Below are 144,179 nucleotides of genomic sequence, written 5' to 3' on the forward strand. Positions count from 1 at the left end.
TCCTTTCCTTACAGATGCCGCCAGACCTGCTGAGATTTTCCAGCATTTTCACTTTTGGTTTCAGATTCCAGCAGCCACAGTCATTTGCTTTTAATCCAACTGATAAGCTGGCTAAAGAAGCATATCGATTTCTTAGGTTTTTAAATGGGATGTATCACAGCTTGGTATGGCTCCTACTCTGACCAAGACAGCAAGAAACTACAAAGGGTTTTGAATGAAGCCCAGTCCATCGCGCAAACCATCCTCCTATCCATTGACTCTGCCTACACTTCCCGTTGCTTTGGAAAAATAACCAGCATAATCAAGGACCCCATGCACTCCAGATATACTCTCTTCCAACTTCTTTTGGGAAAAAGATACAGAAGTCTGAGGTCACGTACCAACCAACTCAAGAACAGCTTCTTCCCTGCTGCCATCAGACTTCTGAATGGTCCTACCTTATATTAAGTTGATCTTTGTTTACACCCTGGCTATGACTCTAGCACTACATTCTGCATCCTCTCCTTTCCTTCTCTCCTTTGTACTCTATGAATGGTATAATATTCTACTCTTGCCTGGATTAGAGTAGCCCCCATATCAAAATGCTTTATCTGTATAGCGCGCAAGAAACAATACTTTTCACTGTATACCAATGTATGTGACAATAATAAACCAAATGAAATCAAAGAGTTATAGGTTATAAAAGCAAAGAGATTGTGGCTAGACTTTTTAAAATCATTGGTTAGGCCTAAGCTGGGATATTGTGGACAATTCAGGACACCACACTTCAGGAAAAGCCTTAGAAAGGATACAGAGGAGGTTTACCAACATGTTATCAGGGCTGAGGGTTATCAGTTATAAGGACAATTTGGAAAAATTAGGACTGTTCTCCTTGGAACACAGAAGGTGAAAAAGTGACCTAAGGTTTTTGAAACAACGAGTTTTGATAGAACAGATAGAAGCAAACTGTTTTCACTGGTGAGTGGGTTAGTCAGGGGTCATAGATTTAAAATAATAGTTAAAAGATCTAGAGGAGAGATGAGGAGGGCGTTTCCCACTCAGAGTTGTCCAGATCTGAAATGTGCTCCTGAGAATGTGGTGGAAGCCGATTCCATTGATAATTTAAAAAATGGAATCAGTCAGGTACCTGAGGATGAGGAATGCACAGGCTGATAGACAAAAACAGGGATGAGGGATGAGCACCATTGCTCCTTCAAAGGATCAGCAGAGATACAGTGAGCCTAATGGACTCCTTCTGTGCTTTAAGTTTCTTTGTGCTATAAGATTCTATGACCTGAACTTGTGTATACGGAGCATAATTTCCTATTTTGGAGATGAGACAACAATTTGAAATGTAGTAAACAGACTTCAAACAGAATAGTGACATGAGTATACACATGGCAGATACAATTTAGCACAGGTCATGCTTTTTAATAAGTAGGCTGAGGTGGGACATTATAAATTAAATGGTACAATTTTAAATGGTGTGTAGGAACAGAGGGACATGGAGGTGTCTGTTTGAAGGTGGCTGTGAAGGATGTTTAAATAAATCATATTAGGTCCTTGGCTATATACACAACGACATAAAGCGAAAAAGGCAAGGAAGTTTTGCAAACCCATTGGTTGGATCCCAGCAGCAGTATTATGTCCAAGTCTGGGCACCAGTCTTTAGGAAGCATTAGAGAAGACATGAATATGGAGTGTTTCCCGCCATGGAGACTGGTGGGAAAACATGCCAGATCTTCCAGCCCCAACCTCATTAATGATGCAACTGGGTGCTTTGTGCCATATTCCTTGTGGGGCAAGCCTGATGACGAGTAGTCCGCCATCCTATCTGGAGCCATATTGAAATGGCCATTTATTTTCTGTACACTTCCTAGTAACTGATTAGAGAGCAGAATTGGCATTCGTGGAGGAAGTCATTTGTCTGCCACTTTGTTTGCCATAGTTGTGATGCTAAAGATTAATGAAAAACATCCATCACACCTTATTGGTCTTGAGAGGGAAAAATTCAGATGGTGAATGCCATTATCCACAAGCATTAATGAGAGGTCTTGTAGTTTGACCTAAAGCTGCTTTGTGATGGCAAATAAAGACAAAGATAGTGATACTTATCTTGATTCTGATCATGGTACATTGTATTTATATGTGGTTGAAAACTGGTATCTCTGTCAACATGAGCAGAACAGCAAACATCCTGTAGGATCAATTGGAAATACAACAAGACATATGGTAAAGCCTAAGCAGGCGAAATGTCACAAAGGAGAAGGTCGATTGTATTCATGGTAATTTTCAACTTCTGAGTCATTGCGTGGGCAAAATTTATGATTATATGTCAGCATTCATACATCAGACATGGATAATTAAGTGTCTGTGTAGGTGGATTTTCACAGTTTTTCATCAACTTGGCTCAGGCACCATGGGAGATTGAATGTCACACATTGCTCGAAGTACCTGAGCAAGGCACTCTGCTTTGTAAGGACTTTCCTTACGTACTCAGAGGTGCTTGTGTTTTGATTGCTCCCACAATTCAAACGAGAAAACTTTATAAATAGGCTAGCCAGCGTCAGGTCAGGTTTCCAATGCCTGTCATTGAAAAGACTTACTTTAAGCAAATTTCAAAAGGATCATCAAGGAAGAAAAATCATGGGTCAACATTTTCTGGATCATCCTAATGCAGAAAGTATGATAGTTTACATGTCAATCTGTTCAATGGGACTTAGACCAAAATTTCCTCCAGAAATCAGAATATAGAAGTTTGCATTATAAACCATGACCAATTGCAAGTTTAAGTTTATTTATTAGTGTCTCAAGTAGGATTACATTAACATTGCAATGAAGTTACTATGAAAATCCCCTCGTCGCCACACTGCTGTTTTTGCAATGGTGCCACACTTCTTTTGCTTCTCTTCAATCATTATGCAGAACAGTGATATGTCTATTCGCCACTTTAAAAAAATTAATTTACAGCTGCTTATTCCTTTTGAACATGTGGGAGGCAGAAAAATTGTGGGTATATTGAGTTTGACAGTACCTTGCTTACATATGGCACAAGTCTCAGTAAGACATTTTACTAACTTATAAGAACAGCACTATCAAACTCAGAAACATCAGTTACATAATTATCAGGTGACTTCGGTGCATGCTTCGCCTTATGTTTTGGTTATAAATCTACAGCAGCATATATACTGGTGTAGATATTGCATACTTGTCTGAGCTGTTGTTTTGCATGGATGGCCTGTGGAAGGGATGGGGTGGGGTGGGGACAGGGTGGAATGGGGACAAAATGGGATGGGGACAGGGTATGGTAGAGACAGGGTGGGGTAGTAGGGGGAGGAAGGGTATTGGCTTTGTAAATTAATTGCAGAAGGTTTTGGCAAAGAATCTCAAAAATAGTGCAAATTGAGGAAATTCACATGATATATGAATATGACTGGCACACGTCAGTTACACTTTGTCATAAAAAATGCAACATTGCCCTCCTGTCAATGTTAGGTCAATAAGTTCCAGAAAATTCCAGACCAATAAGTAACTTGGAAAATAGAAGCAACTCGTTTTCAATATGAAGTAAAATGAAAATCATTCAAAATATATTTGCCGTTGTGTGGTTTCTGTTGGAGACATAGACAAATGGATTAACACGATACAGGTATTTTACTGTTACCAGTGCACATAATGAGACATATGTTGGATTCTGCACCAGCTGTTCAACAAAAATGTTAGTGGGATAATAGAGGATGTTAACATTACCGTTGGGGGGGTATAATAAATAAGATTATACAAGGATTTCTGATAGTTAATAAATGCAAAAACTACTGATGTGCAGCTTTAAACAATGAAAACATCATCAAAGATAACTTCTCCCCTTAAATTTAACAAATCTCCCAAGAATACAAATAAGCAGATGCTTAAAATGTGACAGATGTTAAGAAACATGATGTTTAGCCTCAGCTATAGTTTGATGAAAGATCACTATACATGTATGTGAAGCCATATTAACCCTGCAATAATTGCAATTCAACAATACATCCTGTCTCATTTTACTTGATATTGTTTTTCCTTTTCCTTCCTCTTCTGAAACTGTTGTGTCATTGTTGGCATGTAGTTCTGAGAGTCCAGGATATACTTCATGCCCCTGGCTAGTTCATGTTTGCTAGTCATTTAATTCCAGGGTTTATCATAGCCAAGGCTAAATCTATCCTGACCTGATCTCTAGCCATACATACCCACATCAAACACCGATTACTGTATAGTATTCACTTGATCAATAATGGGAATCCAAACTATATTTCCCTGCTTTGACATAAGAGGACAATTGTAACATCCTAACTTCTGCTCCAGTTAAGATCAGATCATTTCAGTCCACGCATTAAACCTAGGATGTTCTTGATCCATATGGCTCAGCTGTTCAACAAGTAAACTCACTGAACCATAGGAGATGGGGTCCTGAATATGCAAACATACAAATTAGGAAATTAGGCTCGTAGTGCCTCTTTTATCATTTGATAAAGTCATGGTTGATCTGAATGTGGCCTCAAACCGCCATACCAAATACCAAAATAAAAAGTCATACTTACAAAATATTACTACCTGACCTGTCAAAACAACTGAATTATGCTTTCCAAATTACTGAGTGTATGTTGTGATGCACTTACTGATATGGTACAGCAGCAGGAATATGGTATCATAGAATCCCTACAGTGTAGAAGGCCATGTGGCCCATTGAGTCTGCACTGACAACAATCAGTGGCCCTATCCCTGTAACCCCATTTATTTACCCTGCTAATCCCCCTGACACTAAGGCATGGTCAATCCCCCTAGCCTGCGCTTCTTTAGATTGTGGGAGGAAATTGGAGCACCTGGAGGAAACCCTTGCAGACACAGGAAGAATGTGCAACCTCCACACAGACAGTGACCCGAGGCCATGTAGATGGAATCATCAGCTAAAGTTTTAGTTCATTGGACATTAGATATTTTTGTGAGCAAATTGATATGTTGGGGATGCAAATCTATACAAAATAAGACATTTCAATAAATGATATTTCAAGCTGTTATTTGCTTTTGGTGTTTGGGATAGAATGTATCCATCACAATAGACTCCTGGAAAATTATCAAACACCTTTATGATTATGTGTGAATCACAGCTACCTACACAAAAAGATAACTGAGCATAATCTAGAAACTCAACTTTAAATGTCATGTATTTAAAGGGTTTAAAACCTAATTAATTGCATTTTGATGTTCAGGGTAGGGGAGTCATTGCCAAGGGCAGGATGGTGGCTCCCTCCAATTCCAGGGTCCCACTGTTGGGCTCAGGACACCCGAGGAGAGGCCACCCCACCAGCCTGCAGGCATATTCTGCAGGATTTACATGGCATTTGCCCATATAGCTTGGCCACCTTCCATCCCTGGTTGAATACCAGTGGAGGTACGATGAGGCCTTTAAGAGACCACTTAAGGGCCTCAATTGGCCTTTGGGTGGGAAGATCCTGGCTATGCTGAATTCTATGGAGTAGGGCCTAAACAAACAATCTTCTCATTCATAGATCAGAGTGCCGTCACTGAATCAAGATTGATACCAAATAAATCACTTGAACTTGGAGTGAAAAAATCATTCAGATCCAATGGTTTACATCCCAGGACCTTGGATGAAACTGGTGAAGAACTCACTGAAGATTTGATTATCATCTTCCAAACTAAATTAATCTAAAGGAAAATGTGTCAAGAAAATAGGCAGTGATAAATATTTTGAAAAAAAAAGGAAGCGGACATTAATATTTTGATTATTGAATAATATCAGATGGAATTCCAATACCACCAGGAGTTAAATGCTAAGAAGAACAGCACAAATGAAGCCATTGACAGCATCCTTTCCGGATGTATCACAGCTTGGTATGGATCCTGCTCTGACCAAGACTACAAGAAACTACAAAGAGTTGTGAATGTAGCCCAGACCTTCACGCAAACCAGCCTTCCATCCATTGACTCTGTCTACACTTCCTGCTGCCTCGAAAAAGCAGCCAGCATAATCAAGGACCCCATGCACCCGGACATACTCTCTTCCATCTTCTTCCATCAGGAAAAAGATACAAAAGTCTGAAATCACGTACCAACTGGCTCAAGAACAGCTTCTTCCCTACTGCCATCAGACTTTTGAATGGACCTACCTGATATTAAGTTGATCTTTTTCTACACCCTAGCTCTGACTGTAACACTATATTCTGCACCCTCTCCTTTCCTTCTCAATATACGGTATGCTTTGTCTGTGTAGCACGCAAGAAACAATACTTTTCACTGCATACTAATACATGTGACAATAATATATCAAAGCAAATCAAACCTTGTCCCTTTCTTATCCCCTATATACTCTATGAATGGAATGCTTTGTCTGTATAGCACGCAAGAAGTAATATTTTTCACTGTATACCAATACATGTGACAATAATAAATCAAATCAAATCGAAAAGTTGTTCAGTTAAACAGTTGTGAGGTGGCACTGTCCCTTTAAATCACAGTCCTGGCCCTTGGGTGCCTGTGCCTTTAAGGCGCCCACGCCGCCGCCGCCGCCTCTGGGAATAATTGGCTTGACGTATGGGAGAGGGTGCGCATGCGCGCTAGCTCTGTGATCGCTTCTGCCCCACAACCCGGAGCCGGAGCTGAGGGAAGCGGCAGCCCAGAGCGGGAGACTCGGCCGCGGGCGACACCCTCACCATGTCCTGCAGCCTGCTGCATTTCTGCTCCTTCCAGGACCTCGGGGTCGTCCGCGATTTTCTCTTTCCTCAAGTGAAGGAGGAATCGAGGAGCGGCGGTAGGTGTTTGAGGTGATGCTGAAGGAGAGGGCGGGGGGACACCGACAGGGCCCGGCTGGGGGGACCTCACACTGTCGGCAGCGGCCGTGATCCCGGTGCTAATACCCCCCCCCCCCCCCCCACCCGAGTCTCTTCACTCCGGACATCAGGGGAGGCTTCCAGCCATTGCCCCAACCTGTGAGTGCAAACCCGGGGCTGGCAGCCCCGACAGCTGGGCCCAGTCATCATCTTTTCAGTCTTAAACTTTGCTTGGGCAGCATCATATTCAGTCCCAAGCTGTTGAGCAAGATGCAACCAGACACTACTCCGAGCACACTTAAAAGTGGCGTTGTTTTTCTCCACCGAGCCGTCTGGTCAATATTTGTCAAGGAAGTATTATTATAAGGTATATTGTATTGTAAACTTGTCTGATCAATATTTCTCAAGGAAGTATTATTATAAGGTATATTGTATTGTAAACTTGAGTATCCCACAAACAATTTATTTTCATGAACAGTTAGACAGATACTGCTGGATGTTGACGTTTTGATGGAAGATGTTGGTGCATTATATCTATTGAATAAAAATATATGCATCTGAAATGAATGCCCAAGGGGTACAGTATATGATTGACAATGGTCTGACCTGTCACTTTTACTGTTGTAAACAAGGAATTGCAAGTTACACAATGTTGACAAAAGCAAATGGAATTAGATTATGATGCTACTTTTTTTTTGGTACTTTAATTTTAATCAAAAAAGCCAATTCAAATTAAGTCCAATCATGGTCCCCGCATGAGGGACAAACCAGATCCAAACTGACAAGACATTTCATCCCACCTTGGGCTCCATCAAGCAAGATCCAAGCTGACAGGACGAGGCATTGCACTCCCTCCCGGGCTTGATCTGACGTTTCATCTTAACCAAAAGCCTGAGATGGCTTTGAAAAATTGTATCAGGTAAAGCCTTGCTTTAACCTCATTGGTTGCCCTGATCCTTTACTCTACCCTAGCTTAGGCAACTCATGGTAGCAGGCGTCAGCACACCCCTACCTGATCATGGTTTCTCACCTATTCCAGTTTGACTTATTTCAAATGATTTATGTAAATTCTTCAATATGAGGTAAGAGGTACAATAAAGATATGTTGGTGCAAGTTGGCAACAACTTGCATAGTACATTTAAAATATGTACAGTCACCAAAAAAGATATTAGGCCAGATGACCAAACGTTTGCTCAAAGAGGTGGGTTTTGTGTTTTGAAGGAGGAAAGTGATGTACAGAGGCAGAGAGATATTGTGGCCTAAGCAGCTAGTGGACCAGCAACTAGTGGTGAAGTAATTATAATTGGGAATGCACAAAGAACCAGAATTAGAGGAACACAGAAATCTTGGCGGGTTGTGCAATTGGAGAACATTACAGATAGTGTGGAAAGAAGCTATTGACCCCAAATTTAGGGTCTGCTCTAATTTTTCAGGTTGACGTGCCTGTGAATATATTGTTTATAGTAAGTTTAGAACTGAAGTCAATGTCACCAATTTGTAACTGGAAATTTCAGTCACAATTACAATATCTTGTATCAAATGGGAAGATGGTGCATTGGCGACTGGAGTCTTCAGGCCTGTAGCTAGGTTATTGCAATTTTGGGATCAACAGTAATGCACAAACAAAAGCTGACAAATGGTGGTCTTGCAGCATAAATTCCTTTTCTTAAACAGTTTACTTCTATGCCCAGTGGAGCGTAAAGAGCAGACTGGGGCACTGAAGCTGTCTAAAGCTGCTTTTGGCTATTATATTAAATTAATACTTCAAACATATAAATTATGAAATTTGATTAACCAGTTTGAGCTCTGTTTTTATTTTTTTAAAGTGATAAATTTCAGAAACCTATATTTGTCTGCAGTGATCAATTTGTGTTTATGCACATTTTGATTCTCTTTTACATAAAATTGCTAAGAATTTGCAACAGAAAACCAGCCAATTCCGCTACTGTTTATGTTCCACACAAACCACCACCTAATCTGTTTACTTTATCTCTGGCTATCCATATATCCTTCTATTTCTTGCTCGTATACTTATCTAGCTTGCCTATAATTTTAAAATTGTGCAGAACAAGAGGAAAAAGCTTCCATTGCCTGCGCTGGTTCTGTCCAGTCCCTTTGCTTTCAGATATTTAAATCTATTTTGATTCTGCTTCTACCATTCCTAATAGATTATTTCATCTCTTCTTTTGCTAAATTTCTTTCCTTTGCTCTTATTTATTCATTCTTGGGATGTGGGCATTATTGTCAAAAGTGGAATGCATTTCCCATCCTTAATTGCCCTTGAAAAGGCAGTGGTGAGGTGCCCCTTAAACTGCTGTAGTCCTTGTGATGTAGGTGCTATTAAATAGAGAGTTCCAGGAGCTCAATCCAGTGACCATGAAGGAACATTGATATGTTTTGAAAGGGGATTTGGAGATGATAGGGTTGCTATGTGGCTAATGTTTTTGTCCTACGTGGTAATGGTTGTGTATTTGGGAGATGATGTTGAAAAAGCCTTGCCAGATTGATGCAGTACATCTTGTACATGATACTCACAGTAGTCACATTGTTCTGATGGTAGAGGGAGTGAATGTTTTAAGGTGGTGAATGGAGTGCTGATTAAGTTGACTGTTTTGTCCTGGGTGGTGTGAATGCTTTGTGTGTTGTTGAAGTTGCACTCATCAAGGCAAGTGGGGAATATTGCATCATACTCCTGATTTGTGCCTTCCAGATTGTGGACAGGCTTTGAGGAGTCAGGAGGTGAGTTACTCATTGCAGAATTCCCAGCCTCTGACCTGCTCTTGTTGCCATTTTTTGTGGCTGGCAAATGATTTAAGTAATTATTTCATCCATTTGTGAATTAAGCCACTAACAGAAGGAAGAGGCTTCATGAACATCTCCATCCTTCCCTGGCATCTATACAATAATGTGGAAAATTGCATAGGTATCGAAAAAGCAGGACAAAACCAACTTGACAACTTGCTTATCTTATCAACCTACTTTAAATTGTGAGCAAAAATAGGGAAGAAGTCATCAACTGTGTTATCAAATGGCTCTTACACATCAAGAAATTGCTTGCTGATGCTCACTTTTTTGATTCCACGAGGACCAGTTGACTCCAGACTTTAACAGCTTTTTCTCTCACATCGATGAGATGAAATAAGAGTGACTGTGTCAAAAGCTGGTTTTTGAATTGGTGTCCATTTCTCTTCTGTATTTTCACACCCATACTGTTTTTTTTACCCTTTTGGGGAAGTGGTGGAAGGCTTTCCAAGCTGATTATCAGCCTGTTGAACTGTGTTGAATGCTCTTTCTGTGGTCAACAAGTCCTGACGTTGGACTCCAACCTGGAGCTTCTGGTCCAATGGTAGGGGAGCTACATCTGTGCCACAAGGCCTCTATGGTGTCCATAGAGCAACCTTCTGCTAATTATAGAAAAAAAATCCAACTTATTCAACAACATCTTTTATAAAAAGAAACGTGCCATACTCACCTGATGTGTGACTGTAGACCCACAGTAATGTTTCACTCTTCACTGGCCAAGCAAAGCACTACCATTGCAAAAGTCAGATTTGGACATGACAAAAGCACCTAGCTCAGCTGACCTTGCAATGTTCTTCTCATTACCAGACAAGTCAAGTAACAGCCTGGCATTGTAGTACTTGGAATAATTTTCAAGTGTCCCACACTCTTCGATCACTACCCCTGGTATGTTTCGTCCTGCTGGCAGAACAGTGGCACATAGTCTGGAGGGAGGGACCCTTTGAGTGCATTACATGGTTCTGAGAGATATGTTCAGTCCCTTTTGATTTCAGATATTAAAATCTATTTTGATTCTTCATGGCATCAGGTTAAACATTGGCAAGAAAACCTTCTGCTGATATCACCTACCAACTTGCTCTAGCTGAAATCCCATGTTGAACACCACTTGGAGGAAATGCTGAAGTAGAAAGGGGACAGAATGTATTCTTGGATAGTGAAGAGTGACTCTGCAGCACTATTACTGACCAAGCTGGCCGACTCCTGAAGAACGTAATTCCTAGACCTATCCGTCAGCAGGTATATGGGCAAAACCAACTTGACCTCATCCTCACCAACCTACCTGTCGCAGGCCTACATGAATTATTGTGGTGAGAGTGACCACCACTTGGTTTGTGTGGAGACGCAGTCTGAATTTGTACTGAAGGTACTGCATTGTGTTGTGTGGCACTGTTACCATGCTAAATGGGCTGGATTTAAATAGATCTAGCAGCTGAAAACTAGACATGCATGAGGAACCGTATGCCATCAGTTGCCACATATTTCCATTTCATCACAATCTATAATTTCATGGCCTGACATATTTCAATCTGCCATTACATTCAAGCCAGACGGTAAATCCTGGCTAAATAAAGAATGTAGAAGAGTATGCCAGCAACAGCACCAAGAGCACCTGAAAATAAGGTGCCAACGTGAATACATCACACGATTTGCATGCTAAACAGCGGAAGCAGCATGTTGTAGACAACTGAATGATCCCACAGCCATCAGATCAAGTTAATGGAGGGTGAAATTCCACAAATATTCCCAACTTCACTAAATGGAGAGCCCAGAATATCAGTGCAAAATACAAGGGTGATGTGTTTGCAATCGTCTTCAGTTGGAAGAACCATGTTGATCTTCTTGATTTGAGGTACAGTCTAAAGGGTTGATCATTTAGAATTAACATGAAAAAATTTCTTTACTCAGTTATGAATCATTGAAAGACTTTACTCAGTAGGTTGTAAATGTTCCATCATTGACTATATTTAAGGTGGGGGTGGACAGATTTTTGGTGCCTCAGGGAACCGAGGGATATAGGAAGCAAACGGGAAAGTGGAATTCAAGATCATGTTGACTAGTGGAGCAGGCTTGATGGGCGGTGGGCTGTGCTATATACTCCTATTTCTTGTGTTTTTGGATTCTTGGTCCCCAGCATCACAAACCTGTCTTCTGCCAATTTGGTTGACTCTGTGTAATATCAAGAGGTGAATGAATACAAACGAAGGCATTGGGCCCTGACAGCATATCAGCTATAGTATTGAAGGCCTGTGCTTCAGATCTATAGCACGTGTTTTTATGATATGTGGAAACCATGAGCATGTGCTAATTCCACTGCAGAGTATAGGAGAACTCTCAGGCCACTGTGTGTGTCTCATTATTTATGATATAAATAATACCAAAATAATTTAGGAACAATATTGACTTTGAGGTGGCACAGTGGTTAGCACTGCTGCATCACAGCTCCAGGGACCTGGGTTCAATTCCCGACTTGGGTCACTGTGTGTGTGTGTGGAGTTTGCACATTCTCCCCGTGTCTGCATAGGTTTCCTTCGGATGTTCGGGTTTCCTCCAGGTGCTCAGGCTTTCTCCTACAGTTCAGAGATGTGCAGGTTAGGTTGATTGGCCATGCTAAATTGCCCCTCAGTGTCTTGATGTGTAGGTTAGAGGGATTAGGAGGGTAAATGTGTGGGGTTGTGGGGATAGGGCTTGGGGTGGGATTTTTGTTGGTGCGGACTCGATGGACCAAATGGCCTCTTTCTGCACTGTAGGGATTCTGAGTCAGAAGATTGTGGTTTCAAACTTCACATCTAAGGTCTGGGTTTTCCAATGATTAAACCAACCAAGACTCACTGATTTTAGTGGGTTGCCATTCATCTTGTAATGCAAAAAAACCCCACAGTGACTACTTCAACCACTTAATAGTGCAGTCACGTTATATATGTTTGTGCCAAGTGTTTTTGGCTTTTTAACAACAGAAAATTTGTGGACAGTGAATCTGGTGCAGAGGCACTAACTCTTCAAGTTTCAGGCTGTATTTATACTGAGCAATGTCAGTACAACATGAAACTACGTTGTCCCATTGTTGCTACGGTTATAACAGTGCACATAACTCTTCCACCATTATAAAGCAACATGGTCATGCTGGTGAAATATGCAACATCAATCCTGTCAGTTGCTTGTTGAAATCGCTGTATCTCCACCACATGAATTAAGCAGTTCGAGAAAGCAACTCGCCATCACTCTCCTGAGTGCAATCGGGGATGGGTGATGAATGCTGGCCCAGTCAGCAAAGCCCACATCCCTTGAATGAATACATTTTTAACTCTGTAATTTATGCTTTGATTATTCTTTCTCTTACAGATAAAGAACACAACTGGGAAGATGAAGATTGGGGAGCATGGGAAGATGGTGAATTGAAAGAAACTGTACGAATAAATTGTCTATTCTTTTTGTTTCAAATTGTTAATTGACATCTGGTTGAGCCTTTGGGGATTGGTGAGCAGCAATTGATTTGATTAAGGAACTGGTTGGAAATTTGTAGTTGGAGGGTAGTTATTAATGGTCATGGAGGTTTTGAAAAACATTAAACTGTCCCCAGGGTCAGGTAGGGTCTCTCCCAGAATACTGAGAGGGGCAAGGGAAGAAATTGCTGAGGCCTTAGTCAAAATCTTTGCATCCTCTTTAGCCACGGGTGTGGTATCAGAGGATTGAAGAGTAACTAACATTGTTTCTCTCTTTTTAAGAAAGGCACAAGAAACAATCCGGGAAATTACAGACCTGTGAGCCTTGCATCAATGGTGGGGAAACTATTGGAGAAGATTCATAGGGACAGGATGTATTCACATCTGGAAGAGAATAGCCTTATTAACAATAGGCAGCATGGTTTTGTGAAGGGGAGGTTGTGTCTTTCAAACTTGGTTGAGTTCTTTGAGGGAATGACAAAAACAATTGGGCAGAGCAGCGGATGTTGTATATGTGGACTTTAGTGAAACTTTCAATAAGGTTTCTCATGGCAGGCTGAACAGAAGGTGAAGTCATATGGGATCCGAGATGAGCTGGTAAGATGGATACAAAACTAGCTTGGGCATAGAAAGCAGAGAGTAGCAGTGGAAGGGTACTTTTCTAACTCGAAGCCTGTGACAAACGGTGTTCCACAAGGATCAGTGCTGGGGCCTCTGTTTGTAATATATGTAAATGATTGGGAGGAAAATGTAGATGGTCTGATTAGTAAATTTGCAGATGATACAAAAATTAGAGGAGTAGCGGATAGTGAGGAGGATTGCCAGCGGATACAGCAGAATATAAATTGGCTGGAGACCTGGGCTGAAAGATGGCAGATGGAATTTAACCCAGACAAATGAGAGGTGATGCAATTTGGAAGGTTTACTGCAGAAGGAAAGTATAAAGGCAGAGCCCTTAGACATATTAGCATAGAGGGATCTAGGTGTGCAGATCCACAGTTCCCCTCAAGTGGCAACTCGGGAGGACAACATGGTCAAGAAGGTGTATGGCATGCTGGCCTTCATCGGTCGGGGCATTGTGTATAGGAGTTGGAAAATCATGTTGCAGCTGTGTAAGACTTTGATTAGGCTGCATTTGGAGTGTTGTGTACAATTTGGTCGCTACACTACCGAAAGGATGTTGATGCATTGGAAAGGGTGCAGAAGAGATTTACCAGGATGTCTGGTCTGGAGGATATGGATTATGAAGAAAGGTTGAACAAACTTGGATTGTTCTCATTGGAGCGTCAGAGGATGAGCGGGGACCTGATAGAGGTTTGCAAGATTATGGCAGGCTTGGATAGAGTGGATAGTCAGAATCTTTTTTCCAGGGTCGAAGGATTAATTATTTGGGGGCATAGGTTGAAAGTGAGAAGGGGAAAGTTTTTAAAAGGGTTGTGAAGGGCAAGTTTTTCACACAAAGGGTGGTGAATATCTGGAATGTGCTGACGGAGGTGGTGGTGGAAGCAGATTCTATAACAATGTCCAAGAGACATCTGAATAGATACATGAATAGGCAGGGAATAGAGGGATATGAACCATATAAATGCCCCTCTCATTTAATATAAAATATTAAATGAGAGAGGCAGCTGTATCGGCAAAGACTTGGGCCTGTTCCTGTGCTGTACTGTTCTTTATAGATCTGAGTGAGGTCCTGGAATCCCACTGATCTCTGTCTTAAAAACAATATTGCTCTTCACCATATTCTCGGTGATCTGGATTAGAGCATTGGAGGATCTATCAAGAATTTGCAGATGTAGAGAATTATCCAATTCTCTTTTGAAGGCCTCGATTTAATCTACCTCCGCTAAGCTCTTAGGCACAGTATTCTAGATCCCAACCACTGAAAATAAAAGTTTTTCCTTGTGTGCAGTTGCTTCTTTTGCCAATCGCCTTAAATCAGTGTGCTCTGGTTCTGGATCCTTCTGCCAGTGAGAACAGATTCTTTCAGAACTCTTCATAACTTTGAAAATCTCTATCAAATCTCTTGATCTTCTACATGGAGAATGGAATGGTTTAGGTGTGGATTAATGTTTGGCAAAGTTGTTAAGAAAAATGCAGCATTGTAAACATGAGATAGACCTAACATTGTGGGGTGACTATACCATTGCTAAAGTGATTTTATTGATCTGCAATAAACAAAACAAATGCAGAAGAATAAACAAAACAGCATCACCTCTGGGCAGCGATACAATACCTGTCTCTTAGTTCAGTTCTCCACAATGAGTACTCATAAGAACGTAAACAAGAGTAGGCCATTAAGCTTGCTCTGCCATTTAATAAGATCTTGGCTGATCTAATTGCGGCCCTAAGTCTACTTCCTGCCTAGTCCCCTTAACCCTCGACACTCTTGTCAACCAACAATTTCTGTAACTCAACCTGGAATATATTCAATGCCATTGCTTGTTGTGGAAGAAAACTCCAAACAATGACCAGTTAAGAAAATAAATTCCTCCCACTCCCATTTTTCCTCATTTATATTTCATATCACTTCCTGCAATGTCATTTGATCATCTTGTGGTCCAGGTTCTGTGCCTCCGCTCATATTGTTCACTTCACAATTGTTACCATCTAGAAGGACAAGGCCAGCAGATGCATGGGAACACCAGTATCTGTAAATTCTCCTCCAAGCCACACCCCATCCTGACTTTGAAATATATCCCCATTCCTTCACTGTCACTGGTCAAAATCCTAGAACTCCTTCATCAAACGCCTTGAGGACTCCACAGGATGGCAGAAGTTCAAGGGGGTGACTCGCCACTACCTTCTCAAGGGCAATTGGGGATGGGCAATAAATGCTGGCCCAGCTGGCAATGCACATCCCATGAGTGAATATAAAAAGCACATGAAAATACATTTGATTAATATGCAGACACATCTTTGGATTTTGTAATCTCATCTCTTACTTCCATTGATCAGTAACCCTCGATCTGTGACCAAATGGTAAACAGCCCATACAATATAATCAAACAGGAAAACAAATGTTGGAAATACAAGATCAAGCAGCATTGGTAAGGGGAGAACCAGAGTTAATGGGCGGGATTTTATGGCTGCACTAGTCCCAAAACTAAAATCCCGCCCAAGGTCAATGGACCTTTCCATGGTCCGCCCCTCACCTGCTCCGATTCCTGTGATGGGCAGGACGGTAAAATTCGCTCCAATGTTTCAAGTCAATGGTGACCTTGCATCTGAACTGGGAAAAGTTATGAGATTTAATCTGTTTTGAGCAATCAATGAGGAGGCGGACGGAGGCGGGTGGGGGGGGAGGAATGTGGGGGAGACAAGATAACAAAAGGGCATTGATGCAAGAGAAAAGGAGTTGGTAAAGGGGACAAGTAAAGAAACAAAGTATCAGCCTTGGAGAAATGGAATCATCAACAGCTGCTGTCCAAAAAAAAGGAAGCAGAGGTTATGTTCTGAAATTGTAGTACTCAGTATTGAGCTTGTAGGGCTGTAAAGTGCCATTATAAATCTGAGGTGCTTGTCCCTGATGGAATGGTGCAGGAAGCAGGGGACAGGGATCGGACTGTGAAAGGAATTAGTGATAAATAGCTGGAAGCTTGGGGTTCCCGTGGACTGAGTGAAAGTGTTCTGAAGTGGTCACCCAATCTGTGTTTGGTTTTCCCAACTCAGCGGAGACCGCTTCACGAACAGCGAAAGCAGTTCTCTAAACTGAAAGAAGCACCAGTAAATTGTTGTTTCACCTGGAAGGTAAAAGTGTCTGCATGGAAGGGGAGAGACTGTTGTAATTGAGGAATGATGTGGAAAGGCTGGCGTTGGACTAGGGTAAGCACAGTAAGAAGTCTCACAACAGGTTAAAGTCCAACAGGTTTATTTGGTAGCACAAGCTTTCGGAGCGCTGCTCCTTCATCAGGTGAGTGAAGAGTTGGGTTCATAAACAGGGGACATATAGGCACAGACTCAATTTACAAGATAATGGTTGGAATGCGAGTCTTTACAGGTAATCAGGTCTTTACAGGTATAGATAATGTGAGTGGAGAGAGGGTTAAACACAGGTTAAAGAGGTCTAAATTGTCTCAAGCCAGGACCGGAATGGAGCAGGGTGTCACACAGGGAACAGGTCCTTTGAAATGCTGAAATAGGAGGAGACGTGACGATGTGTTCATTTGGCACGGGTGTGCTGGAGATGACAGAACTGAAGGTGGAGGCAGGTGAATGGATACTGAGTATAAGGGGGATTTTATTATGGTTCTGAAAAACAGTGAAAACAGAAAAGAAATGGATGTAATTTTACCTGACCTGAATGTTTCCAGCTTTTCTGTTTTATTTATTTTCGATTGGTAATAGTTGCAGTATTTTGCTCCTGTATGATCAAACAGGTTTCAGTTTACTGTTGCATCCCACAAAACTTATTTTACCTTAAATATATCATTCTAAACTCCCTAACCTTCATAAGAAATCATTTTTGCCTTGTGTGGTGCTTAGCCTCAGGGCATCCCAAGGTGCTTTATAGCCAGTGAAGTACTTTTGAAGTGCAGTCATGGTTTTAATATGATGTTTGAATTCTACCATTACCACACTTCTTGCCAGAAACTAATGCTTGAAAGTGCACTTCTACCATTATCTTGTTTCCCCTCAATTCCAAATGTATATACAGGATTGCATTCTCGAGGCTGCTGAGTGGGTGAAAGAGCTCAGGGATTTTGGTGTATGATTTACTGAGTATCTGTGACCAGTGTGCAAGGTTATTGTGTTAGCAATTTGGTTATTAATATGTATTGTGGGGATAATTAAATATCAAATAAGAAATATGATCCTTATTACAAGACATTGTCCAGTTTTGGTTCCCTCGTGTTTTGAGGGATATTGAGGTCTGAAAAAAGTTCAATGGATGGTTCAGTATGCCACTTGATTGGTTCCTAGTATAAGGACCATTGGATGGGCTTAGAGAATTAGAAATATTATTGCGGTTTCACTGCTAATGAAGGAATTACATTCTATAGAAATACTTACAGTGAATCTGCTGCATGTACCACCAACTTATTAGAGATCTATGATTCTCTATGCAAAGAGTTACGCCTTATAATCTATGTGTATGCTTTTGTGACTTGTACTTCCATTCCCTAAGCTTTGCTAACTCAACTTCTGAAGACAAGCTTCAGGAAATGTTAGCCGCCCACAACTCATAATGCACCATTATTTTAAAAAGGTTGGGGGGGTAGGTCAGAAAATTATAGGCCAGTCGAGCCTGACTTTGGTGGTGGGCAAATGATTGGTATCAACTCTGAGAGACAGGTTAAACTCACTTAGAAAGGCACAGGATCAGTCAGCATAGTTTTGTTAAGGGAAGTAACAAGGAGGATTATCAGGGTATTGAAGTGGATGTTGTCTATGTGGATTTTTGTAAGCTATTTGACGAGGTCCCACATGATAGACTAGTCAGAAAAGTGAGATCCCTTGGGGTACAGGGGAAGGTGGTGAGTTGGATCCAAATTTGGCTCAGTGACGGGAAGCAAAGGGTAATTCTTGATGGATGTTTTTGCAAATGGAAAGGGGTTTCCAATGGCATTCACAGTGCTCCATGTTGGGGCCCTTGGTGTTTGTTGTATATATTAATGAATTGGGCTTAAATGTGGCAGGTATGATTGGGAAATTTGCAGATGATACAAACTAAACTCGCTCAAGAAAGTTAGACCTGATTCATTTCAGTCCATGCACCCTTTTAGCACCATACTGCTAGTGAGTGTCTCATGGTTAATTTTCTGTGCTAGAGAAGTGTGGAGTTTCATTCCTTCATATTTTAATTGTTGGTGTGAAGATTGTAAATGAAGGAAATGTAACACTTTTTTTCTTTCTGTCTCTCCTCTCTCAATCCAATCTGCTTCCTTTATTTCTCTTGCTATCGCAGATTTGATATGAAATTCTTCCATTCAGTTATCCAGTATTTTTTGCTTGGTTCTTACACTGTTAATTTCGCAATTCTTTTAATCCGACTTGTTAATGAAATACACAATTGCTTGCCCTGTTCACTCAGGGTTGTAGATACCGGTTTCCATTGCTATCAGTATCAGCCCCTGAGCTTTCAGTAACATGGCTCAAAACATCTTAAAAACCTAAATGTGCAAAAGCAAGTCTAATGGGAAAACCTAGTGATGCCCATCTACAGTAGTTTATGGTCCCATGTCTATAAAAAGATCAGCAGCAGACAGAACATGAAGGTTAGCAGATGATCTTTATACTTGCAGCCCAATATGTTGAGGGAGTAAGATTGCAGTTGAAGATCTTTGTTTGTAGTCACACTCATTGACACATAGCACAGTTATCTGAAGCCAAACATAATATATATTAACATACACGTTTTTAGCCTATGCCTCATAATGTTGGCCTATTAATTTTGGTGTTGTTAGATTTATCCTAAATCAATGAGGCAGTGGTGCGAGGAGCTTTATCCAAACCTCCAAGCCCACAAGCTTCAAACAATATAAACAGCTTCTGCCTCTTCCTGAATAATGTCTTTAGTGTTATCCAAAAAATGAGAACTGTTTGCTACTTATTTAGTGTCCGTTTACTATTCCATTCTGCCATTTTTGTTCCCCAATTTACGTGCACATCCTCCCAAAAAGATAGCCACCCCACTTTCTGCACCTGACTCTTGTCTTCAGTTATCTCAACTGAATCCATTTGAGTGAGTTCACACTGGTCTCTCCTCACAAACACATTAATCTTATGTTCAGTCATAATGGTGCTGTTTCAGCAAGTTGATTAGCGCCCAATCTGTTGATAACAAAATTTACCTGTGAAAGCTGTAATGACAATATCAACATGGCAGTACAATCAAATTATTGGTTTTGTTCCATCATCATTATGCAATTCAGATCCTTCTTAAATGTATTTATAATCTATTTCTCATTCTCCTATGTTCTTTCACAATGTAATTTGCCGCAACTTGCAGGATCCTTTTATCAACCACTGTACTTGCCTAAAACATTGCTGCTCACTTGACCTGAAGCTGAATTGCCTGATTTTTCTTCTTGGACACTAGAGTTATAATTTAAGATTATAAAGAGAAACCATTTTGAAACTGTTCAAAACTTGTTTTATACTGAGGTACAAGTAATGTATTTACTTTTTTAGTTCTGAAATTTGTTACAGAAAGAAGATAATTCCACAACTAAGGCACCCACATTGTCATGGCTTCAGGACTGTGTGATCTCACTGTCACCGACAAATGACCTTATGGTGATAACGAGGGATCAGAAAGCTGTCTTTCTAGTGCGTAAGTATTACTTTGTGAACATTTCTGTTTGTATTATCATGGAATCAGTTCAGTAAAGGAGGAGGCCATTCAGCCCATCAAGCCTGCACCGACAACAATCTCACCCAGCCCCTCTATATCCCTGCAACCCCTGCTAATTCCCTTGACATAAAGGGGTAATTTACCATGGCCAATCAACCTAACCCACACATCTTTAGAATGTGGGAGGAAACTGGAGCACCCAGAGGAAACCCATGCAGACATGGGGAGAACTTACAAGCTCAACACAGGCAGTCGCCCGAGGCTGGAATTGAACTTGGGTCCCTGGTGCTGTGAGGCAGCAATGCTAACTACAGTGCCACTGTGCCGCCGCAAATGTTTAAAACTTCTTTTAATTTGTAAAACAAAACTTCCTCTTATTTTCTGTGTTTTGAAAACTAGACTTACCTTGGTGTTGAGAGTAAATTTTGGGAACTCCATGTCTTGCCAAATCTTGGACTTTATGCACATGCACACACTGGGAGCAGACTACATGTGTGCACTTCAGTATTTCTGCATCTTTAAATTATTTGGGGCGACAACTGGCCTAGCACTTCTGTGCATAAAGAAAAAAAGTGCAAACACCCAGATCAGGTGACTGGAAGTGGCGTGCCAAGGAAGACTAGGGTCCTGGGCAGGAGGCAGGAAGAGGTTCTGAAGGAGAGAGGGAACAGGGAGAGGCCCCAAAAGTAGAGTCCCAGGAAGAGGATAGGAAGAGGAAAAGGTCTCAGTTCAGTTAAAATGAGAGGAGCACAGAAACAGGCTCCAAACAACAAAAGAGTTGCGGGGAACAGACTTTAGACAAAGAAACCAGCTGAAGATAAGTGACCTTGAGCTGTGCGCCATTGGGGCAAAGGTAATCCTTTGGAGCCGTAGCGTTCTGTTGGTGCAGCCGATGATCTGAAGTTGTGCTTGTGAATTGGTGCTTAACTGCATACTCAGGCAATCCAGGGGAATGGAATCTTGGGAGAGGAAATTGGAAACCTGTGAGGTGCGCAGTTGTTGATGCTGTCTGAGTTGGTGCAACTTTCGGAGAGAATCCCAGTTTAGATATTTGAAGGTGAAGATTGGAATCCCTCATGAGTGAGACAGAGTTTCAATGAGATTGGGTTGACTCACAGTGTTACTGATATCTGAGTGCGTTGCTGGGAAATCCATGGACTCTTCTCTTAGTTACATCTATCATTTAGTGTGCAGTGTGGTGTGTTTAGCCACAGTTGGTCTGATAATTCACATATACCTCATATTTACCCTGAATATTAGATTACAAGGTAGATATTGGGTGGAATTTTCCTGAAAATGATTGTCATTTGGCACAAAAATCCATGCACCACAATTCTGATTGCTATCTTCTGCCATTATTGCTCTCTCATGTGAAACACACCATGCCTGAGTAGTCTGATTTGCCTCACCTGGGGCTCAGCTGAGCATTGCAATCAAAGGGGGAGCTGCATTTAAACGTTTCCTCAGCACTCACTCCCAGGCAATCCAGGAGGAGACAGCTCCACAATTTTCCGGGGGGGGGGGGGGGGGGGGGGTCCTTACCAGGCTTTTGGACGAAGTGGAGGAGAGGCAGGCCATTGTCTACCTGTGTGTTGGTCGGAGACTCCCGAATAACATGACCAAACAAGCCTGGGAGGTGGTGGCAGCTATATTCAGTGCCAGCAAAATGCCCAGGAGAATGGGGGTGCAATGCTGCAAGGATGAGTGACCACTAGTACTGTCCTGCCTCTTCTCTCTGGGTGTCATGCAACCAGCCCCTTTATGCTGACAACTTTCAGTCTTAATACTCCTCAACCCCCCGGCCCCACATCTTGAGCTCTGCTGCACCAGACCCCAAAGCCATTGGCAAGCAATATTTGTGAACTTACTCTCAGCTCTTTGGCGCACAGCCTAAACATCTGACTCTGGCAATGAAAAGGTATTCAGACAAAAACCCTTTCACTCTAATCCCGGAAGGCCGACAGCTGTCAGATTGAAAAGAACCCCCTTTCAATTAAACCTCTGGGAGCTGTGATCAGTTGGGTTGAAAAAAATTCTATCTTTTAAAAAAAACCTCTGGGGGCTGAGATCAGTCTGGTTGAAAATAAACCTATTTTCAAAAAAGCCAGACAGCAGGTGTTTAACAGCACAGCCTATTCAAAGTTAATGGGGAATTAAATGTTCTATAAACAAACAACTTCAAGAGGATCTATGGAGCCAGACCTAACTGCAGAGCCTATTCAAAGTTAATGAGGCGTGAAATGCTCCATAAACAAACAACTTCAAGAGGATCTATGAAACCATACCATATCTGGATTACCACAGAGCCTATTCAAATTTAACGGGGCGTCATGATGTGGAGGTGCCGGCGTTGGACTGGGGTGGGCATAGTAAGAAGTCTCACAACACCAGGTTCAATTCCAACAGGTTTATTTGCAATCATGAGCTTTCAGAGCGCTGCCCCTTCAGGTGAGTGATGAAGCGCTCCGAAAGCTCGTGATTCTGAATAAACCTGTTGGACTTTAACCTGATGTTGTGAGACTTCTTAATGGGGTGTGAAATGCTTTTCCAAGAGACAAGCTGCAGAATAGCACTGTCCTATGAGAAGATTTTAGGACATACAGGCTGCAGATTTGCTGTGGACTGATAGGGGTTTTAAACCTGAAAGACAGTTCGAGGCCACACAGACCAACCGTGATTCCCAGCCTGGCCGCTTCAACCCCAGCACAACCCTTCCATACCCTACAACCCCTAGCTCACTTGAAGGAACCAACTCTCCCCCACCCTACAACTCCCAGCTCACTTGAAAGAACCAACCCACCCTACAACTCCCAGCTCACTTGAAGGAACCCCCCCCCCCACATGTGACCAGCGGTTACTTTGCCCTTGTGCACCCTGGCACTAAGTGGGGAACAATACTCACTTCCTTCCTCCCTTTCAGAGTCCATGATGCCTTGTCTGTGTTTTTAAAGAGCAGTGATCTTTGGTGCCCAAGTGATATCCTGTAGGTGGGCAGATTCGTTGAGGCCACTTCATCTAATTTTAACCTCACCAATGAGATTCAAAAGGATTCAAATTCATTCAGATCAGCTTTTTCCCCCTTTCTGGGCGTGAACCTCTTTGTGCCAACAGAGAGGGTCTGAGAAGATTGTTCAAAGTTTCAGCCGGCGCAAACCCGTTTTTCATCTCTCACCAGCTTTAGCAGCCATAGCAGGATTTGAACCAGTGGCAAAAGACCTGGAAGATCATGGCCATTGTAAATTGTTTTATCTTTCCAATCTTATAGGGGAAAGCTTAGTTTTGTTTGCTCAAAACCTGTGGTATCTTGTGGCTTTATTCAAAGAACAAAGAAAATTACAGCACAGGAACAGGCCCTTCGGTCCCCCCAAGCCTGCACAGACCATGCTGCCTGACTGAACTAAGACCCCTTACCCTTCCGGGGACCATATCCCTCTATTCCCATCCTATTCATGTATTTATCCAGGCGCCCCTTAAAACTCACTATCTTATCTGCTTCCACTACCTCCCCCGGCAGCGAGTTCCAGGCACCCACTACCCTCTGTGTAAAAAAAAAACTTCACTGTGAAAGTGTCTTGAATCTCAAACTTTTGTGTATTTTAACCAAAATGTTATTGGCCCTTCACTGGATCTTACCAACAACGTTAGGGTCTGGCGAAGGTTCATAAGATCTGGCTTATGCATTTACTTGTGTTGGAATACAAAACTAGTTCAATAACAAAGCACTGCAGATGCTGGAAATTTGACATAAAAACAGAAAATGCTGGAATACTCAGTGGGTCAGGAAGCACCTATGGAGAGAATAACATAGCCACTGTGTCACAGGCCTTCCCTTTTTTTGCTTTCCCTCGCCACCTCCTAGCCTTCCCTGAGACCCCGTTACATCTCTTAACTTCTCAGTTCTAATGAAAGATTATTGATTTTAAGCTTTGTTTTTCTGCTGCTTGATCTTTTATTTGCAACATTTTCTGTTTGTAATTATTATATAATTCAAAACCTTTTTTTGAAAATGCTGTAAATATTTGAAGAGTTGTGGAGCTCTGCTTATAAATTTAAGACAGACTATTTCTGGAAGATAGTTTTGTTTCTAATTTGTAATTTTTTTTGCAGCAAAATGGAAGCTGAATGAAAAGGGTAAAGATGAAATGCAGTATTGTGTTGCTTGGAGTGGGATCCTGAACATTGAAGAAGGGTATGTATATTTTGATAAGATTTCTGGAGTTGATTATTTTTGCTCATGGTATTAATTTAAAAGAACAGTCGCCTGCAAGTAAAGATCTGCGTGAATCTTTGAAAGTATGTTTGTGTGTTATACATCTTGTGCCGATGTGGTTTCTTGTTCACATGCCAATAAAATGCCCATATGTGAAAATGGGGATTTCCCTGTATGCAAACACTTGATCTTAGGATGGCATAGGAGAGGAGAAACATTTTTGGAGACTAAATCTGGAGGCAAGTCGCCCTATGCTGCTATCATGCACTTAAGATGTATTTCAACAGCAAGAGGCCTACGAGCGGCTCATCTGCTTTACCTGCTTGCATCCGTCAGGGAATGATATTTGTGAGCAAGGGAAAAAGGCAAATCAATGTTCATTGTTTTTAGAATTATTTACAGGTACCTTTGAGGATCTACATGATGTTGTGTGCTGTAGGATACATACAGTAATTAATTTGTTTATTTTATTTGTTTATTTTAAGAGCCAATTTACAGCCCACATTAATTGTGACTTGTGAAACTTCCAGATTGGAAAAGGAACTGTCAATTGTGATCACTGTTACACTTTGGCACTGATTTGATTTTTAATCCCTGGATGGTTATTAATGTTGAATCAGCTTTCTTCAAAATTTATTGTATCTTGAAATTATAATTTTAACATGCAAATAACTTTTATAGTTTGGTTCAATTTCAGTATGTCATATAATGAATAACCAATCAGACTGTTGTACATAATAATCAATGGATATTGATGGTCACCATCTCGTTATTGATCTAATAGGGGCACCAGCAAGGGCTGAATCTTAGAAACTTTGTTTCTGATGTAATGAAGGGACCATAAGTGTGTTTGCAACCTGACTCTGAGTAGTGTGTTTGCAGATTAATATTGCAGGGGTCAGCCAATTATGAGGGCTCCTCTAGGATTGGCATCCAATTTGGAACAGGGAAAAGGAGGAGCAATCAGATGCCTCCTTTAGGATGGAGTATTTAAAAGGATACCAACAGCACTCCGTGGCAGAACTGTATTCTGTGCAGCAAAGTTACGGAAGCAAAATAAGGAGGAAGATGGATGAAAGAAGGAGAAAGGCAGCCCCATGCTTTATGGATGTTCACTTGAGGTGACATTGGAAGCCTTGAGGCCACAAAGATGCTTCTGTTTTCAGAGAATGGTGGGAGGAGGCCAGTCAGCATCACAAAGCAGGCTTGGCAGGAAGTCTTGGAAGAGTGAGCAGCCAGAGTATGGTGAGGAGGATTTGGATCCAGTGAGTGACTTCTTGAGGTCTGGCAAAGTGAGTGATAGGCAAGTGTTGCAGAGTCATCACTCCTGTGCCACATTAGCTTTCTCCACCACACGCATACTTTAAATGTTACTCTTTGCAACCACACAAGAATGGGTGCCCAAGCTGCATCTTAGCTCTATTTCTTAATAGATAGCAATGGAACTCTCCCTCAGTTTGCTGACTTAACACTCCCCATGCCACCATGAGTCTTAAATGTCATGCTAAGTAACAACTGAATTCATAAGAGTCATCATAGAATCCCTGCAGTGCAGAAGGAGGCCATTCGGCCCATCAAGTCTGCACCGATCACAATCCCACCCAGGCCTTATTCCCATAACACCACATATTTACCCTACTAATCCCCTGACACTAGGGTCAATTTAGCATGGCCACTCAACCTAACCCGCACATCTTTGGACTGTGGGAGGAAACCGGAGCACCCGGAGGAAATCCATGCAGACACTGGGAGAATGTGCAAACTCCACACAGACTGTCCTGGCTATCTTTTCACATTGCTGGAGAAGAGAGCATACAAATCTCACGAGAGGTGCAGACGAGGAGGTGGAAAAGCATCCTTGGTCATACACTATGGAGGATTATGCCCTGAAAATTGCAGGGTGGCACTTTGCATATGAACATAAATTATAGCTTGAATGGATTGTATTTGAGATGAATTGTCTGAACTACTTGACACTTGATTGAGTAATCCAGTGACAAGGGATCAAATGTCTTTCCTCTTATCCCTCTTTGTGTTTGACTGCAACACCTTTTTTTTGCCAATTCTGTGAGTATTTAACTGCTTACATGTTATGACCACAAAAGATGGGATCAGACAGACAGACTTGATCTTTTTCAAAAATGGATGGGTTTTATTGTAAACTTTCTTTCTCGCATGCATACATCACACTTTCGAAATTCATGCATGTACAAATAGACTACAGAGTGGGGGAGAATAGATTAAGTAACTTGGTGTCCAGTAAAATTAATGGTGTAGACAGATTGGTGACTCGGCTGACTTGAACCTGAACTTGGTGGTTCTGCTGCTTTCACTCAGTCGTTCTGGTTCTTTTGGGGCTGATGTGGTTTGAAGTTGTAGATGGCAATTTTGGTTCTTGTGGAGACAGCAGCACTAGGTTGAGTTCTTTCTAAAAACTCTGCCTGCAGTACCTGGACTGTCAAAATCAGCAGACAAGGTTCAATGTGCACGTTGGATAGGGAAAGAGAGGGGCAGGCTCCACTCAGTCTTGTTCCTTCAGTATCTCAGATGTTTGTCTTGTAGAGAAAGCAAATGCTTAAACACACAAACTATTAACTTGTCACATGATCTCTCACCCAGTGATCCAAATATCGGCATGGCTAGTGTATTCCCTGATTAGGTCATGGCTGGGAATTCCTTTCTCAGTCAAGATCCCATTGATATGGTGATCATGTCTAATGGTTCATCTCTACCCAGGTGATTGTCTGGACGCTTGGCTAGTAGAATGGGAATTGGCCCCATTCATCCTCTCACCGGGGTTTTTTTCCTGCTGCAGCTTCGCAGAAAGATTGTCTCCATTTCAGTAGTTCTGGAATGCAGAAGGTACGGTGGTGGAAATGTTCAGCCACCTTTGACTGTGATCCCAAGTCACTGGAATATGGCTTTAATCTTTTTAAAAACAAAACAATTAGCGATTTCTAGCCAGTAAATCAAAAAATATTTGATATAAAGATTGGCTTCGTGACACTCATGAGGAGTGAAATGCCTCGGTATAAGCATTTCAGTACATGGTTGTTTTAAAAAAAAGATACATTCATACTTAAACACTCTCTCTTGCCTGCATCAGACACTTGTACAGCTTGGAACTGGCTCCTCATTATCTACAGTTTTCAGGATGATCCTGTGCTGAGGTTCAATCTGGGTTAAAGCATCAGCTGTAACACTGCTTTTCCCTGAAACATGGTTGCAAAAGCAGACTTCATTGAAATATTTTGCATTGAGTTTTGAATTTCTCCACAAATTGTGATCTCTATAAACTAAGGGATCTCTATACCAATTTTAGACATATGGTGCCAGGAACAGCCCTAGAGTTTCCTTCTTATGGTGTCTGTTCAGTTTGTTTTGGGAAGTTCCAAACTGGTTTCTCTGCCCGGATTCATTATCTTGAAGCAGGATGGCACCTACCCCATCACTAGTAGCAGTTACTACTTTAAAGGGTTGGTGAATGTTCTGAGTTTCCAGTCCACTGGTTAATATGGCATTCAGTCTTTTGAAAGCTGTTTGGCACGTCCTAGACCACACTGCTTTACTTCTGTAACAAGTCTCTCAGTCAGGTGCCTAGAGTGCAGAATATGAAACAAACTTGTGGTAGGACTCGCACATTCCCCAGAATGGCATTTTTTTCCATTAGTCATGGGGACAGAGAAATCCTGGGCAATCCTGTACCTGGGCAACATCTGCCCTTGACTCAGAACATGCCCTCGGTAGTTTACCTGAGCTTCAGGGAACTTGTTCTTTGCAGTCTATATTTGGCATTTCCTACTCTGTGGATACAGTCTACCAGGTGAGGAATCGGATAGGAGACATCTCTGGTCACTGAATTAACCCTTCTATAAGCAATGAGGAGCCTTGTTGAATCATTGAAGTTGGGTGCAAGCACAACCTGGGAACTCTAGCTGCTCTGGCTGGGCTCAATCAAATTGTGTTCCAGCATGTACTGAATTTCTTCCCAATCTTGGGCCAGTTTCTCAGAACCTCGATGATGGAAATATTGCTTGATACGAGGGTTCTCTCTTACATCTTCACCATTTCAGGATTCCAGCCAGTAATTTCTTATTTTATATGAAGTGTGGTTTCATAACAATGAATTTAGCTGTTTGATTTCTCTTTCATGAGGTTATTGCTGCACTTAAGATCTGTGATGTGCCATGGACAAGTGACATCTAATTTGATTACTTATCATGTTCTTTATCTACAGTGAATGTGTCAGTAGTGCTATTTGTATTCCACTAGCAAGCCAGAAAAGGTAAGTGTTTTTACTCCAGGACCCTTGTATAGCTATGCAAGTTTGATCAAAACGAATGAAATGTTAACTGAATAATACAAATATTTTGCAGTAGATTTATTTTTGATTTTTTTATACATGAACAATATTTGTTTTTGTTTCAGAAAATTTGGCAGGTTAAGATTGTTTAGAAAATGAATATAGAAGAATCATTGTGTGTGTGTGTGTATTATACATCCAGTAATTTCATCTTTGGCTTATTAGCTAGTCTGAATCTTAGCTGGAAAGATCTCCCCAGATTTCTTCAAGCCAATGAATAACCTTCACTTAAGGCAGTCTGTGCACAGTATGTGTAAAGATGACAGAAATTAAAATAATTAATGATCATTTTCAAAATATGCTGTTTTTAATTAGAATAAACCGAAGCATTAAAGTATCCCAAGAGCTTACTAAATTGCTGCCATTTAAACAAAGTAGCAGAATATGTAACATTTGCTATCCAGAATCCTATTATCAATTTAATTCATAACCATCACTGACTGTCACTTAAAACCTTTAAAAATGTCACTTGTCTATTAACATTTATTTTTTCCAGAAATGGTCTACATTATGAATCCAGTATTTGGTTGGTTTCAATCACTGAATCTTATTTTTATTGTTTTATAGTTGGGTTCTTGCTGTAATCTAACAAAGGGGGCTGTCTATTGAAAGGATATGGATTAATGCAGGCTCCCCTGATGGTTCAGTAGCTAAACAGGATTTTTTGGCTTTAGTTTAAGTAATCTTGACCTGATCTAGCTGTTACTGGCAAGGCCATCTTTTTTGTTCTTTAAGGGACATGGGCATCGTTAGCAAGGTCAGCATTTGTTGCTATCCCTAATTATTCTTGAGAAGATGGAAGTGAGTAGGAGTAGTCCAACTGATGCAGGTACACTCACAGCGCTGTTGGTTAGGCGTTCCAGGATTTTAATTGAGCGACAGAGTGAAGGAATGGCATATCTTTTCAAGTCAGGATGATATGTAGCATGGAGGGGGACTTGTTGCTGACAGTGTTCCCTTGCGTCTGCTGCCCTTGCTCTTCTAGGTAGTAAAGGTTGCAGGTTTGAGTTACTGGACTCAGAATTTCCCTCTGCAACTGACCGACTCTTCTGGCCACAGAATTTATGTGGCTGGTCCAGTTCAGTTTCTGGTCATTGATAACCCCCAAGTTATGGGAAAACTCAGTGATGGTAATGCCATTGAATGTCTTGGGGAGTTGGTCAGATTCTCATCTTGGAGATGGCCATTGCCTGGTATTTGTGTGGTGTGAAGTTTTTTTCTTCTTTTGAATTCTCTTCCTGAAAAGGTGGTGGAAGCAGAGTCCTTGAATATTTTTAAGGCAGAGGTGCATAGATTCTTGGAAAGCAAAAGGGTGATAGGTTATTAGGAGTAGGTGGAATGCAGATTTGAGGTTACTTTCTGATCAGCTGTGATCTTATTAAATGGTGGAGCAGGCTTGAGGCACTGAATGGTCTACTCCTGGTCCTTGTTCGTATATGAAAGTTATTTGCCACTTAACAACTGAAGCCTGAATGTTGCCCAGGTCTCACTGTATGCGGCACAGACTACTTCATTATCGGAGGAGTTGCGAACGGTACTGAACATTCAGCGATCTGAACTGAACTCAGCGAACATCCCCACTTCTGACCTTATGGTGGAAGGAAGGTCACTGATGAAGCATTGATGGTTCAGCCTAGCACACTAGCCTGCAGAACTCCTACAGCAATGTCCTGGGACTGAGATGAACCAGTCGTTTCTCTTTGTGTGAGGTATGACTCCAAGCAATGGAGAGTTTCGCCCCTGATTCCTATTGACTTCAATTTAGCTAGGACTCCTTGATGCCACACTTAGTCAAATGCTGTCCTGGTGTCACCTGCCTTCGGGAGTTCAGCCGGTTGTCCAGGTTTGGACCAAGGCTGTAATGAGGTCAGGAGCAGAGTGGCCCTAGTGGAATCCAAATTGAGCGTCAGGGAGCAAGTCATTGCTGAATAAGTGCCACTTGATAGCATGATCAATGATACCTCCATCACCTCGCTGGTGATCATGAGGAGACTAATGGCGTGGTGATTGGCCAGATTAAGTTTCTCCTGCTTTTTATGGACAGTTCATATCTGAACAATTTTCCACATTGTCAGTAGATGCTAGTGTTGTAACAGCACTGGAACAGCTTGTTTAGGGGCACAGCTAGTTCCTGAGCACAAACGTTAAGTATTATTGTCAGGATGTTGGCAGCATCCGTAGCCTTTGCAGTATCCTGCGCTTCCAGACCTTCTTGATATGTAGAGTGAATCGAGTTGGCTGAAGATTGGTATTTATGATTCTGGGGGCTGCTGGAGGATCTCTTTCCTAGTTACTCTGAAAAATGATGATGAGATTTCCTGAACTGCAGCAGCTCTTGAGATGGTGGTGCTTCCACAGTGGTGGTGAAGAGGAAATTCCGAGATATTAGCCTAGCAACATTGAAGAAATGACAGTAATTTGCAAGTCAGGATGGTGTGTAACTTGACCATAATGGTGCTTGTATAACATTGATACGATCGACCTACTTGAAAAAGGTTATAGGGGAGGAAGAAAGGTCACAGTCTAAAGTTGCTGAACTCAATGATGAGCCCTGAGGGGTGCAACGTGCCTGATTGGAAGACGAGATGCCCCTACTCCAGTTGGTCTTCACTGGATTCGTCAGTTCAGCGGGCCAAGGATGGACATGTTGCTTACCATTTTAACTCAGTGAACAGGAAAGTTGATATCATGCTCACAGACTGAGCGAAGGTATTCTGTAAAGTGGTCATCAGTGTAGAGGAGACTGCATTGGGACCAGTGAATACAAATTGAAGGAGGTACAAGGTAACGCTGCTTAACCTGAAAGGAGCATTTGGGGCCATGAATGGTGAGGAGGTAAAGGGACGGGTGCTGCATCTTCTGTGATTGCAAGGGAAAGTGCCGTAAAAAGGGGACTGGGAGTTGGACATGATGGAGCAGTGGATCGGGATGTCACAGAGCGAGGAGTCCCTGTGGAATGCTGATGGGTATGGGGGGTGGTGATGAAGGGAATGAGGGGAAGATGTGTTTCATGGTAACATCATGCAGGAGTTGGCTAAAATGGCAGGGAATGATCCTTTGAATAAGGAGGCTGGTAGGGTGGAATACTTCCCGATGACAAACTGACGAATCAATGGTTAATTAGTTTATCCCTTTGTACCCTCCTAAAACAGAGGGTACAAAGCTCTGAAGTTCTCTGACACAACTTCTACACAGGAGGATGTTTGTGTTTCTTCCCTTCTCTCAGATTTCTAGGAAAAGCCTGTAGTTGTGCCTGACCTTTTGGATTTAGGTTGCTTTTATATAATAATTATTGAAGAAGCAAAATCACCGAAGCTACAGCAGTTTCACAAATGTATCCTAGAATTTTGTGTTAATGGTTTGTTTGTTTCAGTGCAGTTTAACTTTAACTGTGAAAGATGCTGAACTAAATAACTTTTGTTCTGATTGACAGAAGCTCCACAGGACGACCAGACTGGACATGTATAATTATAGGTTTTACCTCTGGATATGTACGGTTTTACACCGAGGTAATTAATTCAGATTTTTATTTAGGTCGGGGGAATTCAAATGTGAACACAAAAGTGGAACACTGCATATGCTGGAAATCTGAAATAAAAACAGCAAAATGCTTGACATGTTCAGGTTCAGCAGCATCTGTGAAGAAAGAAACAAAGTTAACAAATAGTGCAGAAGGAGGCCATTTGGCTCATTGAGTCCGCAACGGCCACAACCCACCCAGCCCCTAGCCCTGTAGCCCCATGTATTTACCCTGCTAGTCCCCCTGACACTAAGTGGTAATCAATCTGACCCGCACATCTTTGGACTGTGGGAGGAAACGGGAGCACCCGGAGGAAACCCAAGCAGACACGGGGAAAATGTGTAAACTCCATGCAGACAGTGACCCAAGCCTGGAATCGAACCCGGGTCCCTGGCACTGTGAGGCAGCAATGCTAACCACTGTGCCACCGTGCCGTCAACAACCTTTTATCAGAACTGGAAAATATTAGAGATGCAACATGTTTTAAGCAAGTACAAATGCAAAGAAAGGGCAAGGGGAGATTGTAACCTCTGCCCTGTTTTTATTTCAGATGACAGTTGGTGATTACGCTGCTTTTCCCATTTATACCCCTCTTGACCCATCTTTCGTTACTTTACTTGGCCCATTGACATCTCCTTTTGCTATTTAATTGCTTCTGCCCTCCACCCAATCATAAACTTTCCCGATTTCCTGACTTGCTTAAAATCTGTTGCATCTCTGACATTTGACGATAGGGCTTTGACCTGAAATGTTAACTCTTTCTCTCATCATGAGGTGCTGCCTGACAGCTGAATATTCTTTTTTGTAATCACTTTATGATATTCTGTAGTTGGTTTCCCAGTTCATATTGGATCCAAGTGGAGCATAAATGTCAATGTAGATTGGTTTAGTGGAATGGTCTGTTTTTATGCCTTGTATTCCATGTAATTCTATGCAGGTTAACTGAGGTTTCCTTCAAAATAACTTCCTCTTTTCAGGCATCCTTACATGCAAACTGTCTTCCTCCTTATGCTGCCCAAAGTGTTAGCATGGAGTTTTATTAGTATTAGAAGTGCTTAACCAGAGTAGTTCATTTTGAAACTCGATAGCCAGGGGCACAGACAGGCGTTTCTGTGGCCGCAAACGAGACTCTAGGATGGTGCTAGGGCCCTGGATGTCTCTGAGCCGGTATAGGGCATCCTGAAATGGGAGGGTATCAGACAGATGTCATTGTCCACCTTGGCACCAATGACATAGGCAGGAAGAGGTCCTGTGAAACAATTTAGGGAGTTGGGTAGGGAGCTAAAAAGCAGGACCTGTAGGGTAGTAATGTCAGGATTACTCCCCATTCCACATGCTAGTGAGGCTTGGAATAGGGAGATAGTACATTTGAACATGTAGCTAGAGAACTGGTATAGGAGGGAGGATATCGGATATATGGATCCCTGGGATGTCTTCTGGGGAAAGTGGGACCTGTGCAAGAAGGACGGGTTGCACCTGAACTGGAGGGGCACCAATATCCTGGGTGGGAGATTTGCTTGTGCTGTTCAGGAGGGTTGAAACTAGTATGACAGAGGGGTAGGAGCCGGAACAGCATGCCAGTAAGTGTCGGGACTGGGGAAGAAAAGTGAGACTGAGATAAACATAGCGCAAAGGGAAGTCTTGGTGCTCGGCAGGACTGGAGGTCTGGATTGCGTTTGCTTCCATGCAAGAAGTATAACACGTAAGACAGATGAACTGACAGCCTGAATTACTGCATGGAATTATAATGTTATTGCAATTACGGAGACATGGTTAAAGGAGGGACAGGACCAGCAGCTTAACATTCCGGGATAATGTTGTTTTAGGCGAGCAGAAGGAGAAACAAAAGGGATGGGGGAGATGCTTTGCTGATTTGGGAGCACACCATTGCTGTGTTAAGGGAGGACACATTGGAGGGATCTTGCAGTGAGGCATTATGGGTGGAGCTCAGGAATAGGAAGGGTGAAGTCACAATGTTGGGAGCGTATTATAGACCTCCCAACAGCCTGCAAGAGACAGGAGTCAGATACTGAAAAGGTGTGAAAAAGCAGGGTAGTTGTGGAAGTTAAAGTTGTGACTGTAACTTCCCCCATTTTGACTGGGACTCGTTTACAGCCAGGGGCTTGGATGGAGAGTAATTGGTTAGATGTCTGCAGGAGGGCTTTTTGATGCAGTATGTTTTTTGATTTGGTTTATTATTGTCACATGTATTAACATACAGTGAAAAGTATTGTTTCTTGAACGCTACATAGACAAAGCATACCGTTCATAGAGAAGGAAACAAGAGAGTGCAGAATGTAGTGTTACAGTCATAGCTAGGGTGTAGAGAAAGATCAACTTAATGCAAGGTAAGTCCATTCAAAAGTCTGACAGCAGCAGGGAAGAAGCTGTTCTTGGGTCGCTTGGTACGTGACCTCAGACCTTTGCATCTTTTTTCCAACGGAAGAAGGTGGAAGAGAGAATGTCGGGGGTGTGTGGGGTCCTTAATTATGCTGGCTGCTTCGCCGAGGCAGCGGGAAATGTAGACAGAGTCAATGGATGGGAGGCTGGTTTGCGTGATGGATTGGGCTACATTCACGACCTTTTGTAGTTCCTTGCAGTCATGGGCAGAGCAGGAACCATACCAAGTTGTCATATATCCAGAAAGAATGCTTTTTATGGTTGACAATCCAACCAGGGACAGGGCCATATTAGACGTATTGGGGAATGAGCCAGGTCAGCTGATTGATGTTTCAGTGGGGGAGCATTTTTGGCTTAGGGACCATAATTCCATAAGATTTCGGGGAGTCATGGATAAGGACAAGAATGGCCCTCGGGTGAGGGTGTTTAATTGGGCAAGGCCTAATTACATCCAAATTAGACAGAAACTGGGAATGTGGATTGGGTGTGGCTTTTGAGGGCAAATCTATATTTGGCATGGGTGAGGCTTTCAAACGCCAGTTGATTGAAGTGCAAGACAGTCAAGTCCCCACAAAAATGAAGGATAAAAATGGCAGGATTTGGGAAGCCTGGATGACGAGAGAAATTGTAAACTTAGTCAAAAGGAAAGGGGAAGCATACGATAGTCTAGGCATCTAAAAACTGACGAAACCCTTGAGAAGTATAGTGAAAGTAGGAATGCGGAATTGGGAGGGCTAAAAGGGGCCATGAAATCTCTTTAGCAAACAGGATCAAGGAGAATCCCAATGCTTTTTATGCATACATTGGGACCAAGAAGGTAGTACGAGAAAGAGTAGGCCCGTTCAAGGACAATAGAGGGAAGTTATGGTTGGAGCCACAGGAAGTGGGTGAGATCCTTAATGAGTACTTTGTATCAGTATTCACCAAGGAAAAGGACATGGTGGATGTTGAGGTCAGGGATAGTGTGTGAATGCTCTAGAGAATGTCAATATATCGAAGGAGGAAGTGTTGGGTATCCTAAATGGCATTAAGATAGACAAGTCCCCAGGGCTGGATGGGATCTATCCCAGGTTACTGGGGGAGGCAAGGGGAGAAATAGCTGGGGCCTTAACAGATATCTTCACATCCTCTTTGACCACAGGCGAGGTTCCAGAGGACTGGAGAATAGACAATGTTGTTCCCTTGTTTAAGAAAGGAAGTAGAGATAATCATGGAAATTATAGGCCGGTGAGCCTGATGTCAGTAGTGGGGAAGCTTTTGGAGAGGATGTATGCACATTTGGAAGAAAATGGACTGGTTAGTGACAGACAGCATGTTTTTATATGGGGAAAGTCATGTCTCACTAACTTGATTGAGTTTTTTGAAGAGGTGCCAAAGATAATTGATGAGGGAAGGGCTGTGGATGTAGTTTATATGGACTTAAGTAAGGCACTTGACAAGGTCCCACATGGCAGACTGGTACAAAAACTAAAATCACATGGGATTTGGGGTGAGCTGGCAAGATGGATACAGAACTGATTTGGTTATAGAATAGAGAGAGTAGCGGTGGAAGGGTGTTTTTCAGAATGGAGATCTGTCGCTAGTAGTGTTCCGTAGGGATCAGTGCTGGGACTTCTTTTGTTTGTAGTATATATATGTATATAAATGATCTGGAGGTAAATGGATTGGGTGTGTGGATGACATGAAAGTTGGTGGAGTTGCCGGGGATTGTCAGAGGATACAACAGGATTATAGATAGATTTGAGACTTGGGCACAGAAATGGCAGCTGGAATTTAATCCGGACAAATGTGAGGTGATGTCCTCGCAAAAGGCCCAAAGATGTGTGGGTTAGGTGGATTGACCACGCTAAATTGACTCTAGTGTCAGGGGATTAACAGGGTAAATATGTGGGGTTATGGGAATAGGGTCTGGGTGGGATTGTGGTCGGTGCAGACTCGATGGGCTGAATGGCCATCTTCTGCACTGTAGAGTTCTATGATGTATTTTGGAGGATCAAATTTAGGTGTGAATTATACTCTCAATGGCAGAACCCTTAGGAACATTAACATACAGAGGGATCTGGGTGTGCAGGTCCACAGTTCCCTAAAAGTGGTAACACAGATGGCCAAGGTAATTAAGAAAGCATATGGCATGCTCACCTTCATCAGCTGGGGCATTGAGTACAAGAGTTGGGAAATCATCTTGCAGCCAAATAAAACCTTGGTTAGGCTGCATTTGGAGTATTGCGTGCAGTTCTGATCACCACACTACCAGAAGGACATGGAAGCTTTGGAGAGAGTGCAAAAAAGGTTAACTAAGATGTTTTTGATTTGATTTGTTATTGTTACATGTATTCGTATACAGTGAAAAGTATTGTTTCTTGCGCGCTATACAGACAAAGCATACCGTACATAAGGAAGTAAAGGAGAGAGTGCAGAATGTAGTGTTACAGTCATAGCTAGGGCGTAGAGAAAGATCAACTTCATGCGAGATAGTTCCATTCAAAAGTCTGATGACAGCAGGGAAGAAGCTGTTGCCTGGTCTCGAGGGTGTTGAGTATGAGGAGAGGTTCAATAAACTAGGATTGTTTTCACTGGAAAGATGGAGGCTGAGGGGAGACCTGATAGAGATCTACAAAATTGAGAGGCATAAACAGGGTGGATAGTCAGAGGCTTTTTCCTAGAGTGGAAGTGTCAATTACAAGGGGGCACAGGCTCAAGGTGAGAGGGGGAAAGTTTAAGGGAGACGTGCAGGGGAAGTTTTGCACACAGCGTGGTGGATGCCTGGAACACGCTGTCAGAGAAGGTGGTGGAAGCGGACACATTAGCAACATTTAAAAGGCCTCTGGATGGGTACATGAATAGGGAGGGAATAGAGGGATATGGACTGAGTAAGGGCAGAAGGTTTTTTTTTTAGTTTAGTTAGGGCATCATGATCAGCACAGGCTTGGAGGGCCAAAGGGCCTGTTCCTGTGCTGTACTTTTCTTTGTTCTTTGAAAATGCTGGGAACACTGAGCAGTCAGGCAGTACCTAATGGTTTTCAGTTTAAGGGCTTTTGCTTGGAACTTAATCAAATGTCATTTTGAAGTCAAGGGGCACCACATTATCGGGCTTTCTACAATCTATTTGGGTTGTCATCTCTCTCTTTTGTCAGTCTCCTTAAACCTGCATTCACTCCTTCTGCCAATGGGAACAATTTCTTCCTTTCAACTCTTGTCTCTGGAACCCTTATGATTATAAACACCTCGTGATAAAAGACTACCCTGAAGAGAAGGAAGCAACAAGTGCTTGTGGAAATATTTATGCCGGTTGAGGGATGTTCTGAGCAAGAAATCTTGGTTTGGTTCCCAATAAGGTTTCTAATTTAAATAAATTATCCAGTTCGGAAATTGAAAGCAAAATTATCACCGTTGCAGATGATATCAAATCAGGAAGATTAACTGAAGGAGTTAGCTCAGAAATTGCAGTGAGAAAAATATATGTGGACAGAACAATAACAGATGAAATTTGTTTGGTAGACAAATGTGAATGCTACATCTGGGAATGAAACATTAGATCATAGAATCATACAGTGCAGAAGGAGGCCATTCGGCCCATCGAGTCTGCACCGACCACAATCCCACCCAGGCCCTACCCCCATTACCCCATGCATTTACCCTAGCTAGTCCCCCGACACAAAGGGGCAATTTAGAATGGCCAATCTGCCGAACCTGCTCATCTTTTGACTGAGGGAGGAAACCGGAGCCCCCGGAGGAAACCCACGCAGACACGAGGAAAATGTGCAAACTCCACACAGACAGTGACCCAAGCCGGGAATTGAACCTGCGTCCCTGGTGCTGTGAGGCAGCAGTGCTAACTACTGTGCCACCGTGCTGCCCAATGGCATGCATATTGCATGGATGTGGATGAAACTGAAAGCGACCCAGATGTCTTATGGGCTCTGTTAAATATGTTCACCAATACTATATAGTCACAAAAATGGGACACAAGTCAAAGGGAGGCATGGACTAATATCTGTGCACTGGCAAACCATACCTTGAATAATATGCCTATTTCTAGTCACCAAGAAATAAGAGACTGCCAAATGCTAGAGAATGTGCAGAGACAAGCTGCAAAGCTGTGACCAGTGCCAGTTGTGTTGAGTTAGCAGGAAAGATTGGATAAACTTGGCTTTTCAGCTTGAAGGTATCTGAAGGATAATTTTCTAGAGAAAACATTGATCCAGAATATTACTTTGGAAGTAAATTGTTGGATAGAACTCGAAGATGCAAGGCCATATTGGTAAAATATATTTTTTTGGACTCATGTTAGGAATTTTTTATGGAGCAATATATGTCTGAATGGTGTGTTATTTGGAGGTCTTATGCTCCAAGCTTTGAGAAATCAGGAGGTTAGCCACTGCTGCAGAAAATCAAGCTTCTGACAGGCTTTTAGCCACATTATATATCGTATGTATATTCCTCCAGAATATTTTTCAGAATGAGGGGGTTGTGGGGTGAGGTGGGTGCAGCTGGGTCAGCATTTGACATTTTTGTTATCAAGGAGGAAATATTAAAATCTTGTTGGAGATGGTGTTTGCCTGGCACTTAATCAGGGATGTATGTTACTTGCCACTTGGCAGCCTAAGCCTGGATGTTGTTCAGTTTTTGCTGTGTGCAGGCACAGACCACTTCATTATCTGAGGAATTGCAAATTCTTGCCCTAGAGCAGCATAGCAGCAATAACATTATTATGCTGCAGGATTTGTGAAGCATTGCTGCTCCTTCATGTTCAGTCAGTGTTCACAGTTTCAGTAGAAGATTGTCAGTAACTTTTTTTGACAGTGGGTATTGGTAGATTTATACTTATTATGGCAGAATGTTGATTAAAGTTGGAGAGATCACCAAATACAAATTTAGTCAGCAGGTCCGGCAACATCTGTGGGGAAAAAAGCAGAGTTACCATTTCAGGTCGATGACCTTTCATCAAATTCATTGTAATTAATTTCCCATTGATGCAAACTTGGTCCACACTTGTCCACCTCACTCCCTCTTGGATTGGTGCCACACATCCAGGAATGGGGAAACCTGCTACTCCACTTTGCAGGATTTGGTTCAAAGTTAAATATTTTTAAATGGAGAATAGTGAATAACTCTCCATAGTCTCACCTAGCATGAACCGAAAGTGATTAAAATTAATGGTGCTGTAAAGCTGGTTGTCTGCTTAAGAAAGTGGACAGTGACAACTGTTGTTTCTTTACATTGTTGTTAGAAGAATTCATTCTTTGTTTTTTGTGTAGAATGGAGTACTCCTTTTGGCACAACTTTTAAATGAAGACCCAGTCCTGCAATTGAAGTGTCGGACATACGAGATTCCCAGACATCCTGGTGTGACAGAGCAGGTGAGCTTTTGCAAAGCATTTTAGAAACTGATTGGATAAGGCACTCTGTTAACCAGACCTGATTATGTAGTGCATATGCAATGCTGCTGAATAGATGATATCGTATTTTTATTATCTAAATATTTATTAGATATCTCGTATAGTACCTACACCATGGTAGCCACTGGTAAAGATGTCTGTATAATGTGCTGGGGGATTTATCAAATTACTTGGTTTGTATTTTTACCGTGTGAGATATTTGGAAGTACAGTAAAATTTTGTTTTCTAGTACTCTGCCAAACAGAATTCCCTCAACTGGAATTCTGGGGTTGGGTCTGTTTTTTGACTGGCGATGTCAGTCACATCGGTAGTTATTATTGGCGGCCTGCCCTCGCTCCAGTCTGAACCTCCTCCTGTTCTGCAGCACAATGTCCCTTCTACATTGCTTTCGAGATCCGTACACTCCTCTACTTCTCACGAGACCTCAACACCCGTGCTGAGCTTTCAGATTGGATGAAAACACAGGACTCACCTCGCCTCTTAGTTAACAGGAATATTTGATTAATCAGCACCTCTGATTCCCAGAGCATGATAACAGCAGATTTTCCTGTTTGACTAGATTACACAGAAGTGGTGCAGTTCAACCTAACTGGGTTAGGTTAAGGAGCTTTTTTCCATAGTTAATTACAAAGTCAAGGGTTATTTTCATGTTTATCTTGCAATATTTGTGGGGTAGGTTACAAGGTTGTTATGCCTTGTGGAGTCTGAGTAGTAATTTTAGGATCGTATTTTTAAGCTGAGTTTGGTGAACTGGTATATTTAGTTGATGTTGTCTTATTTATTGGACCATTCAGTCTTTAGTGCAAAACAAAGCAACAAAAAAAATTATCCTTGATTAAGAGACACAATTCCCTCTGTGAATTGGGCTTATCTTGGTGAAACAGGGAAAATATAATTTAAAGTAATCCTCTAACATGTTAATTTTTGTGATGGTAATATTGCATGGGAGTGATTTGTGCACCCATGTTTTCAGAGTTGTTGAAGACTTTATTGTTGTACAGTTGCACTTCTAACTTGCCATTCTATGACTATATTCATCTCCTACAATTAAGCTTGGAGGAGAGAGAGGATTGAATTTTCTTATGCTGTCTATCAGCCATATGGAGGTTATAAAAGCAAGTTACTCGATAATAAAACAATACAAACATTACATAAGAGAGGACAGCTGCTATGTATTTCCTGATGGAAAAGTGAGAAAAGATTTTATTGCCTGATTTTCAAAAATGCAGGGGGCAGTTCTCCCAAAAACGTTCTAAATGTTGAATTCGTGGGAAAACCGGTGTTAATCACGATTGTTTTTACACTGCGAGTTCACACTTGAATCTCCCACACTCTGCAATGCAGAGGTCACAATCGTGAATATCATTAAAAGTTTGGGGGTGGGGCCTATTCACACCAGAATCTGACAGTTCTGGGCCTTTGCAAATGCGCAGTGGCCCCGATCTGTCAGCCTGCAGTTTGTTGGCCAGCTCGATCGCTGGCTAGCCTGGGACCCTCGCAGTGCTGCCCGACCCCCCCCCCCCCCTCCCCCCATCGCAGCCCCCATTACCATTCCTGGGCCAGCCCCGATCTCCAGACCACCCCCCAGTCCGCCCTGATCGCTGGTTCCCCGAAAGTGGGGAGCTACTGTAAACCCTGCCGGAGTGAAATTGTATTGGTGGGTGGGAGATGTTATCGGGCCCGGAGAATTCCGTCCCAGGCCCGATAATGACATTTAAATTATCATCAAATAAGATTAAAATAACTTACCCGCTGCTCCCACCGGTTTCCAGCTTGGTCCTGACCGCGCTGGATATCCGGTGCTCGAAGATGTACGCGCGTCGGGATGAGAGAATCACCTCCGCAGTGTCTGCAAGGGTATATCTGCTTAGTGTCTGAAAATAACTAGAATAAATCTGACCAGCTTTTTTGCCACCTTAATAATTGACAATCCATAGAATTCTCCTCTCAACTTGTTGCAGACTCCAACCATACTCAAGAAGCTTGACACCATCCAGGTCAAAGTAGCCCACTTGATTGCTAGCTTTTCCACAAACATGCAATCCCTCCACTGTCGATGAACAGTGGCAACCGTGTGTATCAACTATAAGATGCATTGCAGGAACTCATGAAGGTTCCTTAAGCGGCACCTTCCAAACCCACAACCACTCCCAACTAGAAGGACAGGAGCAGTAGATACCGAGGAATACCACCACCTGGCAGTTCCCCTCCAAGTCACTCACCATCCTGTCTGGAGATATACTGCTGTTCCTTCACTGTCACTGGGTGAAAATCCTGGAATTCCCACCCTAATAGCACTGTGAGTGTACCAACACCTCAGGGACTGCAGTGGTTCAAGAAGGCAGCTCATCACCACCTTCTGAAATGCGATAAACACTGGCCTAACCAGCGATGCCCACATCTCATAAATGACTAAAAAATGTAAAAGAAGCTATAGTCTTTGAGATAATTTTGTGTTATTCCAATGATTTCTTGCTGTATTATGACTGGAATTGGAATTCTCATTTTGTTTTCTAAGCACGAGGAATTGAGTATTCTCTATCCAGCTGCGCTTGTAACAATTGATGGATTCAGTCTCTTTCAGTCTCTGCGGGCCTGTCGAAACCAGGTGGCAAGAGGTAATGTTTTTAAAAATATTATGCTTGGTGTATTAATTATATTTATGGTAAAAATTTTAATTGCATTTTGGTTTCTTTATGCCAGCAGCTTTCAAAATGTACTGGGGGAAAGGGTGGGAGGTTTTCTGCTAGTCTGACACTCCTCGATGCCAAAATCCAAACTCCTGAAATCGAGCATGGAAATATTCAGCACATAAGACAATGTCTGTGGTGAGAAATAGAGCTAATGGGTGGAATCTTCTTGTCTCACCAGGAGCAGGAAGCTTGGTGGGCAAGGGAACTTACTTTGGTGGGAGGCCAAAACACAGTTTCCTGATGGTGGGATGAACTTTAGCAGTTATGGTCTCGGGACTTTAAAGGCGTGTTAACAACAGGTTTATCTTCCCAATGAGCGATGTCTGGAAGCTCTTTTGCATATCATGCATGCTCATTAAAAGTATAGCTGCTGGAATTAAATTTTCTCCAAATTAAGTTCCCCACCAGCGAGTAATCAGAACATCACTTTTAACGACTGCACATAAGTGGTGTGCAACCTGTGAGGTAGATATGATGATGATTAATAGTGAATTTTGGCTGTATTATCCTCTTTGGGGAGTGCCCCTATAAATGTCAGCCTATGCTTGAGACTGGGTGGTGGCAGTGCAGTGTGCATGGAGGATGACCAAGGAATGGAGGAAGTGTCAGTGGGAAAGGATGGAGCAGTGGCCAGGCAAAGGTGGAAGGGAAAGTCTGGATGCCCTTTAATTATGGCACCTGGACTTTCAACCCCATCAGGTAATATCAAGGATGTATATTTAATGAGCTGAAAATGCAAGATTGCATGTGGTCAGTCGTTGCAACCGGTTCTTCGGCTGATGGGTGAGCTCCCGTTGGCCAAAAAGTATCCCGATCGTTTACTCGTTTTCTCCCCGCAGATGTCGCCTGACCTGTTGAGTATTTTCCATTTTTATTTCAGATTTCCAGTGTCTGCAGTATTTTGTTTTTTCTCTGAAATCAAGTGTTAACCTCTAAAGGCTATAGCAGAAAATTATTTTATTATTAGAATACTGTAGCAAAAAACACTAGTAAAACATTCCTAGAGAAATTATGCTTGTAACTTGTCTAATATTCACGGCTGAATCTTGGTATCTCAGAAGTTAAGTTTGAAAGCCTCTGTTGCATTAGTATCCATACCTTATGCTGGTTATACTGTATTAATCATTCTGAGCAAAGCATTTATTTTAAATAGCAAAAAATAATTTATCAATGCCTGGTTTCTAGAAAAGATAAACCTATTGAAATAATGTTCTGTGTTTTTAAGCTGTTTGGCTCCTGGCAATGCTGGAATATCCATCATTTTAGAAACTAATTTTTGCTTAGTCTTCAATGGTGAAATCTGTGATGAGATTGGTAATCATTTTTTTAAAATAATGAATGCATCATTCAAATCTAATGTCACATACTCCAAAATCATAAATCTAAGATTTCTCAATTTAAATGTGATCTAAGAAGCAGCTGATAATTTTTAAAGAAACAAAATTTTAAAAAATCACCCTGGTTAAATTTCTGAGCCCCTTTCTCCTTTCCTGTTCACCCTCTGCCTCCCACATCCACATTGGTACCACTTTTTTTTAATGAAAGACAGAAAAAGAGCAAGTAATGTTGTGGTGCTGGGAGGCAGTTTATGTTCATCAATCTTGGTGTCATAAATGTCATGTTCACGCTGTTGTAATCTAGAGTGAAGACCTGAGATTTATAAGGGAGGAAATCCATTATTTTTGCCCCAGTAATATTATTTTCGCCCAAACACTTCATTTGTAAGTTTCTCTGAATATTACAGTAGCACTCTAGTATTTGCAGAACTCATTTATGATGTGCCTTGAATTTGGAAAATCATCTGTCGTGAAATATGGTATGTGCACTGGACTGTGAAACTGCCAGAAATAGAAATGCTGCAGGCATGAATTATTATAAATAATTTTGTCATATTGTGCAGAAGAGAAACTTTGTGTGACATGATGCAACAAGGCAGCTTCTCCAATCGGAGTGCAAGTTGTCTTCAAATCATTACAATCCATTTACTTTGTCTAGGTGGAATATCTTTTTTTCAGTTTTGTTGCTAATTTTTATTTCTAAAGTTTGATTGAAAATTGTTCTGTAATGTGCCACAACTACTGCACAGTCTACCCTGATCAATTGGCATTTGGGAGCAGTATTGGTAGGTGAGTGGTAGAAGTGGAAGTTTAGAGAAGATGCCTTGACTAGGTAGGATAATGAGAGAGGAGCATATCTTGAGGTTAGGAGTGCAATGTTGTGTGCGATTTCATAAACCTGACCGAGGTGACAGCAGTAATTTGTTTGACTATCACACCTTGAGATCCCACTATAGGTGCTGTCAAACTCTGGGAGTCCTAGTCTGGATGTTTGATTAACCAAGGGGGTCGGTTAGCTCAGTTGGCTGGACAGCTGATTTGTGATGCAGAGTGAGGCTAACAGCGCAAGTTCAATTCCTGTACCGGCTGAGATTATTCATGAAGACCTGCTTTCTCAACCTTGCCCCTTGTCTGAGATGTGGTGATCCGTAAAGGGGAGAGCAGTCTGGTCATCTGGGATTATGGTGACATAAAAAAAAAATCTTTGCTTGATTAACTAGGGATTATGGTGACTTTTAAAAAACATCTTTGCTTAATTAACCAGAGGAATTGTTAATAAAATTATTACCCATCCATCAATACTAAGGAAAGCTGTTTAGTTGTTGTTTTTGTCCTAACAGTAAGTGTAGGTCATGATGTAGACAGTAGCAGTTCAAGAAGAAGGCTCATCACCACCTGCCCAAGGACACCTGGAGATGGGAAATAAATTCTAATCTTGCTGACAATGCCTATATCCTGAGAATGTTTTTCTAAGTCAGACTTTTTATACAATTCTCATTTCGCTAGAAGTCAAGCTCTAAATTTGCTCTCTCAAATAACACCGTCTCTCTGGAGAATCTCCCACCATAGCTTACGAGGGATTTGCTATTTTGGGGTTCCCTTGTATCATTACATTTGGTAGTAATGCAGAACTGAAAATTAGGGCATCTCCAGCAGGATTTGTTATTGTATAACAATCCTTGTCTGACAAGTAAATTGAGTTATTGCACAAAATAAATAACATTATGTTCCTCAAAGCAGCATATTTTACTGTCTTGCTATGTTATTCTTGCAGCTGCAGCTTCAGGTGCTGAGAGCATTCAACCTCCACCACTAACTTACAAGAAATGGGGCCTGCAGGATGTTGATATGATAGTGGACCATGCAAGCATAGGTAATGAAATAATCCATTCTTAGAAAAAGTAACAGCATCTCATAAGGTTTTTGACATAATAATATCTGCAGACAGCTTGGTTTACTGACTATCAGAAGGAGATGAGGTGCTGGGAAAATCAGTAGTTTTGAATGAGTGCTAAATTCTCCGTTCTCACTGGCAGCCATGGTGGGACGAACAAAATCAGAGCATTCTGGCCATTTTGTCAAAGCTTTTCGTTTTGCACTCAGACAACATTGTACTATATGAGAAGAGAGTGCTGATTAGTTGGCAAATACACTCTGGTAGAGGCATTGTCATGGAGAATGCACCAGTTAATGGTGATTGACAGTTAACTGCCAGGCATTGTTTGAAAATTTAAACCAGGCAGCTTGACTCTGGTCAAGACATTGCCTTGAGGAATGAACCAGCGAATGGCAATCACTTATTTTGTTCAGCATTTTGTTCAGCTGAAACAGGCGCAATGTGTATGCATGTTCTTTTTTTCTGCAAAGATCCGAGGCCTCAATATTAATATATGTAGCTTCCTCTGTGCTAAAAATGTTGCTGGTAACCATTTTAAGGCCGTCAGACTCGCAGTATTGGGCGCATTTACGTGTACTGGAAGCTACATAGTGGAGCAATTATGTCCTTATGGTTTACTGCAGAGTGGAACATCCTTCCATGTATTTGTGTCATAACTTTTCTTTCTCTTTTATGTTAGGAATCATGACCCTTTGTCCATTTGATCAGTTGAAGACTGCCTCTGTTCTAGGTGGATTTAATGCTACTGTAAAAAGCAGTCCACCAGCTATGTCAGAATATGTAACAGTTGGTTCTGGTCCATTTGCTGGTTTCTTCTACGCTTTGGAGGTGTGTGTGATACTTTTCAGTCTCCCTCAATTCAAGATTGTGATTTTAGAACATCCATGCATCTAAATAAGTCTCTGTTAACAGCAAATAATGCATTATTTGAATGTGTTTCATGTAATGCATTTTCAATTGAGAATTAAATGATTTACAACAGTTACATTTTCTGCTGGTAACTTTCTAAAGCCAATATTAAATAAAAGGATTTTGCCCACCATTTTGATGAAGCATTATCTGTTCATCTATTTGCAGGGTAGTACCCAGCCATTGCTATCGCATGTTGCTTTAGCAGTTGCCAGCAAGCTCACATCAGCTTTATTTAATGCAGCTAGGTAAGAATGCAGTTTTCTTTGTTGATTTTTATTGAATTCAAAGTTATTGAACTGCTTCTTGATCATTTTGAAACTACATGCCAAATTGCTTCAATTGTGCTCTATCCTATATGCCTATAATAAGGTTAAATGGGGTTTGGGCTTTCAAGTTAAATGGGGATATTTGCTTTTCATGCACGTCTGGCTTGGATGACCTCTTAGATACTACTTCATGCATGTTCACATTCAGACACATTCTTTCACCTTTTTCAGATATGGATTTAAATTAACTTTGTCTTTGCATTGTACTCTGCTTAGGTTTGCATATTGCAAAATGAATTGCTAGGCTGCAATTCACAGTTTTATCAGCTTCCGGAGAAGATGAGACTGCAAATTTTAATAGCTGCCCTTCCAGTTAATGAATACAAACTTCCTGAGTTTTACATTGTATTTAGTCCTCATGAGCAATTAATGACAATCTACTGCACGCTGGGGACACTTTTTCTGCTCATGTTGTGCCTAACACAATCTTTCTTCAGTTCTCTTGGATGTTGCCTGTAATAATTGTTGGATTCTTTCAGTATTCGTTGTCCTTTATCAAGCCTTGTGTTCCAAAAGTTTATTATGCTCTTATTAGAAAATGGTATTTAACACAAAATTAAAAACACAGTTAATGATGGAATCTTGTAGTTCAAGTATAAATTTAAAATATATTAGAAAAGCTTTAAGTAGAATTGTGTTCATGAAATGTCATTGTTCACACAATTGAATTATAGTAAAACATTTCAGGGCCAGTATTCAGAAATTCTCCCCCAAAGTCAGTGCTCCCTTGGTTAGCCCGTCAAATTTTCCATCCCGCCCATGACGATTCCCACCGTGGGTGGGATCAGTAAATCCCAGCCTAAGTGTTTTTTTTCAATGCTATGTCTTGGCTGATGGGAGTGGCTTTTTCTGTTAACTGTGTAGAGGTGATATTTTAAAGTAAATAGATGCCTGGTTGGCAGATTTACATTCTGCCTAAACCTTAACAGACTATGACTATTATGATCCATTTTCTAGTGGATGGCTTGGTTGGAAAAGCAAGCATGACGAAGAGTCAGTGCAGAAACAGAAGCCAAAAGTTGAACCAGCATCCCCTCTTGCTGTAAGGTGGGTAAATGTGTATTTAATAACAAAAATTGAAGAAACATTAAGATCTCATACATGTCATCTGTCAAAGTTTTTTTTCAGCTGTCTTTGCATTAGCCTTCTGAAGTCCGTGCTGTTGCAACATTAAGAAATCTTGATAAGTTGCCCAGGATTCCTCAAGATCATATAATTCTAGAATAGTTCAGAAGGAGGTGATTCACTCTTTTGAGTCTGCACTGGTTCTTTTGAAGAGCAAACCAATTAGTCCTAATCATAGTCATAGAGGTTTACAGCATGGAAACAGGCCCTTCGGCCCAATTTGTCCATGCCGCCCTTTTTTTAAAAAACCCCTCAACTAATCCCAATTGCCCGCATTTGGCCCATATCCCTCTATACCCATCGTACGCATGTAACTATCTAAATGCTTTTTAAAAGATAAAATTGTACCCGCCTCTACTACTACCTCTGGCAGCTTGTTCCAGACACTCACCACCCTCTGTGTGAAAAAATTGCCCCTCTGGACACTTTTGTATCTCTCCCCTCTCACCTTAAACCTATACCCTCTAGTTTTAGACTCCCCTACCTTTGGGAAAAGATATTGACTATCTACCTTGTCTGGCCCTTATTATTTTATAGACCCCTATAAGGTCACCCCTCAGCCTTCTACGCTCCAGAGAAAAAAGTCCCAGTCTATTCAGCCTCTCCTTATAACTCAATCCATCAAATCCCGGTAGCATCCTAGTAAATCTTTTCTGCACTCTTTCTAGTTTAATAATTTCCTTTCTATAATAGGGTGACCAGAATTGTACACAGTATTCCAAGTGTGGCCTTACCAATGTCTTGTACAACTTCAACAAGACGTCCCAACTCCTGTATTCAATGTTCTGACCGATGAAACCAAGCATGCCGAATGCCGCCTTCCCCACTCTGTCCACCTGTGACTCCACTTACAAGGAGCTATGAACATGCACCCCCAGATCTCTTTGTTCTGTAACTCTCCCCAACATCCTACCATTAACTGAGTAAGTCCTGCCCTGGTTCAATCTACCAAAATGCATTACCTCACATTTGTCTAAATTAAACTCCATCTGCCATTCGTCAGCCCACTGACCCAATTGATCAAGAGCCTGCTGCAATTGGAGATAGCCTTCCTCACTGTCCATCATGCCACCAATCTTGATGTCATCTGCAAACTTACTAACCATGTCTCCTATATTCTCATCGAAATCATTAATATAAATGACAAATAACAGTGGGCCCAGCACTGATCCCTGAGGCACACCGCTGGTCACAGGCCTCCAGTTTGAAAAACAACTCTCTACAACCACCTTCTGTCTTCTGTCAAGAAGCCAATTTTATATCCATTTAGATACCTCACCCTGGATCCCGTGAGATTTAACTTTATGAAACAACCTACCATGTGGTACCTTGTCAAAGGCCTTGCTAAAGTCCATGTAGATAACATCAACTGCACTGCCCTCATCTACCTTCTTGGTTACCCCTTCAAAAAACTCAATCAAATTTGTGAGACATGATTTTCCACTCACAAAGCCATGCTGACTGTCCCTAATCAGTCCTTGCCTCTCTAAATGCCTATAGATCCTGTCTCTCAAAATACCTTCCATTGCTCTTTTCTTGTATCCCTGTATTTTTTTCATATTTAGCAAATTCACTTTAAAGGTGAATATTGAATCTGTATCCATCATCCCATCAGGCCATACATTTCAAATCACAAATACTCTTAACATAAAGTTTCTCCTCATGTTGCCTCTTGTTCTTTTGCCAATCGCCTTAAATCTGTCCCCTCTAGTTATCGACCTTTCAATTATGGGAACGGTTTCCCTTTACTCTAAAACCTTTCATGATTTTAAACACCTATGAAATCCTTTTTTGGTCTCTGCTGTAAAGGAAACAAACTTCAATTTTTTCATTCTACCCACATAACAGTAATCCCTCATCCCTGGAATCATTCTCGTAAATCTCTTTTATACCCTTTCCAAAACCTTCACATCCTTCCTAAAGTGTAGAGCTCGGAATTGGGCCTGATAATCCACCTGGGTCAAAGTATTTGGCAGCTAAAAGGCAAAATGATTTGTTTTTGGTATAAAGGAGAGAAAATACTGCTTCAAAGTTCATGTCTATACATGGCAGGATTTGGAATTCAAATGTGCTCAGCTTTTGTTAAGATATGAAAAGTAGTGTCAGCTGGCTGCATTAAAATGAATAAGTTGGCTTGACACAGACTAACAATACTGTGCTGTCCTTAACCAATTGCAAGGTCCTGTATCCACTTTACCTATCAGTTATTCCATCTGCAAAATATGCTTCTAACAATTCAGCGAATACTGAAGAAATATACTCCACTTCCAATGAATTTGGAAACTGGAATATTAATTCTAATATTTTTTGGTAAAAATCAAAAAACTTAAGAAGAAACGTATTATCTGGTGTAGAATTTGAAGCAATATTTCCGGAATTAAGCATCCAATTATCATCTAACTGAGCTACCAGGTTCATGAGGAATTCCCTACACCAGTGGTTCTCAACCTTTTATATGTCATGGCACACCTGTATGCTGTAAAAACAAAATTGAGGCACACCTCTTGTTTTCTGTCTTCGTCCTTACTGGGAACTTCATTTTAAACTTCTCCCTGTTCTCTTGCCTGTTTTTTTTTACCTCTCCCTGTCTCTCTCACTTCTCCGAGTTTTTGCACCTTTTTGAGTTTTCGCAGTTCGTCCAAGAGCATGGGGCCTTTGGCTTCAGCCCCAAGTCATAGATCATAGAATCCCTACAGTGCAGAAGGAGGCCATTCGGCCCATAGAGTCTGCACCGACCACAATCTCACCCAGGCCATATTCCCATAACCCCACATATTTACCCTGCTAATCCCTCTGACACTAGGATCAATTTAACATGGCCAATCAACCTAGCCCGCACATCTTTGGACTATGGGAGGAAACCGGAGCGCCCGGAGGAAACCCACGTAGACACGGGGAGAATGTGCAAACTCCACACAGACAGTGACCCGAGGCCGGAATTGAACGCTGGTCCCTGGCGCTGTGAGGCAGCAGTGCTAACCACAGTACCACCATGCTTGTTGGTCATGCACATGGTCCTGACCAAATCTAAACCATGCACGTGTGGCTCTTTCCCAGCTGGCGCATGTGCGCGAGGCCCAAGATTTGTCGGGTCTTGGAGATGCCAATCACAGAGCTGAAGAAGAAGGTTAGTTTTAATTTAATTACCTGAATTTTGAACCAGTTTGAATTTTGAGCACAGTGGGGGGGGGGAGGGAGGGTGGTCTTCACAGCACACTGGTTGGGAACCACTGCCCTACGCAAAGCCTTTAAAAGGATAGGGGGAGAATAGTATTTAAATAAATTCATTAATTTTGTTTCACTGTCTGGCTTGTTATGGATTGTGGCAAGTTAATTGGTGTTCTGTGTGGGAATGCAATTGTTTCTACCTTGATAGTATTGCAGAGCTTCAATAATAAATCAATTGCCAATCACAGCATTAACAGTCATTCGCTGATATCATTGACAGACAGCTTCACAGAACCAGATTCCATATGGTAATTCTGAGATGGTAAAATTCCATCCTGCTGCTGGAAGCAGGAACAGGATTGGGAATATTTGTGATGCTTCTTCGTCCTCCCAATAGATGTCCATCACTATTCATGACTAAATGTGACAGGGCTGCAGAGATTTGATTTGATCCCTTGCTTGTGGGATTGCTTATCTCTGAATATAGCTCACTACTTCTGTTTATAGCAATATATTCCATTTATATAGTGGATGTGGCACACAACACAACGGAGAATGTCGTTAGTGTGAAGACCGGACTTTGTCTCCATAAGGACTGTGCAGTGATCACTCCTACCTGTCATGGACAGATGCATCTGCAACATAGAGATTGGTGAAGTTAAGGACATGGTTGTGCTTTTTCCATCTTATTGGTGACTACACTTCAAAAATACTCAATTGGCTGTGAAGTGCTTTGTGACGTGAAAGGCACTGATGTTATGCACTACATATAATAAAAGTTGTGCCAGTGTTTATGCTCCACATGAACCTGTTCCCACTCGTATTTACTTCATTTCACCATATCATCATATCTGCCTACTTGTTTTCTCTGATGTACTTCTCCTTAAATACATCTATACTGTTCAGCTCAAGCATTTTGTGTGGCAGTAAGCTCACCACTATGTAAATATAATACTTAATTTCTATAGAACCATAGAAATGTACAACACAGAAAATTTTCATTTGGCTCATCTATTTTAGTGCTGTACAATTCTAATCACCAACAGGGTTCACTCCTCATAGTGTTGTATTTACTCTACTTCAAGTATTAATTCAGTTTTCTCTTATAGAGTAAATGGTCTGCCTCAACCATATGCATGACAAAAAATTGGGTGCACCAACAAACATCTGTGCCAAGAAATTTCTCCTAACCCCTTTTCTCTCTCTATATTTAATTGATGTCTTTTCTTCTAACCAACCATGGATAATAGGCCACTCAGTTGTATCAACCTGTGAACAATAACTATAATACTGGGTGGAACTCTTGGCTCCAACCTAGGTATCGGTTTGCATGTGGCAAAGGGACATCTAACGTGGTTGACCTTGCAAACTCCTCTCCTTTAACTTATAGGGACTTCTGCCAAAATTGAGAGAGCTGTCCTACAGATTATCAAGCATTAGCCTGACGTGGTTATACCGATCAGCCAATGTCCCAGACTCCTTTATCATAATTCCTGGGCAAATCCAATCAAGACAATCAGCCTATCCTGACAATTACTGCCCTATCAGCCAAATAACCGGAGAGGAGGATGCAGATAATCTGAAATGGGATATAGATAGGTTAAGTGGGTTGGCAAAAGGTTGGCAGGTGGATAATATGTGAAAAGTTGATGTTGCCCATTTTGGTAGGAAGAATAGAAAAGCAGAATACTATTTAAATGGAGAGAGGTGGCAAAATACTGTTGTATGAAGAGATCTGACTGTCCTTGTATATGAATCACTAAGTAATTAGGAAGGCAAATGGTATGATCTTACTGCAAGGAGGATAGAGTATAAAAATAGGGAACTCTTGCTGCAACTGTACAGGGCATATTGGTGAGACTGGATTTTACTGTGTATAGTTTTGGTCTCTGTACTTTAGGAGAGATATACTCACAAAAGGTTCACTAGACTGACTCCTGGGATGGAGAGATTGTTTTTTTAGGGAAGATTGAGCAGATTGGACCAATACTCATTGGAGTTTAGAAGAATATGATCTTATTAAAATATGTAAGATTAGGAAGGGGCTTAACAGGGTAGATGCTGAGAGGAAGGTTCTCCTCATGGGGGGAGTCTAGAACTAGGGGGGCACATTTAAAGAAAAGGACCTCTGATTAAGGCATAGCTGAGGGCTGAATTTCTTCTCTCAGGAGCCTTTTGTCTTTGGAATTCACTTCCACAGAGAACAGTGGAGGTTGGATCATTCAAGGCTGAATTGGGCAGGTATTTGATCGACAAGGAAGTCCAAGGTTATGGGAGGCAGGCAGGAAAGTGGAATTAAGACCATAATTAGATCAGCCATGATCTTATTGAATGGTGGAGTGGGTTTGATGTGCCAAATGCCTGTTCCTGCTATTTCTTATTATGTAATGATCTCATGATCTCTATATTGTGATGACCAGAACTGCACTAAGTATTCTGAGCATAAGCTAACTAATGTTTTATATCAATTCATAGACCCCAAATTAACATTGACATTCAGTCTGGGATTCTGGATTTTATCTTTTCCTTTCCGTCAGCTCCTTCCCTTCCAGGCTGGAAATATTTGGGTTCTCTCCTCATCCCTAGTAACTCAGACCATTGACACTAGAGATTGGCCTTGTGGCTCTATTGCACTGCCTTTTTAATGTGTCTTGCCAACCTGAACTGGACTCCAGACAACAGGTACTGTCTGACCAGAATGCTATTGAGTTTGGCCTGCTTTTCCAAAGACCCGTATTTGAGTACTTCTTCACCACGTTACAGTGATGGAAATGATTGCGACGTTATTATTGCAGCTGTTTGTAAGCTATGCTCATGTATTTTTCTAATTGTTATTTTGCAGGTTTGGTATTCCAGATTCTCGTCGGCGTGGAGAAAGTATCTGCCTGTCACCTTGTAATACCCTGGCAGCTGTAACAGATGATTTTGGCCGTGTCACTTTATTAGATGTCACAAGAGGTGTAGCAATACGTATGTGGAAAGGTGGGGATGATATTTTGTCTACAATTAGTTTAACAGTAATTGTTTGAAAGATGACGTTCTGATGTAATTTTCAGTTTTCTACTTCAGAGGTTTTTTATTTGTTACTATTCAATATGCTTACAATTGTTCTTTTAAAAACAAGTTGTTTGCAGTGAACTTTCTCCTGTTGTGATGAATGAATATTATGTAACTGGGAACCAATCATCCTACTAGATAATTTGGATTCTTTACAGAAGATGTACTGCAGAATTTTCATCAACATAGTAAATTTTGCTTTTGGATATATAAAGTTTTGATGACATTAAGTTTATAAATATGATAGAAATAGGACATTCCTGACAGTAAGCAGCTGAATGTGGACTGGATCCCACATGGTAACTCAATAGTGACCCAACTAATGGTTACTTTTGATTATTAGAATCATAAGGTGGTTTACAGCATTGAAGGAGGCCATTCAGTCTGTTGTAAGTGTGCTGGCCTTCTGAAGGAGCAATTTATCCTTGCCTTTTTCTATGTAGTTTGGCAACTTATTTCTTTTTGGACAATGATCCAATTCCCTTTTGAATGTCTCTATTTAATCCTCTACACACTCAGGCAGTGTATTCCAGATCCTAACCATTTGCTGTGTGATTAAGTTTTTCCTCATGTCACCATTGCTTATTTTGCCAATTACCTTAAATCTGTCCTCTTGTTCTCTATTCTCCTGCAATTGGGTACAGTTTCTCCCTATCTACTCTGTCCAGACCCCTCTTGATTTTGAATACCTCCATCAAATCGTCTTTCGATCTTTTCTTCAAGAAGGACAGAATCAACTTCTCCAATCTTTTTATGTAACAGACGTTGCCCTGAATCTTTTCTGCACCCTCGCTAATGTTTTCACAACCTTCCTAAATTGTGATGCCCAGAACAGGGTGCAGTACTCCAGTTGAAGCTGAACTAGTGTTTAATACAGGTTTCATATAACTTCCTTGCTTTTGTACTTTATGTCCTGTAAGATCTGGGGGTCACTCTAATCCCAACTGTAAGACAATTACAACTGCTAGTGTGAATTGGGAAAGTTAGCTAAAAGGAACCTGCAGTGACTATTAATTTTGTTCCTAATTATCATTTCTGAAAGCCTTCTTGAGCCAAGGTTAAACTGACTGGGCTACAGTTGTTAGGCTTATCTTTACAACCAATAAAGGTGTAACATTTGCAATTGTCCAGTCCTCTCGTACCATCCCTGAGTGAAAGGCATTATAATAGGAGAGAGGGAGAGATGCGATGCATTGAACAATCTCAGAATTATACCCTTGGCACTAATATCTAGTTGGAAGCCACTCTTGCTATTTGGCAGGAAATGAAAATGTGTCAGAGAATTGAACAAATGTTTCACCTGAAACACAATCCACTTTTGTTGGCTGCAGGCACGAATGCTTTTGTTTTGTTTGCTAGGGTACCGTGACGCACAGGTAGGCTGGATCCAGGTGTTAGAAGATCTTCACGAAAGAGAAGCAGAGAAAAGCAATTTCTCTCCTTTCAGCAGTCCGACAGGCCTCAGGCGAGTGGCTCAATTCCTGGTGATCTATGCCCCAAGGAGAGGAATCCTCGAAGTGTGGAGCACCCAGCAAGGTCCAAGGGTTGGGGCGTTTAATGTAGGAAAGCACTGCAGGTCTGTATTGTGGAATATTATCTGAAATCAGTATGTTTATTGTGCGAGTTTGCTAAGTGCTTTATTGTACAAAATGAATGGGTGGGGAATGGAGAGGGATTGTCATTTTAGACCTCTTCTGCAACTTAGTATTTATCATGTTTTAGAGAATATTGTACATTTTTAAGGAGGAGAAAGAGGCTTAATTTGTATTTTTTTGTGAGAATAATGTGCAGATTCTCCAGATTTTAACACCTTATATTCCACCACAGAATTATGTACTCTTTCAAACTGTGCATCTTGTGTTATCCAATAAAATTACCGAACAGAATAGGCACAAATTAAATGGCACCCTTATATTTCCTTTCAAACAAAATACACTGTTCATCTCATTTGTGAATTTTTTTCAATTAAACTTCATTTTTGCTTTCTTGGATGACACTACATTTTTACAGATATATGATTTTTTTATATTTGGAGATATACACTTAAAAAAATACGCACGCAGGGACATATTTTATTGTAAGAGTTTCTTCTCAACATGCAAACTTTTAAGATTACAGGAATCATTATATTGATAAAACTTTCAATGATAAAAGGGTTCCAAAATGCAAGTCTTTCTGCTGTGTGTAATATTCCAGACCAGGATACAACCCAAATTTCTTTAGCAAAGAACAGATCAGAATTTGGAACAAATGTGCCATGTTAATGATTTGAACAAGCAATAAACATTAAGTTCCTGACATTTGAAGGAATTTGTAGTCATTATATTTCATAAATGGTATAAAAATGCCTATACCTCATGGGGGATGAAATAGGTGATTTCAGTAGGCTGATTAGATAGATCAATTGTTCTTTAATTTTTTTTAGGCTGCTTGCAAAAATCTCCAGCTGGTGGACTGGGGGAATTCCTAACCTCAGTATTGATGATAAAGGGAGGTAACAGGTAGGAGCTGGGCACCTCTGTACATGGAGGACAAGATAGGAGAACAATATGTACCAGGCTGACGCTGTGTATCTGTGGGTGTCGTGTTCAGTGTGGTTTTGGAGACATCCGTAATTAGGCTGTTGGCCTCTCAGCCAGAATTGATTTCTGGCTTGAGTCAGATGGAGTTGGGACGAGATCGTTAATATTGCCTCAAATTATAAATCATTCACCTAGCGAAATGTCCTGATGTCAAATTTACAAAAGAAAATATATTTATATCTAAATGCTTTGACTAATTTTGACATTGTATATTGTGGATATTTTATAACTCTTAAAATGTGCCCCTCTTAGGTTACTATATCCTGGCTACAAGATAATGGGATTGAACAATGTAACCAGCCAGGGTTGGCAGCCACAAACCTATCAAATTTGTCTAATTGATCCAGTAGATGGCAACGTGAAAACCATCAATGTTCCTTTCCATCTTGCTCTTAGGTATCTATTTTAATTTTGTTCCCTGCAAAGAAAAAGAGTAATAATTACAGCATCACTTGCGGATGTAGTACCTGGCCAGTGCCATTGTAGAATTGCATAGAATCTTGCAGCACAGGACTAGACCCTTCAGTACAGTGGATCGATGCTGATGTTCCACAAGATTCTTCTCCCATCTCACTTGATCTCACTCTATCCACATATACTTTTATTCCTTTCTCCCTCATGTACTTATCTAGCTTCCACTTAAATGCACCAATTTTATTCACCAAATTCGCTTCGGGTAGCAACTTTTACATTCTGTAAAGAAGCTACACCTGAATTCCTTATTGATTTTATTAATGACCATCTCTTATTTATGGCCAGTAGTTCTGAACTTCTCTCAAAATTGAAACCATCTCTACACCTACTGTATCAAATTGCTTCATAGTTTTAAAGTCCTCCAACAAGTCACTTTTTAGTTGTCCTTTTCCTATAAAAATGCGCTCCGGCCTCTGATATCTTGTGATTATTTTCCATTCCCTGTAAACCAGCCACTTGAACATTAATAGGGTTAACCATTGTAGAAGGAGCGATGTGAGATGTGCTGTTCATTGTAAGTGAGCTGATTACGGACCATTAGGCAACCAGTTTAAATTTTCTTAAAAGCTTTTCCTCTCCATAGTAGGTAATTGCTAATATTTGTAGGGCCAAGGCCAGTTGGAAACCTGTTTCACCATCTTATGACCATTTCTTCATATTTAGAATCTTATAATTGGCAGGAAATTACAGCGTACTGAGCAAAATTTTATGCCATTAGTGTTTGAATCACGACTTGTGTCTTAAAATGCAAAAGGTTCAACTTTGTCACTGCAGTCTTAAAGAGGTTAATAAGCCCAAGTTGTTGACGTGGAAGGAATATTTCTACATATGTTTAGAATTATTGAAATGCAGTTTTTTATTTAGTACTTCAAAATTTCTACCCAATGCATGCTAAAAGTATGGATTCTACATAAGTAAATATTTGTAAAATGTAAATTTTCTTGGTGTTTTGATTTTAATGGATGAGAAATCCTTGCACTGAGATTTTTAAAAAAATACTTTGATGCATTGTATTGCTTTTCAGTGATAAGAAGAGTGAAAGAGCAAAGGATATGCATCTACTGAAACGGCTAACTGCTTTGTTGAAGGCCAAAGCCACTAATCCTGGTAGCTATTATATTTAATTACCTGCAGTTGTAATGCATAGTTTATATCATTAATCAGACTTTTTAGTATTAGCAGGAGGGTTAGATTTTAGTACCTTTTTAAATGAAAATAATATTGGCATGATGCTCTGTATAAAATTGTGAACCATTGTTCCAAGAATCTGCAAGTGATTGAGCTTAATCAGAATACAACTAAATGTGCAAGTTGGATTTTGAGGACATGGGCATAATTGTCAATATGTTTTCATACTGACAACTTTATAAATGTAAATTAACAGGATATAACAATAGATTTAAATTTGGTGTATTCATAAAGTTCATGATGCCAAGGTTTGAGGCACTATTGCTTCAAATCATGTGCAGAAAAACCTGCAGGACTCACAGCATTGAGGAGTTAGGCTGTGCAGAACTCGAACCATGTTGGTGTTAATATTCACAGCCTATTTATTCATGTGATTATTTTTAATAATTAATTTTAGATATTTTGATAAATGTTAAGTGAAGCAGGAGCAGAAACGTGTCTGGGATGGAAACAGTATTGAGTCAGCCGTCTGATGTAAGCAGCACCTGATACCTAATTCCATTGAATGTCACTGAAAAATCAGGGACTGTGTATCGCAGTGGTGAATCAATACTGCCCCACTTACATTACCGCCCAAGACAGATTCCTATCCCATAATGTTCAAGTCAGCAACAGTGTTTATTGCTATGAATGCTTGCACCTTTCATTTCACTGATGTTATAATCTGTCATTCTGTGTCTATATTTCCAGAAAATTTAGAAACTGAAATAAAGACACACCTTCTTGATATTAAGTATCCTGCCATGAAAAAACAGGTAATTACACGGTTTTATAAAAGTAATTACTCAAATTCTCGTCCTACCTTTTTGTAATTTCAACATTTTATTTCTTATAAATACAGGCCTTAGAAAAAATGCTGGCGAGTAAAAATATCCCATTATCGTGTTTAACAAATTTAATCCAGGCATTGTTGGACAACTTAATGAATCAAGGTAGGTGTAAACTGAAATAAGTAAATATGCAATGATTAAATATATGCTTAGCATTTTTTTTTGCATTCTCATTGTTTTCGTCTTTGCTCTAGCAGTATTGGGAAATGTGTTACTCTATTTCCATACTTTTTTTTTGTGACTTAAGTGGTTATTAAATAAGTTTGGCAATAAGACATTTGTAAACATTGGTCACATTTCAAACTGACATTTTTCATTTATTTTAAACCACAGCTAAAATAATGCGACCAATCCTGGGTACCTTGTTTCAGGGCGGATGGAAAGGTTCTGAAACAGATTTATTAGAGTGTTACCAGGGATGAGGGACTTGAGTTGCATGCAGAGAATAAATAAGCTATGATTGCTATACTTAGAGTGGAGAAAATTAAGAGTAAATTTGATCGTGTTCTCTCAAATAGAACACTGTTGTAGAACAGTTACTTCACACTGTTCTCCAAGTGAATTATCTTGAAACAATACCATGACGCTTGATTCCACGATCACCTGCTCAGGCTGAATCAGACAGTATACACCCTTGGTTTGATCTTCAAGCTTACCATGAAATGACTACATTTCAAGTTGACTCTCTCCCTTGTCTCCATTGAAACCTTCATTTATGCTTCTATTTCCTCTATCTTTGTCCTTTCCAAAGTTCTCCTAATTACCTTGAGTATACCTTGCAAAACTTCAACCTGACTAAAGCACCACTGTCTGCATCTTGTACCATACTAGGTTCCATTCTCCCACCACATTAAATTCATTGCTCTCCACTGGCTTTTTAATCCTTTACTCCACTGAATTGAAATCCTTTGTTTACACATGCTTTCATGTCTTGTTACTAATTTGAAAATCTGTTTTAGCCTTGTGCATACAATTTTAACCTCCAGTGCATTTTCCCATCCAATCACTTCTCATTTGATGGTGGAATCTAACCAACTTGGCCCCATCTCTGGAGATTTAGTGTTATTTGCTTAACTACCTGATCCCTGCTGTGAAAGCCTTCTCAATCCTAACATTTTTGTTCATCTGTGTCAGCTCTGCAAACTCTCCTACTTCCACTTGCTACCCTCATTTTCCCATGCAAAGCACTTTATTGTTTTATTAATTAAATGCATTCTGTAAATGAAAGTTGTTACTGTTGGGTCCTGCAAAATGAGCCACACTGGCAAATAGAATATTGATTTGAATCTCAGCTGAAGGATGATAGCTTTTGACAATGCAGTCTTCCCTCAACAATACATAGAAACATGATTTTTTGGGTGACATGTTCAGGCCCTGGTCAAGGATGCTGAACATTAGCAGGTGATGCAGGGAAGCAGGGTATCAGAGCAGAGCACGATAGTGACACATTTGTAATCGGATGGTAATAAGGTCCAGAGTCCTGGCCAATTATTCCATTCCGAACAGTGGCACTCTAGTACTTGTACTGCAACCCATTTGAGATCTGCTAATTCAGCACACATCATTGATTAAACATGGGCTCAGCTGTACATGTTTTTTGGGGGTGTTATACTCTGAGCACTTATTTATTGAAGCAAAAATGACCAGCAAAGCATTTATCATGAGTTATTACTGATTGTCCATTGATTGTAATAGCTCTCCCTCACTTGTATCTTTATTAGATCCTGAAAGTGTGGATGAAGGATTGTTGCAATTTTGTCTCAGCCAGTTGAAACTACTTCACCTTTATTCATGTGTAAGCAAGCTCAACTCTGAGGACCTTGAGCAGGGTGAAGCCAAAACCAGCAACGTGAGTAGTTGAATGATGGTGCATTCAGTGCAATTGAATGGGAATAGTCTTGTTAGATATTATTTTTTTTAAAAATCAAGTTGAAGCTAGAATTTGTTTTAAATTCTATTCTCACATGTCCTCCCAATGAATATTTTGAATATAGGAATATTTTGCAAAGAATGAGGAATTTGGGTCTCAGAATACTCTGTAGAAATCAAGCATTTATAGACCACGGTTAAAATTTATATCCCATTTGCTCCTTCTGTCTTTTTTTTTGTGATGTTTGTCGTGCAGGACTTGGCTACGTTGCTAAGACTGGAAGAAAAAGAAGTTGTGAAAATTCAAACACTGCTCGATAATTATAGACAAGGAAACACCAGAAGTACAGTTCATTTTGAGGAGGATCAAAACTGCAAACTTCCAATCCAAACATTCCTTGAATATCTCGAATATGAAAAAGAAGTTGTCAATGTGAAGAAAATGAATGAAGTTGAATGTGTGGCTTTGGGTGAGTCTGCATACATTCTTGTGATTTGTGTACATTAGATGTCTTTTGTAGTGTGCTGAATACATACAAACTTATTGCATAAAAATCCAACCACTTGGTAATTATCATTTAACCAAAGTGATAAACCATTTACCTTGAGGAGCATTATTAATCATTATGAATATTTCTGACAGCATTTAAGTGCATTTTCCAGATTGCAATATTTATATAAACATAACATGTTACATAAAGAAAAATGGTTATGTGAAACTGGATAGTAGATCTGTATCCATCAGCAACACCTATCATGAGTTTTTGACATGTCATGGCATAATACATTACCACAAACTTTTTTTTGCCATTTAATAGAAAATGCACACTATAATCGGAGAGCCAAGTATGGTGAAAAATATTTTAAAATAATATGAAATAGAAGCAAATCTCAAGTTGAGAAAAAGCTTGGCATTTATGAAGGGAAAAAAAGGCCATAATGTCACAGTACAAAGTGCAGAGAAATTTATGGTATTTTAAAAAAGTGAAACTTGATAAATGTACTTAATGGAACGTTGTATGGCATTGACAAATAGAAGGATTAATGTAATATTTAACACATTTGCATAATTAAATTGGAAGCTAGGTTTGACTATGCATTACTTACTAATGATCTCTGAAGTTACCTCTCACAGTAGGTGGTGCAGCAATCTATAACATTCAATTGCTTGGAAAATTCTCAAACACAAATTTGTACGAGATTTATGTGCATGCACTTTTTCCTCAAGTCTCTAAGCTGTATCTATAAATTGGTTCTTTCTTGACTTTCCATTTGGTACACTTGATGGCATTTCTTCATTACGGTTAATATATGCTGCTTGGCATTTGAGTGAATAACAGTAATATCAAGTTTAACAGTCCAAGTGAAATGAGGTTTAAATGTTCTTTCGCATCTTTCCCTTCTGTTGCAGGCAATTTCTTTTTCTGGAAATGTCTGTGTGGGGAAAGTTCTGCAGAGGAAATGTGCCGTTTGCTGGAGTCTGCGGGAGCCAAGCCTCAGCAGTTTTTAGTAAGTTTCTAACTGATTTGACTGCATATAGATGACAAGAAAATTGAAAAAGAAATGTAGGTTTACTGAAGATCATATATTTAAGTTTAATCCCCTCCTCTGAATTTGTTTTCAGTTTGTAATATGGTATTACTGGTATGTGAAACTTGATGAACTGTGTATAAGGAAACCTAGCCCATGGCAAAATTGCTAGCAGTCATGCACTGAAAATAACTCTCTTCGCTCAATTTACAAATATTAAAAGGTTATGAAACATTCTGCTTTAAAGGTCTGCAACCGTACTGAGCACCCATTTCTATGGCCTGAATTTTACCATGGGTTTTTTAGGCAGAGGTGAGAGCGTGAAATTGCAGGGACAGGTTTCCCTTCAGGTTTCCGTCCATCCCCATCTCACAATGACTTTATGCTGGGGCAGGCAAGGCCTTGGACTGGAAGCCTGCCCTTGCCCAATTGAGGCCCTTAAATGGCCAATTAATGGCCACGTGAAGGCTGTTTCCCACCCAACCTTCCAGTGAACTCTGGACCTCCCTCCACCCTGGAATCCCAATTTCCTCACTCACAACTCCCATGCCTTCCCTACCCATCCTGCCCTGGAACCCCTGACACTTGCATTTTCCTTGGGTTGCCAGACCTGATCTCAGGCGTCCTGGTGGAGTTCTTTGTCTGATCACTGCAGCGCTGCAAGGGCTGGAGAGCTGTTGGCAAATCTGATTGGCTGGCAGCTCTCTGAGATGGGTCCTCCTCCCGAGTGAGGAACCGGCATCCTGCCTAATGCCAATCTATGATTGTTAGAGTGTAAAATGGCAATCCTAAAAATTCAGGCCTATCAATATTGCTCAAACCTGTCAACTCCATTGTTGTTCGAAATATTCTGTAAATTCAGATAATTAAACTTTTTTTTAGTTGATGATTTTGATGATTTATCAATGAACCGGAAGCAGTATTGAACATTAGTACTGAATGTTGTTAATTTCCCATGACTTTTCTGATGGGAAGCCTCTTAGCAAAGTATTTGTCGAAGTACAAAGTACTTAGTTTTAATGAAAATGACAAAAGTCTTGGCCATTTTGATTGAACTAGGATGTGCATTAATTGACTGCATTTTAGCAGCCTATTATAATGGTCTTTTTTTTCACCTACTAATTGTGGTTTTAATCATATTGAAATTAATTCATGAATATTTCCCTTGCTAACAATTTAACTATGTTTTGGTGTTATTCTTTTGTGTCAACATTGGAACATGATAGCACTTGAATTATTTTTGATATATATATATTGGAGATTACGTAATGGCAAGCTGCTGGGCAGTTTTTAATAATGTTTTTCCCCTCTATTGCTCTGTCTCTCTCCAGTCTTTGCTGCTCAGTATGTGGCTCTTCAGGGAGAAAGAAATTCTCAAGAATCAGGAATCAATTAGCTACCTCCACATTACGTTATCTCTCTTAAACAAGATGAAAGGTGAAGTCCCTGATATTGGTTATCAATAAGCCGTTTGTGGTTTATTTTGTCAAAGTTATTGAAATTATTTGTTTGAAAGATTTTGGGGTTTACTATTCGCCGAATCCTAACTGAGCCAGTCATTTCAACATCTTGGCTGCAAGAGGACAGAGACTGGGCACTTGGACTGGTCCATCTGGCCTCCCAAAGCCTTTGAATCATCAACAGAGCTCACTTGATGAGTGTTATGGAACACTCACCACTTTTCTGGCTGAATGCAATTACGACAACACTCGGCTCCCATTCTCAAGGGCAGAGTCCTTGATCAGCACTCCTGTTACTGGACTCAGTATCCACTTCTCCCTTATTGTCACACTGTGACTGCAATATGTATGACTGCAGTATGTACACTCTATAGAATACACTGCAGCAACTCACCAAGCTTAATTCAAAAGCACTTACCTCCCCTGCAATCTCTTGTCAAAGAAGAGGATAAAAGCAGCAATGTTTTGAGAGTGCTTTCATGCTTCCTTCAAATCACACACCATCCTGATTTGAATGTACACTACTGTTTGTTCATTATTGCTGGATCAGTATCCTGAATTCCTTATTAGCACTATCACCACAAAGACTGCAGTGGTTCAAGAAGACCACCTACCCCCACCTCAGTTCACCTAGAAATTTACAATGATTGCAGCTTTTCTTTCATTACCTACAACAGCGATAAAGAAGATAAAAAATAATAATGACCCAATATATCTTTTTATATCAGTCATTTTTGTTCCTGTCAAAGTTTTGTACAGAAACTACTTTGGAAATTTATTTTGGGTGTAGAGATAAATAGTTTATTGTAATTTGGTCTATTTTTGGAATAATCAAACTTGTCCATCACTTTTCTTTCCTATGAATACTAACTGAAAGATCCTAGGTGTTCCCATGAAATACTTCTATAAAATGAGTTTTGATTCTGATGCGGTATCACCACCCAGGACTATTTACCCACTGTTTATTTATCTTGCAGTCAAGAAAAATGAGAGCTTTAGCCCTTTTTAATATTGAATCTCACAGAACCATAGAAGTTGTACGTCATCATACATGAGGTTATGGTGGAGCCCTTATTTCCCATGTTTTTTTAAAATCAATTATTTTTAATCTGTGGCTTGTGGTTACTGGCCTGCTTGCAAGAGGAAACTATTTCTTCCTATCTGTCATGAGCCCTGATAATTTTTGATACCTCTATGGCCCTTAACCTTCTCTGCTGTAAGGAGAACAATTCCAACTTCTTCAGTCTTCCCACATGACTGAAGTTCCAATTCCCTGGAATCATCCTGGTAAACGTCCTCAATACCCCCTCCAAGGCCTTAAGGTCTTTCCTAAAGTGTGATGTCAAGAGTTGAACATAATATTCCAGAGAAGGCCTGATCAGTGATTTGTAATGGTAGAACCATGGAATGGTTAGAACATAGGACTGAGTGGCCTCATCTATAGCTTCAATGTCCTTCCTATTCCTCCAGTTTGTAGAACCCCTTGCCTCCCCCCCCCCCCCGCCACCAACCCTCAACTCTTCCCCCACATATATATTTTATTTAAGTTATCAGCATTTATTTTGCTTCAAAGTTAGCAGTGTAAAATTAAGCATATGTAACTGTGTAACCAATGGATTCATTTTTGAGTGCTAAGTACCAGTGGTATGCATGCAAAACTAGTTGTAGCTAGCGCTTGTGTGTATTTGCCTGGTAATACTGACTCGTCCATAGGTGGTTGCATTAAAAACCACAAAGTCTGGAATTTTAATCTATTTCTAATTTGAAATTCATGTTTCCTTGCAGGTGCCATAGATACTTCATGGGACCTTCAGTCAGTGTCTCCATGGTGGCAACAAATGCGCACTGCTTGTGCACAGGCAGAGAATATTGGAGCTGCACTGTTAGCTGCACTTGTGGGAAGGAGTGTAGCTATCAGTGCAACAAATAGCCTGGCTGAAAAAGAGGTAAGTAGAATTGTTGTCAGTTGTTACACGTGTAAACAAAGCAGTAACCCATTCATTCGATAGTGCCAGTTGCAGCAATTATCATTATGTGATCTGCTGGTGGAAGATGGTTATTTTGCAGAGCTGGTGTGTGCCACCGCCAATGTTTTTGTTCGTTCCGGTGGATATTTTTTAAATCCCGTGCTGTGCCTGAGGATTATTATTCACTCCTGTTTGAAAATTGGCTGGCTGTTATTTGGAAATAAAACAGAAGAAATTACTTCTTCATATCCCTGATCCTTGAGGGAGCTGCAAGGGTTCAGTTTCAGTCTAGAATCTAAATTGGCAGTGCTTTGTGGAGAGAATTGAACAATATAAAAATCTGCATAAGTAAAAGGACTGCCGAGACTGAAGAAAACTTGGCAGGAATCGGGCAGTTGAAATAATGACCACCGGTGTCTGAATGATGGATTTGAAAAACTGGGCAACCTGAACTAATTTCTGTTGCTGGGATTTTTTTTTTGTTAACTTTCTTAAAGATAAGTTGAACTTTCATCCAGTTTTTCTACTCCTTCGCTGCCTTATATCTAACTTTGTTTCCTCTTTTGTTTTCCCAACAGCTGGAAGTTATGGCTTCAGATGGAATGACTGATTCTTGGGAAGCACTGTCTCTCGATATGGAACACTGGAATCTGATGCTGAGACAGCTTGAGGATTGCCTTATTCTGCAAACACTGCTGCACAGCAAAGGGAGCAAACCACCCAGCACAACCTGCCATCATTCTGAGGCACTTGCCAGCATTTCCGTAAAAAAGCTTTTGGAAGGTGGCCGAGGTAGGAGCTCTACTCATTGCGTGCACTCATAAATCTTTGGTCATGGGTATTCCAAGGCCAAGGAAATGGTTTCTGATGTCCCCCACCCAATCCTAAAGGCAGCGCCTGACTTGGACACTAGCAATGCTTCGAGTGGTTCCTGCAGTCATTAAGCAAAATGGAAGAATAAAACTGATGGTACAGTCATGGGCTATAGTTATACTCTTAAATGTCAAGCTGAAACTCGTTGAAGGCGAGCAGCGTAAGATTCTCGCCAAGGAATGAAATACTGAAGAGTCTCACATTTCTTGGCTTTAGTGTGTTTGAGTCAGATTGACCTTTGTGCTGATTCACTCAGAAATAACTTTACAACCACGCAGCTGTATATTAATATTCCTGGTATATGGTCTATTACTCATGCTGTTTATATTGATGCCAATGTTTGGGTTTTAGTTCCTACCATGCTATTTTCATTTTGTATTCTCATTATCACATTCTCACTGCTTTTTCTCCTACTTGTCAGTATTTTAATTTTCTTCTGGAGAAGGGTCCTTTAGACGCGAAACGTTAACTGTTTCTCTCCACCGATGTTGCCAGACCTGCTGTGTTTATCCAGGGTTTTCTGTTTTTATTTCAGACTTCCAGCATTCGCAGTATTTTGCTTTTATTTTAATTTTCTTCTGCCATTTCTAATCTTTGACTTTGGTTTCTGGATTTTGCCTTGGCAACTCTTCGTAACTAATTTTCTCCTTTTGACTTCTCTTTTTTGTTTTCTCCAGTTCAATAATTTTTGTTTCAGCCCTGTAAAAGCTAATTGCCTTTGCCTTTAGAGACATCTGTGCCACTGACAAGTGATCCCTTTTACCTGCTATAATTGAAATACTGGTTCTCAACTGAAGGTTCACTCATGTCACTCCTCAGTTTCCATGGTTGAAAAAATTTCAGTGAAGGACTGACGTATGTCTAATTGTGAAAATCAGGGGCTTAAAACTTGACACTCTGTTGAAGGGTTCAAATGCTGAGAATGGAGGAAAAGTCAAGCCTGTTTTTTGTTCCCTCAACATTCTATTCAATTACAAAGATGTAGTTAATGACTAAATCTATAAATCGAGAAATTGTTCATCAGAACATGTTGTGGAGAGAAAGCTTTGGTTAAATACTCACTCACCAGCGCATGCAAATTTTCTTGTAACCTGTTTGTTGGTTATGCAAACATTGAAATTGCATGCTCAACTAAAATTCCAGGAGCCTTATTGAAAATTATTGAAAAATTGGTAATATTGCCGTTAGTCTTAATCACCATTCTAGAGTCTGGCAATGGGAAAATTCCTGAGCTTTAATTGTGAAGGTGATGAATTACAGGCAAGTGTATGCAAATGTATTTTTCCTGTTTCCTATTATATTTGAAAACTAACAGTTTGAAGTGCTAGATAGAGGGTGGATCTTTCGGCCATTCATGCCAGCAGGATTCTCTGGCCCTGCCAATAGCGCATTCTGACTCGCAGGTTACCTGGCGGCATGGGGTGGTTTCAATGAGAAATTCCATTGACAGCGGCTGGACCAGAGAATCCCACCCATTATGTAAAAGCTAACAAAATTTAGATTGAAAAGTTACCACTCGCCATACCATTCATCCCCATCTTAGCAAAATCATATAGGAGGCGATGGCCTAGTGGTATTATTGCTAGATTATTAATCCAGAAACTCAACTAATGTTCTGGGGACCCGTGTTCAAATCCCGCCATGGCAGATGGTGGAATTTGAATTCAATAAGAAAAAAATCTGGAATTAAGAATCTACTGATGACCATGAAACCATTACCGATTGTCAGAAAAACCCATCTGGTTCACTAATGTCCTTTAGGGAAGGAAACCTGCCATCCTTACCCGATCTGGCCTACATGTGATGTCAGAGCCACAGAAATGTGGCTGACTCTCAACTGCACTCGGGCAACAAGGGACAGGCAATAAATGCTGGCCAGCCAGCGATGTCCCACAAACGAATAAAAGAAAAGTTAATACTGGCCAAGTCGCTGTATTACTCAACTAGATGCGTGTATGTTGTGTTACATTTTATTTGCTTCTTGCAATAGAATTTGGTTAGTCTTAGTTGTTGGTGACATTTAAGGTCAATTGTGAAACCTCGTTCAGCCCTTCTATATAATTTTCTGAAATGCAGTGAATTTCTAATGATAAATTTGACCCTTTACTTTATGTTCCATCCATTTGCAGTATTCATAATTAGTTCTGACTTAATGAAGGTTATGGGTGGGATTTTCCAGCCATGCTCATCCCAAATCCCAAAAGTCTGCCCGAGGTCAAACGGACCTTTTCGTGGTCCTTGTCCTGCCTGCTATGATTTCTGTGGTGGGCGGAATGGCAGAATTCCAGCCTATGACTTGATCACTGTTTGTGAACTCCTCAATATGAGTAATCTAGTGCCTGGAGAAAAAAATCACAATAATATCTTGAGCCAGTATTTCCCAAAGGTTTTACATTTCATTAACTTACATGTATTGTTCTGTGGGATATTGTCATTAACAATCTGTATCTGTTTATCTTTCTCAGGAGTCGTTGCTGATGGTGTGGCAAAATGGATTTTCAAACTAGATCTTGTTCCAAGCATTCTGAAACAGGTCCATCAATCCAAGAGATTAGAAAATACAGAAGAACAGGCAGAAGGGGAAAGCATTCCGATAAGTGAGAATTTCAAAGAGCTTGGTCTGGAAAGGATACTTGGTAAGAAGCACCTAAATAAATGTGTTCCATTAATTCCCATGGAACATTAATGATTAGATTGCTTGATTAAGAACTATAAGGTTACTAAAAAGATAATGTATAATACATTAGAAGACTATTCAAGTGTTCTAAATCATATAGATAATGAAGGACCTTGAAATTTGTTTTTAATCCGGTTGTGTGGCAGACCAGAACGTGTGGTTATTTCACTACTCTCATGAGACAATTAATAATCCTAGATATAGCTCCTCAGCCAGTATTAGTGACAAGCATTCATCTACAGTATCTATTTATTTGTTCACCAATACTTGGCTTTCTTTGTGTTATTCTCCAGCTAAGTGAATATGTGGGCAGTCACCTACCAGCTCTCCATAATGAATGCACTGTAAATAATTGTTAAGAGGGTATATGAGAGCTTGAGTGACTTCCCTCTTATTGAGGATCTCTATTTTGCTTGTTGAATTAAAGGTGTTTCTAACCTCCAGTTGAAAGTTTCTACTGATAGTATTGATAAAATTGGACTTAGGCACGTGGGAAGCCACTGCCACACTCCGATGTCTTGTGAAACTGTTATTAATTTGCTATATTTGTAAAAGTTTAATGCTTTCCGAGGAGCTTAGTACCATTTTTGATTTTTTAAAAAGAAATCATGGTATGTGGCCATTGTTGGTAAGTCTAGCATTTTGCCCATCCATAATTGTCTTGAGTAGGTGTTGGAGCCATTGCCTTCACCCCATGAAGTCATGTGGTGTTGGCAGACTCACATTGCTGTTAGGGAAGGAATCCTAGGATTTGACCCAGCGGTGATGAACAAACAACTATATTTCCAAGTCAGGATGGTGTGTGACTTGGAAAAACACTTGCAGGGGTGATGGTGCTTACATGTATTACTTGCCCTCGTCCTTGTAGATGGTCACGGTAACTGATTTGAAAGGTTTTGTTGAAGCAGCTTTGGTGAGTTGCTGCATTGCATCGTGTAACACTGCAGACATGTCCATCTGCGGTGGATGGAGTTGCTTCACCCCGGATAGTTTCAAATTTCTTGAGTGTTATTGGAGCTACACTCATCCAGCACAGTGGGGAGTGTTCCATCAAACTCCTGACTTGTGCCTTGTAGCTGGTGTAAAGGCTTTTAGGGAGTCAGGAAGTGAAATTTTTGCCACACGATACCCAATCTCTAACAGGTGAGGATGGTTGGTCCTAGAACACTGCCCTGAGGAACTCCTGCTGGTGCTGAGATGATTGGCCTCCAACGATCACAAGCATCTTCCTTTGTGCTAGGCATGATTCCAGCAAATGGAACTTTCCTCTGATTCCTATATACTTCAGTCTTAGTAAGGCCCCTTGACATCAAGGCAGCATTTGACCCAGTCATTTTAGCCTTACCTCTTGAATTCAGTTCTTTTAGTCCATGTTTGGTTTGGAGCCATTTGGAACCTAAACTGAGCATTGACGAGCATTTACTCAAGTTATTGGTGAGTAAGTGTCCCTTGATAGCACTGTTGACAACATCTTCTATCACTTTGCTGATGATTGAGAGGACTAATGGAATGGTAATTGACCAGATTGGCTTTTTTGTAAAGTACATACCTGGGCAATTTTCAACTTGGCTGGGTCGATGCCAGTGTTGCAGCTGTACTGAACAGCTTAATTAGAAATGTGGTAGTTCTGGAGCACAGGCAGTAAAACCAAGTTGATGTCGGAATCCTTAGCCTTTGCTGTATCTAATACTGTTAGCCACTTCCCTATATTATGTTGGGTGAATCTAATTGATTGAGGTCCAGCTTCTATGATGATGGTGACCTCAGGAGGAGGCCAAGAAGGATCATTCACTTGACACTTTTGGCTGGAGGCAATTGCAAATGCTTTAGCTTTGTCTTTTTCCTTCACATGCTGAGCATCACCATCATTGTGGATGGGAATGTTTTTGAAGCTATGTCCTCTTAGTTGTTTAATTGTCTTCAACTATTCACAACTGGATGTGGCAAGATTGCAGTGCTTTTAGTTCTAATCTGTTGGTTGTGTGGGACTGCTTAGATCTGGCTATAGCCAGTTGCATCCACTGCTAAACATGCATGTAGTGCCTGTTTGCAACTCATTTTTAGGTACACCTGGTGCTGTTCCTGGCATGTTCTACACTTAATATTGTACCAATGTTGACTCCCTGGCTTGATGGTGATGATAGAGTGAGGGATATGGCAGATGCATGCAAACATATGGATTAGGAGCAAGAATAGACCACTCAAACCCTTGAGGCTGATCTGATTGTAACCTCAATTCCACATTCCTGCCTACTCCTGATAATCTTTCACTCCCTTGCTCAGCAAGAATTGATCTACTTTTACCTTAAAAATATTTGAAGGCTCTGCTTCCACAGCCTTTTGAGGAAGAGAGTTCCAAAAATTCTCAAACCTTAGAGAATTTTTTCCCTCATCTGTCTTAAATGGGTGAGCCCTTATTTTTCAACAGTGACCCCTAGTTCTAGATTCTCCCACAAGATGAAATATCCTTTCAAATTTCCACCTTGTCAAGAGTTCTTAGGATATTGTATGTTTCAATCAGGTCGCCTCTTGCTCTTCTAAACTCCAGCAGATGGATACATGCCTAATCTATCTAATCTTTCCTCATAGACAACCTAGCATTTCCAGGTATTAGTGTAGTAAACGTCCTCTGAAATGCTTCGAACATAGTTACATCTTTCTTTAAATGTCACCAATACTGTACATAGTACTCTAGATGTGGTCTCACCAATGCCCTGTATAACAGAAGCATAATCCCCCTACTTAAGAATTGAACTCTCCTCGCATGAAATGATATTGTTCTATTAGCTTTCCTAATTACTTGCTGTACCTGCATTCTATCTTTTGAGGTTCATGCACTAGGGCACCCAGATCCCTCTGCACCTCAGAGCTCTGCATTCTCTCACCATTTAGATAATTTTCTTTATTCTTCCTGCCAAAATGTACAATTTCACATTTTCCCACATTATACTCCATTTGCCAAATCTTTGTCCATTCACTTAACCAATCTACATCTTTCTGTAGCTTCCTAATGTCCTCTTTACAGCTTACTTTCCTACCTATCTTTGTGTCATCTGAAAATTCAGCAACCGTATCTTTGGTCCCTCCATCCAAATCATTTATATTTATTGTAAAATGTTGAGGCCCCAACACTGATACCTGAAGCATATCACTCATTACATCTTACCAACCAGAAAATAGCCCATTTATGCCAACTCTCTGCTTCCTGTTAGCTAGCCAATCTTCTAAGCATCCCCTTACACTGAGTTTTTATCTTGCGTGATAACTTTTGACATGGCACTTTATCAAATGCCCTCTGGAAATTTAAGTACGGTGCATCCACCGATTCCCCTTTATCCACAGCACATGTGACTCCTTCAAAGAGCTCCAATAAATTGGTTCAACATGATTTGCCTTTCACAAAACCATGTTGACTCTGCCTAATTACCTTGACTTTTTCTAAGTGCTATAATGTTTTTAATATCTTCTAACGTTTTCCCTATGATAGATGTTAAGCTAACTGGCTTGTAACTTCCTACATTCTGTATCCCTCCCTTTTTGAATAAAGGAGTTATATTCACTGTTTATCTCAGTACCACTTCAGTGGTGATCGTAATTTTCTCATGTTCCTCTTGCCCTTCCATTTCCTGATGTGCAGTTATTTCTGGAACGTTACTTGTATTCTCTATAGTGAAGACTGATGCAAAATAACCTCTTCAGTTCATGTGCCATTTCCCATCTCATGACGTCACATATTGAGGTGGAATTCATATCTGCTAAAATAAAAACAAAATACTACAGATGCTGGAAATCTGAAATAAAAACAGCAAGTACTGGAAAAACTCAGCAGGTCTGGCTGCATCTGTGGAGAGAGAAATAGAGCTAACCTTTCAAGTCCAGAATAACTCCCCTTCTGAATGCCTCATTGAGAATCAGTTTTGAGTTACTAGGTCTATTCTGAATCTGTTTCATGACAATGCCAGGCTGTTGCTTGACCAATCTGAGGGGTGGCACTCCTAGTTTTGGCATAAGCCCCCAGACATTACTGGGGGTGACTTTGCAGGGTATGTTGAGCTAAGTGTGATGTTATCTTGCCCAGTGCTGGGTGGTGTGTCTGGTTTTATTCTGAAAGGAACAGGAATAGATCATACAGCTTCTTGATCCTGCTCTGCCACTTAAAAGAGATCATGACTGACCTTCTGCCTCAACTTGGTCTTCCTGCCCACTCCCCACATTACCCGAGAGACCAAAAATCGGTTTATCTCAGCTTTAAAAATATTCAACTCAGCTCTCAGGAAAAGAGAATTTCAAAGATTCACAATGCTTTGAGTGAAGAAATTTCTCCTCATCTGAGTCCTTATTCAGACAATGGGCCCCCAGGTTCTCGGGTTTTTTTCATAGTAATTTAATACAACTTGAATGGTTTGCAAGGCCATTTCAGAGCTTGGTTATGGGTTTGTCTGGAGTCCATAATGGGTAAGGACAGCAAAATTCCTTCTCTAAAGGACATTAGTTTGCTCTTGTTTTTAAAGGTTTTTATTGTTACAGAGTTGCTTCAGCTGGCTTATGAGCGATTCCCCTGCAGTCTAGAATCAGATGTTCTTCATGCTCATTGTTGTTGGGAGTATGTGGTACAATGGAACAAAGATCCAGAGGTAAGGACAATACACAATTCTTCAGATTTGAATTTGAAGCATTGCATATTATTAAAATCACAAAGTGGCTTCTTTATGTTGCACTAAAAAAAATGACTGCCTGAAAGCTAGTGCAATTCTCCAGGAACAGTTACAATTCAGTATTCATATATATCCTCAGTCCTATTTGTATTTATGTTATAAAATGACTGTTAACTGAACAACTGTACTTTTGGAGGGATAATCATTGTTACGGAAAGTGGCAAAGATGATTTTCAAGAACATCCCTGTCTTATTGTATCAAAACAGTGTTTGTTTTTAATACTAGATGGAAATATAATTTTAAAAAATCAACATAATTGTGCCTTTAATTATGTAAACAAAAGTAGATTCCTTATGAAATTGACTGTTAACTGCGAGGAGCACATTTATCTTACAGAATGCAGTAACAGACAACTCACAGAATTCCCATTAATTTAATGAGTGCTCGAGCAGCAAATGATGATTAACTCAGTATTTGAATTTCATTATACAGAGCCAGAGTTCTAGCCAATAATATTATGAGTGAATTCTGAAACTGAGATTGGAATGTTAAGTTTTCTATTAGTATGCTATGCATTTTGGATAGACATAGAATCATAGAATCTTGAGGCAGAGTTCAAGCAGCTCTTTGTTCCAGTCATAAATGTGGAGACCATGCCCTGTCCTGGGCCTGATCTACATGAGCCAAGCTGATTGGAGAAGGGGGAGGTTCCTCCTCCAAGACTTGAGCTCATTTGCATCTTAGCCAAAAGGCCGAGATGCCGCTTTAAAAAATTGCTTCATATGAAACATATGAAGGTTCAGTGTAACCTAATGACCTCAACCAAGTGCGGCCGACCATGGGCTGCCGACCACACCACACCCGATCCCAGACAAAAGGCCGAAACCATGCCGACTTGTTTTTTTTAATACTTTTCCAATTCAATCAAATCAAATCCAATTCAGAGTCTCAACAAGTTGAGACATTTCAGATCCAGGCTGACAAGACAGGGCAAGCGACCAAACCACCCTGTCCTGGGCCCGATCTACATGAGCCAAGCTGATTGGAGAAGGGGGAGGTTCCTCCTCCAAGACTTGGGCTCATTTGCATCTTAGCCAAAAGGCCGAGATGCCGCTTTTAAAAATTGCTTCATATGAAACATATGAAGCTTCAATGTAACCTAATGACCTCAACCAAGCGCAGCATCCTCTCCATACTACACTTGATCTTAGCCAAAAGGCCGAGAGAAACCATGCCGACTTGTTGGAATTCTTTATGGTCCCTCTACTGCCGACTTCCTCACTTGGAACATTGGCCGCAATTCCCCTATCCGCGCCCGCCACTTTTCTGGCGGGTCTGGCCAGGAGACGTGCATCTGCGGCCTTGAACGGGGATTTGCGCATGCGCCGGAAACGCATGCACATCTCCCAGAGCCGGCGGACAGTCGCCGGCCAGATCACGCTGGAAACCAGCAGGAAGGCAGGTAAGTAATTTAAATCTTTTTAAAATCTATTTTAAATATGTAGATTTGTTAATTATCGGAACCTAAAAGGTCCCGATCGAATCTCCCACCCCGCCAGGAGTACTTCATTCCGGCAGGGTTCAGGCTAGCTCCCCACAGTTGGGGAGCTGCCGGGAGACCCTGCCGGAATGAAGGGGGGCAATCGGGGGGGCCCCCCCAGGGTGTCAGGCAGCAGGGGGGTGGTGCCCGCTGGGCATGGGCACCCTGGCAGTGCCAGCCTGTGCCCCCTGGCACTGCCCAAGGGGCAAAGTGCCCATGCCGATGGGCAGTGTCAGGGGGCAGGGCCCTAGGTGCGATTGGTGAGGTTTTGAGGGGTCCCGCTGCCACTCTGCATTGGGATTGGTCTGGGATGGAGGGAGGGCAGCAATTGGGGAGGGGGGGGGGGGGGTGTTGGGGTGTCAGGGCTGGCCCGGGAATTGTTGTGGGGGCCGTGAGGGGGGCTGGAGGGGCAGCACTGCGAGGGTCCCAGGCTGGCCAGCAAACAGGAGTTTGACAGTTTGGGGCCACCGCGCATGCGCAGAGCTCCAGAACTGTCAAACTCCAGTGTGAATAGGCCCCGTCCCCCTGGGTTTTTAATGAGAATCACGACAGGGACCTCTTCAGTGCACAGCGTGCAGAGATTCAGGTGAGACGCTGAAGTGTCGCGATCTAGAACAGTTTTCTTGCCAATTTAGCACTTTTGGGAGAATCACCCCCATGATCTCTTGCCCCCAAGTCAGAACATTTGCTGAAGCTCTTATCCATTACTTTGTCACCTCCACCTTGAGAATGCCAATGCTGTCCCAATTGAGCTTTTATGGTCCGCTCTCCATCAGTTTCCACTCATCCCAAATATTAGTTTCTGTTTATTACTATGCAGCAACTCCTGTCCATCAATCAGCCCATTGCTCGCTTTGACTTCCAGTCCACCTTCACCTCAAATTTAAAATATCATCTTTATGCTTAAATCACTTCATGGTCTTGCCCCTGCCAATGTCTGTAACCTTCCTTAGCCCTACAACTCTGAGAATTGTGGATACCACCCCACAATTTGCTTTGTGCAATTATTTGTGGCTGTGCCTTTAACTGTCAAAATCCTAAACTATGGGATTCCCTGCAGAAACCACTCCTATTTCAATGCCCTCTGTGACGAAGGTTTTAGTCACAACTCCTTACACTTGCTCCTTTTGGTTTAGTGGTTGTTTTTCATCTGATTACGTGTCTGTGAATTGCCTTGTGACATTTTTCTATGTTAAGCCACCTATCCAAATGAGCATTGTTATTGCATGTGTCCATAGAGTTTTCAGTGAAAACTTCATGTAGCGGTTTGCACTTTGGATGATATGTGGTTATAAATGTACAGTTATTTTTAACATTTTTTAAAGGCTTTTAATACTCTGTCTATATTCTGTATGAATTGTAAATAGTTTTTGATGTCTAAAGTTTATACATAAAACATAATTTTATAAATATTTGACTTTTTAAAATGGGCTTTTCTGGTTTAAAAGTAACTAAATGTTGTGATTTCACAGAATATACTTTGTCTTTTGACTTCTAGGAAGGCCGTTGTTTGAGCATATCTGTGGACCATCTGAAATGCATTGGCAATGCTCATGTTCAGCGTGGTTAGTACTTGTTATGGCTAGCATGCTATACATACTGTTTAAGTACATAAGATAGGAAATATTAGTGTGAATCTGGGAGCAAATGCTCTGCAAAGGTCCTAATTCCACCTTAAGGACCATGTCCAGGGACAGTTTTCAATTCTCTTAAACCCAGAGCTATGATACTTGTTAACTCCATTACCCCAAACCCAGTTCTTTGAAGTCCATTGCTACCTCCTCACCCTTCTTGTTTTCAATTTGCTGTTTTTGCAGCTGTTGAAAGCTTGCTACCTACAAGAAACTTCCCATCGCCCACCATCATCTTCATACATGTCCCTCGGTTTCACAAAAAGAAATAAGTATTAAGTAGATTAGTAACCACTATTTAATAATAATCAAGATCACTCATAGTTTTCACAGAATAAATGTACAGAATCACAGGTAAAATCCAGAAGTACCATCCAATTTAATTTATTCAGCCACCTTGAATTTGGTCAGAGACTTTTGAAAGTCAAGATGTGCTGTCTTAACTGGGCAGCCTACGTCAACCAACTTTGTAACTTCTTCAAAGTTCAAGCAATTGGTGAGGCAAGACCATGTTTGTCATTACATTGTACATGGCATGGTTTGGTATTATAAACAGCGTATCATTGGACTTGCTGAGTAGTGATGCAGAAGGGAAAATGCCTATCCACTCAAGAATGGATTGCAATTTTCTGTTCCAAAGTGCAAAGAAAACTTCTTATCAGTTGCTGACAGTAGCAAAAACATCAATACGTGAGTAGGTGCACTGTGATTGGCCCCAACATTGTTAAAAAATCTTGTTGTCCAGTGATACTGTACCATTAGCTAACATGGAGGCCAAGAACAAAAGCAGACAGCAGCAGGCTAACAAGATGAACTGGAGGGAGGCACTATGAGAGATGTGTTATGATGCTGCACCAGACCCCAAAGTTTTTGGTAAGATCTGGCTAGGGACCAATAACTTTCTGTTTAAAGTAGACAGAGTTTGAGATTCAAGACTCTTGTCCAATGAATAAAGCCACAAGATTCCACGGGCTTTGAACAAACATAAATAAACTTTCCAAGGTTAGAAAGATAAAACAATTTACAATATCTTTCCTATACTCTGACATTCAATGTGAATATGAGGTACATGTGAATTAACAAGCAAACTGTGATCGAACACACCACACTGCACAATAATTGGCAGGTGCAACCAAGATAAAGTCCACAGATTTCTCAACGGCCCAATCAGACGTCAGTAAACACTGAGCCAACCAATCTCGTTGAAGATCTGTCTCTCTCGCAAGGGATTTCAGATCTTGCCTTGGAATTCTCTCCAAAAATCGCTCCAACTCAGATGATGTCAACAATGGCCCACCCCATAGGGTTTTAATCTCTTCTCTGAGGTTCTGTTTCCCTGGATTCCAGAGTATTTGCTAAAGCACTAACTCGCAAGCACAAATTCAGCTCTTTGACCGCACTGAGTAAAATACCGCTGCTCCAAAGGAATACCTTTGTCCCAACAGCCCACAGCATAGTGTCACCAAACTTCAGCTGCCTTATTGGAGCTTCAGGACTTCTCTTGACCCCTTGTTCTTAAGTCTGTCAATCACAGTCCTTTCGATGATTGGAGCCTCTTTCTCTGCTCCTTTCTTTGATCCTTATCTGGGACCTCCCCCTCTCCCCAGCCTGGGATATTTTCTCAATGGTGCTCTGCTTCCAATCAGGTGACCTGGGTCATTGCACTGTTTTCCCTTTCTGTGCAGGGGCACTGAGCCTGTCCTCAGTCCAAAAAACTTAAAATCCAGGACTGCACATACACAACCTGCTTCCAGTTAGCAAATGTGCGGAAACTCAGTGATCTGTTGGGTTTGGAGTTCCCACCCTCTGCTTTGGCTTTCATAACAGATGGGAGGGAAATGCTGCTGGTTCAGAGCCTGGCCTGGTAAGCATGGATGGGGTTGAGAGGTTGGAAGAAATGCAGCAGTAGCAGCTGAGCAAATAACCTCAGTTTCAGTGATGAAACTCACATTTGTTGGAGTTGAGTGTGGATCAGTAAAGAGGAGACAGGGGTCTCCTTCTTTTTATTTGCTCAGAATGTTGTTGGTATTGAAGCAAATCAGCCAAAGGTTATTGTTGCTGCTGAGGCTGAAAGTGGATGAATGAATGGTTTTAGCAGAGGAGAATTCGGTGTGATAGGGCTTCATGTGGCCGAGTCAGACCTGGTGATGGGTGGCTAAACCAGTTGTGAAATCAGGACATCAAGTCTGTTGTGACTCAGGTAACCTCCAGTTATTTGCCCTATAGAGAGAGATTAAGTTTCATGGACAAGTACATGCTCCATGTCAACTAAAACATGACCTTTATAGAGTCATAGGAATTTCTTATGCCCTCACCAATTTCATTTTCTTAACTCAAGTGCCTTGCCTCCTTTTTCCCCCTGAAACCCCTCGGTAAAATTTAGTTTCTCATGTTCTCTCAGCACTAGAAACAGCTCCAGTCATTTTGATGAATGGCAGTCTTGAGTTTTAGAACGTCTCAGAAAAGATAAGGATAAGGAGAGATAATTCACACTCGTTATCCCTGGCATCAGGTCAGCTTTCACATTAACACTGATGATCCTTTCCGATGGGATCAGATTTCATCTGCGCACTTGTGATAACTCAATCTCTCTCCCACTTCCTCTGAACCATGCTATCCAACTGCTTGTCCATCAACAATAAATAATAACTTCCTTCAGCACAACATGGGGAAAATTGAAATCATCATCTAAACCTGCTACAGTCTCTGGTCAATGCTATTCTTTTAATGAGAAGCTGGTTGTTTATATTCTTGATATCCTGCTTTGAATTTTATTTTGAAATCTTATCCAAGATTGATCATTTCTACCTCCACTCATACCTCTACCTCTGCTGCTGACATCCTTAAATTTACTTTCATTATCTCTGGACAGCTACTTTAATGCCTTCTGTCCTCCATAAACAAAATACTCCTCTCTTATACTGATCCATGATAAATTGTATTTGTCTGGACACTCTGATCTCGCCGAATTACACCGGCATGTTGCATCCAAAGTGTTAATCCTCATGCTTGTCTACAAATTCCTCCCATAACTTTGACTTTTTTTTTGCTTTATGCTCTAATCCCTATTCCTCTTCAGAAGCATTCACTTCCTTCAACAGGCCATCTGTCAGCCCCTTCCCTTTGCCCCATCACTATTAAAAAACCCCCATGGTCTAGCTAATTAAAAGCTATTGGTCATCTTTCATTCTGCTTCCTAACTTGGTGATCGTTTTCCCTGTGCCTTTGTGAAGTGTTTTGGGAACTTGTTTTATATTAAAGGCTTTACATCATTGCAAGACATTGTTTTAGACAACATTCTACAAGGTGAACAATGAAGTACTTTATTAGTGAGATGCATATGTTAATAATACAGATTAACACAGTTTGTTTTTATTCTCTCAAAATAGCGTAAAACACGAAGAGGCTGCAAACTATAAATCAAATTTGTAAAATAGTATTATGAAATAGAAGTGATAATGATCACATCAGATTTGGAACCTAGAAACAGAAAATTAATTCAGCCCATTGTGTTTGTTCCAGACTAATCCATTGTCCTGCTCTGTTACAAAATAATAAATGCAAAACCCTGTGTACTCTTTCTCTGTCGACTTTAAATGACTTACGTTCTTGATGAAATGTTTCCACATGGAAAAAGACATTTTTAAAAATTTGTTTTTACCCATGTGACAATTATCTCAAGAGTGAAAGAATCAGGACGACTGGATTCAATATTTTACTCTTTGCTTTGAGTCCAAAATTGTATCCACTTTCTCAAGTCAAATAAACAGAGGCTTCAGAGTTGTTTCATGTCAAAAGCCTTTTGTTAGAACTGTAAAAGGCCAGTGCGGGGGAAATAATATTTTTAAATTGTAGAGTAAAGGGTTTGTGGTTATGTTCATGAGACAATAATGATGTAAGCATGATATCAGTGTCAGATGACCAAGAGAACCATGTGCTTACCATGAAGTCTAATTAGTCTTTAATCAATAGCTTCAAGACAAAACTATATACCATCTCCACTCATAGATTAAGCAAAACCTCATCGATACATGATAATAGCACAAAACATGATGAAAGATGGCAAGTATCAGACAGCATCAGTGAAATTATGTATAAGTTTATACATCACCAGCAATGAAAATAAAGCATGAAAATGCCTTTTTTTTGACATTGGCCATTATTTATTCATTCATACGTACACAAGGGAGAATGGCAGCATGAACCAGCAGGAGGGTTGATTAGTGACTGAGTAAACTGGTTCAGATGGAGTGGCGGTTGTGGCTGTTAGCACAGGGGCAACGTGGTAAGGTGACATGTCCCAGATGGAACAGGACAGAAACAGTGGAATGGCAAGAGCATTGAGAAAGGTGAAACTGTTTTTCAAAGAATTCTAAGAAATATGAAATTTTAAATTTAAGTTACTGCATCTGAGATGGTGGGCACAGGAAATGACAAAAGAAATTAGCAGACTACTGAAACTAGTTCCACGTCGCTACCTGGTGCACATAACACAACCCTATTGTTACAAGCAACTGCTGACATTCATGGTTTGAATTGTAAATGTTTACATAGACAATGTTGAATCCAAGTTTATTGCATAAAATTAAATATTTTAATAATTATAATGTTTTATTATAAATTTTCATGTTCTATAAGTGAATAAAAAATTGGTCTAAGTCATAGCATTTATTGTGGTGTAGCTGAATACATTCTTTTCTTTGCAGGTATTGCTATAATGATGTGGAACACCTTTATTGTAAAAAGACTGTCGGCAGCTGCTTACCTAATGGATAAGGTGAAAGCTGAGATTTAATTTAAGAACTTTCCATTATGATAATGTTACTGCTTAACTACATAAATCAGAACAACAAAAGTGATGAAATAAAAGAAGTAGAGAAGAGGTTAGAACAAGAACAGTATTAGTGTAACAGTAAATTATAAAGTGCTCTTTGGTCTTGGATCAAACTTTCTGAATATATTTGAGGAAATGCAAACAAGTACAGAAACCTTTCTCCCTGTACTACTTCTCTAGTCGAGCCAGGAAGTGACAATGTGATTTAGACAGGTAAAGTCTGGTCATGATAGAGGAGCACTGACGCCTACCAAAGCGTTTGCAGAAAAATTGAACTTGGGGATTCAGTGGGAAATTTTCTTATTTAGTATAGGGTCATAAGTGCCTTGGTAAAATTGCATGGTCTGTTTACATTTTTGTTGCCAATTAATGAACATTTTCATTTCAAATTAGTGATATCTGGGAATTACTAGTGTACTAATAATGTAAGGGCTGGAAGAGTTGACAGATACGAGTTCCACTGCCGCAATATTCCAATACCAGCAATGGCTTTGGATTGTAATCCAGAAGTAAGGATATTTTTTTTTGCACACCTTGTCAAAGTAGAATACCCTGTTGCTGCTGTGACTAGATGTTTTTCAATTGCTTGATGCCACTTACTTCCTACACCCAAGTCTGGTGGCAATACCAAAGTAAGTTTCCACAGCTGGTTACCCTAGAGCACTTGAGTTTGTTGCATGCTAAGTATTTGAAGCATTTTTGAGGGCTAGTTTTATATAGTTTAAATACCATGCATTTCCTTCCTTTTGGTTTTGAATTGATTTATTATTGTCACATGTATTGGGATACAGTGAGAAGTATTGTTTTTTGCGAGCTATACAGATGAAGCATACTGTTCATAGAGTACACAAGGGAGAAGGAAAGGATAGAGTGCAGAATATAGTGTTGCAGTTACCGATAGGATGAGGTGAGAGATCAGTTTAATATGTGATAGGACCATTCAAAAGTCTGATTGCAGCAGGGAAGAAGCTGTTCTTGGGTCAGTTGGTACGTGATCCCAGACTTTTGTGTATTTTTCCTGGTGGAAGAAGGTGGAATAGAGTATGTCCTGGATGCGTGGGGACCTTGATTTTGCTGGTTGATTTCCTGAGGCAGCGGGAAGTGTAGATGGAGTCAATGGATGGGAGGTTGGTTTGCGTGATGGTCTGGGCTACGTTTGCAACTCTATAGTTTCTTGCGGTCTTGGTCAAAGCAGGAGCCATACCAAGCTATGATGCATCCAGAAAGGATGCTTTCCATGGTACATCTGTAAAAGTTAGTGAGAGTCGTGGTGGACGTGCCAAATTTCCTTAGCCTTCTGAGAAAGTAGAGGTTTTTGTAACTATTGCGTTGGCGTGGAGGGACCAGGACAGATTGTTTGCAGGTTTATAAGGAAATTCTGCTAATTTCATTGTATTGACAAAGCATAATTTACATGCTCACTTGCATCTTTATACGATATTCTAGTCACTTGACATTTATTGATGAAAGAGGGCATTAAAACTGATCAATATTGTTTTTAATAGGTTGGCAAGGCGCCAAAAGACAGACTGTGCAGAAGAGTGAGTATTTTGAAATTATTTGGGGAGTGCATTGGCTCAGGTGAATCTTCACTGGAGCTAGAAGCATTTTCAGTTTTATTTTCTTTATTTTTAATTGAAGCTATAGAAAGTGCAGGACATTAGAATATAGTCAATTCTGGGACCTGAACTTGAACTCAGCCTGGAAAGATGGAGCTGAATCTCTCATATCTGGAAAGAGTTCGAAGTGAAATGATTATTTGGTATGCGGTCCAACAAAAAATGGATAACTGCCTTCATGTTTAATTTTTCACTAGCGTCTTTGATTTAACTTAAAGAAAAATATAAACTACCACTTTGCTATATCATGAAAGATGCATAAGTTACAGTACATTGTATAAGTACATTTACGTAAATTAAGCCAATGGATTTCTGCTAGTATTAATATTGAAGTCACAAATATGCAGTTGAATAAAATTGTGCCAGTTTCCTGGGAAGGATGAGCTTTCTGTCCAGAATTGCAATTGAATCAGGAAGGTGGGGATGCTAGCTTTGGTCTTTTTCACCTTACAACTTGCGAAGCTCTGTATTTAGCCAACTGCGTGCATGCGTGTTCTACTTCAACTCCTGTTTACCAGTATTTTCTAATACTGTGTTCCTGTCATCCAGTCTAGAGTATCTACACCCACTAAACTTATAGAATCCGTAAGTCTAGATTTTTCTCAAGAATCGCTGAGCTTCTATCTGTGATCATGTGTCTGGAATATGCAATGGGCACGATATCCTTAAGATGGAGGTTAGCACCGGCACTGACTTGGTGCAGAATATCAGTGCTCCACTATGCTCGTCCTCTGAAATGGTATTTTACAAGTTAGTTCTTTGCTTGGCAAGTTATCAATCCTGACTGTGCAATTGAGGAGGTTCTGCAAAAATTGCTGGGCCGCTTTGTATGCCTGTTTACATTCTTCCTAAAGTTGTTACCAGATGCTTTGACTCTGATCACCTGGCCTTATGCTCTTTCAGCAGGGGCTAATGTGTGGTACATTGGGATTTTTAGAGAAGAGTACCTTAAAAACATTCTTAAAATAAATGGAAGTACTGACTGATAATAAGTGTTTCATGTTTTCTGGGCAGGATGTAGGCATGAGCGACACTGCTATGACATCTTTCCTTGGTTCTTGCTCACTGCTTCTTCAAACCTTAATGGAGGTAAAAAAAAGAATCCATTTAAACAGTGTCATGTTTGTAATGGTGATTTTTATATATGTATATATTTTTTGTAGAATTAGTAACAATTAGAACACTTCTTTAACCTTTTTGGGGACTTGTGTTTGAATCCAGAATAGACTGTGGGATGAAAGTTCCTTCAATCTAACAGTTTTTGGTTGTTCTTGGTATTTGGACTTAAAACAGATTTCAACAAATTACTAATGAGATTGACCCCACGTAACCATAGAATCCCTACAGTGGAGAAAGAGGCCATTCTGCCCATCGAGTCTGCACCAGCTCTCCAAATGAGCATTGTGACTTCATACTATTCCCCTGCCTTTTAACCGTACTCCTGCACATTGTCTCTGTTCAAATAATCATCTAGTGCCCTTTTGAATGCCTTGATTGAACCTGCCTCCACCACACTTCTAGGCAGTGAATTGCAGACCTGGACCCCTCACTGTGTGAAAAAGCTCCTTATGGATGATAGTTTTAGCAATTGAAATCTTAAAAAGCCTGATATGTTTTATCTGGCATGTTCATATTCATACTGAAGATTCACTTTGGACCACCTAAGCATTGTACTGTAATAGATTGTCACCTGAAAATTAGTCTTAAATATCTGTTATGTTGTAACACAAACCATTTTACCATTTTGATTCTAAGTGCTGGGCAGACTTGAAACTGGGAGTGTTTCAGATCTGACTTTTAGACCCATTCTCTGGTGCCCCCATATGTACTCCGCCTGAAAAAATATCAGCAATTCTGAATCGCGCTGCAGAAGCCAGTGGGCGGAGCTTAATGCACCCGAAACTCTGCAGCTCCGATTGGCGTCTCCAACTGTGCATGTGCAGGAAAAAAAGGATAGAATGCGGCTCCCCTGCCACATCCCTCCTGGGCCGGATAATGCCTCCCCCTGGTACCCACAGACATTGCCCCACACCCCCACCATTACTGACCCCCTTATCTCCCCCCACGCCCCCCCACCATGCAGAACGATAGCAGCCCCCCCCCCCCCCCCCCCCCCGAACACAGACAGAGTGGCAGCAGACACCCCCCTTCCCCCTCACTGATCTCAGGCAGAGTGGTAGCGGAACCCACCCCCCCCCCGCTCCGCCACCGAGCTCGAGCAGAGAGCTGTCAGACGCTAGGCACCTACCTCCTCACTAACTGGAGCACCCGAATCGGACTTTTATGGAGCATGTCTGTTTTGCGCCGATTCTGGATGAGCGAACGTGGTGGTAAAGGGGGAAGTGCAGCCCATTAAGTCAATTTAAATGTATGCAAATACATTTAAATGGCCGTCACGCCCGTTTCAGGAGCGGTCCCGATCGCAGCCATTTTCGGGCTTTGGTAAAGGGGAAATCGGCGCAGAGCCGGGCGTGGATCCCGCTACTCGTCTCGCACCTGACTTTACCACGTTTTCACGCCCGAAAACAGGCGCAACGCAATGGTAAAATCAGGCCCAAAGTGTACAGATTTTAATGTGGGGGAGTGGGAAAGAGCATTTTGTTTGGCGTATGCATTGTTCAGAAAAAGTTTCATGAGCAATATTGAATTTTAAAAGTAAAGCTATACTTTTTAAAATCAGTATTCTGATGCCATCTTGTGTTAAGTGACACTGAAACAGTAATGCTTTATGTAACATTGGGCAAAGAATATATATGTGAAAGTAAGACTGCCTGTTGTCATGTGGTTTTGTTATAAAAGTAAATTGAAAATATAATGACTGAATTCATGAACAGAAAATGTAATATCTTGGGAAGTATATGCAATTAATTCTTCACCATATCAGCATTTGTTTTAATGGGAGCCATCTTTATTAACATAAATGGAACCTTTTGAGTCGAATCAAGAATCAGATTAAATTTTTTCTATATATGGTTGCCACAAAATTAAGTGCCTCCCCATGTTGCCCTTTTTAATTTTTTTAATATATATTATTAGGCTGAAGTTAGCAGCGATGAAATGAAGGAACCATTTCTAGATATTGAGGACACCTGGTCATCTGTGGAGGGTCAAACTTCAATAGTGGATCTGGCTCTGGAACAAAGACATGTCCATTACCCATTGGTTCAGCACCACTATATTTTGTCTGTCATTATGCATGGAATAATGCTGTTTGGGATGAAATCTGTCAAAATATTTAGCCTATTTGACAGTAAGGTATGTTTTTTTTGAAACTTGTTTTTTTTGTCTAAGATGTCATATGTTGAAAGACAACAGAGAGACTTTTTCATGCTAATAAAATCAATATTAACTTTTATTATTATTTGGTATCTGCTTTGCTTCTCAAAATGCAAAATTAAAAATAGTTGTCCACATGGTACATATTATACCTTAAATACATTTTTCCATGCTTGGGCACTATATATGTATAATTGATAATCAATGGGTTAATCAATATATCAATCAAATTATGTGACTAAAGTAAAGCTGCTTTTAAAGAATAATTTCATGGTTTAATTCTTGTGCAATGCCTGTCGCTTATAGCTGCAAGTTGAAAATTCTGTCCTGAGCAGTTTCATACTTTGTCCTGTGTGCTTACCTCTAGGGCAAAAATGCATTTTTCAAAGAGCTAACATCAATCCAGTTGCTGCCAAGTGGAGATATGGATCCCAACATAGTTTCACTCAGACAGCAGGTAATGAAATCATTAAAACAATACTTTGGAAATTCTCATTTGCATCTGTCTCTCTTAGAGATGGTCAGATAACAAAGTGTGCGGTGACAGTTTTTCTCATCCTCCTTCATATTGGCTTGAAATTCTGTTGAGATATTGTAACACTTGCTTGACTCGACTCTATCATTTTTGAGTTTTACTTGATGGTAAGCGAGCATCAGTCTTACATTTAAGTTAAAATTTCAATTTACAATTGCTTAGGAACAGATTCATTTCTAGCATCTGAGCTAAAAATTCAGCCCATGTTTTATCCACAGTGCATATACTATTACTTGCGTGGTACTAATTTGGTAATATTATGCAAACGGGCTGCATTGATGCTAAAACATGCGGTTTCAATCTGCAGCTAATTTAGTAGTGGCTGACACTAGTTGCCTGAAAGTATAAAGCGTTCCAGAACTTTCTCGAATATAGAAAATTCAGGGGGGAAAAAACTAGGAACCTGCATTTGTATAGCACTTTATGGTATTTTCCAGATACAATTGTCTGTTTTGTAGTGCAGTAACCTATGCATGTTTTCTTGCAGTTCCTAATGAAATTAGTCAGTGCTGCAGTGAAAGACCTAATAAGACCTCCAAAGACTGAATCTGCTTCTGAACAGCAACCCCTTCCAGTGCAAAATGAAGACTGGCCATCAGTGGCAGTAGAACTGTCTCAGAACCTCCAAGTGAACGAGGATGTTATCCGTCGGCATTATGTATGTGAACTGTATAACCATGGAATTGACCAGATTGGTGAAGAGGTAACGTATCTTTCAGTCATTTGTTTAAAATAGATAATTGGACTAATAGAGTACCTGAGACATTTTTTGGGTTGCATTTCCTTGATAACCAGATAGATTGGGGGTGGATCAGGATGCATAGTTTAGTGCAACCAATGTGATAAATAATTGATTTTATATACTGCCTTTCACATGCTAAGGACATCCCAAAGTACTTTGCAGCCAGTGAACTACTTTTGAATTGTAGAACAAAGAAAAGTACAGCATCGGAACAGGATCCTCGGCGCACCAAGCCTGTGCCAACATATGATGCCTTTCTAAACTAAAGACCTTTTGCCTCTATGCGGTCTCTATCCCACTATTCCCTGCCTATTCATGTTTCTGTCATGATTCCTTTTAAACGTTGCTATAATATCTGCTTCTACCACCTCCTCTGGCAGCACATTCCAGGCACTTACCGCCTTCTGTGCAAAAAAAAAACTTGCCTCTCACATCTCCCTTAAACTTTCCCCCTTTTATCTTAAATTTATGTCCGCTTGTAATTGACATTTCTACCCTGTTTAGGCAAATGCAGCAGCCAGTTTTTATACAGCAAGGTTATACAAACAACAGTAGCAGTCAGTAGCCAAACTGATGCAAAATACCTTGATAAGACAGGGTTATACTTGAGTTACCCTATTGCAGAGACTAGTGTTGCTGTCTGTGATTTTGAGAATGTGATCTGTGTAGAGTATTTGTAGAGCTGATTAAATTGCAGCTTTTTAACTACCTACTGATGGTCACCGACAGACAACAAAATCAGAAAAATAGCTTGTATTTAGATAATGCCCTTTAACTTTTGAAGTGTAGTCAGCATTATGTAAATAAAGGTGGCAGAGAATTCATGCACAGCAAGCTCCTACACAAAGAAGTGAGAGAAATGATCAGTTTATCTCTGGTGCCAATTGAGGAAAAATGTTGACTAGATATGCCAGAACTACCCATGCTCCTCTTCTAAAAATACCTTGGGGTCTTTTACATCGACCTAAACAAGCATACAGGACCTCAATTTTGAATTCTCATGCAAAATAAAGCTATACTAACAGTGGAGCATTCCTCAGGAATGCATGGAAGTATCAGCCTCGATTATTTCCTCTCGTCCTGGAATAGGGGCTGAACCTGAATTCTTCTAACACAGTCGAGACAAAAATTCTATCTATGAACAAAGTTAATTCCTATATATCAGAGACAGCTTACGGTGTGGGATTTCCTGCACCCTTTTACTTTAGAGCAGTGGGACGATTGCATGCTTCTAATTCTCCATGTAGTATATTCTGGGATTATGCACCATGTATATTTATCTGACAAGAAGCAGGTGTGATCAAGGTTGTATTCTAAATGTCTGAACTTTGATTTCCTTTCACGAACCTGCCCCAAGTGTTTCACTCTAATATATATTCTTGGGGATAAGGCTAGCAACTCAGGTCCCTGATGGGGAAAGGAAGGGGTGTTGTCATGCATGCTAGCCATTATGATGCATGTTACTACAGCTTGGTCTGTGAAGTGTATCTGTTTGTTCTAAGCAGGGTCCCTCTCTACTCTTGAGAAAGTTGAGAGTTCAAGAAGCATGACGGAGACGAGGACAAAATGTAGTCTAATGCTTCAGTGCAGTGCTGATGGAATGCTGCACTGTCTTGAGGTCCCATCTTTCAGATAAGCCATTAAATCGAAGCCCCATCTGTTGTGGTAAAAGATCTCATGGCATTATTTTAAAGAAGAGTAGGGTGTCTTGGTTACTATTTATCCCTCATTCGACTTCACAAATAACAAGTTATCTAGTTTGTGAGAGATTGCTGTTTCCTATCTTTTAAAAGTGCTTCGTTGGCAGTGAAGTGTTTTAGAACGTCGTGAATGTCCATTGTCTTCATCAACACTCTCTGAGCTCTGGTCCCCCAGTTCCTGTTTATGTAGTGGTGGCAACTCATGCAACGACCAGAATGCATTAAAATTAATTTCCTGCTTCTTGTGAGCATTGGCAACCAATAGGGCATCACCTTGATTGTATTGGGATCAGTTAATAGATAGCTGGCTTGCATGGGTTTGCCTTATAGATGAATATACAGAATAGTTTTATAAAGGTAGCTAATTACCCTCTTTTACTCCAGAAAACTTGTAATTAAGTTTGGAATATCTATAAGTTACTTACAATAAAGACAGGTATAATGAACAACTTGGTTGCATTAGTTACTTTTTTAACGAATGCTGTCAGTGTAATACTGGAATAACTTGGGGAAACTAATTTTGATGAATAATGTCTAATGAACACTTTTTAATTTGATTCTAAAGTAACAGGATTTTTATTTGTCCATCCGTTCAGGCCCTTCTCCAGGTGCATGATCAAGAGGTTCTGGCATCCCAGTTACTTGTACTGACGGGACAGAGACTTGCATATGCTTTACTTCATACTCAAACTAAGGAAGGTATGGAGCTGCTGGCCAGACTCCCACCAATGCTGTGTACATGGCTGAAGGCCATGGTGAGTATCAATACACTTTATCAAAAAAGCTAATAAACACATTGTGCAACAAAAACTAAATGATGTTGTGCATCAAAGACTTCGAAATCATGAACTTTTTGTAAGCTTTCTTTTGTCAGAATTAGACTATTCCAATCCAGTAGTCTGTGCATTATACAAGGTTGCAGTTAAAGTATTGACAGATTTACTCATGGAATTATTCTTCAAAAGAATAAGGGAGAAACCTCCAGCAAATCTTTCTAAGTAACTATAACCTTGTTGCTGAATGTTTTAAAAATACTTGTGTTTCTATTTTAAGGCATTAGATAACTTGAGGCACCAGCAATAAGCACAACAGTGTCACTTCTGTGCTTAAAAGAAAATCTCATGGAAAACTATGAATTGTAGGGGTTTTTCACTTCAAATAGCAAAATAAAGTTTATACCAATGTCAAGTTAATTGTCATGATGTGGAGATGCCGGCGTTGGACTGGGGTAAACACAGTAAGCAGTTTAACAACACCAGGTTAAAGTCCAACAGGTTTATTTGGTAGCAAAAGCCACACAAGCTTTCGGAGCTCCAAGCCCCTTCTTCAGGTGAGTGGGAATTCTGTTCACAAACAGAGCATATAAAGACACAGACTCAATTTACATGAATAATGGTTGGAATGCGAATACTTACAACTAATCAAGTCTTTAAGAAGCAAAACAATGTGAGTGGAGAGAGCATCAAGACAGGCTAAAAAGATGTGTATTGTCTCCAGACAAGACAGCCAGTGAAACTCTGCAGGTCCACGCAACTGTGGGGGTTACAAATAGTGTGACATGAACCCAATATCCCGGTTGAGGCCGTCCTCGTGTGTGCGGAACTTGGCTATCAGTTTCTGCTCAGCGACTCTGCGCTGTCGTGTGTCGCGAAGGCCGCCTTGGAGAATGCTTACCCGAATATCAGAGGCCGAATGCCCATGACCGCTGAAGTACTCCCCAACAGGAAGAGAACAGTCTTGCTTGGTCAACTAGTCTCCAGATGCAATTTTACATCTAAACCGCTTCATTCTGGACCACAATATCTTCACCTTCAACAACCAGTTCTTCATCCAGACACACGGAACAGCCATGGGGACCAAATTCGCACCTCAATATGCCAACATCCTCATGCACAGGTTCAAACAAGACTTCTTCACCGCACGGGACCTTCAACCGATGCTATACACTAGATACATCGATGACATTTTCTTCCTTTGGACTCATGGTGAACAATCACTGAAACAACTCTATGATGACATCAACAAGTTCTATCCCACCATCAGACTCACCATAGACTACTCTCCGGAATCGGTTGCATTCTTGGACACACGCATCTCCATTAAGGACGGTCACCTCAGCACCTCACTGTACCGCAAGCCCACGGATAACCTCACGATGCTCCACTTCTCCAGCTTCCACCCTAAACACGTTAAAGAAGCCATCCCCTACGTACAAGCCCTCCGTATACACAGGATCTGCTCGGATGAGGAGGATCGCAACAGACACCTCCAGACGCTGAAAGATGCCCTCATAAGAACAGGATATGGCGCTCGACTCATTGATCAACAGTTCCAACGCGCCACAGCGAAAAACCGCACCGACCTCCTCAGAAGACAAACACGGGACACAGTGGACAGAGTACCCTTCGTTGTCCAGTACTTCCCCGGAGCGGAGAAGCTACGGCATCTCCTCCGGAGCCTTCAACATGTCATTGATGAAGACGAACATCTCGCCAAGGCCATCCCCACACCCCCACTTCTTGCCTTCAAACAACCGCACAACCTCAAACAGACCATTGTCCGCAGCAAACTACCCAGCCTTCAGGAGAACAGTGACCATGACACCACACAACCCTGCCACAGCAACCTCTGCAAGACGTGCCGGATCATCAACACAGATGCCATCATCTCACGTGAGAACACCATCCACCAGGTACACGGTACATACTCTTGCAATTCGGCCAACGTTGTCTACCTGATACGCTGCAGGAAAGGATGTCCCGAGGCATGGTACATTGGGGAAACTATGCAGACGCTGCGACAACGGATGAATGAACACCGCTCGACAATCACCAGGCAAGACTGTTCTCTTCCTGTTGGGGAGCACTTCAGCGGTCACAGGCATTCGGCCTCTGATATTCGGGTAAACGTTCTCCAAGGCAGCCTTCGCGACACACGACAGCGCAGAGTCGCTGAGCAGAAACTGATAGCCAAGTTCCGCACACACGAGGACGGCCTCAACCGGGATATTGGGTTCATGTCACACTATTTGTAACCCCCACAGTTGCGTGGACCTGCAGAGTTTCACTGGCTGTCTTGTCTGGAGACAATACACATCTTTTTAGCCTGTCTTGATGCTCTCTCCACTCACATTGTTTTGTTTCTTAAAGACTTGATTAGTTGTAAGTATTCGCATTCCAACCATTATTCATGTAAATTGAGTCTGTGTCTTTATATGCTCTGTTTGTGAACAGAATTCCCACTCACCTGAAGAAGGGGCTTGGAGCTCCGAAAGCTTGTGTGGCTTTTGCTACCAAATAAACCTGTTGGACTTTAACCTGGTGTTGTTAAACTTCTTACTAAGTTAATTGTCATCAGGTCACTTGGGAGAACTGGATGTTGATTTGGTTTTTCTCAGCAATGTAGTATGTGATTGAATCATCTGCTTATGAAAAAATAAAGCATTGTTGATGTGAATCAAACATATTAGATTTAACTTGGTGAATTTGTACAGAAATTGATGAAAAGGGAGGTTAAAGACTGATGTTCTTAGCCGACTTTTAAAGTCAACTCAGTAGCAGCTGTGTGGAAGGAAAGCCATCATGTTTGAGTCTCCAAATTGAACTCCTGGGCAATCTGCTGTAGACTTTTTGTTTGGACAATGTGGGATGTACAGTTTAGTTGAAGATTGCCAGAGTCAAGATTTCTGGGCCAAGTGCATTCACGGGTAGAACATAGAACAGTACAGCACAGAACAGGCCCTTCGGCCCACGATGTTGTGCCGAGCTTTATCTGAAACCAAGATCAAGCTATCCCACTCCCTATCATCCTGGTGTGCTCCATGTGCCTATCCAATAACCGCTTAAATGTTCCTAAAGTGTCTGACTCCACTATCACTGCAGGCAGTCCATTCCACACCCCAACCACTCTCTGCGTAAAGAACCTACCTCTGATATCCTTCCTGTATCTCCCACCACGAACCCTATAGTTATGCCCCCTTGTAATAGCTCCATCCACCCGAGGAAATAGTCTTTGATTGAAATAATCGTAGATTGAAAATAAACCAGTGAAAACAGTGTGGCTTACTGGTCCGAAGCGTTTTAGTGAATTTGTTGTTGCTTGTCAGCAGGAGGTGTGGTTCACCTGTTGGGATAAGTTAAATTTATTTATTAGTGTCACAAGTAGGCTTACGTTAACACCGCAATGAAGTTACTGTGAAAATCCCCTAGTCGCCACACTCCGGCGCCTGTTCGGGTACATTGAGGGAGAATTTAGCATGGCCGATGCACCTAACCAGCACATCATTTGGACTGTGGGGGGAAACTGGAGCATCCCGAGGATACCCACGCAGACATGGGGAGAACATGCAGACTCCGCACACAGTGACCGAAGCTGGGAATTGAACCCGAGTCCTTGCAGCAGTGCTTACCACTGTGCCATCGTGCCGATATTGACTGATGCATTTTGGTCGATCGAACCAGGGCAGGACTTACTCAGTTAATGGTAGGGTGTTGGGGAGAGTTACAGAACAAAGAGATCTAGGGGTACAGGTTCATAGCTCCTTGAAAGTGGAGGCACAGGTGGACAGAGTGGTGAAGAAGGCATTAGGCATGCTTGGTTTCATTGGTCAGAACATTGAATACAGGAGTTGGGACGTCTTGTTGAAGTTGTACAAGACATTGGTAAGGCCACATTTGGAATACTGTGTACAGTTCTGGTCATCCTATTCTAGAAAGGATATTATTAAACTAGAAAGAGTGCAGAAAAGATTTACTAGGATGCTACCGGGACTTGATGGTTTGAGTTATAAGGCAGAGGCTGGATAGACTGGGACTTTTTTCTCTAGAGTGTAGGAGGCTTAGAGGTGATCTTATAGAGGTCTATAAAATAATGAGGGGCATAGATCAGCTAGATAGTCAATATCTTTTCCCAAAGGTAGGGGAGTCTCAAACTAGAGGGCATAGGTTTAAGGTGAGAGGAAAGAAATACAAATGGATCCAGAGGGTCAATTTTTTCACAGAGGGTGGTGTCTGGAACAAGCTGTCAGAGGTAGTAGTAGAGGTGGGTACAATTTTGTTTTTTAAAATGCGTTTAGACAGTTACATGGGTAAGATGGGTATAGAGGGATATGGGCCAAATGTGGGCAATTGGGAATAGCTTAGGGGTTAAAGAAAGGGGCAGCATGGACAAGTTGGGCCGAAGGGCCTGTTTCCATGCTGTAAACCTCCTGAGGTTATTTAATATGCACCAGGAAGCCATCATTGATAAATCTCCAATTGCTTGACCTCACTAACATACCCTGATGCATTGCAAAACTGCTTGGCTCGGGTATCTGATTTCTAAGTGTGCTAGGTTAAAGTGACCCTCCGCTGTTAACCTTGCACCATCTCCTTGCCTACTGAATAATTATCACACTGCCATCCTTGGTGTCAGTGAGTGATCATGAAAGTTAACAATGATAGTTCTGAAGCTCTTAAAATGCAATATCTAAGATTAACATCTCATCAGCCTTGTATTGTATGTGACCAGTTTTCTTGCTTTCCATTAATCATGGTTTGTACTATTTCTAGGATCCTCAGGATCTTCAGAACACAGATGTGCCAATTGTAGCAACAGCCAGACTGGTGAGCAAATTGATAGAACTCTTACCTGAAAACCACGGGCAGTACAGCCTGGTGCTGCATCTGTTAGAAGCAGTTGAAGCCATATCCTCCTTGTGACAAGAGTTGGCCAATTTTTATCTACATAGGTCTCCAGATTTGACCAGCTGTGAAGAGCTGGGATCATTTTGATGTAAATGAGCCATTCTCTGTTGCGAATAATCATGTTCTTAAATGGTTATTGTTATAGATGGTTACTGAGTTCTGTTAGACTCTTTAGTTTCTGTTCTATTATGTGATATTCTAATGCCCATATACAGCTTGCATGTCCATGTTTACAAAAAGTGAGCTTTGCTTCAGCTATGTCATTTTACTGCTGAAAGATGGCATCAGTCTCAGAAGAAACCATATTGTGTTGCTGTAGCTATGCAGATTAGATGTCAGCTGAAGCAAGTCTGTATCTCAAGGTATTATGTAGTGAATGAGTTATGTAGTGTGGGCCATACATCTGATTTCTAATCCCACTGTTGGAGTTGAAAAAGGATAGAGGAACTTTGCAATATATTTTTTCCAGCAGTAAATACCCAAACGTCCTACCAAGAGTAGATGATGACTATTTAATGAAGCCTTACGTCACAACTTCTGTCACAAAAAAGGAAACATTTGAGTTTATTTTGTTAATTGTAAAGACAAAGTTTTTATTCCCTCAATGTTTTTGCATTTGTATAAGTAACAAAATGAATAGTGATCGGACACCAATAATGTGTGTACAGTCAGATACATTTCCACACTAATCAGTGGGCATAAACCAACTGTAATATTGTAAATTATTGCTCATTAACCAAATAAAAACTCTTCAATCCACACTGAGTTGCTCTTTGTACAAATAATTGGAGTGCAATGCCTGTATGTGACAAGTAAAATTGTTGATGAAAACAGAGTTGGTTTATTTAAAATAAACACTAATTTCTGTGAAAGTGTTATTACTCGCGTCCAACTGAAGAGAAATGGGGTAAATGCACAGCCTATAAGTTAGAGCAAAAAAAGCTGCAGCAGTGAGTTGTAATGCCTGACTTTGCAGTTATTATGTGCAGATACTGAAAAAATGAGAGGATCTTGTTAAGGGCAAAGATCAATGGAGTAATCGTATCAGATTAGGGGTCTCGGGATTACCGACCTTCTCACAAAGATTTTCAGTAGTAGCTCATGGAGTTAAAAAGTTGTGTTTTGACAGGATGCTGTGAGCAATTTTTCTTTTATTAATTTCTAGCAGTGGTTAGAAATAATTCCTATCGCAAGATAGGATCACTTTCAGGAAGTACGCATTTCTAATTTAACACTGCAAATCAAACAGAACATATTGAATGCCATTTACTAGATGCTTTAGAGTAGTTATCAACCAAACTCTAACAAATTACAGAGAAGGGTGCACCCTTCTTCATATCAGGTTTCCAGCAGATTAGCAAGTTTTTAAAATAATACATCTATCATATCAAACATTGATACTTGGTGACAACAGGCTATCTAAACTATTTGATGGTTTGGTAGTCGGGTAGGAAATCCAAGTTGAAATGGCCTAAATGCATTTAATTTTCTAAAAATTAAGCCAGAGTTGTTCACGTAAGTCCACTCTTTCCAGTTTATTTTAATAGGTGGAAAGTCACAACTGGAGAGCAGAGTGGACAATTCTGGCTAAATTGTTTGAGGTCTGGTGTCTGAAATCCCAGTTACTGGGTAGGATTTTACAGTCTCACAATTCTCGAAACTGTAAAATCCTGGTTGAGGTCAATGGACCTTTCCATGGTCTGCCCCTCATCCGCTCCAATTCCCATGGCGGGCGGACGGTAAAACTCTGGCCATTGTTTTTCACTAAATTAATCAATTGTGTGATGGTGAGAGAGAATGTCAAAAGATTAAGTTTGATGGGATGGAAGGGTTGCATTATGACTATCTTATATTGGGTAGGTTCCCTCTGGAAAAGAAGGTTGAATGGTATCATAGCTGTTTGGTTCCGGTTCCTGAACACGGCAATGTAAGAGTTGATCTATAGAAATATAATTCGTGACTGCCAGATTTTTGGAACTGTTGCCGTTGGAGACAATGAGTGCAGATGATGTTCATTAGTTAAAATGAATGTTGGATTTCTTAGAGAATATTTTGGGATACAGTAGAGTGATCCCAAAGCTTTCCACCACCAAGGGGTTTTCTCACCTCTTGTGTCCAAGTCTACTGTGGGGTAATTGTTAACATAAATTGCCAAGATTAGCCAACAATTTCATTATTGTTCTAGCATGTAACTACCAGGATGGTGGAAGGCAAACTAAATGGATTTTTTGTGTTTTTTTTGTTGTCTAACTTAACTATGTACAATAATCTCTTTGGAAAACACACTACTTGTACAACTTATTTAACAGACATTCTTGGAATGCAATCCTACCACTTACACACAACAGATACAAGAACCATAGTTGCTCGAATATAGAACCCACAGTTATCTAAAGCTGGGGTATGTCCAATCCATAAGTGGTCAGACTCTGATCCAGATAACAAACTTAACATAATTGTGCACTAAATGTCATTTCCAAGCAGGCTATTGCTGGTCAATAAAGTTCATTTTGTTTCTATGCGAAGGACAAAAATATTTCTTAAATCCAGAAAACCTTTGTGTATAAAAATGTTTATTACATAAATCCCACAATTTCTTACTAACCTATTATATAACAAGCAACAGAACCATTTATTGGAGCCCCATTAAGTTTCATTAACTGGTTACCCCCTATAACATTGTTTCATAATCAATGTTGACTTCCGACATGATTATATCACAAGTATATATAACTTGGAAATATTTGCTATTCAAAAAAGGAAATGTAGAAACTTTCAGATCCTGTCAGGGAAAACTGGAAATTAACTTAATGGTTGGGCGAACAATTATCTTTGTAAATTATCCTTCCGTCTGTACAATAGCAGCCGTAAAAATATAATCCAAATTTAATTCCAGATTTTAAGGCAGATATTACAAAAACACAAGACATTTCATATCCAGACATGCAGAATTACCATACCCCTCAAACTGGAAATAGTAGTTTTGACAAAATCTGAACTATTCAATGAGAACAGAAGACTTCTGAGGTGGGAACGTGGAGATGAAATACATAGCACTAGCTGATTGTGGTGAAAGCTAGTTTTACATTGCATATTTGTCTGTCCCCATTTGTGCTCCTGTTTTCTTAAGTGTTCACAATCATTATCTGCTGACAAATTAAATGCTCCACTTTCCAGCAATGGCTTCCAAGCAACGAGGGCAGGGTGTTAATGCCGAGGATGATGTGTATTTCTTGCATCGAGGACATTTTTCTTTGGTAGCGGATTGAACAATTATTTTGTATGCTGATTCCTCAATAATATCACCACCTGTCAAGCAATTAGGAATAATTATTTTTCAATGTAAATATAAGAAAACATTCTTGCATATAAATGTTAATTCTTATCTCCAACTGTTTTTCCTATAGCGGACAAAGCATTTTTGTATCATTGAAGTGTTGTTGCTGGCCCTCTGTAGCAGTCCTTTTATTGCTCCTTCAGTGGTTTAAATGGGGTTTGTTTATTTTTATTCTGGGATGTTTTATGATCTTGCATTGGTAGGAGGAAGGTCATGTGTTTTGGACAGTTTTCTTTCCTACCAATGGATTTAAGGTTTCATTTTCTGTTTTGGCTGGCAGTAGTTAGAGTTTAGAAGGGACATAAAGCTGAAAAGAAGCATTTTTCTCTCTCTCTGTTTTTTTGGAAATTCTGCTGGTCAGCTGAAAATAAGGCTGCTTGCCTTCCTGGAGTAGAATATCTGCTGTTGGTGGCTTGACCAGAGACTCTCCCTGGTGTTCTGGGAAGCTGTTCTGACTTCAAACTGTTCTGAGTGTATCCAGAGGGCTGCTAGAAGTTACATGGCTAAGATGTCAGGGTCTCAATTCTCCAACCAAAAGGACTCAGTTCCAGTATCACATGAGCATTAGTCTTTGCTGGACTAAACCTGTGGAAAGGGTTTTTTGTCTACAGGAACTTTTGTTTGATTGCAACATTTTAGATATATTTGTTAAGGGTTATACATTATCATGGTTTTGTTTTTGTTTGTAATAAGTTATTGCTAATTTTCTTTCCATACATGTTAACTATATTCTTAAATAAACTTTGTTTGATAAAAGCTCCCTAGTGGAATCATACCTAAGGTGAAACATATTATCCAGACGGGCTTCATGAAACACTTTGGCATTTCTGACCTGAATTATAACAGAAGATTTGATCTTCCAGCTCTCTACCTTCAGTTCTGTTCCTGCTATTGTCATTTATAATTTCTTCACCATTATAGCAATTTTATGTCCCCTCATTGCTGCTTTAGGCAGTGGGGAAGTATAATCAAATGATTTTGCGATTAATACAAATTTTGACCAAGTTGCAAGTTACACAGAAGAATTTGTTCAGTAGTTTTATTCTCCCTTTTTTTTTAACATAACGAATGTTTTTTCATCTTCAAAGCAATTTACTTTGAGATCATGACCCTAAGAATTGTTTCAACATCAATTGTTTATCCAGACTCGTGATTCAGGCAGAAAAAATAACCCTTTTAGCTAAAGTTTCCAGTCATGTTAGTCTACTTTTCGTCACCAAATTAGTTTTAATTTTAAATAATCTGCTATCCAATTTTCTTGTTTCAACTCCAAACTCTTATTGTTCACTTAACTGATTTGCACAATTCATTCATAAAGCAAAAAAACAGTAGTGTACTTGTTTAAAAGAATTCACAATTCCTATTACAATAAATGAAACAAAAATATTAAGTTGCATCTATTAAATATTCAAGATAACAGGTAGCCACTGAACCAAACTTCAATGTTAGAGTATTATATATACTAGTCTTGGTGTGTTAGTGTTGCAACTACAATCATACCAATTTTCTGGAGCACAAAGTAATTAATGAAATTTAAAACCAAATTATGAAATATGAACCTCTACAGAACCAACTCCATGCCAACATTTTCAGAATAAACAATTTCAAAACCAAACCAAATATCAGCCAGCTCATTGAAAGATAAAACATTTATTCTACTGTGAACAGCAGTTTCAATTCTTTTTTGAACTTATACTTAAAGTATGAAGTTTCTTCATATATACACAATTGAAGGGAAATTTAAGGCTCAAAAATCCTAGTCCATTACAGGAAAGTGACTATAAAACTAGTTTACCTTCTAAATTGATTACAAATTTTCCTTCAATAAAATTTGTATCTGTAGGCAGATCACGAGGAACACTAGTAAGTAACGTCGTATGTGATGCCATCATTAACTCGTTCAATTGTGAAGAACTGGATATTTGCTCCCCCTGCAGTTGCTGGAGACAAAAAAGGTAAACTTAGAATATAGAGTGCCCAATTTTTAAACAGGAGATCAAGTCTTTCTATGTTAAATTGGATTCAAAACCTTGCCTTTGTGTACAGCAAATAGCCACGTGGATCACTTAAAACATACTATCAAATTGAACAAATTAAAAACTGTGCATGTTAGTTGATGAGATGTACAGAAATCCACGACTGCCACAATTTGGTCTTACTATGCCTGTGTGCATTTATGACGGGATTAAAATGGATATTGTTCTGGGCTTCTAAACTGCGGATGGTGGCCACTGTTGCATTGTCTGAGATAAGGTAGCTTCACATTCTTAAATGTGGAGCCAAAATTGTGCAGTATTCCAGGTGTGGTCTCATCAAAGCCCAGTATAATTGTAGGAAGACTTGTCTTTGTACTCCAATCTCTTTGCAATGAAGGTCAACACGCTCTTTACTTTTCTAATTACTCTGTGTGTTAATTTTGTGTTCCTTGGAACACCAACAATTACAATTATGTTTTTAAAAACATTGTTTAGACTTCTTTAATAATAGATTCTAGCACTATCCTGATGCTGACATCAGGTTAACTGGTGTGCAATTTCCTGTTTTCTCTCCATTGTCTTTCTTGAATAGTTTGTTAACTACCAATCTGCTGGGACTGTGACAGAATCGAGGAAAGTTTGGAAAATCATAGCCTTCGCATTCACCATCTCTGCAGCTACCTCTCTTAGAACCATAAAATGTAGGCCATTAGGTCCTGGATATTTGTTGGAATTTAGTCCCTTGAGTTTGAAAAGTACTTGTTCTCTGCTGATATTAATTACCTCACTTTTCTATGTAACTTGTGTCCTCTGTTGTGAAGACAAATGCAATATTTGTTCAATGTTTCTGCCCTTTCCTCATTCTCATTGACTTTGCTGTGTCTGCTTCTAAAGGCCTAATATTTGCTTTAGCTACTCTTCCTTTTTATACACATGCAGAAGCGCTTACAATCTGTTTTTCTATTACTGGTTAGTTTACTCATGTTCTATTTTTCCTCTTTTTAAATTAACCTTTTGTTGGTCCTTTGTTGATTTCTAAAACACTCCCAATACTTAGACTTACTACAATTATTTGCAGAATTCTTAGCCTTTTACGATTCTTAACTTCCTTAGTCAACCACAGATGGATCATTTTTGTTGAACATTTTAAAGTTGTTCCTTTACATGTTTTCCACTTATTTACTGCCATACCCTTTAGTCAATTTATCTAATAAACCTTAGCCAGCTCTCCCCTCACCTATGTGACTGCCTTTGTTTAATTTTAATATTCTTCCTTGTGATTGGAATAAGAAATTTAAGCTTAAATGTGGAATTCAATTGTATTATGATCATTATTTGGCAGTAGATCTTTTATGATGACATTACTGCTTCAGTACATAATATTTATATAACATAGTTTTATCCCTAGTTGCTTTCACAACATATTGCTTCAGGAAACTGTCACAGGTGCATTCTACAAACTCAAACTTTTGACAATTTGATTGATCTAGTCAATGTGAAGATTAATGTGGTTGATATGAAGGGTTATCCCCCACAACTATTACATTGCCTTTATTATGAGCTCCAATAATTTCTTGTTTAATGCTCTGCCCAATGGTATAACTACTGTTAGGGTGCCTATTAACACCACCTACTAGCACCCTCCACCCATACTGGTTCTATTTCCTGATTTTCTGACCCAAGATTACGACATGATTCCTTCATGTCATCCTTTATGATCAGTGCTACTTCTCCTTTTCCATTCTGCCTGTCTTTTAGAAATGTTGTGTACCCTGGAATACTTATTTACCAACCTTGGTCACCTTGTAACCATGTTTCGTAATGGTGATTAGATCTCAGCTATTTATCCTATTAACAAAAACACATGACCTTCATGCATGGTTTTCACAGAATCATAGAATAATGTGTACACAATTAATAATTCCCCGGGCCTGTGGGAAACCAGCAATACTGACCTCATACAGTGCTTTATTTTCTGGCTATCTTCATAGGAGAGATGATAAAATGGTTTAATTTGTTGATGTGGGCGGCAAATTGACATATGCTACCTATGGGGGTTTTAGTTAAGTTGGGCAGCCTCTTCCTATGCTGTAATTTTCTTTGTTCTTTATTCAATGACACCTGTAGCAGGCTGGATTAACCCGGAGATGTAGAAATTTCAGGACACAGTGATCTTTACAGCCAGAGATTACAATGAGCATGCCCTGATGTTGGACTGCAGCCACCAAATAAACTGCTCTTCACTGAACTGTTCATTCTGGTGTAAAAGACCTGTGTAACCCACGGGCTTCTGAACCACCTCATCGTTTGCACATATTCCAGTAGTTGCAGGTCTCTACTGCTTTCCTTTGCTATTTTCCTTGCTCTACCTCCGACAGCCCTACTATTCAAGGGCAGCACACCAATTTGAACATTGGATAAAATTAGCATTTCTTTACATGGTTTCAGATTGGGTCCATCACCATACCTGTATTCATGTATGTGCTGTGCCAGGTGGGCTAAAGGTCACCCATGCCAAACGTTTGCAAGTAATTGGGCATGGTAGATCCTGATCTGAAATTTGACCTGCGAACATTTATTTTTTCACCCAAATCCTGGATCCAATAATGTCCATTTTTTCTTATAATAGTTAAATAAGAAAACTAAAATTTACATAAATTATGTCAAGATTTCTGCCAAAGTTGGCTAGAATTACCTCCATCAACTCGAGCAACAAGCTAGGCTCAATGATAATGGTTACATCATACTCAGTTGAGTTTTTTCCAGGTATGGAGCTCAAGAAACTCTCTCTTATTGCACAAGCACCCTCAACAGCCTCCACAATGCCAGGCTTCTTCCAAACAGAACTGGCTTTTATCCAGCCTGTGCGAAACACACTCATAGGCTCTGAAAGATAACCAAGAAACGTAAGAGGTTTATTCTTGATTTAGATATGCATTCAATGTATTTTGAGTTATAACTTTTGTTTTAGATTACTAAAAGCAAATAACAGCATTGAAGAAATGCTACCTTTATTGTTTGGTAGGTGCTGGAATACTTCCTCTGCAAGGTGAGGCAGGATTGGGGCTATAGAACGTGAGATTACATCTAATGCTTCATCTAAAACTGTCTGACATGATCGACGCTTGGGGTTTTTCTCATCTTCACAATATAATCTGCAATTTTAATACAACATTGTTTAGACAGGCATTCTCTAATATCTCCAGCAGACAATAAAAACCCACATCAGCTCCATTGCTAACTTCTATTAACGAAGCAGTCCATGCTAACCGACAGCAAGACTTAGATACCAGACAAGCTTGGCCTGAAAAATGACAGGTAACAATTGTGCCATTTAAATACCAAGTAATGAACAAGGGAAAGGCCAATTATTTTCTCTGGCCTTTAGCAGGACCGCTATTATAGAGTTGCCCAATTATCTTGGAGATCAGCGCTGACTAGAGACTAAACAGACCAGTCATATTATTACCATAGCTACAAGAACAGGACAGAGGTTCGTACTCTGCAATGAGGCGCTCATTTCCTGGTCTCTTAAAGCCTCACCACCATTTACAAGGTTCAAGTCAGGAGTAATGGAATACTCAGCATTAAGAAACTCAACATCATCCAGGAGAGAGTAGGTTTCTTGATTGGTGCCCCTGACATTGGACTGAATATGCACTGGCTCCACCACTGGTGCACTGTGGTTGCAATACGTCTGATCTATAAGTTGTACTGCAGCAATTTAACAGCACAGCTCTCACCTATAACTGATACCACCAAAAAGCACAAGAGAAAATATTGTGGGAGTACCATCACCTTGGGAGTAACATACCCTGGACATGCATCACCACTCACTTGTGTATTTATATCCTGGAATTCCATAGTTAATATTAATGTGGGAGCACCATTGTACAAGGACTGCAGCAGTTCATGGAGAAGGATTTTCACTGCCTTCTTAGAACAACTGATGGTGGTAGTCAGTAAATAAGGATTATGCAGTTTTGCCCACACTATTTTCAAATGCAAACTATTCATTACAGTTCTGGCCTTAAAATAATACCATTAAGCCATTTGTTTTAATTGTTTGGTCTGGTTTGGAAGTCCATTTAAAGTACTTACTAAACAACAGCTTTTTGGTTTGCAAACGGTAGTTTTGACTATTGTACTAACCGATCTTTGATGATGCTGAAGTAAAAGTTAGAGAGTTCTCTGTTAATAAATGCCATCAAAAGGCGAATAACTTTTCCAAAATCATACTCTTTATAAGCCTCTGTAACCTGAATAAAATCAAAAACAGATCTTGTAGGTGAATGATTATTGCAAAATGCATACATTTCAGTGGCCTAAAAATATTAATAGAAACATAAAGCTGAGTATAACTAAAATTAAATTCTGCCACTGATGGACATTCTTGACCTGCGAGTTGTTCTTTTCTGTTCAGACCATTTGTTAAATTAATAATGCTGATTATAGCACAGTGTTCAGTACCATTTGCTACTCCTCAGACTCTGGAGTAGTCCATGTGCATATGCAGCAAGACCTAGACAACATTCAGGCTTGGGCTGATCAGTGGAAACTTATATTCATGCCACACAAGTGCCAGACAATGACTATCTCCAAGGGGTGAGTCTAATCAGCTCCCCATGATATTCAATAGCATTTGGTTGTTGAATTTCCTCACCATCAACTTCTGAAAGGTTACCGCCAACCAGAAACTTAGTGGGACCAGCCATACAAGTACTGTGGCTCCAGGAGCAGGTCAGAGGCTGGATATTTTGCAATGGCTGATTCACCACCTGACTCCCCAAAATCTTTTACATCTTTCACATGGCATGAGTCAATTGTGATGGAATATTCTACCTTTGCCTGGTTGAGTGCAGCTCCAACAACACTTCAAGAAGTTCAACATCATCCAAGGACAAAGCAGCCTGCTTGATTGGCACCCTATTCACTGCCACCTTAGACATTCATTCCTTCCACCATACACTGTGACTGCAGAGTGTATTACATACAAAATGCACTGCAACATCATCATGGCTTATTCAACACCTACCAAATATGCAATCTCGACAACCTTGAAGGATAAAGGCAGCAGACACATGGGAACATCACTCTCCTCATACACTGTGACTTGGAAATATAATGCAGTTCCTTCATCATTGTTGGGTCAAAATCCTGGAATTTCCTCCCTAACAGCACTGCAGGACTTCTTCACCACCTGCACTGCACCAGTCCACTACCAACCTCTCAATTAAGATTGTGCAATAAATGTGGGCTTTGCCAGAGATTCCCACACCACATAAATGAATAAAAAGCACAGTCAGCAATAGCTTAAACCCCTTCACACATGCATACAATGTTCCACAAGCCTGGATTCATTCAGGTGATATCAGGAAATTACAATTCAGTATGATAACTCTTTTATTTTTTAAATGATTAATAAATTGACATTAGTTTCAATGGTTCAATGCATTTTTTTCTAACATCAGTGGAGAAGTTAATTATTTCAAACATTCTACGTAGGTATTGTTGTACTTTAGGAATTTATAACTTTTGTGCCCAGTGCCTTAAAGAATGATGATGGATATTTTGGTGATATTACCTTGGTACTGTAATCTTGAAGGAGGTGTAGCATATACTGATCCACCATTAGCACTTGTTCACTTGGAACTGCATCAGTTTCAGGGTCAAAATTATAAAGATTCCCCAACATAAAGCGTAACGTATTCCGTAACTGAAAAAACAGAAGATAAATCAATTATCAAAATTTGCAAGCCTTCAAGTTTTTCTACACCAGGCAACAAGGCAGATCGTCTTTACCATAAATCTAAGGAGCATCTTGCAGCACAGTGGCAAGCACTGCTGCCTCACAGCGCCAAGCACTGCTGCCTCACAGCGCCAAGGATCTGGGTTCAATTCCAGCCTCAGGTGACTGTGTAGAGTTTGCATGTTTTCCTGTGTCTGCGTGGGCTTCCCCCGGGTACTCCGGTTTCCTCCCACACTCCAAAGATTTGCAGGTTAGGTTGATTGGCCATGCTAAATTACCCCTTGGTATCAGGTGGACTAGCAGGGTAAATACGTGTGGTTATGGAGATAGGGTCTGAATGGGATTGTTGTTGATGCAGGTTCAATGTACTGAATGGCCTCCTTTTGCACTGTAGGTATGATATGATGAAGATGATATGTCAGTCTAATTCAAGAATCACAGGTTACTGGCTATTTTTAATGAAAATGTGTTAGGAATTTCTGAAGAAGTCACTGCAAACTTTGAAATAATGACTAGTAATAACATTTTCCTGGTTCACGTTATAAACGAAACACTTTACTGGTGCAATGTTCAAACAATTTCTGCATAATGTACTATGTTATAACGTCAAATAGCTCATCTCAGATTTGATTTATCTAATTCTCAGATACTTTCCTCTTCAAATTTTTAAAATCAAGCCAATTTTGTGCTCCTTTACTAAAAAACATTTGCATTCAGACTAAAACAATATTTTCAAAATCAATGTGTAACATAACAGTAAGTTCATCCTGTCACTGGCTATGAAATACTTTGGGATGTCCTAAAGATGGGATATATAAATGTAGGAACCAGTTGACACAGTGAGTTAGAATAGTGTACTTTTACAACATCTTTTCCTAATAGGTGAACAGCTGCACTGTTCAAAAACTTCTTTAATATGAGAAAGTTCAGTAATCTCACTGGGTTACACTGGAAGAGCAGAACAGTGCCTCTCTTTGGCACGACAACAGAACCCATGCAGCCTATGGTTTACATTTGTTTAAGTAATAGACAAGTCAATGTTTCGATTCCTGACCATTCTTCAAAGCTTGCAGCCCATACCAGAAAAGTTAACTTGTTTGTGTTCACTGCAGATGCTGCTAGGCATCTCCAAAATGTTGTTTTATTTCAGATTCAATACCTGACATTTAAAAAAAAAATTAAATTCTGAACTAATACTTTTAACCTCAATCGCAAACCAAAATTTAGAAATAATCTGTATGAATTTAACAGAAACATGTGAATTTGATCCTTCTTTGGAATAAAGCTCAACTTGAAAAAGGTGGATTTTTTTTCGTTCACTAAAATCTTTTCTCTCTCCATCTAACCATCAGGTAGGTTTAAGGATTCATAATAAATTATATAATCGTTGTCATTCGAGTCACTGTGTCTGTGCCAACTGACAGCTCCCCAGAGTTATCTAATCCCTATTCTTTCGCTTGTCTGTACCCTTTCAAATTTTCCATTCACTGTTGCCGTGATTGACACAGCTTTATTGGACATTTGTGTGAAGCATTCCGTATTTGAATAATCCTGTGTGATTTTTCTTTTTGTTCATACTCTTGTTGATGGCTTTTCATCCAAATCCTGCGCTTATTCCCTTTTGCTTCTAATTCATTTGGTAATGGAAATGAAAATTTACTTCTAAATCCAAATCAGCTTATTTTTACTAGTCCTTTGAAAACGTAACAAATGCCATTTTCTTGTTAGTTTAACAAATCAGCTTTTCCTTGGTGTACAAAGGCTGGCTAAGTATTATCTTGTTTACAAACGGTTTTGATTTTTTTTCCCTGAGGGTATTCATCCTCCGCGGAAAGGTATGGCATTCTCAAATTTCTCTCTGGTGTTTTCAGTTCCTCTGCTGCCAATTATATAGATTTCTAAAGTTCATATGGCTGGGGAAGCAATTGTAGTTTGATGTTGAAGTTCACAATCCATTCAGCAGCTTCAGCCAACACAGTGTGAATGGTTGTGCTGTCACCAGGAATGGATCTCTCAGGGCAGGAGTTCAGTATGTGGGCGATGGTCTGAATCGGATGGCCACAGTCACAATTTCAGCTGTTCCTCATGTTCCACCAGTGCAGCAAGTGGCCACATCTTCCCCTGACCCGTCCTCAAGCAGTTGAGGCTTGTCCAGATTTTCGGTGGAAAGTTGAAACCTGGGACTTGATCACTCGGCTCAGTTACCAGTTGGTGATGTTTGCAGTCAACCAGGAGGTGGCGCTGTTTGGAGGGGGTGGACTGTGCTCCAGCAGGGATCATAGGATTTCAGATGAGTGCCTGCGCTGTTTTTTTGAGGTCCTGTGTAAGTGGGAGTGCTTTGTAGAATGTCTGCTAGTTGTGTTCTTTGAGGAGGATGTTTTCCCTGCAGACAGCTTTCAGACGTCGGTTAATCTTCATGTTAACTGGCTGCCATGCCAGGAGATGCACAATAGTAACTTGGTGACAGTGGATCAATCCAATTTTTGTTGCCAGCAGCAGGTTGTATAGTGGATTTCTGTCTATGATCGACCCACACAATGCAACCCAGATTGAAAACCAAGCCCAATGAACATTGAACCTGATGCTCCATGGCACTGCCAAAAGTGCTCAAATGTGCAATACCGATATGCAGTGCAATGCTTTGGTCAATATGCTCCATCACTCAGCCCGAGTTCAGACTGTCATAATTGAATTGAATAAAAAGAGTTCTATATAAATTCAAGTAATAAAATTAATAATGGAACACGTTGTGGTCAAAACATGTTACATACATCTTATTGAGCGAGCTTCAGAATTAATTTTGTTGCATCTCTCACCTTAAAAACATCATCTCTTGCTGCATGCAGTATATTTTGTCCAATCAAAACCTCTGTGAAAACATTGGACTCTGCTGCCCACCAGCGAAGAACATCTGCTCCATAGGCTGGGTTTTGGTTTGGATCCTATATAACAAATGCAATTCTGCTAAATACAGTTGATATTATGTAAATAAAGGACATATGTAATTTATAAATTATGTGCTTATCTATATATATTTATAAAATCAATACACAATTGCATGAATTATTGCTGGATGAAAATAAATTTCTTGACCACGCAAACAACAACATAACTTTCTTCAGAACAAACAAATGCAGATTAACTAACACAATTTGCACTCACTGTTATCAGGAGATCAAAAGATTAAGACTCGTTATTTGAGGTTAGATATAAAATACAATGAGGAAAATAATTTCCAGCCTTCAAGTGAACACTTGTTAACATTACCCAAAATGGGAGAGGGCAATGCAACACATTCCTTTTGAATAAACATCACATTTAAAGAGTATGTATAAGATATACAGAACACGTGTGCAAAATACAACATTATACCTTAGTCTCTCTTAGTCTTAGAGATAAAATTGCTATTAACTTGTGATGTGCATTCAACATGCCTATATAAATACTGATCATTATTTCATCTTTTCCTAATAACTTCCTAGTTCTTACCATGTACCGAAGCTATTGCTCTTCCTCACTTAACAATAAATCTCATCATTTATCTAATCAATATACATAGTATGACATTCAATTTGACAATCTACCATATTCCTTTATATCATCCTAGTCATTGGAGGGTTTAATCCATTGATTTTCTCCGACACCCATTTCACTCTCAGGACTCTCCAGTGTCAGTCGCTGCCTCGATGCCAAGAAAATAAACTTTCAGTCTCTTCTCTCACATTCAACTCAGGTCCAAAGATGTGATGAGGTCTGGAACTGAGTGGATCTGTCAGAGTATGACTTCAGCACCAGCGAGTAGGTAAAGTAATGCAAAACCCACAAATAAAACGTCAAGTGTAGAAGGTCAAGTGTCAAAGTGCCTTACAAATCTGATAGAAATTTTTGAAGAAGTGACTATAGTATTGCACAGAGGAATGTCCACAGATATTATTTATATGGACTTCCAGGGGCATTTGATAAAGTCCCTCATAGAGACTTATAGAAGACAAATAATTGGCCTGGTTAGGAAATCCGTTGAGTGGCAGGGGATAAACTCCGGGGATAATGGGTAAGTGCTCTAATTGGCAAGACGTGACTGTGATGCCCTGCAATGATGTGTGTTGGGATCTAAACTATTCACCTTGCTGGTTAATAATTCAGATAATGGGGCCGAAAGTTGCATCCCCAAGTTTGCCAGTGACAAAGGATAGGTGGCACATCATGCAGTGTAGAATTACAAAGGGATATTAAATTAAGAGAATGAACAAAATAGTGGTAAATGGATTTCAATGTGGACAAATGTAAGGCCACTCCCTTAGGCCTAAAAAGGTTAGAACAGCATAGTGTAGAGATGGTAAAAGCTAGAAACAGTGAAGGTCCGAGGAGATTTGGGGGCCCTTGTACATTAATCATTAAAATGTCATGAGGCAATACAGAAAATAAACAAAAGGGTAAATCGAATTGGCTTTTACATCTAGAGGATTTCAAATGCAAAGAAGCAGAAATTGTGCTACAGCTATTCAAATACCTGGTTGGATCACACCTGGAGTTCTATGAGCAGTCTTTGGCATCTCACATCAGAGTAAGGGCATAGTGGGTTTTGGAGGCAGTAGATTTAAGAGATTGATAACTAGACTTCAAATGTTAAATTACAAAACAACATTACACAAACTAGGGTTGTTTGCCTAAAATTTAGAAGGTTAAAGGATGATGTGATCAAGTTTTCAAGATATTAAACAGATCATATAGGGTAGATAGAGAGTAACTTCTTCTGCCGGTCCGGGACCAGGGAACAATGTCTAAAAATTAGAGGCAGACCTTCCAGGAGTGAAATTAGGAAACAAATCTACACGCAAAGGATGGTAGATGCCTGCAACTCTTTTCCACAAACAACAATTGATGCTAGGTTAATTGTTAGTTTTGAGATTAATAGGTTTTGTTAACCAAAGATATTAAAGAATAAAAGGGAACATATGTGGGGTATATTTGGAGTTAGGTCTCAGTTCAACAATGACTTAATTGAAAGGCAGAGCAGGCTTAAGGGGCTAAATGACCCATTGCTGTTTCTATGATGTATGTTATAATGGGCTACTTTTATACATTTAGATGCTGCCATTATTTCCACCTTTAAGGTATGAAAGCAACCATAAAGAGAGTACTCTTTTGGGGAGGGAGAGGAGAAACTCAATAATGACTTACCTGCCCTCCATTAATAATAACATCTGGATCCACCACATTTCCCACAGATTTGGACATTTTCTCACCAGCTTCATTAAGGGTAAACCCATGGACTATCAATTTTCTGGCAATAAAATATTCAAAGGTTACTCAAGCAAATTCTGTCCTCCACCAGCAGAAGTTTTTTTAGTAGTGTATAGTTTTATAAACTGTAAAAGCAGACTTTTCCATGCGCATGTTCCAAAACCAGAAACTTACAGTACATTGTTTTTCAGGTAGCAAATTTATAAACATGGCCATTCAAACTCTCAGAGATACACGTAAAACAAATAATGACTTTCATTTCACTTCTCAAAGGTTCGCTAGTGCTGTTGGGAAGGGTTCAAACTAACTTGGCAGGGGGAGGGGAACCAGAAGGTAATATTAGAGAGGGAAAATAAGGTGCATAACGATTTGGGAAGGGTCAGATAGCACAGGTAGCACCAGAGTAAAATATTAAGTGGCGGCAGAGTAAAAGGAAATGCAATATAATCTAATTGAAATTTACTGTGTATGGAAATGAATGTACGTGGTGTGGTAAATAAGGTTAGTGAGCATCAGGCACAGATAGCCAAGTGGGAATATGATATCATGGCGATAACAGAGACCTGGCTTTAAAAAAAGGGCAGAACTGGTTAGCAAATATGCTGGTGTTAGCGGACAACAAGTTTATGAAGTTATGTGTACAATATGAAACAGGCCAAACTGCACTCAGAACCCCTCCATTAAAGATTAAAAGGGACAGATCCAGACAAGCAGGCAAAAGGCATGCTTTTAAAATGCAAACGAGGTCTAACACACAAAAGGGAGCCAGATGGGGGTGGCACCAAAGGAAACTAAATTAAAGGTACATCCTCATCTAATCAAATCAGCACCACTGACCTAATCAAGTGATATCAGGAAGCCTCCATAGAAACACCTAAGGAGAGGATTAACATAACTAAGGAAGCCTTCTTGGCCTCAAAAGACTTCCTGAGATCAGCCAAACACAGTAAGAAGTTTAACAACACCAGGTTAAAGTCCAACAGGTTTATTTGGTAGTGGCTTTTGCTACCAAATAAACCTGTTGGACTTTAACCTGGTGTTGTTAAACTTCTTACTGTGTTTACCCCAGTCCAACGCCGGCATCTCCACATCATCAGCCAAACACCCATTGTTCAAGAAACCCCAGAGATTCTAGACCATTGATAAACCCATCGGACAGAAACGATTAGCATACTTAAACATCGATACTGAAAACATCAAAACAGAATGGTCAGAGTCAAATACTGTAAACAAAATATTAACATTTGAATCATACAACGTGTCAAAGTTCGAGTATAACTGTAGCCCATTGCGGCAGGCTTTCAGAGTGCTTTTGGGACAGTGCTGTTTGTATGTCCTGATTGCACCTCCGTCGACGTTAATAAAGCTGTACCGCTGTTGAACCTGACTCTGAGTCTGAAGTGGTCGCCCACTTACGCTAACAACTGGGGGCTCGTCTGGGATCGCGACCGTCGCTGGAACGCCGTTCCCTGGCACTGGGTGAGTATCTTTACTCATTTTATTAAATCCGCGTAACATTCACCTCCCAGTGTCTGAGCGGCATTTCACGGCTGCCGCGATCTGAACCTGTGAACAGAGTCCGTTCGATAGCTGTACAGCGGTAAAGTAGTGTTTAAGTTCCTCTTTGGGCGAGCGATCGGGGTCGCGAACTGTGATTGATTGTGTTGTTTTTGCATTACGCTGACTCCCGACAACGAACCCAACCACAAACCAACTGCCCACCGGGGACCCGACAGAACACGTACTAGTAGTTATAAAGCCGGGGAGGACGTCCAAGGTTAGGGACACTGGGATCGGACTCCGCGGAGTTCGGTACACGTCCGGGCGCTGCATGTCGGGAGGACCTCTGCAGGCATGAAAGATTGGGCCTCTGGGGGCAAATTCCGCAAGGAGTTTGCTACATGTCCGGGCGCTACTAAGTCTGGAGCCTCTGTGAGTGCCTCGAACACTACAAGCAGGAGACCTCTGGTAGCGCGAAAAACTACTACACACCGGGAGACTCTGACCCGCGGTCAACTACACGCCTGTCCGCACCCAGGTGAGGGTGGTCCCCTAGGAGATAGGGAAACAGAGGGCCCCTGAGAGTCGACTTAGCGCTAAGAGTTGGTTAGGAGAAGCGGCCCCGGCTCCTGTAGTCGATAGTCTCTCCGTCTGCTGCGGCCCCTGCGGAGAGGCTGTTCAGAGCTCACCTGCCACTGAGAGCGGTAATCTCCCCGCTATACGCAGGCCGGGCTCTGCGTGTTGCCACTGAAGGTTTAAACGTACTGACAGTGGGAACACCAAATCGGTAACCCAATCAGAGATACCCACACAAGTATCCGTGAGAAGCACCACAGTCAGGATTAGTATACCACTGGTCCTAGTTAAGAGATCCGACATGGATAGCAATGATACCACCTTCGAATGGGAACCAGAAGGGTCCCTCACCCGCTATCTAGCAGGTAAAAACAAGAACCTAATTAAAAACATGATGAAGGCAGGGTGGGAAGCCCCACGACCCACTTGAAACCCAGCAAGAGTGGTGGGCAAAAGAGAAAAGGAACAAGGGCAACAAGGCCTAGATCCTAATATTAAAGGCCCATGTCACCCTTGCAGGACGAGTTCACAATTACGTACAAGGCAAGCAGGAGCAAGCCACACAGCGACAACACGCTGCTGTGATGGCCGCTAACCCCGTGCTGCCAGCTCTGTCTGACTTCTCACGCAAACCTCCGAGTGAGAAGTGTTCCGACTGGGAATGTCTAGTGGACGAAACAGGTCCACTATGCCCGACCGGGGGGAACATCCCATTGACCGCCAACCCTCCGCCCCAGAGCGCCATGGCAGCTCCCATCAAAATTGAATACGTCCCCGGGGGGCAAGGGGGAGACGGGCGAGGGCGACCTGCCCAGGCTCGGATAAAAATGACCTATGTATCTCTCACCCCGGGAGACACAATGAAACTACTAGACAAACTCTCGACCCTCCAGCCCAGACACAGCAACGCAATCTTCTGGCAAAAGCTCAAGGAGATGCAAATGTGTCACAATCTACACAATCGGGACATAGCAGGGCTCGTAAGCCAAAATGCCAGAAAATTATCAGAGCCGGCTCCAGAACGGGACCTGGTGCGCGAACCTGAACGAGAACCGCCGAGAGCAAGACCAAGCTCTGGCGGATTTAAAAAATATCACCCAAACCATGGGGCGAATCCCCGTGAGCTGGAACGCAATCGTAGGGGTAGTCCAGGGGAAGGAGCCCAGGAATACGGGCAACGAAAATTTGACGCTTTTATGGCCCATGGGGGAATGCCGGATGCAGATCGGCAGAACCCCGCGTTCCTCCAGTTATATGGGGACAGGCTGAGCTCAGCACACCAAGCAGTTCTAAAAACCGGACTGGTGAACTTTAACACTTTTGATGAGCTAGAAAACTGGGCCATTACTGTATACAACCAACAAAGGAAGATCCAAAGCGCCAGGCTAGGGGTATCCGCCCTGGGAACCGACAGAGGGAGCTGCTACAGGTGTGGGGAACCTGACCATTATAAAAAATATTGTCGAGCTCAGGCGCCCCATCCCTCCCATACATGCCACAATTGCGGCAAATTTGGAGATAATGAGTCAGTCTGTTGTAGCAAGAAGTTCCCAAGGAGGGAGAGAACGCCCCCCAGACACGACCTAACCCCGGCAAGCGCCCCTGACACAAGGGAGGGCGAAGTTGTCCCCGATACAGCACACCTCAGCCACCAGCAGTTGCTGGACGTTATACAGGCCCGAGCAGCACAAAAGACCACATGAATTGCGTTGGCCCCCACCCTGGGAGCCGACCCCTGTATCTGGGTAACGCATCGTTAGGGGACCAGCGGTGCAAGATATTAATAGATACGGGGGCCTCGATATCCCTCACCAATATGGCACTTCCTATGACCCACCGTTCTATTGTAGTGGTAGGGGAGGGAGAAATAGGACCACAGCCTATCAGAGCGAGGCAGTCCTACTCGAGATTGAGAACATTTTACTCCCAGTACACTTCTGGGTATGCCCAAACCAGGAGGGAACGATCCTGGGTATAGACCTTCTGGGGGAGCTATGGGCAGTGGTGGACACTTTTAATAAGCATCTGCTGTGGACCGCGAGGAAGGGACATAAGAGTGGGGTCCAGGGATACTGGGTCCCCAATAAAAATGTGGCTACAGTCCGTGCAGGAGTCCATACCCACGCAACCCGGGATTGGAAAAGGGAGGGAGTAGTGGGACTTCTATGTCAATCACCGCCCCAAGTCTGGGCGGCAGGAAAACAAGACTGCAGCCTCATAAGGATCCCTCCCCTACACATACAAGGGCCGGTCTACACTCCGCACAAACAATACCCCATAAAGCCTGAGGCACTACAAGCCACTGAGGAAATTGTCCAGGCTTTGGTCGCCTAGGGTATCCTAAAACCCACAGTATCCAACACCAACTCCCCGATGTGGCCAGTCCGTAAGCCAGACGGAAGCTACCGACTGACTATAGACTACACTGCCCTAAACAAAGTAACGCCAAAGGAACATCCCAGAGTCACGAGTCCGTCCACCATTTTCAACGGACTACGACCTGAACACTGCATCTTTTCCGTGCTAGACGTAGCAAACAGATTCTGGTCCATCCCACTCCACACGGACTCCCAGGAGAGGTTTGCCTTTACCTGTGGAGGAAAACAATATACATGGACACGCCTTCCCCAGGGGTTCCACAACAGCCCCAACATTTTCCACCGAGTTATGAGTGAAGCCCTCGAAAAATGCGATCTGTCCCCCTATAGAAGCACCTTTCTCCAATATGTGGACGATATCCTCATCGCTTCCACTAACCCCACGGGACACATAGGAGCCCTGTCCATAATCCTGCGTGCCTTCAGGCCGCGGGATTTAAAATCAACCCAACCAAGGCACAACTCGCACGACCCGACGTCCGATATTTAGGGCACAATATAAGCCAGGGGAAGAAAACCCTCCCCTCTGGAAGAGGGCGATTGTAAATATGCCCCATCCAAACACAGTCAAAGGGGTTCGCAGAGTTATGGGACTCTTTAACTACTGCCGGAATTTCATTGACCAGTTCACATCCCTTGCTGAACCAATTCAGCGACTGGTCAAAGGACCACCAACTCAGATCAAACAGTTAGACCACCAACTCAGAGTTGCACCACACAGCCAGAGACCAACAAGCCATAAAGGACCAGGCTAGGAAGCAGGATATCAGTCACACCACCACACTTCCCCGAGTAGGAGACAAAGTCCTAATCCGAGTTGCTCCCGACCAAACAGGATTTTCACCAAAATGGATAGGACCCCATGAGATCATCCTCACCAGCGACACATGTGCCTGTGTCGATATCAGCTGGAAACACTGGTCACAGTTAAAGGCATACCACCCGGGGGGGGGGGGGGGGGGGGGGGGGGAGACGACAACACAGGACAGACCGACTGCGGGGACAAGGATAATCTGACGATACAAAACGAGCCACGCATCGACCCCTAGCTAACCACCTTTGTCCACACAGCGGAGGTCGAGCTAACAACCTTCATTTCCAGCACAGAGGGGGCCGCACGTCAACCATGGCTCTGGTATATATATATATATGTATATAGATGTGTGTGCATGCTTAAGCAAGTTAAAAATATAGTTATTACCGAGATCCTAATATCTGGCAGCCACCAGGTTTTGTGTACCCTCCCCACCCCCTCTCCAGGACAATGCGGACCGCCTGGAGGATGATCCTCACTGCGACCTTCCTGATGAGTGTCGCCTTCCGGGGCTACACCACCTATCAACAATCCCACGGAATAATGTTCAACACATCCGAGGCATTGTGCGTGCCGGCCGCACCATATCCCGAGGACAGTAGGACGCATTTCAACGCGTGGCTGCAGGTCGATCCAGGCATTGATGTGATCTGCCTCACCTGCACACTAGATATGCTCCGAACATGCATCCAACGGTCGGACTCTCTGAGCAACACTGGCTGCACCTTCGGGACCATCTGCGCCCTCCCTGAAGACCCCACTACAAAGTGACATTCTTAAACCGGACATTGACATTTGCGGATATTATGGACTAGCTGAGGCTCCTGCAGTCTCACTATATGTATGTTTTACGCTTCCTACAACACGGGCCCCCACGACCACAGCACCCGAAATCTTACCCTGCCCCTTGCAGAGCAAGGGGCCGGAGGGAGGACTGGTGCTGTGGAACGAGGGGGAAATTGTGTACGACAATGTAAGACACGAGGTCGTGCCTGTTCTGATCGATATCTCAGGAATCCGGGTGCCGGGATACTGTTCAGAACAGACACAAAGTATGTATCAGATGCTGAGCAGGGAAACCATAAAGCGGGCCATAGATGCAATGGGAGCAACACACTATAGAGACAACACACACACACAGAAACAAAAGGGACATAGTCAACGACATCTTCACAGGAATAAACACAGGATCCACAGTGGTCAACTCTATTGACATACAGGGCCTCAATGATAAGATCAAACAATTAAAGGGGGTGATGAAAGATATCCTGCAGCGGTCACTAGACCAACAGGCCGAGCAGGCTCTTTTAGGGGAGGAGGGCGCCCATATCCAACTAGATGGGATCACAATATTGGAAGCGCACGCCCGTACCATTAACCGCCTCATAGATAGAGAGAGAGAGAGAACACGGCCCGGGTACAACAGGGACAGCTGTGCCATGCGTATGGTCTGTGGATGATAGCCCAATTACGACATAATCTGGACCAGGAACACATGGGGGAGGTGCCCGACTGGATTGACACCGCCCAGCTAGCACAAGAACAACAAAGAACAAACAAAGAACAAGAACAAAGAACAATACAGCACAGGAACAGGCCCTTCGGCCCTCCAAGCCCGCGCCGCTCCCTGGTCCAAACAACTCGCAGATCAGAAGGGGGTGCTGGATAACCGGACCCTGAAAGGAATGACGCGGGTGTATCCAGTAATCCCCGACTGCGAGGTTAGCGAGGGCACAGGAGTAGGGATGGTCCTATTGATTCCGATAGTTACAACAGACTCGGGACCATTCCCTATCTTCCAGATCGAGAACATTGGCGTTGTCAGGGGCAATACCTCCCTCCGCTACCACCTAACTAAAGTCACGGCCATCGCAAGGCATGGCGTGATGTCCAGCGCCTCCCTCTCGGGATGCAAACAAAGGGGAGAGATAACCATTTGCCCTCACCCACTGGGACAAGGAGAGGCAGCTGAATGTGGGTTTAATCAAACACAAGGCTGTACTCTAGAAATCACACCGACAGATCCACACTTTGCCCGGGCAGGATATGGAGGACAGGGCAGGTACTGCGTAGCCACAACAAAGACATCCTTTGTATATAACGGGCTGACATGTCCGATCCCCAGCCCAAACCTTTGCTTCACCCCTCGCAGACCATTCACCATTGGCCAGGCCCACATCACCAACATTCGAAGTAGGCAAACTCTGACACTTAATGCCACGGACCCACTGAGAGATGACCTCAAATACTACCGAGAACCAGAACAGGCTCCCATCCCACACCGAGCCGAAGTGCTGAGGGAGCTCCCCCTCAAAGTGGGACACTCCGTTCGGCTGTACCACCAATTACAGTCACACATCAAAACCCTAGAGCACGACACAGAGTCAGCCCTACAGAGCCAAACATGGGCACAGAGGGTATGGGACTGGGGCCTAAACGTGGACATTCGCCCCTGGATCCGGATAATCTCACATGTACTAGTCACTATCCAACTTATACTCGCAATATCTTGGGGAATAGTGACGTGTTATACATACCGCCAACACAAGAAATCCAAAGCACGAAGAAAACTAATCAGAACGATTGGCGAGGTGGGGCGACTGACAAATCGGGAGGATTTCTCCCGCGTACACCTAATCTGACAAACCTCGGGGCTCCCCTAAACTGCATGACTGCAGCGTGCAAATGCAGGGAGCACCGGACACAAAATATGTTAAAGGGGAAAATCGGTCTGAGGGAGGCGAGACAAGTCCGCTCCCGACCGACAGGGGGGAACTATTAGCGGACAACAAATTTATGAAGTTACGTATACAATGTGAAACAGGCCAAACTGCACTCAGAACCCCTCCATTAAAGATTAAAAGGGACAGATCCAGACAAGCAGGCAAAAGGCATGCTTTTAAAAGGCAAACAAGGTCTAACACACAAAAGGGAGCCAGACAGGGTGGCACCAAAGGAAACTAAATTAAAGGTACATCCTCATCTCATCAAATCAGCACCACTGACCTAATCAAGTGATATCAGGAAGCCTTCTTGGCCTCAAAAGACTTCCTGAGATCAGCCAAACACCCATTGTTCAAGAAACCCCGGAGATTCTAGACCATTGATAAAGCCATCGGACAGAAACGATTACCATACCTAAACATTGATACTGTACTTAAAACATCAAAACAGAATGGTCAGAGTCAAATACTGTAAACAAAACATTAACATTTGAATCATACAACGTGTCAAAGTTCGAGTATAACTGTAGCCCATTGCGGCAGGCTTTCAGAGTGCTTTCGGGACAGTGCTGTTTGTATGTCCTGATTGCACCTCCGTCGACGTTAATAAAGCTGTACCGCTGTTGAACCTGACTCTGAGTCCGAAGTGGTCGAGTTTGCCCACTCGCGCGAACAGTGTCGCTTCTCGGCCTTTTGGTTAAGATCAAGTGTAGTATGGATAGGATGCTGCGCTTGGTTGAGGTCATTAGGTTACATTTAAGCTTCATATTCATATGCAGCAATTTTTAAAAGCGGCATCTCGGCCTTTTGGCTAGGATGCAAATGGGATCCAGCCTTGGAGGAGGAACCCTGCCCCTCCTCCAATCAGCTGAGCTCATGTAGATCAGGCCCAAGACAGGTGTGAAGGCCCTGTCTTGTCAGCCTGGATCGGAAATGTCTCAACTTGTTGAGACTCTGAATTGGACTTGATTTGATTGAATTGGAAAAGTATTTTAAAAAAACACTGGTGTTCAGGAAAGACAGGGGCAGAAATAAAAAATAGGTGGCAGCTTTGATCAAGGAGAATATTAGTTCTGGAGAGAAAGGATGTCCTAGAGAGGTCAAGAACAGAAACTATTTGAGCTATGGAATGATAGAAGGACTCTCACACTCACGACTGGTGTATTCTAAAGATCACCAATTAGTGGGAAGGATGTGGAGGAACAAATTTGCAAGGAAATTATAGAGGATGCAAAACTATAGAGAAGATACATTGTGGACTTTCATTATCCTAATACAGACTGGAATACTAATAGTGTAAATGGCAGAGAAGGGGAAAGGTTTCTGAAGTGCACTCAGGAGAATTTTCGAGATCAATACATTTTCAGTCCATGCAGAAGGGGGCACTGCTGAATCTGGTTCTGGGGAATGAAGGAGATCAAGTGTCAGTAGGGGAACAGTGTTTAAGGGACAGTGATCATTGTACTATAAGATTTAGGTTCGGATAAGGATAAACATAGCATAACACATAAAAATTAAGACAGGATAATAGGAACATAGGAGTTGAAATAGGTCAATCAGCTCATTAAACCTGCTCCACCATTCAATAAGATCATGACTGATCATCCACAACACAATCCCCACATCTCTTCGTATACCTTGGTCAAAATAGGGTACAAGGATAAGCCCAGTAATTACACACGCTAGTCAGCTTAACCTCAGTGATGGGAAAGCTTTTAAAAATAATAATCCGGAACAAAATTAACAGTCATTGGGCAAATGTGAATTAATGGAGAAAAACCAGTATGAATTTATTAAAAGCAAACTGCATTTAACAAACTTGATTATGTTTTCCAATGAGGGTAATGCAGTTGATGTGGTGTATAGGGACTTCCAAGAGACATTTGATAAAGTGCCACGATAGGATTGTCAGCATTTAAGTCTGTGGAATAAAAGTATAAAAGTGATAGCAGGGATACAAAGTTGACTGACTGATAGGAAAACAGAGTAGTGAATAGTTGTTTTTTGGAGAGGAAGGTTTATAGTGGGGTATAACAGCGATTGGTATTTGGACCCTGCTTTTCTTGAAATATATTCATGATCTAGACTTGAGTGTGAAGGGCACAACTTCAGAACGTACAGATGAAACAAAACTTGGAAGTATTGTGAACTGTGGGAAAGCCAGAGATAGACTCTCAAGGGGACCTAAACTGACTGCCGGAAGGAGTGGCAACATAGCAGGTTCAATTTAAGTGATATACTTTTGGATGAAGAATGAGGAAAGACAATTCAAAATAAAGGGTACAGTCCTAAAGGTGATGCAGCGACCTGGGGATATATGTGCATAAATTACAGAGGGTGGCAGAGCAGACTGGCAAAGCAATTAATGATACATATGGGATCCTGGGCTTTAAATAGAGGCATAGAGTGCAAAAGCAAGGAAGCTATGGTGATTTTTAAAATATAACACTGGTTTGGTTTCAACTGCATTGGTGTGTCCAATTCTTTTTTGATTTGATTTATTATTGTCACATGTAATGGTATAAAGTGAAAAGTATTGTTTCTTGCGTGCTATACAAACAAAGCATACCGTTCATAGAGAAGGAAAGGCGAGGGTGCAGAATGTAGTGTTACAGTCATAGCTAGGGTGTAGAGAAAGATCAACTTAACATAAGGTAGGTCCATTCAGAGGTCTGATGGCAACAGGGAAGAAGCTGTTCTTGAGTCGGTTGGTACGTGACCTCAGACTTTCCTATCTTTATCCTGACGGAAGATGATTAAAGAGAGTATATCCGGGGTGCGTGGTGTCCTTGATTATAGTGGCTTCTTTTCCGAGGCAGTGGGAAGTCTAGACAAAGTCAATAGATGGGAGGCTGGTTTGCGTGATGGACTGGGCTTCGTTCACGACCTGTTGCAGTTTCTTGCAGTCTTGGACAGAGCAGGAGCCATACCAAGCTGTGATATATCCGGAAAGGATGCATTCTGGGCACAGCAATTCAGGAAGGATGTGAGGGTCATAGAGAGTGCAGAAAAGATTTACAGGAATGGTGCCAGGGCTGAAAAACTTCCAGGATAGATTGGAGAAGCTGGAGCTGTTCTCCTTGGAGAAGGCTGAAATGAAGTTTGTAGAGGTATTCAAAGTCATGAGGGGTCTGGATAGAGCAGATAGGGAAAAACTTCTCATTGGTGGAAGAGTTGAGAACCAGAGGGCACAGATTTAAAACAAAAGACACAAGAATCAAGGGCAATATGAGGAAAAGCTTTATTATGAAGCAAGTGGTTACAATCTGGAATGTACTGCCCGAGATTGTGGTGGAGGCAGATTCAGTTGCAGTTTTCAAAAAGATGTTGGATAATTATCGGAAGAGAAAAGATTGGCTGGTAATGCGGAAAATTCAGTGAATGGGACTGGATGAATTACTCTTGCAGAGCCACCAGGAACATGGCAGGCTGGATGGCCTCCTTTTATGCTGGAGATTATAACTATTCCTTTATACATTTAATGTACAGTTTGAAAATATCATTGCAGTTCACTTGGTATTTGCAAAATTGAACAGTATTTAATCAAGCTGTGGGCAATGGGTTTCACAGTGAACCTCACCACCTCTTCAACTTGCATGTGAACTCAACTAAGCTATAAACGTTCCATGCATGACAAATTAGGATGCTTTCAATCTCAAACATATTCCCTTTACAAAAGTCATTTTGGAAGAAATAATGTAGGGAGGAGTTATACAATAAATGGCAGAGTCATCATTTTGGAAGAAATAAAGTAGGGAGGAGTTATACAATAAATGGCAGAGTCATCAGGAGTATAGAAACACAGAGGGACCTAGGTGTGCAAGTCCACAAATCCTTGAAGGTGGCAACACAGGTGGAGAAGGTGGTGAAGAAGGCATATGGTATGCTTGCCTTTATAGGACGGGGTATAGAGTATAAAAGCTGGAGTCTGATGATGCAGCTGCATAGAACGCTGGTTAGGCCACATTTGGAGTACTGCGTCCAGTTCTGGTCGCCGCACTACCAGAAGGACGTGGAGGCGTTAGAGAGAGTGCAGAGAAGGTTTACCAGGATTGAAATCATAGAAATCATAGAAACCCTACAGTACAGAAAGAGGCCATTCGGCCCATCGAGTCTGCACCGACCACAATCCCACCCAGGCCCTAGCCGCATATCCCTACACATTTACCCACTAATCCCTCTAACCTACGCATCTCAGGACGCTAAGGGCAATTTTAGCACGGCCAATCAACCTAACCCGCACATCTTTGGACTGTGGGAGGAAACCGGAGCACCCGGAGGAAACCCATGCAGACACGAGGAGAATGTGCAAACTCCACACAGTGACCCAAGCCGGGAATCGAACCCAGGTCCCTGGAGCTGTGAAGCAGCAGTGCTAACCACTGTGCTACCGTGCCGCCCAGGATGTTGCCTGGTATGGAGGGTCTTAGCTATGAGGAGAGATTGGGTAAACTGGGGTTGTTCTCCCTGGAAAGATGGAGAATGAGGGGAGATCTAATAGAGGTGTACAAGATTATGAAGGGGATAGATAGGGTGAATGGTGGGAAGCTTTTTCCCATATCAGAAGTGACGGTCGCGAGGGGTCACGGGCTCAAGGTGAGAGGGGCGAAGTATAACTCAGATATTAGAGGGATGTTTTTTACACAGAGGGTGGTGGGGGCCTGGAATGCGCTGCCAAGTAGGGTGGTGGAGGCAGACACGCTGACATTGTTTAAGAGTTACCTGGATAGTCACATGAGCAGCCTGGGAATGGAGGGATACAAACGATTGGTCTAGTTGGACCAAGGAGCAGCACAGGCTTGGAGGGCCGAAGGGCCTGTTTCCTGTGCTGTACTGTTCTTTGTACCCAGAGTTTAGCCTGGTATTTAATCAGTTAACTCTGTCTACACTTCCCGCTGCCTCGGCAGCCAGCATAATTAAGGACCCCACGCACCCCGGACATTCCCTCTTCCACCTTTTTCCATCGGGAAAAAAGTCTGCGGTCACATATCAACTCAAGAACAGCTTTTTCCCTGCTGCCATCAGACTTCTGAATGGACTTACCTTGCATTAAGTTGATCTTTCTCTACACTCTAGCTATAACTGTAACACTACATTCTGCACTCTCTCGTTTCCTTCTCTATGAATGGTATGCTTTGTCTGTATAGTGCGCAAGAAACAATACTTTTCACTTGCATACTAATATGTGTGATAATAATAAATCAAATTAAATCAAGTAGATGGAGGAAGACAGAAAACAAAAAAAAAATGGGCAGGCTGGTAGGCAGGCTCCCTCAAGCCAATTACAAATCTCCTGGGAGCCAGCCAGGAATATGAAGAGTGGCCAGGAGCAGGCTGCCCACCTTGATTTTGCATACGCAGGAGATAAATACTCCTGAAAACAGAGAAGGTGACAACTTGCAAATTGAAAAACAAAACTGGAAAGGGAGGGTGTACAATATGCAAAGAAAAACAGGAGGGAGTGCAGTTTATTAGCTCTGGAAAATTGCTCGTGCTTTCATTCCAGCTTCAACTTACCAAATTCAACAACCACTTTGGGACAATTCACTGCATGGAAAGCAGCACGGAGATAAGCATGAAGCAGTGGTAAGCACCAACAGTTAGGTTAGGGAAAATTAAACAATTTTCAAAACAAGCACACATACCAAATCCATTAAAACATCCCCAGTTGACCAACAGACAGCAGCTTGTGCAGAAATGATTATATCCCAAGCTGCACGTATTGGATTATATGGACTAGCGCAAAGGGGAAGCAGAATTTCTTATTGCTATATCTCAACATGAGCCCTTACTTAGGGTTTAGCATGGCAAACACTAATTTATCAAAATGATCTAAAAAATTCAACATGCTCTTTGTCAACCATGCAGCGTTCAGAGGAGGAAAGGAAATGATCTTAAATGTGCAAGCTAAACTGTTTTAATGTGTAAATTATTAATGTCATTAAAAATTAATTACACTAGTAGAGATTTACGAGGCTGTTGCCAGGACTGGAAAATTACTGCTACGAGGGAAGATTGGACAGGCTGGGATTGTTCTCCTGGAACAGAGGAGGCTGAGGGGAGATTTGATTGAGATGTACAGAATTGTAAGTGGCCAGGATAGAGTGGACGGAAAGGACCTATTTAGATTAGCAGAGAGGTCCATGGAATCAAAGGCACACATTTAAAGTGATTGGTATAAGGATTAGAGGAAGGCGATGAGGAAAATCTTTTCATCTAAAGTGTTGTGGGAGTTTGGAATTCACTGTCTGAAAGGGTAGTGGAGGCAAAAACCTCAACTTATTTAAAAGCTGTCCGGATATGCATCTCAAGTGCCGTAACCTGCAAGGCTACAGACCAAAGGTGGGAAAGTGGGATTAGGCTGGGTAGCTTGTTTTCCAACCTGCATGATAGGCCGAGTGGCCATTCTGTGCCACATGCATTCTATGATTCTAGCTAATTAGGTTAATAGAGTACTAACCTATATGGAAGCTGTTTCTGAGCTGCTATGCTGGTGAGCAGAGAGGATTGAAACCAACCACCCAGCTGATCCTTTCCTTCCATGTACACATCTGCAATGTTATTTGCATCTGGAAAGAGAACAGAATTTGTTCAATAAAAGATTCAGATAAATCTTCTTATTCACATTTATGAAAAATTCATCTTGCAATTTAGAAATTTTATGGTGCGATTATACAAACTGAAAATGGATATTTTTTTCCTCACAGATAATCACACCACTGCTTTTTAGGTTTAAGTTCTCAGCTTTCTTGCCCACCTCTTCTAATGAGAACAACTTGCATTGATGCAGAGTGACATTCTAAGGCATCACAGAAGTGTAATGAGACAAAAATGGACAGGAAGCTAAAAGCACCCACGTTAGAAGTGAGGTCCATGGATACAAGGGCACACATTTAAAGTGATTGGTATAAGGATTAGAGGAAGGGGATGAGGAAAATCTTTTCATCTAAAGTGTTGTGGGAGTCTGGAATTCACTGTCTGAAAGGTAGTGGAGGCAAAAACCTCAACTTATTTAAAAGCTGTCTGGATATGCATCTCAAGTGCATATCCAGACAGCTTTTAAATAAGTTGAGGTTTTTGCCTCCAAGGCTTGGTAAGAAGCCTCCAAGGCTTGGTAAGAAGCTTGGTAAACAGGGTGCTTTGTATAAGAAGAGGAGATGAAGAGGCAGAGAGAGTTTTAGAATAAGGACTTCGATGGCTGAAGGCTCAGCAGCCAATGGTGGGGCAAAGGGAGTGGGAGATGCTCAAGAGACTATAATTGGAGGAATGCAGACTTCTTAGAGGGTTGCCAAACTGGAGAAGGCTGTAAAAACATTGAGAGTCAAAGTGATTTAAACACAAGAATGAGAATTTTATATTTGAAGCTTTGGGAGATTGGATGTACTGTGGGATAGGATACAGGCATCAATTTTTGGGTGAGTTGAAATTTATTGAAGGTGGAGTAGGGAGGCCAACCGAGAAAGTATTGGAATGATCACATCTCCCAGCAACAAAGGCATAAATAAGAGCTTCCGCAGTTAGGGACGGAGGTGGATAATATCACTGAGGATGAAAATGATCAGTCTTAGTGATGGGCTCTGAAGCTCAGCTCAGTATTAAATAAAGCACTAGGTTATTAACAGTCTATTAAAGAAAGCACTAAGCCGAACAACACCTGAGTGGGGGAAAAGACTTTTTGAAAACTTCTTCATGCAGATACCTCCTGCTGAGTTATTTTTAATATGTAAATTATATCCCTGCCACTGAGTGCTCTACCTCTGCCTTATGATAATGTCGACCATGATAAATGCCCCCAGACCTCAATCACTGGCACACCCTACTGGCTGCCAGGTGGCGTGCAAGAGTTGCCTGGGATTGACTCTCACTCTAATTATTCATCCCTCCCCAATAAGGAAGTGCTTGGCAATTTCCAATTTCCTATGTTGTGAATTGTCATTTAAAGTATATATCACAGTTTAACAAATATAATATAATAATGACATTATTCTATATTGGATGATCAGTATTACTACAGGACATGACTTTTGATAAGATGTTTTATATCAGATAATCTACATGCATGGATAATTATTACTGCGACTCACAAGAGGATGTTTAATGTATTTCTAAGCACACGTCAAGACAGAAATTAGCCAAATAACTGTTTGTCTTAACACAATGAGGGGATGGGGAGAGGAAACACCAGGAAAAATACTGTGATCAAAAGTAGTCTTGAGATTCAATACCAATTTGCATTTATATACCTTTAATGTCTAAAAAATAGCAAGAAACATTACAAATACTTGGACAATTGGTGGGCTTTCACAGGTTTTAGAAAGCAAAGATAAAGATGCGGAGAAAAATTGAGGCTGTTTAAGTCTCCACCACCAATGGTTGGGCAAAAAGATTGAAGATGCACAGAAAATCAGGAGGAAAGAAGCGGTGTTTTCGAGAAAGGATACAGGCATGAAGGGGATTGCAGGAAAAGGGTAGTGGGACTGAGGTCTGATTTGGAGATGGAGAGTCTAAATTCAATACACTGAGAGACAGAGAACCAGCGTGGGTCAGCAAGGGTAGGGAGGAAATTAGTGAGTGCAGCTTTATTCAGGACAGAATATATGTGGCAGAAATGGACCTTACGATACAAGTTTGACAAGGAGATCATTACAATGTCTGAGGCTGGAGGTCACAACTCTGCAAAGTTCTGGCCCAGAAGTTGGGTCATGCCGGTAAGAGGGATTTCAAGAGCAGAAATTCCCACAAGGTCTAGGGATCTGCTTTTTTTGTTCGAGATTTATGGTCTGGTTAAGATTAAACAAAGCAATTTGAACAGAAGAAGATATTAAATAGGAGGAGGAAGGAAACCAATGATTATGGCAGTAATCTGGATAACTCATGAAAATTAGCACTGCTCTTGTGATTATAATTATGTTTTGGATGAACGATTTTGAGATTGTACTAGCGGTTTTCATCAAACGCAAGACCTATGGTGCTCAGAACTAAATACAGTGATCACTGAACTGAAAAGAAAGCAAGTTCAGTGTATATTTATGTCATTTATATCTCAAAATTTCAGATCACTTTTCAGTTCACATACACTAATCTCAAATAAAATACCTTTAAGTAAGCTTCTGTTTAGCTGTGACAATGAAACTATTAAGGACTCTTGGTGAGGAAGAAAAAGGAAATCTGGCCTGATGGGCCACAGTGCTTCCCAACTATGAGATAAAAATCTCTTCCAAAGTCCCAAAAGTTTAGGAGGCCATATAATTAAGATATACTTCACCTTCCTGAAAATGCCAATATGAAAGATAGCTTGATAAGGATATATTTACTTTTATGAGTAAGCAACTGTAAAAGAAAAACTAATAAAATATTATAGCTCTAACCTTTAGAATATCAGTAATGAAACTGTTTTTTTCAATAGTCAGACAGTATTTTAAACTAAAGTGGCTCAGAATGCGATTTTCAAAAATTTGTTCGTTTAATCACTGGACTAATTCTGTTTCTTATAGCCCTCAAAATGCCCTGGGTGGACTACATCTGGAATACCGTGTTCTGTGCATCTTAGCTTAGGAAGAACATATTGGTCTGAAGAGAGTGCAGTGTAGATTTATCAAAATGGTACCTAGATTGAATAGGTTAAATTAGCAGACAACATCGCACAAACCAGGTGTAGTTCCTGGAACTTAGATGGTGATGAAGTGATTCTATTGATGTTTACAAGATATTAAGAGAAACTAATGGGATGAATAGTACGTTTTTCCCCTGGTTGTGGAGTCTAGGGCAAGGAGATATAACGTTAAAAAGGCCAGATCTTTCTGGAGCTAGCTTGGAAACACTTACAAGCAATGGTGGTGAAGTTTGGAGATCTCTTCTGCTAAGAGGAGTTGATTTGGGATATCAAAAAATTGTACAGATATAGTAAAGAATGAGTCAAAATCTGTTGAAAAGTCAAACTTTAATGTGAATTTTAAGAGGTTAAAATGTTCAATTTCCTCAAAAGAATTCTATAATAAATAATTTACTGCAAGATGTAGAGTAATAAAATCAACCTTTGCCTTATGTTTGCCCTTTGACTGACAAATAAAAAAGTTAAGATATGCTCATCTAAAAAAATTAGCTGACCTGATCTGTTAAACATTATCAAATATGATGGTGTTGAAACAGGTTATTGCATCTTAATGCTCAACTACCAAGTCTTTTCTACCAACATATATTAATCCATTTATCTTCAAGTCATTAAACCATTTATGTTAAAGTCCACATCAAAAACAAAAATGTCTTCCAAAAAATAGATGCCATCTTTCTGTCTAACTAAATATTCTTGTACTGGCAGATTGTCCTGTAGCCTTGGTAAATTGGGCAAAACAATGTTTTGTAACAATAGGAGTCTTATATCATGCAAAATACAATTTATTGCTACAGTTGCATCTAATATAGCACGTCTCTTTAATACCTACAAAGTTTATTTGTAAATCATGCGCAAGACGCTTGCAAAATCAAGATGTGTTTGAAGAACGTATTTAATGTAAAACATCTTATATCCTTAGGATTTCCCAAAGCACTTTATAATCAATGGATTTATTTTAAAGTATAGTCTGCTTTACAGGGAAACAAAGAGGCAAAATAATACATGGCAAGTTTCCACATTGGCTGAATGACCAATTAATTTGTTTTGAATGGGGGATAATGTTGGCTGGAACACTGAGAGAACTCCCTGCCTGTCAAGTAGCTAAATGGTTTTTTTTTAATGTCCACCAAGGAGGCCGATGGACCTTTGATTTAATCCAGAAAAAGAATATCTCCAAAATCCAACTAATTTACGTTTTCTGTACAAGAAAACTTTCTAATTTAGCATTTTGCTAAATGGGATAGACTCAAGAACAGATCTAGCAGCTCAAAACTGGGCATCCAGTTGGTGGTGTGGGCCATCTGCAGCAGAGTTGTATTCAATCACAATCTGTAACCTCGACTCCCTCACCCTACCATTACCATCGAGACAGTGGAGCAACATTGGTTCAATGAGGAGTACAGGAGGGCATGCAAGGAGCTGCACCACGCATACCTAAAAATGAGGTGCCAATTTGATGAAGTTACAACACATGCATGCTAAAACAGTGATGGCAGCATACTACAGACAGAGCTAAGTAATCTCACAACCAACTGGTCAGCTCAAAGCTCTGCAGTCTTGCCACACCCAGTTCTGAACAGTGGTGGATAATTAAACTAACCGAAGGAGTAGGCTCCACAATATCCCCATCATCAATGATGGGGGTGTGCAGCATATTGGTGTAAAAGACAAGGCTGAATCACTTGTGACTATCTTCAGCCAGAAATGCTGAATGGATGATCCATCGTGACCTTGCTGAGGTCCCATCATCATAGATGCCACTCTGCAGACAATTCAATTCACTTCTTGTGATATCAAGAAATGGCTGAATGCACGGAATACAGAAAAGGCTGAATGCACGGAATACAGAAAAGGCTACAGGCCTTGACTTTAGCACTGAATACTTGTGCAGCAGAATTAATTGTGTCCTTAGCCAAGCTGTTCTAGAAGAGCGACCACGCAGGCATCTATCCAACAATATGGAATCCCACCTCCAGGTATGTCTTGGCCATTAGAATCAGGACTAATTTAATCCTGCCAACTACTGCACAATCAGCCTACTTTCAATCTCTCAAAATGATGCAAGGTGTCATTGACAGTGCTATCAAGCAGCACTTACTCAGCAACAACCTGCTCGCTGATGCTGAGTTTAGGTTCTGCCAGGGCCATTTATCTTCTGACCTCATTACAGCCTTGATTCAAACTTGCACAAAAGAGCTGAATTCCAGAAGTGAAGCGAGAGTGACTACTCTCATCATCGTGGTAATTTTTTTCAAAGTAATTAATGATATACAAAGCATTTTGAGATGTTATACAAGTATTGCTTTCTCGATGGTTTATACTCATGAATAGTACAATCATCTATTTAGAATAAGCACCCAGCTGAAATGTTTTTACCTTTATATTTTGACTGAGAATAAAAGTTTGCCTTTGATTTGTTTTAAGATCGAGAATGTTATTTTTCATTTGCATTTAACTGTTGGTCCACTGTCCTCCTACTAAGCCACACTCCCATTTGTATTCCGAAACACCAAGCTAAAATCTTAAGAATGCTTCAGAAAATCTCCTGTTCTATTACAATGTATTCTTCCACCTGTGAAGTCATTCATTCTTACACAACCAGGATACTCAACAAAAATCTGAACAGCACCCGACTGGAGAAAAATGTATTCGGTGAGACTACATGACTATACCAAAAATACCCCGTTGTAGATCAATACTTAATGTGGTTAGTTCTGTTGTGAATTGGCAGGAAGGAAAGAATCATTAATAAAGGGTGCAAGAGAAATCAGTACAGAGAAACCCTGTGGGTCTGGATCCCTCTGTCCCATTCCTGGGAATGGTTATGAGGAATTGCTGTGTTATGGCTCCGAAAACCATAGTCTTGACAAAGCCACACTACCATGTGTAACTACCATTAAATAGCATAGCTTTTATATTGAGCTTCTGATCATCAGCATTCAGCTGGCTGGGTGAAGGGAAGGATGGTGTATTTAAGAATTCATGAGGTTCATGCACCACCCTGTTTGTGAAAAGATGGGGTTGGGACAAAGGTGAAGAGGTAGGAAACAAGTTACTGAAGTTCAATTTAAGAGGTATTATCATGAATGTCCTAAAGGTTTAAAGTATATTTTTAATTTCAGAGTTTATACGGCAGAAGTGGGTGAGGCATGGTAACTGTTTCTCAGAATATATTTGTTTGGAATATGACAGGTTTTAACTTCTATAAAATGTGACTGAAAAAGCCTAAAATAGAAATAACGTTTTGTCTCGTAAGATTACGGAGTAACAAATGTAGAAATTTAAAAAAAAAATACAAATAGCAACAAGGTAGGAAATAGATCAGTGACTTAATGATCATGCTGCAGACTAAAAACTCTGTATTTATAACAGGCAAGATATTCTTGTTGCACTTGGGCACTTTACTTTGCCTGAAAAGCAACCAACAGCTACGTGGGCCACACCTTTCACACCCTGGGCAAGGATCAGTCTAAGGGCTGAGATTTGGGTCTTCATTTCATTGACTTTCACAATTCATTCCAGTGATAAGCTAGGTTTAGCCAAAGTGCAAGGGAATGACGTTTCAAGGTCACCATACCAGCTACTTCTGTCATTATGAAAGTAAACGTATACAGAAACAATCTCTGATCAAAGCACCTTTTCTCTATAAGAACCTTAGGATTTATCTCAAAATGATATACTAGTTTGCATCAACATTTTTAGTATTTGTACAAATTTATCATTCATTAGCATAGTATAATTATTAATTTTGAGCAGACTTATGGCTCAATTCTCAAACTATGAACTAGTTACTACTATTAGCATATCAAAAACAAAGTGGGGTAGATAAGTATTATTGAGGCAACAGTACAACAAAATATATTTTTTGAAAATTCTTGGATACTCATTGTTTGGGAAGAAAATAAAGCAACTATATGAATCTATAAAAACTACTCTTTGACTTGGTCACTGACATTCAGTTTATAGCTTATTTACTGGCCCGTAACTACTGAGATCCAGGACAGTATATCTTGGGGGTGCCACAAACATGTGCTGGGAACCTCCCCCTGGATGTTTCCAGGTATGGACTGCATGACAATTGCCCGGCAAGTTCAAACTTCTGTTGGGCAATCGCCCTGCATTGGGAAAGATCTGATAATGAAATTCAAATCGCAAACATTGGATGGTTCCAACTGAGACCAACCCGCCAACTACAACCCCACTACCCAACTGTCCTCTCCACCCACAAGTATCCCCCTCCACACCAACCCCCCCTTGCCCCACAACTGCCCACAGGACCCCTCTAACTAAAATCCCAACCACCCTCCCCTATCCCCACTGTGATCCACAGCCCCAATTATGAACCCATCCCCCAGTTGTTCTCCCCACCCCAACTACATCCACACTCCCCGACTTCTCTCCCTATCCTCCAGCTACCCCTGCACCACAACTACACCCCAACTACAGTCCTAGCCATCCATGACTGCCATCCCCACACACCGCTTTTCCCCCTGCAATCCCACTGTCCATCCAAACTCCCAAATCTGTCCACTTACCTTAGAAAAATACGTTCTCCCTGGCTTCTCAGTGGCTGGACCTTTAAATGTATCTGTTTTATGGCAGCGAGAGCCATACAAAAGAGGTATTCTCCTTCCCTCCGATGCTGCAGTCCCGGACAGAAGGCCACGGGAGCCGAGTGCGCTACATAGATCTCTTCTGGCCTGAAACGGAAGGCTTGGCGAGATAGGAGTGGCTGAATTTCCAGTTAAGTAACTGTAAGCAGAGTGGCAATCTGATTTAATTGCCACTCTACCAGAAGTTATGGCCCAATGTGTTTTCAGCTTAGTTTCCAACCAATTTTAGCTTAATGTCAATAATGTTAAGCTTGGCAAAAAACGATTCCTTACAAATGTGCAACTGCTGTAAATAAATAACTTCTCACCTTCCAACACATGTGACCATGAGATGCCACTATCAAACCAAATATCCATGACATCCTCTCCCTTGACATAATTAGACACATCAGAACCACCACTCTGCAGAAACAAAAAAACATGATTGTAATTAAATTTTGCCTATAAAAAGTTAAATATTTATACACTCTACAGTTTAAGTACAAAACAATTGACTTACTGATCTGTCTTGCACCTGTAAATACATGCACCATTTTGGATGTGTTTAGTATCGATGGGGAAGTAATGGTAGGCTCCTTTCTGTCTGAATGATGCCCATACTGCCAATATGAAAAAATTGCTGCTATAATTTACTGATTTGAAAAAAAAACTTATCTTTAGCTTCAACCAAAGCCTACCATTTCATTGATGCCTATAATAAGGCAAGAACTGAGGTGTAACTTTTGATCTAATTTGTGGTACATCATCAAAGCAAACAGCACAGCATCATAGTACACCAGACTTAAATGTAACACTGAAGTTGTCTTTAAACGGAAAATGCTGGAGAATCTTTCAAAATCTTTCAAAAATCCATGCCCAGAAATATAGATCCATATTGTGGAACTGCTCAGCTTATTAGAGTAGAAATTTCCCTCTGGTAATCAACTTTGACAAAGTGAAGGCTTGCTTAAACAGGTCAAGCAACAACAGAAGAAGCCAACAAAACTAAAACTGATGAAATACATGAGATAAAGCAAATAAAATCTCTGGTTCAGGACTGCTGAAATTTATCTTCAAGAATTAGAACAGTGATTTCAGGGGAATTGAATGATACAAAAGAAAAGTGAGCCCTAAATTCATATTCAGATCCAGCACGTTTTACAAACACTTGTATTGAAAAATCTCATCTGTTCATTGCCAGCCTGCAAAACCTTACTTTGTGCTATTACATTTAAAAACACAGAGGTCCATTGCGTCCATACCAGCCAAGGAAGAGCTAGTCAATCTAATCCCATATTTCAGTTCTTAGTCCATAGTCTTGTAGCTTATTGTATCTCATGTATATCCAAATATTTTAAAAATATGTTGAGTTTTTCTGCCTCTACCACTCTTTCAGGCAATGAGTTCCACACCTCCACCACTCTATACTCAATTCCCCTCTAATCCTTCTCCTTCTTTGGTAATAGAAATAGCTCCTTTCTATCTACTCTGTCAAGGGCCCTCATAATTTTATATGCCTCAATTAAATTTCTGCTCAGCCTCAAAGCTCAAATTCTTAATTCCTGGCAACATCCTCATAAAAAATTTTTGTACATTCTCTAGTATGTTCACATTCCTATGGTAATATTGTGCCAGAATTGTGAACAGTAATTTGTATTATAATAAAATGTGACATGAATTATAAGTTCCTATGCCCATACTTAGGAGGTCTTTTGGCACAGTGGGTAGCATCCCTACCTCTAAACGGGAAGCTCCGGGTTTGAGATCCACTCAGGTCTTGGTGGTCAAGGAAGGTGTGCTCATAACGGCCAACAGGTTGAGTAGCAAATCCTTCCAATGCCTGCCAATGACAGGCTGCAAGAATGGGAAATACCCCTGGTCAACCATGCTTGGTGTGGACTGGTGTCCCTCAAACTAGAAGCCTCTGGTGACAGGCGAGCAACCTGTTCCAGGTAAAACTCACTATGGAATCAGATGAAAGTCTTGTGCAGCACTAAGAACATAAGAAATAGGAGCAGGAGTAGGCCATCTAGCCCCTCGAGCCTGCCCCACCATTCAATAAGATCATGGCTGATCTGAAGTGGATCAGTTCCACTTACCCGCCTGATCCCCATAACCCCTAATTCCCTTAGGTGCGGGAAGAAAAACAATGTCCATACTTAAAATGGAACCTTTGTAAACTTGAATGTTCTGTAATTACACCCTCCCACCAATGGTGGTGCAGTAGTACTTCACATTTTGTCTCCACTATTTCCTCATTCCGTACTACAGAGAAACTTCCAAGCTCCAACCAACTGCAGTTTTCTATTTGTAAATGATCACAAGGGTAGCAATTAACTATAACTGTTAAATAAAATCATATAAAAATCTCAGAATGAATGGTTTAAAATGGGGGCCAAACTACATCCAAGTGTCCAATCTAATGTAACCCCTGCTTTATCCCCGCTTCAATTCAGATTAAACATCATTGCAATAAAATCCCCATGTGCAATGCTACAGGAGACAGTCAAGTATAAAGGAAGAAAAAGCACCATACAAACATACCTAAATGGAATTTATTTTCTAACTTTTCTTCAAATTATTCTGAAAAACTCAACAAAATATGCTAGAAGCCAAAGCAAAATATTGCAGTTCAGCTGACTGAATGATACTGGTGCATTCTGGGAAATTAGGCACACTGCCCATGCTCAGACTGCACAATTTACATTCCAGTGACATAAATACAGTTCTGGGAACTGTTAATTCCAAATCATAAAAGCAGATTGTGCAAAAGTAACTACAGCAAATTTAAGTCTGCCATTTTGAGGAGGTGATAAATTGCACTTTACTGCTACCACCCCCAAAGAAAAATACATATGGAACCGAGCGCCAGTTTCAATCAAATACACACAAGTTTAATTTGGGCCAGGCTGCTTTACAACTTCAGCGTGGCACTCCCAGTACAAAGGTACATTGCAAAGTAGACAAGAGCTAATTAAGATGCATTTTGATAGTAACATGAAAGCTGACTCTAAGAATTATTTTAGTTCATTATTTCTCATTACCCAAAACTTGTTTTTGGAATGAAATCATCATTATCCCTGTGGTTAACTGAAAATAATTTAACATTATTTGCATTAATTCCTATCACTACAATTAAACTTAATTTAAGTGTTGCCTAAGCAGCGGAAGAACAATATTTTGCCATTAAATATAACCCAATAAAAACTGTCTCAAAACCATTGGATAATTTTGAAATTTAAGCTGCCTGTAGGATCACTGTTTCAAGACACAGATGTACACCAAAACTATTTGCAGGAACCATTTTATGTGCACAAAAAGGTTTCAATAAGAGATCAGTTTATAAGGGAAATAAAAAATGCACTTTATAAAAGGCAGTAAAACTTGGACAAAAATCACAGGAACATTATACATTCGTATAATGCTGTAAGTGGGGGAACCCATGAACTTGAACACTAACATTTAACAATAGGATTAGTTATTCAGACAAAATAAAACCTCCATGTTGGCCAGAACATCATTTATCAAGTATCAAGTAACTTCTTGTGATATTTTTCACTTGTCACATAATATTATTAGCCAATTTCCTTTCAAAGTTTGTATCTCTGTCCATTCTACCAGCTGATTTTAATTATCCCAGCAACCTCTTACACGAGTGCCAAATATGATTTTGAATTTTATATTAATCTTGAGGCAATCTGCAAAATCCATCATGGACAAAACTTACAGGAAGCAACTGTGGGATTCTGGGTCAGTGGGAAGGCGGATTACTTTGATCCTCAAAATTAAAATGGACTCCCCATCGTGAATAAATTAATTCACAAACACAGGACAAAATGTGAGAAATCACTTGATCAGCTGTGACTGTTGTTGCATGTCACATCATTTTACTGATGAAGCTTTGCACGACTGTAGCTTTGGAATGGAATCAGTGCAGAGAGCAGAATCTTTGTTGATGACACATGGACTGTATCTCAAAACCAGCAAGCTCAGGACCAAGTCCTGGCTAGTTTTTGGATCTGGCTGGATTTTGGGTCAGGCGGTTCAGGCCGGGTCATGGGTCACTTGGACCAGACAGGTGCACAAAACTGACAACTCATCACCGTACCAATGCAGCACTGAGCCAAACAAACCATTAAGCTATTTTACTCATCTAATAATAATTAGAATTCATGCATGCCAGCTTAAGTAAATGGCCAGTTTTTGGGCATTGCCGGTTTTCAGATAGCCAGGTTTGAGATACTGCACCTGTACATAGTTCATCATAGAAAACAAGATCTCTCTTTAACAAGGTTAAAATTTTCAGCAGAGAAAAAAATACTCAATACCATACAGCAACTGAAATGACTTCAGAACACATTTTATTTATTTTCCACCAGCATAAAGACACAGTGCTTGAGATAGGATACAGGGTTAACAGAGAGTTGGACGGACTAGGAAGTGGATCTAATGGATACATTCAGAGAGAGAGCATGGGCCAGGGTGGGGAGAGATGATGTACAAAAGAGTGGGATTCCGAGGGCATGGTAGCAGTGGGGAGAGCAGAACTTTGCTCGGTCGGCCAGGGAAGCAACAGAGGCAGCTGAACAGATCAACTCTATCTTGGTGACAAATAAATCTATGTGAATTCCTTGCACTTTCTTTTGGAAGAAAGGAGATTTAAGGAGACGGCTGGCATTGGGGTAAATAAGTTGTAGGTATCTTTACTCTGTACTGGACAGTTTTGGAAAAGGCTGAAACCCAGTAAACCTGATGTGGCCCAGTTAGATCTGGCGATGGTGGCCAAACCAGTTGAATGCTAGATATGTTCAGGTTTGCACCCCTTGAACTCCGTGGGACAGTATCGGGGGATGGCTAAGCTGGGAAATTGCAAAGATCTTGATGAGGACAAGGGCATTAAAAGTGAATGTAAAGGAATAGTCAAGCATATCAACAGCTGTAGAGTTATCATAATACTTGGTAGGACAAAGACTAGGAAGTTTTGAATTTTGACAGTGCAGACATAATTGAGCTGAGTTGAACAAGGAGATTTTTTTTTTAAAGGGGCAAATACAAAAGTAAGCGGTCAGAGATAGTCTTCTCAATAGCATCCTAATCATCTTTAATGACATACCACAAATTTCAACTTTGAATTGCGTAAACCACTAATAGCTGTAACACCCTAAGCCCCTTTATAGAGGAAGAAATGGATGAGCAAAAAGTCCGGTTATTGAAACTGGCAAATGCTCATAGCAAGTAGGAGTTATAGAGATTTAGGAATGAATTGAGAGAGAGAAAGGCTGAAGGCTCCATCACCAATAATTTGGGAAGGATGTACAAATGAGGATAGGGTCAGGGCACCAAAATCTAGCACGGCGGGTATTTGGGAAATCAAGTCTAGAAAAGGATAAAAGCAATGAACAAGAGTTTCAGCATCCAGATGGAATGAAGGTGTAAGATATCTGTGGGGGCAAACAAAGGTGAAGACAGATTGTCTTGATACTAGATGGGATATGGAACATGGAGTTCAGCTGTGGATCAGACAGAATGTTGAAGTTACGTACAGCCAACAAGCAGTTAGTATGGGGAAATGGAGTTAGTGAGGATGCTGCAATGGTTTGGGTGGTGGCTGCAAACAACAACTCATCCAAAACTTAATGTCAGACAGGCAGTCGACCACCAAAAAGAGAATAGTGGAATTTGTAGCAGAAAGGCAGGGCTGGGTATCACCAGGAGCATAAATGGAGATTTACCCCTTGCCTGAAGATGAGGTCGTTGAAGCACAACATATGGATAAGAAATGGAAAGCGTTGTGGTTAGATCCTTCAGGATCTCTGAAGGAGATTCTTCAGGATTGCTGAAGGAGATTCTATGAAAAGAAGCTATTGCCAGAGATGGGACAGGTAAGTGTTGAACAGTTAAGGATAGCCCCACTTACAGATTACAGCGGCGGATGATTGTGCATTATAATGGATCCTGTCAGGTATCAGGGAAAGATCGAGGAGGAATAAAACAATCACAAAGGATATTAGTTGTTGTCTTCTCGATGTCTTGAACAGGAAATTAGCCTTAAGAGGCATGAGCCAAGGAAGAGGCATACAAGCTGGCCAGAAAAAACAGCAGACCTGAGGATTGGGAGCATTTTAGAATTTAACAAAGGAGGACAAAGGGATTAAGATGGGGAAAATAGAGTATGAGAGTAAGCTTGCGGCAAACATAAAAACTGACTGTAAAAGCTGTCATAGGTACGTGAAGAGGAAATGATTGGTGAAGACAAGTGTAGGTCACTTGCGGTTAGAAACAGAGGAATGTATAATGGGGAAGAAATGGCTAACCAACTAAATACACACTTTGATTTTGTCTTCACAAAGGGGGACACAAACAACTTACCAGAAATGTTTAATGAGAGGGAAGAATTGAAGGAAATCAGTTTTAGTAGGGAAATGGTGTAGAGGAAATTGATAAGATTGAACGGCGATACATCCCCAGGGCCTGATAATCTACATCCCAGAGTACTAAAAGAAGTAGCCCTGGAAATAGTGGATGCATTTGTCGTCATCTCCCAAGGTTCTAGACTCCGAAGTCTAGCGAAGGGTAGCTAATGTAATCTTACAATGTAAAAAGGGAGGTAGAGAGAAAACAGGGATTTTTAGACCTGTCAGCCTGATGTCAGAAGTGGGAAAATGCTAGAGTTCATTATCAAAGATTTTATAGCAAAGCACTTGGAAAACAGTGGTGGAACTGGACAGAGTCAGCATGGATTTACAAAAGGGAAATCATGCTCGACAAATCTACTGGAACTCTTCGAGGATGGAACTAGTAACATGATCAGTGGAGCCAGTGGATGTGGTTTATTTGGACTCTCAGAAGGCTTTTGACAAGGTCCCACATAAGAGAGTTGCATATAAAATTGAAACACGTGATTGAGGGTCGTGTATTGAGATGGATAGAAAACTAGCTGGCAGGCAGGGAACAAAGAATAGGAATAAATGGGTGAGCTGTGAGGATGCACAGGTGCTTCAGTGTGATTTGGACAAGTTGAGAGAGTAGGCAAATGCATGGCAGGTGCAGTATAATGTGGTTAAACATTATCCACTTTGATAGCAAGGACAGGAAGACAGATTATCTGAATGGCTATAGATTGAGAGACAGGAATGTGCAACAAGACCTGGGTGTCCTTGTACACCAGTCGCTGAAAGTAAACATGTAGGTGCAACAGGTGGTGAAGAAGGTAAATGGTTTATTGGCCTTCATACAAGTACATTTGAGTTCAGGAGCGGGGATGTCTTGATGCAGTTATACAGGTGAGACCAGTGTGTGCAGGTTTTGGTTTCCTTATCTGAAGAAGGATGTTCTTGCTACGGAAGGAGTGTAGCGAAGACTTACCAGACTGATTCCTGGGATGACAGGACTGAAGATTGAGTCAGTTAGGATTATATTTGCAGGAGTTCAGAAGAATGAGGGGGATCTTACAGAAACCTAGAAAATTCTAACAGGAATAGATAGGGTGGATACAGGAAGGATGTTCCCGATGGCAGGAGAGTCCAGAACCAGGGGTCAGAGTTTGAGGATACGGGGTAGACCATTTAGGACGGAGATGAGGAGAAATTTATTCGCCCAGAGAGTGATGAGCCTGTGGCTCTACACAGAGAGCAGTTGAGGCCAAAATGTTTTATGTTTTCAAGAAGGAGCTAGACATAGCTCTTGGGGCTAAAGGGATCAAAGTGTATGGGGGGAATCCGGGAACATCCAACTCAGGTTACTGAGTTGGATGATCAGCCATGATCATAATGAATGGCGGAGCAGGTTTGAAGGGCTAAATGGTCTACTCCTGCTACTATTTTCTATGTTTCAATGTTTAGGGATTTGAACAGGAAGTCTGAAAGCATTGAGCAAGGAGCTTCCATATGACAATATGTTCAAAGATCTGCAAGGAAAGAGAGGGGAGAATTCAGACAAGTCAACAGTGGATTTTTAAAGTTGGATGCACAAAGGGGTGGGAGGGCTGGTAGGTTGCAGAACAGTGCCAAAGCAAAGTAAATCATTAAGTCAGTGAGTATTCAAATTTTAAAAAATAATTGTATTCAGATATAGATCTCATTGAAAAGATGAATTTGGAGATGGAACACTGGCAAAAACAGGAGACAGCAGTCAACTGAGAGATTGTGGGGGGTGGGAACAGCATTTGAGGAGGGTAGCTAACAACTAAGGTAACTAGGCAGATGGTCTGAAACTTTGAAACATGTCACTGATCTCCTTTGTACTTGGTCTTAAAGGTGAGGCAGAGGGAGAAGTTTATTGCAAAGTACTTCGCAAAATCTTTATCCCAGAAGAGGATATGGCCCTGGAGAAGGAAGTGCTCAACATGGTCATGCCCAAGTGGAGGATAAGTAACACGCTCTAATTTGTGGCTCCTGGATTTTAAGAAGTGGGGATGGGAACTAACAAGGAGATTGATTACACCGGGCTGGGGTGGAAGAGATGGTGAGTGACTTGGTGATGACACAAAGGCAGAACAGAGGGAACAGCCCAATAGACAAACAGTGGCAGTAGTGTTGGGAGAATAGTGAAAACACTGAAGAAGCTTCTGAGTCTCCTGCAAGACTTCTCTTCCATGTTGACTCAACTGAATTCTGGATTCTAATATTTGTCCCTCCCAACTATCCCAGCCTCTGGGAATGTGCTCTTAGCTTTGGTACTTTTGACAAGAAATTCTTGTTGAATTTCTACTTTAGCTGACCTCTGAGCTCTTGTTAAAGCTCCAAAAATTTCAAATGCATCACAATACTATTATACAATCTGTTCTTCTAAGATCATGTCCTGGCATTCCAGATACTTAATATAAACTCAACAGATGATTTGGAGCACCAGACTGAGTACCTACTGCCTGATGGAACCTACAGCAGAATGAAGGCAGCCTAAAACCGGATACTGGCACTGCTCATAATAGACAATGAAACGAGATGCCAAATATATCTCCACGACCTTTGCAATCGGTCAAATTGCGGAAAGGACAACATATAAATGGTTTCCCTCATTTGGATAACAGCATTAAATCATTTGAAAATGAAGGCTGAGTAAACAAACAAAATGGACGAATCTGCTTTTATTGTTTTTGTCGCTGCATGATTCCCAACCCTGGTATTTATAAACTGTACTGTGCAAACTGCAATATATCTACTTTACTGGCGTCAGTTTGCATTAAATATATCTGAGGGAAAAAGCAAAAACATACATCTTGGATAAATCAGATGATTTAGCTTAGAAGTGCTTCATGG

General features: G+C 41.0%; 2 protein-coding genes across 4 annotated transcripts in view; one reads left to right on the plus strand and one right to left on the minus strand.

Annotated features, from left to right (window-relative positions):
- Nucleotides 1-6,565: 6,565 nt before the first annotated feature.
- On the plus strand, nt 6,566-97,293 carry rab3gap2 (RAB3 GTPase activating protein subunit 2 (non-catalytic)). 2 transcript variants are annotated; one of them, XM_078229761.1, is made up of 35 exons: nt 6,566-6,787; nt 12,949-13,013; nt 20,202-20,325; nt 24,454-24,535; nt 28,794-28,841; nt 32,353-32,428; nt 40,098-40,199; nt 42,757-42,856; nt 46,043-46,141; nt 46,845-46,993; nt 47,243-47,322; nt 48,361-48,450; nt 54,539-54,678; nt 56,113-56,329; nt 57,588-57,731; nt 58,834-58,916; nt 59,688-59,752; nt 59,839-59,929; nt 61,549-61,676; nt 61,953-62,166; nt 63,108-63,205; nt 64,558-64,663; nt 66,472-66,632; nt 67,232-67,445; nt 69,992-70,162; nt 74,731-74,837; nt 77,898-77,964; nt 82,737-82,807; nt 84,370-84,405; nt 85,498-85,572; nt 87,520-87,738; nt 88,127-88,216; nt 88,782-88,997; nt 91,333-91,491; nt 96,286-97,293. In XM_078229761.1, the coding sequence occupies exons 1-35, from the start codon at nt 6,691-6,693 to the stop codon at nt 96,433-96,435; spliced, it is 4,134 nt and encodes a 1,377-aa protein (XP_078085887.1). In that variant the 5' UTR covers nt 6,566-6,690; the 3' UTR covers nt 96,436-97,293. The 2 variants fall into 2 exon arrangements, with proteins under 2 accessions (XP_078085887.1, XP_078085888.1); XM_078229762.1 differs by lacking the exon at nt 84,370-84,405 and having other exon boundaries at nt 6,592-6,787.
- A 1,679-nt stretch (nt 97,294-98,972) lies between these two features.
- The window catches only part of iars2 (isoleucyl-tRNA synthetase 2, mitochondrial), an 82,286-nt gene continuing 37,079 nt past the window's right edge, over nt 98,973-144,179 (minus strand). Inside the window, exons 14-23 of one of the 2 annotated variants that reach the window (XM_078229763.1) lie at nt 135,252-135,345; nt 127,178-127,286; nt 112,664-112,766; nt 110,299-110,424; nt 107,318-107,449; nt 105,886-105,992; nt 104,743-104,888; nt 104,429-104,619; nt 101,553-101,697; nt 98,973-99,729 (exon numbers count right to left, since the gene is read on the minus strand). In XM_078229763.1, coding sequence (XP_078085889.1) covers nt 99,578-99,729; nt 101,553-101,697; nt 104,429-104,619; nt 104,743-104,888; nt 105,886-105,992; nt 107,318-107,449; nt 110,299-110,424; nt 112,664-112,766; nt 127,178-127,286; nt 135,252-135,345 — 1,305 coding nt within the window. In that variant the 3' untranslated portion in view covers nt 98,973-99,577. The remainder of the gene's footprint in view (nt 99,730-101,552; nt 101,698-104,428; nt 104,620-104,742; nt 104,889-105,885; nt 105,993-107,317; nt 107,450-110,298; nt 110,425-112,663; nt 112,767-127,177; nt 127,287-135,251; nt 135,346-144,179) is intronic. The other variant, XM_078229764.1, reaches the window with a different exon arrangement.

This window comes from Mustelus asterias, chromosome 15 (genome assembly GCF_964213995.1).
Source record: "Mustelus asterias chromosome 15, sMusAst1.hap1.1, whole genome shotgun sequence".
In the NCBI taxonomy this organism is placed as follows: domain Eukaryota; kingdom Metazoa; phylum Chordata; class Chondrichthyes; order Carcharhiniformes; family Triakidae; genus Mustelus; species Mustelus asterias.

What these genes read in the sequence shown, in the direction of transcription:
- rab3gap2 (XM_078229761.1), top strand. Translation starts at nt 6,691, where the DNA reads ATGTCCTGCAGCCTGCTGCATTTCTGCTCCTTCCAGGACCTCGGGGTC. An exon ending in GCTTTATTTAATGCAGCTAG is followed by an intron (nt 47,323 to 48,360) that starts GTAAGAATGCAG and finishes TCCATTTTCTAG; the next exon opens with TGGATGGCTTGGTTGGAAAA. An exon ending in GCATCCCCTCTTGCTGTAAG is followed by an intron (nt 48,451 to 54,538) that starts GTGGGTAAATGT and finishes GTTATTTTGCAG; the next exon opens with GTTTGGTATTCCAGATTCTC.